The sequence below is a fragment of the Nycticebus coucang genome, chromosome 16, assembly GCF_027406575.1.
Source record: "Nycticebus coucang isolate mNycCou1 chromosome 16, mNycCou1.pri, whole genome shotgun sequence".
Classification (NCBI taxonomy): Eukaryota; Metazoa; Chordata; class Mammalia; order Primates; family Lorisidae; genus Nycticebus; species Nycticebus coucang.
This window is the reverse complement of record NC_069795.1, coordinates 56,897,832-57,042,010: the sequence shown is the minus strand read 5'-3', so window position 1 is coordinate 57,042,010 and position 144,179 is coordinate 56,897,832. Positions and strand designations below refer to the sequence as shown.

At 37.8% G+C, this 144,179-nt stretch overlaps 1 protein-coding gene across 1 annotated transcript; it reads left to right on the top strand.

Moving 5' to 3' along the window:
* The first annotated feature begins 45,606 nt into the window (after positions 1-45,606).
* Positions 45,607-106,194, top strand: IFT57 (intraflagellar transport 57). The gene is made up of 11 exons (XM_053564475.1): positions 45,607-45,973; positions 48,451-48,613; positions 49,365-49,483; positions 54,943-55,033; positions 61,194-61,262; positions 72,808-72,930; positions 98,350-98,421; positions 99,243-99,374; positions 100,595-100,657; positions 102,510-102,576; positions 105,803-106,194. Exons 1-11 carry the CDS (start codon positions 45,762-45,764, stop codon positions 105,979-105,981), a joined length of 1,290 nt encoding a protein of 429 aa, XP_053420450.1. The 5' UTR covers positions 45,607-45,761; the 3' UTR covers positions 105,982-106,194.
* Positions 106,195-144,179: the final 37,985 nt, after the last annotated feature.

Here is a 144,179-nt window from a genome sequence, read left to right as displayed (position 1 = left end):
GCTTTCTCAGTCCATGCCTTAGGCCTCAGGTATCATTTTTTTTTTTTTTTTTTTTTTTGTAGAGACAGAGTCTCACTGTACCGCCCTCCGGTAGAGAGCCGTGGCGTCACACGGCTCACAGCAACCTCTAACTCTTGGGCTTACACAATTCTCTTGCCTCAGCCTCCCGAGCAGCTGGGACTACAGGCGCTCGCCACAACGCCCGGCTATTTTTTTGTTGCAGTTTGGCCAGGGCTGGGTTTGAACCCGCCACCCTCGGCATATGGGGCCGGCGCCCTACTCACTGAGCCACAGGCGCCGCCCCTCAGGTATCATTTTAAGTTTCAAATAGTCATCAAATTTCTGCCTAGTTTTGTGGTTCTTTGAACTATAGCTACAAATGTAATTGGGTTCTCATTGCTTTGATTCTAAGCAACAACATGTGCCAGTAGACACATGTGTAATTATTTTCAAATTTGAGCTACTTTTAATGAAGTTCCTAACTTAAGCTGACAAGGTTTAGATGACAGAACCATCAACTTTGTCTCCATTTACTGAGCCATAGTGTCTCCTTGAAAGGATATAGTGAGTGTTATAACTTTACCTGGATCTGATTATGCCTTTGATTTGGTTCTTGATGTAAAATTAAACTCTTAATAGGGATTTGTTGCTCAAAATCTTTTTCATTTTCATCTTTTAATAGCTGAGGATGAGAAGTAGTGTCTCTCCCAATCTGCTAGTCTCCAGACTTTCTGGACCTTCTCTGTTCCCTTTCCTTCTTGCTTGCAAACCAGCCATCTCTTTCCTATGTTGTTGATTTCTTGTTTGTTACAAAATAGAACAAATGGTAACTAACATTCTCTATTCCAACCTTTTCCTTCACAGATGCAAGTGTAGCAAACATATACATTATCTATCTTCCAAGATATTACAAGTGACAATTTTACCAAATGTTTCACTGCTCTATAACATGCAGAGGTGTCCAAACTTTTTTTTTTCTCTGATGCACATTGGAGGAAGAAGAATTGTCTTGGGCCACACATTAAATACACAAATACATTAACACACTAATGAAAGCTGATTAGAGGGGGAAAAAAAAGGTCTGTGCATACTTTTTGTGACACTACAGATGAGCAAAAAAGTCCTTGCAAAATCAGCTCACCACCCATGGCCTGCAAGCAAGCTGGACAACCCTAATAGACTGTTATTCTTCCAGCCTCCACAATTTATTTTTTTTGGCCATATAACTACTGGGCCAATACAAAAAAAAAAAAAAATAGAAAGAAAAAAAAGAAAGAGAGAGAGAGATTTTAGTTATAGTAATACCCCAGTTCTAAGTACTTATTTGTAGCATGATCCAGGCATTCTTCTCTTAAGGATAGGTGATTAATGTAGCAGGTAACTGTGAGGTCCTGATGCTGTTTATTCAACTATTTCCCCCTGTGCCACTGGGTTAGAAGAAGACAACTAATTGGTTAGTTTCTCTGAAGGCCTAATATTTCTAAGTCAGTTGCTCAAATAAAACATATTGAAACACTGAATAAATATCAGAACCATTAGTAAACTAATACTGTGAATTTATTTTCCCCCTCGCTACAAATATAGAATCCTGAGGAGTTTCCCCAGTTAATTTGCCTTCTAGTAGATCCTTCCATGCTGGTATAAAGAACAAATGGGAAAGTTGGTAATATTTTTGTCAAAATATGTTTGTGTAGTCAGAAACTTCCAGGGAATTACATTGAGGCAATTTAGGGTCCAGCTTCATGGATTTGTCCTTTCATGAATCCTTGAGTAATTCTAGACATGAATGTATTTGAGTAGTTTGGGGAATAGGAGAAATGAATGATGCTCTTCTACCCTGGGGATTGGGGTGGGCAATGGACTCTCCTAAGGCTTGAGAGGGCTGGAGTCAGCTTCATGTTGAGAGTTTAAATGATAGGACGTAGACCAACATAATAGTGCCAGGGCCCAGGAGATGATAAAGAAGTCTGAATAGGCTAGAGAGGGCCAAAACAATTCCCAATTAACCATAGCAAAGAGCTTGGCATGAAGAAGATGCAAGCTCCCTCTGAACTAGGTGATTAACACTTGATCACTGGGTATGAGAATACCAACCCAACAAAACGGGTTAGTGGAGAGAAGTGACAGTATCAAAGTGGGGATTGATATGTAGACCAGAAGCTGGCAAACATTTCCTGTAAAGGACCAGTATGTAAAATGCTTTAAGGTTTGCAGGCTACATATAGTCTCTGCCTCTTCTTCTCCTTTCACTTTTTTGCAGCCCTTTGAAAATATAAAAACCTTCTTGGTTTCTGGGACATACAAAATCAGACTGTAGGCCATATTTGGCCTTAAGCCATAGTATGCCAATTCTTGTATAGTGGAATTTGGCCAAATCTTCAAAGGACCACAGATACCATGAAGCCACAGGGAAAATGGTGGGCATCTGTAGGAGAAACTTGTGCTGTATGAGGAATCCTTATTGGCCAATATCTATGCTACAGACCAAATCCCTAGGCACCAGCAGCTATCCTGAGATACCCAGAAAAGATGTGAATGTGCCATTTCTCCATCATTTATTAGCAACCCAGAGAAAAGATGGGGAAGAAGCCTGAAAAAGGATTTTTAAACAGGAATGCAATTAAATGATTTTGAACTCAGACAGAAATAATTATTGCTTTGGACTACTTTTACTGCTGCTGAGCAGGAGTGACAACCCAGAGCTAAGATGAAATTGGTTATAAAGAAAGAGTTTTCATTATGTTTTCCAATTTGACTTTCAAATCTATGCCTGGTTTATGAAGATGTTTTAACAACCACTAGTGAACATTAGGGGCAATAAATCTGCATCTCTCTGCCACTGTTACTCTGAGTTGCAAGTTTGCACACTGCCTATTAAATATCCAAACCTCTTATAAGAGACTAAGTTATATCAGAATCCCCACTTATTTTTAATCACTTTGTATAAGAAAGGTAAAATGTATCTAGGCTATAAGAAAAAAATTAGGAAAATTAATTGTGATTATAGGAAATATTCAGGTGCTTAAAACATATCAAAGGTTATAAAAATAAATTTCAAAGTAATTCCTACATTTGCTGTCTATAATTCTTGATATAAGGATCTGCAGAATAAAAATGCCCTCAAATCTTTAGCTAATATCTACAAAGGGGTATTTGACTCTTTAATTTTAAAAACTTTTTAAAAAGTATTAACATGAGGTACAAATGATTAGGTTGCACTGTTTGTGTTTCTAAGGTAAAGTTCAAGTTGCAGTTGAGCCCTTCACCCAAGGGTGTGCTGTACACTGTCATAATAGTTGGCTTTCTTAATGCCTTGTTTTTTAGCTTAAGAAGCAGCACCAATCATTCTCACCTTTGTGGAGGTCAAACTTTTTAAATTACGTGGTAACATTCGGAAGAGGCTTCTTATTGATATTCAGAAATCTGAATCCATGTGCCTTTTTGAGGATGTTGCCTGGTATCTTTTCATTCTGCTGGCTGACACACATCAGGGCAGAGATATATAGGGTTTGAGTTAGAATGATGTATAAGATGTAAATGGGTTTGGCCTCATGGAATCCTGAGGGCCAAAACAGATAGGAACCTCAAGAATGGAGCATGGCTGTCAAGAGTGTGTGTATACCAACTTTATGGTGGATTTTGCTGTCTTGAGAGTTTGTTTGGAGGTTTGTAGTAGGGGAGTACAACTACTTGCATACCCTTGATCAGGGAACAATCCTCTATTGGAGAAGATCATCTTCAACTGAGAGTGTAGCTTCAGGAGAGACACAATAAGAGAGGAAGGGGGCACCTTTCTAGCCAGAAAGATCAGCTGAATCAACTCTAGTTATCAATGGGGTGATTAATGTCACAGACAAATAAGCCCTCAAATCTGCTTTTTTGTTGTCTTTAATTTTGAGACAGACCAGATCCCCTTGTCCATTTCTATCTTGACTATTTAACAGTATAAAAATTAAATTTAAAAAACATTTATATCTTATCTCTTGGTCTAATGTTCAGTAAAATCATACTCGTGGATTGACTTAGGGGTCTTCAGAAAGACTTGAGCTAGCCATTTCTCAGAGTTGAGTTGCTGTCTTAAGATAATCTCTCTCCATGAGATACACAGAAATTCATTCAAGGGTTCTATCATATCTGCATGTGGGAACAATTCTCTGTGAGTGGGTCCCCAGGCTAACCAGTTATCCCTTGTTTGCCCAGTCCTTGGGCAATAGAGTGTGGGGAAATTAATGGTTCAGGACATCTTGTACAGACTTGGGGCAGAAGTGAACTTCATACAGTTAGTTGTTGGCTTCAGGTCAGCAGCTGATATGCAGGTCAACAGACCTCAGCAGGATCTTGAGTCAGCAGTTGACCTGCAGGTTTTCTGGAGAATGTCTCTTATGGTTGCAGAATTACAACCATTAAAATCTATAATGGTTGTAATTTTCTAATTCTGTTAAGACTCTTTTCACTTTTCCAGAGGATTTGGGGTTAATGAGGACAATGAAATTCTGAGTAAAGGACAAAGACTTTCATAAAACATGAATAATTACCCCCAGTAAAATAGCTTTCCTCCCTCTCTCTCCTTCCCCTTCTCTCATTTCTCCCTTTCTCTCTCTCTTTCTCTATCTCTCATTCTCTCTTCCTCTCCCCCTTTCTCTCCACTGTGATTGCTATGGCTTCAACCCATCCAGAAAATAAACATGCTATTCCTACTACATATTCACCTATTGGTGAAAGACAATTTTATAAAATTTATTTGGAGATGGTCAATCAATCCTGTCATTCATAGTTTCTGTTTCCATTACCTTTAGAGGGTTTTTTCCACAGAATTATGAAGTGAAGTATAAAAGAGCATATCCTCTTTTATTCCAGAAAGTTTCTACATCAGTGTTAAATATCAGGTCACATTTTTTCCAATTGTAATACATTGTATCATGGAAGATTTTATCACAGTCTACTTGCAATAATCTGATGACATAAAGCATCCTTCATCTATTTGATAGATCTTCTCTTCATAAATTAAAAAACCTGATGATTTTCTCCCCCCCCCCCCGAAGTAGGGGTCTAAATTTTATTCTTCTACTATGGAATTTTTTAATTTCTCTTCTGTAAGAGGTCTCCGCATGAGAATTTTAGTCAAAGCAACCTGTTTAGGATGGTGCTCTTGATATCTATTTTACTGTGGACCACCATCTTAATGACAGCAACTTTCCTGGATTGAAAAACCTTGTGTCTGTATGTGTTTTGATGGCATTTCAAAGTCATGAACTACAGTATTCCAAAAGCATATCATGTGTATTCACACACACACGCACGTGAGTTTGTATATACAGTATATTTATTGTTATATTGATGAACAATTTAAGATGCTCTTGATAGGACCACAAGTACAGTCACTTGAGCTAATCTGGCTTCCCATAAGGGACTGGGTTTTCTAAGACAGTCCGGAAGCGTCATTGTACATCTATCTTGGTATTATTTCTTTTCATTTTTAAATATAAAACTCATAAAAAAAAAATCAGAACTCGGAATGGCGCTTATCCAAAAGATGAGTTACAGGGGGGACACTTCTCAAGGTATAGAAAAAGAACCAGGAGGTTCTCCTTCAATAGGTAGGAGTAATCAAGTTGGGGGATTAAGAATGTTAGATCAGTAGAGAGGAATATGACAAAGAGAAAATGATATTTCATAATTAGCCTCAACAGAAAATGCTGGATGCTTTCAGTTAGTAACAAGGGTTGATTTTACTGCATGCAGTAGCATTATCTTTGTTGATAAATGTCAGTTCACATTTCTGGAGAAAACATATGTCAAGAAAAAGTGCAAGAACTTTATCTGAGTCAATGCATATGAAATAAAAAGTGGGGGTGGGGGGTGGGGAGAGGAGGGGTTAGGCAAAGTCTTTGGACCATGACACAACCTGGTACTTGTTCCTATTCTTAATACTTGAGATTTAAGGGAAATGTCCCTCAAACTGAGCTACATCTCAAAGACATGTGGTCAACTCAAGAGGGAGCCCCAGAGTAAAAATTGGCCTGGAAGGATGTACCATACTGGGACAAATGGCCAGGGTCTAACTAATCCCTGAGTGAATGAACACCATCTGCTTAAGGAGATTAAGCAGGCCTGGAAAACACAGACTTTGAAAGCTGTCTGCTGACTGCACACCTGTGGCAGGTGTTCTCTTTTTAGAGGCCCTAATGCAACAGCTATGTTGCTATCTCAGCACATATTTACATGATAAAACCCATCTCTCTATACAAATTCAGGGAATAATTTCTCCAGGGTTTCCATGGGCCTCTTTTCCTGAGTGGAGACTTGGAAGTGGGAAGTTGGTGGCACTAACTATATCCCTGATATCACACTCGATTGTGGAGCTGTAACTGGTGTGGTAAGTACTACTTGGCAGTTCACATCTCTTTCGATGGTATTATGACAGGGGATCAGACAGATAGTGTGTCTCTGAGGCAAACTAAAGGAATTTTGTCTGTTCTGTGTGAATGCAAGTGTTTCTGATTCTCATTCTTGATAAAGATAAAAAAGCAAACACTTGTTAACACCATGGTTGCAGACCATATACCTGAAGCCTTGTTAATCTGTTCTAGCGATGCTACCACATCCAGCACAGTGGCTCTGACGGGGCTGCCAGCTGGCTGAGTATGCAGTGGTCTGTAGCTATTTTCCAGGATTCACTAAAGTTCCCCAGAGTAGCAAATTAAATGGAAATATGACAGGGACTACCACACTTGTATGCTTTAGCTCTTTAGGAAGGGTGCTCTGCTTTACCATTCCTTCTGAAATGTGATACTGTTTATTGTTTATTTTTACTACATATCAGGTCTTGGGGTATTTTAGACTTTCACTTGACCTTCCTCACTGTGCTAGCTCCTACCAATAGGATCAAAACCCTATATGAGAGTTTGGGTCTAATTATATGGTATTAGAGGTCTAGGGAAAGGATCACTGATAGTCTCATTAACAAGCATTAATGAAGGTGGTGACTGCACTGTCATTAATAGAGATACTGCAACTACCTATACTCTTGGCTGCCCCTTTAACCTTGCTGGCTGTTAGGTAATTTTGGTAGTTTCTGGCATTTAAGCACCACAACCTTGTCTCAATTATAATAAATAACCCCTTTGGTATTAAAGAGCCAATTTAGACCAAGTAGATATACTGTAAACTAGTGGAATCTGCTTATTACTTAGTCTTTCCACGTTGAACTCTAGCAGCAGAGACGATTTTGTTCTATGAGTTTCAGCATCAACTAAGAACCCATATCCAAACGTCCTTGTAATGTCTTGGTATTCCCCTTTTCCCTATATTGAAGTAAATAGCCACAGATCTTGTAGGTAAAGTAGTAGTATATCTTGTTGGTAAAGTAGTGGTATAATCATTACAGTGGATACTTACCATGTTTTTCCGAAGTCTTTCCTCCTGAGGAGCCAACTACCTTTTTGAACAATGAGTTCCAGTTCTTAAAACTGTTCAAGTCCATAAACTAAGCAAAATAATGTGACTTTTAGTTTTTAATGTCTTAAGTAAATAATTCTTTTTTAATTTCAAATAAATCTAATTAAACAATTAGATTACATTGTTTGCATCTGTTGTGTAAAGTCCAAATTGTAGTTGAGCTCTTCACACTGGGGTGTGCTATATACCCTTTCACTGTGCCCATTAGGTTAGAGTATACCTCCCTCTTTCCTTCCCCCTTTCTTTCCTCACCCTCCCCACGCTTGAATTTAATTGTGTTTTCCTCTTATATGGGCATGTAGTTGTTCATCTTCTATTTTCATATTAGTATTGAGAACTTCGGATACTTGTGATACTGTACTAAAAAGAATGTGTTCCAACTCCATCCAGGTTAATACAAAAGATGTAAAGTCTCTCATCTTTTTTGTGGCTGAATAGTACTCTGTAGCACATATATATAGATATAGATATAGATATAGATATAGATATATACACACACACACACACATATATATTAATCCATTCATGGGATCATGGGCACTTGGATTGGTTCTACACTCTGGCAATTGCACTAGTGCAATTCTAGTGCAAATGTCCTTATGGCAAAATGATATTTTTACTTCTGGGTAGATACCCAGTAACTTTTAAATGAGAAGCCTACCTTCAGGCTCCCACTTTTCCATTCTTGCCTTCTTTTGTTTTTATTTATTAAGCAGCACCATAGTGGGGCAGAGCAAGATGGCAGACCAGAAGGATCATTTAGCTGAGCTCTCCTAGAATGACTGGGGAAAAAGAGAGAACTCAGCCATACCTGGTGTGGGGATCTTATCCAGAATCATAGCTCAAGGACCACAGCAAGGAGGTGGTTAGATGGATACAGCATATGATCCCCAGTGGTGGAAGTCTGATAAATTAGGCAACTGATTGTGACTGTTTGGAATTGGCTGGCCCCCTATGGAGGTCCAGGATGGGAGGAAGCCTTTCTGGAGTATTCAGTTGTTGGGGGAAGTTGTGCGTTGAATAGCAAGCTTGGAAGAGTAGGCGGACTAGAACATATACAGCAACCGGGTTTGAATGCAGATTCAAATAGACTTGCCATAGGTCTGGTGGCTGGCAAGGCAGGTATACTGAGAAGGTTTTGGTGGCCAGGGTGCTGCCATTGTAGGAAGGTCATGAGAAGGTCTTAGGAGGGTGCTAAAGCATGGCTGTCTTAATTCTGTCTTCCAGGATCAGAACTACACTCTTAGGACAGGCTGAGGAACTGCTGCAATCCATGGGAATTAGAGTCAGGAGGCACTGTGAGATGTGCCCCTGAAGGGTTCATGAGAGCTTTAATATTCCAACCCAACAGGGTCTAAATGCTGTGGAAACAATCAGGCAATTGTGGAAGGGAAATTAGTTTGGAATAAGGACCATAGAGGTTGCTGGCTGTGCTCTCTGTCTCCTAAAAAAACAAACAACAACAACAAAAACGGTGCCACCTGGTGTTCCTGTGACATAGTGCAACATATTGTCATCAACTTTAAGGACTTCAGGTTTTTGGCCATGAGGAAGACTTTGGCTTTGCTCAGGCTGAGGCCACTTCAAGACCTAAGCTCTGAGACAAGCTAATTTGAAGCAAAGGAGGCACTGAGGAAAAAATGGAGGACAAGGTAGTGGACATGAAGAAAGAACACATGAGGAGGAACCAACAGAAAAATTCAGGCAACATGAAAAAACCAAAACAGAGAAACTCCCCCAAGGGACCCTGAGGGAGCTACTGAAGAGGACTCCACCTATAAAGAATTAATGGGCTTTAAAGAGAATTTAAAATACAGATGATAAAGACAATAAAAGGAATGGATGAGACAATGGAAAGACAGAACCAAAAGTCAAGTGAGAGATATATAGAATATAGAAAAGACATGACAGAGTTTAAGGAAATGATGGAGACAATTAGGGAATGTAAAGATGCAGTAGAAAGTATCAAAAATAGGTTAGACCATGGAGAAGAAAACAGCTCAGAGCTAGAAGATAAAGTTTTCAGGTAGTTAAAGACACAGATAAGAAGAGAGAGACAGTACAATAGGTGCTTAGAGAACCACGAGATGCATGAAGCAATCAAACATACAGATAATAGAGATTCCTTAAGGGGAAGAAGATTGTCCCAAGGGAATGAGAAGCCCTACTGGAGACTATCATAAATGATAACTTCCCAAGTTTTATTGAAGACCCGGACACACTCCTTTCAGATGGATATTGAACTCCAGGTCATCTCCACACAAACAGAGCCTCTCCAAGACACATTGTAATGAAGCTGTCCAAAGTCAAGATGAAAGAAAAAATTCTTCAAGCAGGCAGGATTAAGTACCAACTGACCCACAGAGGCAGAGCCATGAGGCTGACAGCAGAATTTTCAACTGAAACCTTCCAAGCCAAAAGAGCATGGCCATCCACCTTTAGCATCATTCTTAAATAAAACAATTTTCAGCCCAGAATTCTGTATCCTGCTAAACTATACTTCAAAATTGATGGAAAAATCATCTTTTGTGGACATACAAGCACTGAGGAAATTCACCACAACAAGACCAGTGCTACAGGAAATAATACTTTCAAAACTTAACTTCCACAATGGTGCAAATGATAAAACTACACTACAGACTGCCACAAAATGAGATGAACAGAACTCCACCACACTTAACAATTCTCTCAATAAATGTCAATGGACTGAATTCACCACTGAAGAGGCACAGGCTGGCTGATTGGATAAAAAAAGCAAAAGCCATTCATATGCTGTCTCCAGGAGACACACCTAGCCTTGAAGGACAAATCAAGACTCAGGTTAAGGGATGGAAAACAGTATTTCAAACAAATGGAAATCAGAAGAAAGGAAGGCTTGCAATCTTATTTTCAGATACAAGCGGATTTAAAGCAACTACACTTAAGAAAGACAAAGATGGATACATAATTCTGGTCAAAAGAACAATGAAACAAGATGACATTTTAATTTTAAATCTTTATCCACCCAAGTTAAATGCTCCTAGATTTATGAAACAGACTTTAATGGGCCTGAGCAACATGATATCCTATAACACCATAATAGTTGGGACCATTAACTCCCCTCTGACAGAAATAGATGGAGCCTCTAAAGAGAAACTAAACAAACATACAAATGGAATTAATAGACATATACAGAACACACCATCCTAAAGTTAAGAACATACATTTTTCTCATCAGCCTATGGTACATACTCCAAAATCAAACACATTCTAGGATACAAATCAAACCTCAGCAAAATTAAAAGAATAGAAATTATACCTTGTATCTTCTCACACCACCAGGCAATAAAGGTGAAATTCAACTCTAACAAAAATGTTCATCACCACACAAAGACTTGGATATTAAACAACCTTAAGCTGAATGATAGTTGGGTTCAGGAAGAGATAAAAGAGGAAATCATGAAATTCCTCAAACATAAGGAATGCACAAGTTACCAAAACCCATGAGATACAGCAAAAAGCAGTCTTAAGAGGGAAATTGATTGCATTAGGGATGTACATTTGAAAAAAAAAAAAAGAGAGCATAGCAACAAACTCATGACCCATCTTATGGAATAGGAAAAAGAAGAACAATCTAATCTCAAACATGGCAGAAGAAAAGAAATAACCAACATTAAATAAGAAATTAATGAAGCTGAAAAGAAAAGAATCATTCATAAAATTAATGAAACATAAAGTTGGTTCTTTAAACCACCTTTAAATAAATAAATAAAATCAATAAACCTTTGGCCAAATTAACTAGAAACAGAAAAGAAAAATCTCTAATAACCTCCAATCAGAAATGGTAAAGGGGAAATAACAACACATGCCACAGAGATATAAGAGATCATCTCTGAGTACTACAAGAAACTCTATGCCCAGAAATTTGACAATGTTGAGGAACTGGATCCATACGTGGACTCACCCCCTCTTCCTAGACTTAATCAAAAAGTAACAGCTCTCTAAACAGACCAATTTCAAGATCTGAGATTGAAGAAACAATAAAAAAAATCTCCCAACAAATATATGCCCTGGTCTGGATGGCTTCACACCAGAATGCTATCAAACCTTCAAAGAAGAGCTTATACCCATACTACAGAAATTAAATTGAGAAGGAAACATGTTCTATGAAGCAAACATCACCCTGATACCAAAACTAGGAAAAGACCCAATGAAAAAGGAGAATTTCACAACAATTTCACTAATGAATATAGATGCAAAAATTCTCAATAAAATCCTAGCCAATAGATTACAGCTACACATTCAAAAACTCATTCACCAAGATCAAGTAAATTTCAACCCAGGGATGCAAGACTGGTTTAACATACACAAATCCATAAACATAATTTATCATATCAACAGAAGCAAAAACAAAGACCATATTATCACCCAATAGAAGCAGAAAAAGCATTTCATAAAATTCAGCATCCTTTTCTAATTATAACATTTAAGAATTTAGGCATAGGTGATACATTTCTGAATCTGATCAAAGCCATCTACAACAAGCCCACAGCTAATATTATACTGAATGGAGTATAACCTAAAATTTTCCACTTAGATCTGGAACCAGACAAGGTTGTCCTCTGTCACCACTATTATTCAACATAGTGCTGGAAGTTCTAGCCAATACAATCAGGCAAGAGAAGGAAATAATGGGCATATCCAAATAGGGGCAGAGGAGGTCAAACTCTCACTCTTAGCCAGCAATATGATCTTATATTTAGAGAACCCCAAAGACTCAACCACAAGACTCTGCAAAGTGATCAAAAAATACAGCAATGTCTCAGGATATCAAATCAATGTCCACAAATCAGTAACCTTTGTATATGCCAATTAACAGCCAAGAAGAGAAGTTAATCAAGGACATAATTCCCTTCAGAGTAGATTTGAAAAAAGAAAGAAAAAAAGAAAGAAATACCTAGGAATATACATAACAAAAGAGGAGAAATACCTCTTTACAAAAAAAAAAAAATTACAAAACCCTAACAAAATAAATAGCAGAAGATATTAATAAATGGAAGAATATAGCACGCTTCTGACTGGGAAAAATCAACATTCTCAAAATGTCTATACTACCCAAAGCAATCTATAGATTCAATGCAACCCCCATAAAACACCATCATCATACTTTCAAGAATTGGAAAAAATTATTCCTCATTTCTACGGAACCAGAAGAAACCCTGAATAGCCAAGGCAATTCTTTTTTTTTTTTTTTCTTTTTATGTTTTGAAATGTTTTATTTATTTATTTATTGTTGGGGATTCATTGAGGGTTCCATAAGCCAGGTTACACTGATTGCATTTGTTAGGTAAAGTCCCTCTTGCAATCGTGTCTTGCCCCCAAAAGGTGTGGCACACATCAAGGTCCCACCCCCCTCCCTCCTTCCCTCTCTCTGCTCTTCCTTTCCCCATGCCACCCTCCTTCCTTCTTTCTCTCTCTGCTCTCCCCTTCCCTCACCCTCACCGTGACCTTAATTGTCATTAATTGTCCTCATATCAAAATTGAGTACATAGGATTCATGCTTCTCCATTCTTGTGATGCTTTACTAAGAATAATGTCTTCCACTTCCATCCAGGTTAATACGAAGGTGAATAGAACCTTCTCTAAAAGAAGACAGACGAATGGCTTACAAACATATGAAAAAATGTTCATCATCCTAATCTATTAGAGAAATGCAAATAAAAACCACCCTGAGATACCATCTAACCCCAGTGAGAATGGCCCACATCACAAAATCTCAAAACTGCAGATGCTGGTGTGGATGTGGAGAGAAGGGAGCACTTTTACACTGCTGGTGGGACTGCAAACTAGTACAACCTTTCTGGAAGGAAGTATGGAGAAACCTCAAAGCACTCAAGCTAGACCTCCCATTTGATCCTGCAATCCCATTACTGGGCATCTACCTAGAAGGAAAAAAATCCTTTATCACAAGGACACTTGTACTAGACTGTTTATTGCAGCTCAATTTACAATCACCAAACTGTGGAAACAGCCTAAATGCCCAGCAACCCAGGAATGGATTAACAAGCTGTGGTATATGTATACCATGGAATACTATTCAGCCATTAAAAAAAATGGAGACTTTACATCCTTCGTATTAGCCAGGGTAATTCTTAGTAATAAAAAAAAGCCAAGGGTATCACCCTACCAGACTTTAGGCTATAGTACAAGGCCATAGTGATCAAAACAGCATGGCATTGGCACAAAAATAGAGACATTGGCATTTGGAACTGAATAGAAAACCATGAAATGAAACTAACCTCTTACAGCCACTTGATCTTTGATAAACTAAACAAGTACGTACACTGCGGAAAAGAATCCCTATTCAATAAATTTTGCTGGGAGAACAGGATAACCACATGTGAAAGACTGAAACTGGACACACACCTCTCAGCACTTATAAAAATTGATTCAAGATGGAGAAAATATTTAAATTTAAGGCATGAAACAACAAAAATCCTGGAAGAAAGTGTGGGGAAAACACTTGACGATATCGGCCCGGGTAAAGATTTTATGAAGAGGACTTCCGTGGCAATCGCAACAACAGCAACAATAAACAAATGGGACTTAATTAAATTGAAGAGCTCCTGTACAAATAAGGAAACAACCAAAGCAAACAGTCAACCTTCAGAATAGGAAAAGATATTTGTATATTATGAATCAGACAATAGCTTGATCAGTAGGATCTACAGAGAACTCAAATTAAAGAACCAAAAAAGACCCACCAATCTCATAGATAACTGGGCAATAGAGATGAATAGAACTTCTCTAAAGAAGACAAATGGCTAACAAAAATGAAAAAGTGCTCATCGTCCCTAATCATCAGAGAAATGCAAATCAAAACTACCTTGAGATATCACCTAACCCCAGTGAGACTGGCCCACATCACAAAGTCTCAAAGCTGCAGATGCTGGCGTGGATGTGGAGAAAAGGAAATACTTTTAAACTGCTGGTGGGACTGCAAACTAATACAACCTTTTTGGAAAGAATATGGAGAATCCTCAAAGAACTGAAATTAGACCTCCTATTCGATCCTGCAATCCCTTTACTAGGGATTCTGCAATCCCTTTTCTTCAATCCCAGAAGAAAAAAGTGCCTATATTGTAAGGACATTTGCACTAGATTCTTTACTGCAATTCAATTTACAATTGCCAAAACATGGAAATAGCCTAAATGCTCACCAACCCAAGAATGGATTAACATGTATACTGTGTCAGAGGTCCTCAAACTTTTAAAACAGGGGGCCAGTTCACTGTTCTTCAGACCATTGGAGGGCAGGACTATAGTTTTTAAAAAAAACAAACTATAAACAAAGTCCTATGCACACTGCACATATCTTATTTTGAAGTAAAAAAACAAAAGGGGAACAAATACAATCACACCACCTCATGTGGCCCATGGGCCGTAGTTTGAGGACCCCTGATATTGTATATCATGGAATAGTATTTAGCCACTAAAAAAGATGGAGACTGCACATCTTTTGTATTAACCTGGATGGAGAAAGAACACATTCTTCTTAGTAAAGCATCACAAGAATGGGAAAGCAAGAATCCAATGTACTCTATTCTAATATGAAGGCAGTAAATGAGCTCATACAAGAGGGGGGGATTAGGGTAATGAGGGGAGAGGGAAGGAGGGAGGAAGATGGGGGTCACAGTGTATGGCACACCTCTTTGGGGAGGGACACAATTATAAGAGGGACTTTATCTAACAAGTGCAATCAGTGTAACCTAACTCTTTGCATCCTCAATGAATCCCAAAGAATAAAAGGAAAAATTAAAAAATATTTAAAAAATTTTTTTCTCACCTTATCTTTATTTTCTTTTTCTTTCTTTCTTTTTTTTTTTAATGATTAAATCATAGCTGTGTACATTAGTGCAATCGCCTGTACCCATTCTAAGATGCAACATAGATGTGGCCCCACACATTACCCTCCCCCCACCAAAACCTCCCCCCTCCCTTCCCCTTCCTTGGCCCTTTCCCCATAGTCTTATGCTATAGTTGGGTTATAGTCTTCATGTGAAAGCTATAATTTAGCTTCATAGTAGGGCTGAGTACATTGGATACTTTTTCTTCCATTCCTGAGATACTTTGCTAAGAAGAATATGTTCCAGCTCCATCCATGTAAACATGAAAGAGGTAAAGTCTCAATCTTTCTTTAAGGCTGCATAGTATTCCATGGTATACATGTACCACAATTTGCTAGTCCATTCGTGGGTCGATGGGCACTTGGGCTTCTTCCATGACTTAGCAATTATGAATTGGGCTGCAATAAACATTCTGGTACAGATGTCTTTGTTATATTGTGACTTTTGGTCTTCTGGGTATAAATCTAGTAAAGGAATTACAGGATTGAATGGAAGGTCTATTTTTAGATCTCTAAGTATTCTCCAAATATCCTTCCAGAAGGAACATATTAGTGGGCATTCCCACCAGCAGTGTAGAAGTGTGTCCTTTCCTCCACATCCACGCCAACATTTCTAGTTTTGGGATTTTGTTATGTGGGCTACTCTTACTGGGGTTAGGTGATATCTCTGAGTAGTTTTGATTTGCATTTCTCTGATGATTAAGGATGATGAGCTTTTTTTCATGTGTTTGTAGATTGTGCGTCATCTTCTTTAGAGAAGTTTCTCTTCAAGTCCCTTGCCCACCCTGAGATAGGATCACGTGTTCTTTTCTCGTTAATACATTTGAGTTCTCTGTGGATTCTGGTTATTAGACCTTTATCGGAGGTATAACCTGCAAATATTTTCTCCTATTGTGAGGGCTGTCTGCTTGCTTTACTCACTATGTTCTTGACTGTGCAGAAGCTTTTTAGTTTGATCAGGTCCCAGTAGTGTATTTGTGATACTGCTTCAATTGCCTGGGGAGTCCTCCTCATAAAATATTCATCCAGGCTGATTCCTTCCAGAGTTTTCCCTGCACTTTCTTCAAGTATTTTTATAGTTTCATGTCTTCAGTTTAAATCTTTTATCCAGTGAGAGTCTATCTTAGTTAATGGTGAAAGGTGTGGGTCCAGTTTCAATCTTCTACAGGTTGCCAGCCAGTTTACCCACCACCATTTGTTAAATAGGGAATCTTTTCCCCACTGAATGTTTTTACTTGGCTTGTCAAAGATCAAATAACGGTAAGTAGGTGGATCCATCTCTTGGTCCTCTATTCTGTTCCAGACATCTACTTCTCTGCTTTTGTGCCAGTACCATGCTGTTTTGATCACTATGGATTTATAGGACGGTCTCAGGTCTGGTAGCGTGATTCCTCCTGCTTTGTTTTTATTGCTCAGTAATGTTTTGGCTATTCGAGTTTTTTTCTGATTCCATATAAAACAAAGTATTATTTTTTCAAGATCTTTAAAGTATGACAATGGAGCTTTAATAGGAATTGCATTAAAATTATATATTGCTTTGGGCAGTATGGACATTTTAACAATGTTGATTCTTCCCAGCCATGAGCATGGGATGTTTTTCCATCTGTTAACATCTTTGGCTATTTCTTTTCTTAGAGTTTCATAGTTCTCTTTGTAGAGATCTTTCACATCCTTTGTTAGGTATACTCCCAAATATTTCATCTTCTTTGGCACTACTGTGAAAGGAATAGAGTCCTTGACTGTTTGTTCAGCTTGGTTATTGTTGGTATATATAAAGGCTACAGATTTATGGGTGTTGATTTTGTAGCCTGAGACATTGCTATATTCCTTGATCACTTCTAAAAGTTTTGTAGTAGAATCCCTAGTGTTTTCCAGATATACGATCATATCATCTGCGAAGAGTGAAAGTTTGATCTCTTCTGACCCTATATGGATACCCTTGATCGCCTTTTCTTCCCTAATTGCAATGGCTAAAACTTCCATTACAATGTTAAAGAGCAATGGAGACAATGGGCAACCTTGCCTGGTTCCTAATCTAAGTGGAAATGATTTCAATTTAACTCCATTCAGTACGATATTGGCTGTGGGTTTGCTGTAGATGGCCTCTATTAGTTTAAGAAATGCCCCTTCTATACCAATTTTCTTAAGTGCTCTAATCATGAAGGGATGCTGGATATTATCAAAAGCTTTTTCTGCATCAATTGAAAGAATCATATGGTCTTTATTTTTAAGTTTGTTTATGTGTTGAATTACATTTATAAACTTACGTATATTGAACCAGCCTTGAGACCCTGGGATAAATCCGACTTGGTAATGGTGTATAATTTTTTTGATGTGTTGTTTGATTCTGTTTGTTAGAATCTTATTGAGTATTTTAGCATCTATATTCATTAGTGATATTGGTCTATAATTTTCTTTTCTTGTTGGGTCTTTCCCTGGTTAGGGGATCAAGGTGATGTTTGCTTCGTAGAATGTGCTGGGTAATATTCCTTCTTTTTCTATATTTTGGAAGAGGTTTAGTAGTATAGGTACTAGTTCTTCTTTAAATGTTTGGTAGAATTCTGACGTAAAGCCATCTGTTCTTGGGCTTTTCTTTTTAGGGAGATTTTGTATAGTTGATGCTATTTCAGAACTTTATATAGGCCTGTTCAACATTTCCACTTCATTCTGGCTAAGTCTTGGTAGGTGGCGTGCTTTCAGGTATTGGTCGATTTCTTTCAGATTTTCATATTTCTGAGAGTAGAGTTTCTTGTAGTATTCGTTAAGGATTTTTTGAATTTCTGAGGGGTGTGTTGTTATTTCATCATTACCATTTCTGATTGATGAAATTAGAGATTTTACTCTTTTTTTCCTGGTTAGGTTGGCCAAAGGTTTATCTATTTTATTGATCTTTTCAAAAAACCAGCTTTTGTATTTATTGATCTGTTGTATAATTCTTTTGTTTTCAATTTCATATAATTCTGCTCTGATTTTGGTTATTTCTTTTCTTTTGCTGCATTTGGGGTTGAAGTGTTGTTCTTTCTCCAGTTGCTTGAGATGTTCCATTAGGTTATTGACTTCCTCTCTTTCCGTTTTCTTGAGGAAGGCTTGCAGTGCTATAAATTTCCCTCTTAGGACTGCCTTTGCAGTATCCCAGAGGTTCTGGTAATTGTGTCTTGATTGTTGTTTTGTTCCAAAAATTTGGTGATTTCCTTCTTAATTTCATCTATAACCAATGTATCCTTCAGCATAAGGTTGTTTAGCTTCCATGTTTTTGTATGCGTATGCAGGTTCCTGTTGTTATTTAGTTCAACTTTTATTCCATGATGGTCTGAGAAGATGCAAGGAATCATTTCTATTTTTTAAAATTTGCTGAGATTAGATTTATGGCCTAGGATGTGGTCAATTTTGGAGTATGTTCCGTGGGCTGTTGAGAAGAATGTGTATTCAGTTTTGTTGGGATGAAATGTTCTGTAGATGTCTGTTAAGTCCAGATGTGGAATGGTTGAGTTTAAATCTAAAATTTTTTTGCTTAGCTTCTTTTTGGAGGATCTATCCAGGACTGCTAAAGGGGTGTTAAAATCTCCAACTACTATGGAAGTGGAGGAAATCAAGTTGCTCATGTCTGTTAGAGTTTCTCTTATAAATTGAGGTGCATTGTGGTTGGGTGCATAAATATTAATAATTGAGATCTCATCATATTGAGTATTACCTTTAACAAATATGAAGTGTCCATCCTTATCCTTAATTATTTCGGTTGATTTAAAGCCTATTGCGTCTGTGAACAGGATTGCAACACCTGCTTTTTTCTGTTTTCCATTTGCCTGGAATATAAATGACCATCCCTTCACCTTGAGTCTATATCTGTCTTTTAATGTAAGATGCGATTCTTGGATGCAGCAGATATCTGGCTTGAGTTTTTGTATCCAGTCTGCCAACCTGGGCCTCTTTAGAGGACAATTAAAACCATTCACATTAATTGAGAGTATTGATAAGCCTTTCGAGAGACCAGTAGACATTTTTAATCCTTTTGTGACTGTGGAAGTTGGAATTTGATCAGAAATTTTTGGGGTGGGTTTACTTTTGTGGTGGAGAATTACACTTGTCTTTATGAAGGATAGGTCTAAGAATGTCCTGGAGAGCTGGTTTAGTTGTGGCAAATTTCTTCAACATGTGAATGTCATTAAAGTATTTAATTTCTCCGTCATAAATGAAGCTCAGTTTAGCTGGGTACAGGATCCTGGGTTGAAAGTTATTTTGTTTTAGGAGATTAAAAGTCAATGACCATCCTCTTCTAGCTTGAAAGGTTTCAGCAGAGAGATCTGCAGTTATTGTAATATTCTTCCCCTTGTAGGTAATGGTTTTCTTTCATCTGGCTGCTTTCAGAATTTTCTCCTTCATACTAACTTTAGTGAAATTGATTATGATGTGTCTGGGGGATGTCTTATTTGGGTTGAGTTGTGCTGGAGTTGTGAAACTGTCTGCTATCTGAATTTCAGAATCTCTTGGCATGTCTGGAAAGTTCTCCTTCATAATCTCATGGAGAAGAGACTCTGTGCCTTGTGAAGCCACTTCGTCACTTTCGGGGATCCCTATAAGATGAATACTGGTTTTCTTCAAATTATCCGAGAGCTCTCTGAGAGAGTGGTCTGTTTTTGCTCTCCATTTCTCTTCTTCTTTGAGGGTTTGGGAGCATTCAAAAGCTTTGTCTTCAATGTCAGAAATCCTTTCTTCTGCTTGCTCCATTCTGTTACTGAGGGATTCTACTGTGTTTCTCAGACCTTTGAGGGATGCAACTTCTTGTCTCAATGTGTTGAAATCTTTGGTCATTTGGTCTTTGAATGTTGAATTCTTGAGATAACTTTTGGAATTCTAATTCGATCTTATTTGCTACCCAGATCCTGAATTCAATTTCTGACATCTCAGCTATTTGTTTGTGCATGGGATCTTGTGCTGTTTCTGCCCCATTGATCCTTGGGGGAGTTGATCTACTCTGATTATTCATATTGCCAGAGTTTATCTGTTGATTTCGCCTCATGATTGTTTTTCACCATTGCCTCTGGCTGTCCTCAGAGTTGGGGAGGTGTCTCTCCAAGATTAGACCCCAGCAGGATCACTTTATTGTTGCTGGATCTTTGTAGGGAGTGACCCTGTGTAGTTCCTCTGGGTCTGCCCCAATCAGGGAGTTCTGGTTGTGGAAGCAGCTCCGGTTAGTGACACACCTGGATCCAGCAACAGTGCTGGGGGTTGTGTGCACGGTTCTGGGAGTGCCAGGTGCCCAGTGACTTTGGCACAGAGAGCCCAAGGCTCCAGCAGTCTCTGGTCAGGAGAAGAGCTCTGCTCAGAGGCAGGGAGGGCTCCAAAGGGCACACAGCTACCAGAGTCCCTGTCCAGATGAACGGGCTAGTGTGGAAGTTGGGAGGACACAGGGTTGTGTGGCTCCTGCAGTTCCTGGTCAGGGAATGTGGAGGCCCGGTGGGTGCGGGTCACGGGTCGGGGGTCACTGTACAGCTCTTATGGAGGTCTGGGCGGCGCCAAGCCCAGGAGTTTGAGGTTGCTATGAGCTGTGACGTCACGGCACTCTACCCAGGGCAACAGCCCAAGGCTCCAGTGTGCCCAAACCATCTCACTCTGCCCCTAAGGATTAAGGCTGTAAGGCAGCTCAGTCCCTGCCTTTAGGCTGCTCAGTCAGTAGGTTACTTTGACCCGCCCAATCCTTGCTCTGAGACCCTGAGGGCGGAGCTTGCCGGGGCAGTTCTTTCACAATGGCTTCCTGCGCCCAGCTCAGTGGCTCAATCTGGGGCCCCAGACAATGCCCAAAGTTCTCCACACTCCTGCTCAAGCTCTCCCCAAGGCAGTTCAACTGAGTGCCAAGTCCAAGAATACTGAAACAATTCACAGGTAAGGCCTTTCCGGTTTGCAGTCTCACTGCTGCTTGTACTTACAGTTGCCGGCGTGATTAGGTCGATCGAACACACACAACCACTTGCCAGTTTTCCACTGTTTTTGTCCTCCTCTTGGGTTCCAGAAGTCCCTTGCTGGCTCCCTGTATCCTCAAAGGGATGATTATAGGCAGATTCCACTGGCCAGAGATGTCTGGAGTCTTGTCTCCCCAGACTATCTATTCCCAGTTGCAGGGAAGCTGTTACTTGGCCACCATCTTTAATCTCCTAAAAAATTTTTTTAAATGACACTTACTCAAACTCAGCTCTGAAACTCCACTTCATGAAACATAGATATTATGGCCTCTCCTGGCATTGGGAAATCATTAGAAAACCTCTTTATCCAAATGTCAGCCCATAATTCGAACAACTGAAACTTAAAATACTCCTCATGAAAAAGCAAACATCATAGGTTTCAGTTCAGTGGTTCTTAGCAAGTCAGGCACTGTAAGCTGGGAGTCATCTTGAAAATATTGGATCATCTTTTGTTGTTTGATGGGGACAAAGATGTGGAAGCCCAGGCATTCAGTAAGTAGGAGCCAGGGTTGCTAGATATTATAAAAACACACAGGAAAATCCCACATAGAAGTATCCTCTTGCACTATTTTTTAATGTCTCATGGTGCCAAACCCACTACAAGCATAAATCAATGAAACTTTAGTAAATGACATACTTTTAAAAATTTACATATATTTATAAAAGAAGTCAATGTAATTTAGAGAAGGCTGTTATAGAGAAAAACACTTAAATGGGATGAAGACATTTTGAAACCATTGAATAATTTACTTACTCTCGCTTTCCATCTACTCAATGTACTATAGCTTTCCGATTGCATATTACTTAAGATGAGATTCAGCGTAGAAGTGAAATTACTGCAAGAATGACAAGGCAGATTGCAAGTATATAATAGATGTGGGACTTCTAAGTGACTTGATGCCAAATATTATCAAATTAGCTGAACACGTGAGAATTTCACATTTCACTGTGAAAATGTTTTTAAAATTTCACATTCTCACCATCTTCCATTATTTTTTGTAGTGCAAGGATTAAAACTTATGCTGTGAAAATAGCATCGAAATTATGCTGGGATGGGCTGTTTATTAATATTGTCCTTAATGGTTCACCACATAATTTCTCTATAGCCACTTATTTTACTGTTTATTTTATTTACTGTTTCACTCTAATCCTTATTGCCTGTTGAAAAAATAGAACCTTTCATGCTTTTGTAGCTGAAACTGAACATATGCCCCAACATGTAATGGCATTTCAATATAGGAGCAGAAGTGATGCTTTGTCACTATTATATCCCATATTATGATATAGGGACATTTTAACAGCATACCATACTTGTAATACTGAGCTCATTTGCAAGAGTCGTATATTCTTGCTGTTTCCACTACAACAGTCTATAACTTATCTTGGCATGTTATTCCTACTTCAACTGGGGTTGTTTCTTCTCATTGTATAGAAATAAGCCCTTTTTCTTAAACACAAGAGCAACACTAGATTTTATTTCTAGTGTCTACCACACCACTTGCAATGGGCTCAGTGTTTTTGTCCACTCTACCCCATCCGCAATTCACATGCTGAAATCCTAACTACCTAATGTGATGATGGCATCAGGAGGTGGAAGCTTTGAGAAGCTTTGAGCGTGAATTAAGTCATGAGAATGGAGCCTTCATGAATGCAATTGGTCATAAAAGAGAACCAAAGAAAACTCTAGCATTCTTTCAGTCATGTGAGGACATGATAAAAAATCAGTAATCTTTGACCTGGAAGACAGCTCTTACCAGAAGCTGATCATGTTTGCACCTGGATCTAGGACTTCCAGCCTCCAGAGTTATGAGAAATAAATGTTTCTTAAACAATAAATTGTGGTATATGTACACCATGGAATATTATGCAGCCTTAAAGAAAGATGGAGACTTCACCTCTTTCATCTTTACATGGATGGAGCTGGAACATATTTTTCTTAGCAAAGTATCTCAAGAATGGAAGAAAAAGTATCCAATGTACTCATCCCTACTAGACAACTAATTTCTAGCTTTCAGCTAGAACCCAATTATAGCCTAAGAATATGGGGAATGGGGAAAGGGGAAAGGGAGGGAAGAGGAGGGGAGAGGATGGGTAGAGGGACGGTAATTGGTGGGACCACATGTAAGGTGCATCTTACAAGGGTACATGTGAAACTTACTAAATGTAGAATATAAATGTCTTAACACAGTAACTAAGAAAATGCCAGGAAGGCTATGTTTGATGAACCAGTTTGATAAAAATATTTCAAATTGTATATAAAAGGAGTGCATAGTGCCCCATGATTGCATTAATGTACATAGCTATGATTTAATAAAACAAACAAACAAACAAAAAAAGCCACCAAGTCTATGATACATGTATTTTTGGTACAGCAGCTAGAATGAACTAAGATACACTGCTTTAGTTTCTCTGTCTTCTATAAAATGACTTTTGATCTTCTCACGTACTTATTCAAGAAAAAGGTATTGATACCTGATTACTACATTATCTTTTAATGTGAATATAACTGAACATTTATGTATTAGAATTTAAAAAAAATTTTTTTTTTTTTTTTTTTTTTTGGTTTTTTGGCCAGGGCTGGGTTTGAACCCGCCACCTCCGGCATATGGGACCGGTGCCCTACTCCTTGAGCCACAGGCATCGCCCTAAAAAAATTTTTAAAAAATTTCTCCTGTATGTAACAGGAGACATTGTAAGACATTGTATTGATTTTTTAAAAGCTGTATAGTTAGGTTGTGTTAGGTTGTGATAAATTTTATTTTTGCATAGGAAAGAGGGTATTGCAAACATTTGTTGTAAGAGGACATTGAGTCTGATAGAATTATGAACTATGGATTGAAAGGAATGTTTACTAATGTGGGCTCTCTTTGGTTTTAAAGTGAATTCCTTAGCAGTGAGGTTAATCAATCCCCATTCTGTAAGGAGCAGACAAGTCAAAGGTTATCAGTGTTTGAATAGTATATTTGTCTTTAATTCTCTTGCATTACCAAAAAGAGAGAAAACCACCAAACCTGGTTTCAGTAGCTATTTAAGAATATAAATACAACTGACTATACTACACATCAACTATTATGGCTAAAAACATTTTTTTTTCTTTTGATATAGGGTCTGCGCTGTTATCAGGTTGAAGTGCAGTGGCACAATTATAGCTCACTGCAGCCTTGAACTACTGGGCTTGAGCCATCCTCCTGTCTCAGCCTCCTGCGTAGCTGGAACGACAGGCATGCACTGTCACTCCTAGCTAAATTTTTAACTTTTCTTTTTGTAGAAATGAGGGTCTCACTGTGTTGCCTAGAGTGGTCTTAAACTCCTGGCCTCAAGCAATCCTCCTGCCTTGGCCTCCCAAAGTTGTACTAGGAGTACAGGCATGAACCACACTGCACTTAGCCAGTTAAAATTTAAAAAACAAAACCAAACAGTATCAATTGCTGGCAAGGATATGAAACAATAGAAATTCTCCTTCATAACTGGTGAGAATAGAAAAAGGTACAGTTACTTTGTGATACAGTTTGGCAATTACTTACAAAAGAACCAACTATCACTACATACAACAACCTGAATGAATCTCCTGAGAATCTGGTTGAGTTTAAAAAGCCAATATCAAAAGGTTACATACTGTATTATTCTATTTATATAACATTTTTTAAATGAGAAATTATGCACAGAGAACATCTTAGTAGTTGCCAAGCATCAAGCAGGATGAGGAGAAAGGTGGATGTGGCTATAAAAGGTCAATAAGGGAGGCCCTTGTGGTGATATAAATGCTGTATATTTTGACTATGTCAATATCATCAATATCCTAGTGATGATAATGTACCATAGTTTTGCAAGATGTTACCAGTAGGGTATACTGGGTGAAGTGTACAGCTCTCACTCTGTTGATTTCACATGTAGTTGTAAGAAATAATAATCATCTCAAAATAGGAAGTTTAATTCAATCAAATAATCTCATTGAAGAGCTGTAGAATGGAAGAGTTTTATCATATACACAAATAATTTTGTTAGGGGCTCTTACATTATCCAAATACTAGGGCATGGAAAAAGTATGGTGACCACTTTGTAGCAGGAAGATCCTGGCTTTTTCAGCAGAGACCTTAAGTCAGTTACGTTCCACTACATACTAGCTGTGTGACCTTGGGCAATCTGAGCTTCAGTGTTCTCATCGACACAAACACAGTATTTTAAGGCTTAAGTGAGGTAGTTTCTACATTAGATATATGAAGCACTTGTGCTTTGAACTTGGCACTGTGCCAGCACATAAGTACTCAAATGCTATCATAAAGGAGAATCAGAACAATTACTTACCAAGAAACCGCTTCCTCAGTCATCTGTATTACACTTGACAAGTAATTATTAAACAGATTCAAGAACAAAATATAAAAATGAGAAGCCCAGCTGGGCCAATATCCATTAAGAGGCATGTAAATGATAAAAATTATCTAATATTTTCCTTATTTTTATAGTATTATATAGTATTTTATATATACTATCTTACAGTACGTACACGATTATAAACACTTTGGAAAATTAGAAAAAGGAACAGATAATGCAATAATCACAATAGAATAACTGTTTTTAACATGATTAATCTGATTTTTTGGAGGCACATATTTTTAGTGCACTGACATCGTACTATTTAAACAATTTGCAGTCCTACTTTTTGATGGCATGAGTATTTTTCCATGTCATTAAATATCTTAAAACATTTTTTCAATGTTGCCTAAATGAGCACTCATATGCACAATGACATATTAATTATGTACCAGTGGATATGCTAGTTGATTCCAATTTTTTCCTATTACAGAAACTAATAAAAATACTATTTACATAAAACCTTGTCTGAGTTGACTATTACTATAAAAATGCTTCCTCCTCTAGAGGGAAAATTAAATAAAAGAAGCAAATACTCTAAAATTCTTGATTTGCCTGATAAATCCTTCTGAAAAGGATGAAGCAGGATTTTTTAAAAGCTGCTTGTTTGGAAGAAAGTATTTATTCCCCTTGAATTAATTTAATTCTGACGAACATAAATTAACACTTGTTGAAATATAAGTAGTAGAAACTTTGGGAGAAAATGAAAACACCTCAGAATCTACAATCAAAGAAAAGAATGTCAAGCACATTGTGAAAAAAATGTGCCGGATATAAGAAAGGTGTATTTCAAAACATTCCGAGCATTCACATGCCAGATAGTCTGTTACTGCGAAAGAAGGTTCAGGCCTGATGGAAGCTAGAACTAAACGCTGGCATCCGAGTCACTTCAAATGGGGGGCGCCTGTGGCTCAGCGGGTAGGGCGCTGGCCCCATATGCCGAGGGTTGCGGGTTCAAACCCAGCCCCGGCCAAACTGCAACAAAAAAATAGCCTGTGGTCCCAGCTACTTGGGAGGCTGAGTCAGGAGAATCACTTAGACCCAAGGATTTGGAGGTCTGTGAGCTGTGTGACGCCACGGCACTCGATGAGGTGAGACTGTCTCTACAAAAAAAAAAAAAAAGAAAAGAGAAACATGTGGCTGAATTCAGCAACTCAGCTTCAGAGAACAGGATAACAAGAAACAATAAAGAGTTGCATCAGGACATTGTAGCTAGGTTTGCAGAAGGCAGCAATAAAGACAGAACAGACCTCACTGCTGGAAGAATGTGATTTCTTAAAAAATCAAGTGATACAGGCAGAATCGCTTAATTTTGATTTTATTTCCTCTTAATAAAAGAGAAAACTCTTTGGTAGAACGGTATTAATAGGAAGAGGAAGCCTCAGATGGATGCAGTGAAGTGATAATTCACTGCAAAATGAAGGGAGGAAAATTCACATTGCAAAATGTCACAGGACAGTGTAGTTAATCCGACAAGCAGTAGTCAGTGAAAAAGAAAAAAAGTAGTTCTGAATTCTTATCCATAGCAACAAGATGCAAGATAGAAGCAGTCACTTTCCTCAGAGGAAGATAAGACTCCAAGTTGCATTTCAGATTTTAAACGCATAGATGTACAGGCTCCATCCAAACACCCGAGTCCTGCCTTCTTCTTAAGAGATGGCAGCCTGCACAGCAGCCGCACAATTGCTGTTTGTTGAACCAGCTTTCAATAGACCAGGATCACTTATAGCACATGCTTAAGAAGATTGCCATCAAATGTTAATTTTGGTACCAAAAGGATTAATTCTCAGTTAATTACAATGACGATATAGCTAGAAACTACTGATAACAAACAGGTATCTTGAAATACATGTATTTCTGAATAGATGCCAAATGATTGTGGTCTCTTAATACTCAGGTAAATTCAATGACTTTCTCAAACTGAAAGCATCTTAGCTTTATTTTTGTAGCCTTAATTGATCTCAGAGATAACTGTCCTGCTTTCCCTTCCCCATAACTCATGGAATTAGGAGATAGATACCCAGCCAGATCTTTCTAGCTTCATAGGACCTTTCACCATTATTTTGAGATTTCTAGCCATAGAGTGCTAAGGCAAAGTGAAAGACCTATCTCCTGTCTCCACATATATGTTCTCTCTTTGATCAGTTCTGCCAGAAGTGAAGTGGGAGAGCAGGGAAAAAGCAGGCCACTTTGCCTTGTTGTCGTCTGAATACAAAATAAGGGTAATGCAAGAAAGATCCTGGTGTAATCCTACCAGTCTTCAAGAATCACAGGCCTAAGTCCAATAATTGGATTCTGTGAATTCAAGGCAAAACTTTTGCTTTATTAAGTCAATGATAAAAAGCATGGATTAGTAGAAAAGCTTTTTTTTTTTTCTTTAATAGGTCTGTTTTCTGTCTGGGCACAGTGGCTCATGCCTGTAATCCTAGCCCTCTGGGAGGCCAAGGCAGGAGGACTGCTTAAGCTCAAGAGTTCAAGACCAGTCTGAGCAAGACTGAGACCCTGTCTCTAGTAAATATAGAAAAATTAGCCGGATATTGTGGTGGGCACCTGTAGTTCCAGTCTTAGCTACTCAGGAGGCTAAGGCAGATGGATCACTTGAACTTAGGAGTTTAAGGTTGCTGCTAGCTATGCTGAGGCCCTGGCACTCTAGCATGGGCAACAAAGTCAGACTCTGTCTCAAAAGAAAAATAAAAAAAATCTGTTTTCTCCTTAAAATTCTGCAAATTTCTTAAATTACCAAGTCATGAAAATTGTCACAGAAAAATCAAAATAAATAAATGATATCCATTGCTGCACAAAACTAAATGAGAATTTTATATTTATTGATAGGTCTAAGCTAAGTTTCCCATAAGGATTTCATTTGTGATACAGCTTTGTCCTGAGTTTTATTTAGTCCCCGAGCCAATTTATTTTAAATGGTAGGTATTCTTATCTTCCCAACTCATTTTACTTTGGAAAAAAGTGGCTTCACTCTGATACCTCTGAGTTCTCTAAACAATATCACAAATTAACTAGCTCTTCATGTATAAATCACATGGAGATTAAACAAACTCAAGGGCAATTTGACATACAGCCATAAGATGTATTTTGGTTTAGCCTCATCCATTTCCCTTTGCTTCTTCTGTTACTTTGCATTTTAACCACTGTGCGGATAGAAATTAAATACTTTAATCCATCCTATATCAACACTCATTTACATATTGGTAAGATTTTTAGAGAGAAAAATGATTATTAAGAGCCTAAAGAATTGTACTGAATGTCCTTCAGGACAATGTACTGTCATTCTAACCAACTTTCTTATAGTTCTCTTACGGTGACCATATTATTCTTGATTACATCGAGAATACCCTTCAGAAACCATTAGTTACCTATTAAAGGCCATTTAATTGCTTTGGGCAGGAGCTCAGTTCCCTAACTCTCAGTTTGGAAAGGCCATTTTGGGAGGCAAATCTGGATTTTATTACTTGGAATTATTAATACATGCCAGACTATAGTTGAAATGTTTATCAACCACCTCAGAAAAAGAAGGAATCCCAAGACAGCTCCCTATAATGTGTTATTTGAATTTTTCCTGGTTTTCATCAACCTGGATTTAATTTAGATGAGAGCTCAAAGACTTAGCTCTTATGGGAAAATGTGAACCACATGAACTTTGAATTCTATTATTCTACATTGTACACTATTGTATACATATGCACATAAATGTATATATATGTTAGTTTTTTACCCAAAGTTGATTTAATGGAAGAACAGTTAATTGAAGGCCTATTAAGCTCCCATGGACCAGGTGCAAGGGTAACAAGGAAGACTGAAATAGAAGTAAATAGGTAACACAATGCAAAACTTTTACATTCAATACAAGTTGAAGGGGGTTAATGATAAGCAATGGCAGCAGAGCTTAGAAGCAATGAATTCAGATTTTCTAACAATGTTCCTTACAGGAAGCCTGCTGGCTGGTTGTTGTCACTTTAAAAGAATTGCCACAAAATTATCTGCTACTTCTCCCTCCTCCAAGAAACTGGGTGGTCTGTGACTATTGTGCCCAATACAGTACAGCAGAGGCTATCATAAAAGATGTTCCTTGCTCCCTGAAATGTTTACTTACCCTAAGCTCCCCCTTTAGAAGTCTGACAATTCTGAAGTAGTTTGGAGACATTTCAATGCTCAGCCAAGTGGGGTCAGTTGTGTAAAGGTCAGAGTCTTGGTGGAGCAAACACCAAACCCTGAAAAAGTTAGAGGTATCTGACTGGATATCCTGAGGATATTGATTCTGCAATCTTCAAGACCCTGTGGTTTCAGCAGAGGTAGCCAACTCCTCCCTGATGCAAACTACAACTTTGGCAGCATTTCCCAGCACAGCAGAAGTCTCACCCCACAAAGCAACAGCTCAAAGGCAATGCTTACTAGGTCTCCTAGCTGCCAGGCCAGTAACCAATAATTAGGGTTAAGTCCCAGGTTAACCCAGCAGGGGATGTAAGAAGGAAAGAGACTCATTCTTTCCTTGTAAGAAGGAAGGAGACTCTACACCTAAGAATTTCATGAACAAGCTGGCACATATGAGCAGGAGTGAGGGAATTACCCCTGGGAGTGGATTTTTGGGAATCACCGCTGGGAGTGTATTTTTAAAGTGTTTGATCAAAAGTGCCAAAAAGTACAACTGAATAAGAAAGAAATTCATTGGCTTGGGGACACTTTCTTGAGACCCAGGGTTTAAGATCCTGAGGTGGCTTTTAGAAGCCTGACTAACCCTCAAAGTGGAAATGTCCAAGGTGCCCTTGTAGAAGGTAGACAAAGGAGTTAAGAGACTGAGAAAAGCAGGCATGTGGAATAAACATATAATATAAGGCCAGAAAACCCAGCAGAAGACTGCGTTCCTCAGAAGAGCCTGGAAAGTACACTGTTCACCAAGGCCATTGGGAATGATCTGGTGATGGGAGTATTGGCCCCACTAAGGAATTCAGCGATGGCTTCCTCTACAAGCTAGGGATGAAGATACCAGAAGGTTTCACATAACTGGGCTGATAATCACCCATGAAGATGATGGGCTTTGAAATAACAGGGGCCAGATGGTAGTGCTTACTGTCAGGAGCCAGGAGGCTGTAATTAACATCATGACTGGCAAGACTAAAGGACAGCTGAGGTTGCTTGACCCACAGGGAATTGCAGAGATAGTTAATAGAGTTTTGTGTCCCTAGGGGCAAAACAGATGCACAGTTAACAAGGGACTGCTTAACACTACAACCAAATAAAGACAAGAATGGAGGCGCAGGATGCTGAGAGTGGTAGCCCCATAAAGTCAAAATTACTTAGTCCAGTGGTTCTCAACCTTCCTAATGCCACGAACCTTTAATGCAGTCCAAAGGGGTCATGACCCACAGGTTGAGAACTGCTGACTTAGTTGGTTCCCAAACCAGACACATTTTCACATTTATAACCTGTTTACTAAAGAAAAGCTGAGCCCCTAGAAAGAAAGGCTCTGCCACACCATATCAACATGTTCCTTGATAATAGTCCTTGTGTACATGATTCAAATCTTCAAATGGATATATTTGATATGTAGAATATACCCTGGTCCCCTACCATCTGGCCCCTGTTATTTCAAAGTGGCCTGTGGAGTAATAGATGTCATAGCAAGAACAGCCAAATGGAAAACTGCCACCCCAAGAAGTAAATCAAAAACAATATAGTATCCTCTGGAATGGCATGGCCAAAATGTGTGACAGCATTAAAAATCTGAAGAATTCATGAATGGTGGTTCCTATCTTAATTCCAATTTGCTACTCTGGCCCCTTCAAAAAACCAGATGGCTCCTGGAGAATGACTATAGATGATTACAGAGTCAACCAAGAAGTATCCTAGATTATAGCTACTGGGCCTGGCATACTATAGTTAACAGATAAAATTAATATGGTCTCAAATATAAAATATGCATCCACTGATATGGAGAATGCATTCTATTTACTACTGGCCATAAAACAGAATCAGAAAGAGTTTGCATCACATGGACAGATAATATCCATTTAAATTTTCCCTCAAAGCTATGTTAACTGGCCTGTCCTTTGGTCATTAGAGTCCAAAGAGGCCTCCAGGATATCCCATGCAATATCACACTGAACCATTACATCCATGACATGATGCTGATTGAGTGGAAGCAAGAGGTGATTAACATGCTGGAGGCACTGGTAAGACACATACACTGGAGAGGATAAAAAATCAACAGAGTCAGGTGCCAGTGACTTCAGTGATCAGAGACATGCTAAGACAATCCCTCCAAAATAAAAGACAACTGCTATATCTTGCATCCCCACACAAAGAAAAAAGTACAGCATTTGCCATATTTGGAAGGTCTCTTTGGCTGCTGGGGGTAATATAAGCCAAACCTAAGAATATTGACCCTGCCCATATGCAGGGTGGTGCAGAACGCTTCAATTTTAAGTAAGGTCCTTAGGCTGTACAGCAGCACAGAGCAAGCATTTCCACCAAACTTCTTTCTCTTTACTCTTCACTTGAGGTCATTCTTGCATCAGGGTCTGACCATGATCCCAGCTTTGGCCAGTTCTCTTTTCATTTTCTATCCCTGGAATTTAGCCTAATAAAATTTTTGCATATCTAATCCCATTTCAGCCCCTGCTTCTTGAAGGACCCAGCCTAACATAGATACTTAGAGAAAAGTTACAGGAATGAAAACTCATTGCACATTTTTAGAAAGATGCTCTAGATGCAGGAGTGTCCAACATTTTTTCTTTTCTGCCATTAGAAGAATAAGAGTTGCTTTGGGCCACACATTGAATGCAAAAACACTAATAAAAGGTGATAAGAACAAAAAAAAAGGTCAGTGCATACTGTTCATGATATCCAACACCACAGATGAACAAAACAGTCCTCAAACAATCTGCACAGGGCCTGTGGGCCATAGGTGAGGACAATTGTGCTAGAAGAAATAAAGGAGAGGGCCAAAATTTACAGTAAAAAGAGAGGATGGTTATAAAGGGAAGAAAAAAATGATGATAGAATATGTGTAGCAAGTCTATCATTGAATCCTCTATAATCTCAATAGGGAGAAACCACACTCCTCCTCTGGTGTGAGGAGGTTAATCATAGGTGCCATTAGCATTACTTTAGCAGTGTTGACCAAGAGCCAAACAAAGGTATAAGAGATATAGAATCCAATCAGCCACCATTAAAATATCACTAGGAATTGTGACTGGGCTAGATAGGAAGATAATAAATTAAATAAATTATGTAAATTTATAATATTTATAAATAATATCAATTTTTTTATATCCTTTTAAATCCTTTATAAATAGTAAAGGATTAATGAAGGGAATTAGTTGCTGCCTGGATAGAGAGTTGTAATCTCAAGTCATAGGGAAGTAATTTAACTAATTTTATTTAATTAAGTAATTTAAGGGTCAAAATTTAACCTATTTGAAAACAATCTAGTCTGAAAAGTATGGGCTTAATATTCTCTGTCATGGTGACTACAAGAAAAGGCTCAGCCCAAAGGAAAAAAAAAAAAGACATTTTATCAAAATGACACTTGCACTAGAATGTTGATAGCAGCACAATTCACAATTGCAAAGATGTGGGAACAACCCAAGTGGCCATTAACATATGATTGGATTGATAAAATGTGGTATGTGTAATCATGGAGTAGTACTCAGCCATAAAAAGTGGTAATTTAGTATCTTTTATAACAACCTGGATGAATTAGAGACTATTTTTCTAAGTATCATAAAAATGGAAAAAAACACCACATGTATTCAATACTGAATTGGAACTAGTCCATCCACCCATATGTGCCCATATGGAAGTAAAACTCAACAGTAATCAAGCAGGTTAGAGGGGGAGGAGGAATTGGTTTAATTCACACCTAGCTAGCACAATGCACACATGCTGGGTAAAAGGGACAATTATAATTTTGACTTAAAATAAACAAATGCAAATTGTGTATATACAAATAATATTCTGAAATTTTAAAAATATGTTTAAAAAGCCTAAGATAAGTGAGGAAAAAAAAGAAAGGATCAGCATCTCTGTCTTGTGTTAGGAAGAATCACCCTGGCATCCTGGCCATATGCAGCTATCTATGTCTTGACTTCTAGTCAGAGATCTCTGAGCAGTAAGCAATTTCATCTTACTTTATCTTAGTCACTATTCACTAATTTAGTAACCTCAAGTCATTGGAGATGATAATATAATTCCCTTAGTAGAGGCAGACATTCTAGGAGATTAGTGCAATTTAAGCTTCAAAGAAGTTCGATGGTATAGTCCCTTCTGATGTATGATAGCTGATTTTTGAATTCAAAATTTTGTATTTCTTCTTATTCAAAAATGATGGCTTCCCCCAACTGAATAAGCTTCAAGCCTCTCAAGGCCTGACTGTCCCTGGAGGCTTCTACAGCAAGCTAAGAAATCTGGATATTGTTCAAAATAGGGGAACCCTGTAAGGATGTCAAGTAGGACACTGGCACATCCACATTTGCATTTTAGAACGATGACTTTGGGAACAATGCAGACAAAAAAAATGAAAGAGGACCAGATCTGGAGGGAAAACTATAAGGAAGCCATCATTGTATTCCAAGCAAGAATAAAGATCTTTTGCTTTTAATTTTATAAAAGGAGTTGGTGTTTCCTTTGAAAGAACAAGATCCTCTGAGGCATTTCTAATTTTACTTACAAAAGCTCTCCCCTCCCTATTTCAGAAGTATTATTCTTCTTCCAAGAAGCTGAGGAGATTAAAATCTTTCACAGTGTAATAGTCTATTCTTACCTTCAGACAGTAAAATATGAAGTTTTCATACTCAACAGTGCAAGCTTACTAGCATAAGGAAAATAGCAAGTATTTCTGATTTATAATAAATTTTCAGTTTAAAAATAGAAAATAGTTTTTCAGTGATGTTTTTTTAACCCAACAAGAGATTCGAATAGTGTGTGTTGTATCGTTGGAGGGTAAACTAAATATTATTTTAAAAGCTTAGACTATATATTTTGACATTAGATAAATTTGAAATTCACCTGGAAGAATAAATGCACGGTATTCAAGAAGACTGCGAGAAAGAAAGAGATTGTTCTACCAAAGACTAAATCTTACTTTAAAGTCACAACAACAAAAACATTTTTATGAGGCATCATAATAAGCAGAGATCTACTGAAGTCTGATGTCTTGAAATGAACCAAAGAAGTTGTCCTAGTTGATTTTGTGCTGGTATAAACAGAATACCTGAGGCTGGGTACTCTCTAATAAACAAAGTTTATTGGCTGACAGTTCTGGAGGCTGGGAAGTCCAAAATCAAGGTGCTGACAGGGATCTTCTTGGTGTGTCCTCACAACACACAAAATGGGACTGACTTTGCACCAATTCCACCATGATAATGGAGCATTTATGGCCTAATCACCACTGTTAATACCCCTACAATGGCAATTAAATTTCAAAAATGACTTTTAGAAGTGGCAGTCATTTGAAACATAGCACAAGCGTACACATTAATAGAGAAAGAATGGGCCATTAAATGGTCAGCTATTTATTGTACAACATTCTATAGGGTAAAAGGGTAGTTGTCATCAGTTCTACTTTATAGGTATACACGTACTAGGGGGACAATATCACTTTCTTAGGAGCTTAGATAACCACACAGTCTACATATAACTGAGTTTCTACTCTTCCTCAGAAAGTTACTATTATAAATCCATGCTCTTTGCCTTGGGGTACTGGGGAGAAGGAAAAAAAGTCTTTCATGAAGTGTATGAGTATTCTGGTGAAGTTTATAGTTATAATTTAAAAAAATGTATACTGGGCATGTAGATCAAGCAAAGGAACTAGGGAAAATTACAAGTTGTTAGAAAGTCATAAAATAATTTTAGTTTATGCTTCTGATGTAAGGCTATTTTGCAGTAAGTTTGTTGGAATGAACTTAAATACATTCTGATTAGAATTTTTTTTTTTTTTTTTTTTGCAGTTTTTGGCCAGGGCTGGACCTGACCCCGCCACCTCTGGCGTATGGGGCCAGCGCCCTACCCTTTTGAACCACAGGCACCGCCCCACATTCTGATTAGAATTTGTATTATATAGATATTTTGTTTCCAGATTCTGGAAATATCTGACTATGAAGTCAGATAATTAAGTTTGAGAATTCATCCTAGAAAGTGTGCTACCTACCTCATTGCTGAATATCACTACAGGCACCTTCCAGGTTTTCCTCTTGGGAAGCTATGCACCAACACTACATCCTAGTCCACCCTTCAAAGCAATTTTGAAATTCTTTCTCTGGAATGGTTATCAGAGCTGTGGTCATATAAGGTCTGACAATTAAGTTCAAGAACTCATCCTAGAAAAAAGTACTACATGTCTTATTGCTGAATACCACTATGGTCATCAGATGGCCAAAGAGAGTACTTCAAACATGACCATAGTGATATTCAGCAGTGAAGTATGTAGCACTTTTTCTAGGATGAGATTGCAAACATAATTGTCAGATCTCATATGTATGGCAGACTCCATATTGAAGTTCCTAGGCAGAGTCAACTCATGCCTTTGCACACCTACCAAAAGGCAAAAGGGCATCAGTGCCACGTTAGACACAAAAGACAAGAGCCATCACCTGTACGCTAAAGTCTGCCTGTCCAGCCAAGAGATCCACCTCAAAGATAATGCTTCTCCTACTGATTTCTCCTGCCTAATTCTTCCTGATCCTTCAGAACATAGAAGAAAAATGAGACTCCTAAGAAAAGAAGGATAGGTTATATGGGTACAGAGGAGGAACAACCATTTGGTAGAGGGGTGAGATAAGAGAAGTCTTGAAAGCCTTTTTTCAAAACATTGTACTTACCTCTCAAACTCTGTTTCCATTGGCCGGTACTTATGTCTCCACATTAAAAAGTATGAGCCATTTGGACATGGGCACCAGTCTTTGTACCATCATGCCCAAGCCCAGTGCTTAACACATAATATGTCCTCAAGGGTTTGTTGTGCCAAAAAAATCTTCAAAAATAGTCTCTCTGGCAAAAAGCAAGTTTTTGCAAAAAAGGAAAATTCTAATCTCTATCTAGATCAGTGATATTTGAATGGTATCCTGCAAAATTTTTAAAGATCATTAATTAAATTATTTAAGGCATGAAACAGTAAAAATCCTCAAAGAAAGCATAGGAAAAACACTGGAAGATATTGGCCTGGGGAAAGACTTCACGAAGAAGACTGCCATCGCAATTGCAACAACAACAAAAATAAACAAATGGGACTTCATTAAACTGAAAAGCTTCTGTACAGCTAAGGAAACAATAACCAAAGCAAAGAGACAACCTACACAATGGGAAAGGATATTTGCATATTTTCAATCAGACAAAAGCTTGATAACTAGGATCTATAGAGAACTCAAATTAATCCACATGAAAAAAGCCAACAATCCTATATATCAATGGGCAAGAGACATGAATAGAACTTTCTCTAAAGATGACAGACGAATGGCTAACAAACACATGAAAAAATGTTCATCATCTCTATATATTAGAGAAATGCAAATCAAAATAACCCTGAGATATCATCTAACCCCAGTGAGAATGGCCCACATCACAAAATCTCAAAACTGCAGATGCTGGCGTGGATGTGGACAGAAGGGAACACTTTTACACTGCTGGTGGGACTGCAAACTAGTACAACCTTTCTGGAAGGAAGTATGGAGAAACCTCAAAGCACTCAAGCTAGACCTCCCATTTGATCCTGCAATCCCATTACTGGGCATCTACCCAGAAGGAAAGAAATCCTTTTATCATAAGGACACTTGTACTAGACTGTTTATTGCAGCTCAATTTACAATCGCCAAAATGTGGAAAGAGCCTAAATGCCCACCAACCCAGGAATGGATTAACAAGCTGTGGTATATGTATACCATGGAATACTATTCAGCCATTAAAAAAAATGGAGACTTTACATCCATCGTATTAACCTGGATGGAAGTGGAATACATTATTCTTAGTAAAGCATCACAAGAATGGAGAAACATGAATCCTATGTACTCAATTTTGATATGTGGACAATTAATGACAATTAAGGTTATGGGGGGGGGAAGCAGAAAGAGGGAGGGAGGGGGGTGGGGCCTTGGTGTGTGTCACACTTTATGGGGGCAAGACACGATTGCAAGAGGGACTTTACCTAACAATTGCAATCAGTGTAACTGGCTTATTGTACCCTCAATGAATCCCCAACAATAAAAAAAAAAAGAAAAAATGAAAGATGTTCAAAGCACAGTAAATATATTCTTTTTTAACTCTTTTTTAAAAATCAGCATAATTTAAGTGTGCCATAGGTGATTCAAGTGTGCCATGAGATAAAAAAGGTTGAAAAGCAATGATCTATATCTATCAGTTTGTTCTCTGGTTCTTTTGGTTTGGGCTTTCCTACTTTCACCTTCAGAAAGAGGGGGAAAAAGATGTTCTCTCATCAAAATTTCCCTAGATGCAAAGGCAGAATGGATCCCTTTTCCTATTTCTGAAGGAAAATGTAAAGGTGTGGAATAGAAATTCATCTTCACTAAGGAGCCAGAAATCAAAATAAGGCATTCAGATTTAACATTTTATTACCATGGAATGGGTTAGGCAACAGTTTTCAAAACCTCAAGATAAGATGCCAATAATCATTTGTGAAACAGACCATCACAGTGTCTGGCGTACTGTGTGCTGAGATGCAGAGTTGTAACCACAAAGGTATAATAATTCTCCAGGCAATAGCATCTAGCAGATTTTGCTTTTATTAAGTTCTAGGGTGTCCCATTAAGAGAGCTTTCTCCTATGACATTTATTGTTAGCTCTACTCTCTGTCCAAATTTAATTTTTCCTCAAGGGAAAAATGCTGTCCCAGGCTATAAAATGAATCTTTTAAATCTAACCCTTGAAAAATAAACCAATTTCTATTTAACCTTCAAAATTGTCACAGATCATATCAATCTTTCTTGTTAGGACTCATATATATCAAATCAAAGGTTACTGACATATATGATGGAACAGAACTCTTATTTATATATATATGTGTATATATATATATATATATATTTTTTTTTTTTTTTTTTTTGAGGCAGAGCCTTGAGCTGTCACCCTGGGTAGAGTGCCGTGGCAGCACAGCTCATAGCAACCTCCAACTCCTCGGCTCAAGCGATTCTCCTGCCTCCGCCTCCCCATCAGGTGGGACTACAGGCACCTACCACAATGCCTGGCTATTTTTTGGTTGCAGCCATCATTGTTGTTTGGTGGGCCGGGCTGGATTCGAACCCACCAGCTCAGGTATATGTGGCTGGCACCTTAGCTGCTTAAGCCACAGGCGCCAACCCAGAACAGAACTCTTTATTAGGAAAGTAGGCTGAATGTTTCAATATTTGCAGAGTTACTATATGCTGTTTATATGGGTTATACCTTTTTTAAACTTTTTTAATCATGCTTGCTATTTCAGTACCTATCCCATGTATTTGGAAGAGTTGCATTTTAATGTCAACTATTGTAGCAAAAGCCGTTGGTGCTTGCCCTGATTCCTCTTTTATCAAGCTGATGTACCCCCTCCCAGATGCTATGAGTATTAACTGTTCAGCATTTATAGCTGGTCTTTTTTCTGGAAAATTACCCTTGGCCAACAGGAGCCACTAAGCCACAGATGTCTGGGGAAGCTCACAACTTCCAGTGAGGCAGCGGTACAAAAGCCACAACTTCGTATGCAGTGCCATGCATGCCTCAGAGAACATCTCATGGTGCCAGTTACACATCCTGCTAAATTAGCTTCCTAAAAATATGTTAACTCTCATATTTTCACCATTGTAATGGCCACGCAATCCCATTTAGGACTATTTTTCATCTAACTCTTCAAATTGCCTTCTGAATCAATTTGAACTTTCCCATAGTCAGTCCCTTCTCTACACGATTGCCAGAACACCAAGATGCAAAATTGAACATCATTCACTTGCCCCACCCATCCCCAACACCTACTCAAAACTCTTAAATAATCATCCTCCTCATCTACACAGGGGCAGTAAACTACATTTCATACATATGTTTTCTCTCCCAGGAAAATGGGACTATGGAGCCAAGAAAAACTCAATATATGTACAATATAATTGGATGGCATTTATCCATCTTGTGAGTCAAAGTTAGCTAAAGCAGTTAACTATATAATCTTAACAGGGTTAAAAGATTTCCATTAGCAGAGAGGAGCTGGTGAAGGAAGTAAACCGAGGCAATAGGCTTACAAAACCACTTCCCTAAGTTAGGGAGTTATAGCAAGTTAGGACTTCGTGTTTCCCATTGGAGTTTTGGATAAAAACCTCTTCTACATTTGGCCCAAGACTTTCTTGGTACATTGGATGAGAAACTTCAGTCTCAGTTTGGGATGATGATTGTTTTCCAGGCTGACTATATGTTAATCCTGAAAAGTTGTGACATTAAGTACAGTAATGTCAAGCGCAGGAATAATTACATTAGAGGACAATTTGTGTGTATTTATATTTTAAGTATCTAACAGTTGAAAATTCGGCCTATTACAGAAACAGATTGACATGTGATTCTCCTTAATAGTGTATAATTGACTAACTTAGACTTTGGATTTTACATTGAAATCTGCATTTACAGACAGTATTGGAATGCTTAACAGAACTTAATCCCTTCTCCTCCTCTAATTTTTTTTTCTTTTGGATTTAGGAGATTTATCAGTATATGGAATAGTTTTTCAGACAATATTAAAGCAAATGTAACAAGTTTATGAATAATTTAATATTTCTACAGGAATTTAAGTTGTAAACTTCCCCTTAAGCTGAACTGTAATAAATTTACTATATTGATAAACTAAATGAAATGGGAATATCAAACTAAAAAATCCAGAAAAAGTCTTCTCAATTTTAAACTTTAATGCATTAATAAATCAAATATCTTTAACAACTAACATATCCCTGAAATATTTTCTGTGCAGAAGAATCACCCTCAAGAGTGCTGATATTTCACAATAACATACAAATCCAGTTTCAAATTCTTGCAAAATCAGAACACATGGCAAATTCAGGCTGAATTACTACCTGAAAAAAAAATGCTCCCTCCTTGAGTTTGTGTGAGTTTTCTAGTTACCCATAGTTCCCTCACATACATCACTTATTTAAGTCCATATGCCTGATCCTTATAAAGGCATTTGCAATTTCAGCTCATGCATTTAGAGCAGTGGTTCTCAACTAGGCCTGTTTTGACACCCACAGACCCTTTGATAATGTTTGAAGACACTTTGGGTTGTTGCCACTAAGGGTTGGTCTGCTGGTATCTAGCCGATAGGAGCCAGGGATGCTGTTAAACATCTTATAATGCACAGAACAGCCCCCTGCCCCACACCAAATAATATCCAGCCTAAAATGTCAACAGTACCTAGACCAAGAAACTCTGACCTAGAAAAACACACCCAAAATCCTCTGTGCCTGACACAGCAGCTTTGCAGTGATCTATTTGTGTATCCTGGAGACTAACCCATTTTTTTTTTTTTTTTTATTTTAGAGACAGAGTCTCACTTTGTTGCCCTCAGTAGAGTGCTATGGCATCACAGCTCACAGCAACCTCCAGCTCTTGGGCTTAGGCCATTCTCTTGTCTCAGCCTCGCAAGTAGCTGGGAGTACAGGCACCCACCACAACACCCCACTATTTTTTTGTTGCAGTTTGTCTGGCGCTCAGTTTGAACACGCCACCCTGGGTACATGGGGCCGGCGCCCTACTCACTGAGCCACAGGCACTGCCCTCCTATTATATTTTTTATCTGGGTTTTTAATTTTTGATGAGTTTCTCTTTTAAAATTTGTTCTTTATTTCCTTTAAGAAATCTTTTCCTACATTGGAGGTTAAAGATACTATGTTTTCTTCTACACATTTTAAAAATATTTCATATTTACATGATGGAAATCAGAAACATAATATTATTTCCACAATGATAACCCATAGTTTTAATAATATTTTGAGTACAGTTTATTCTTTTTCACTAGTTAGTAATACCAACTCTGTTGTATACTGCATTTCCATAGAAAAGCTTGCCTGGTTCAGGCTATCTTCTATTTATTCTTGTGATATCATTATTGGGAATCATGTTATCTGATCTTATGGTTCTTTCCTCATACTCCTTTAAAATTTACTCTTACATATGAATTTCAGGATCAACTCTCCTGGAATTGTAGTTGAAACTACTGAGTTTAGAGATTGGGCAAAGACACTGATTTTTCTCATTCATAAACATTGTATTCACATTTCAAGTTTTCTAAAACTTTCAGTGAAATTTAATGATTTCTCCATATGGATAAGGACAAGATTATACCAGGGAGCTACATATTATTGATTACTGAGATGTTTGTTTGTTTAACTATCCCCAAAAACTCTTCCTTAGTTTGGATCTCATATATGCCAAACTTGTTGAGCCTAAATAGCTTGCCTATAGATTCTCTCTCTCTCTCTCTTTTTTTTTTTTTTTTTTTGAGATAGAGTCTCACTCTGTCACTCTGGGTAAAGTGCAGTGGCATCATACAGGCTCAGATTTTTGGGTTCAAGCGATCCTCTTGCCTCAGCCTCCCAAGTAGCTGGGACTACGGGCACCCACCATGACACCTGGATATATATATATATTTTTTTTTAGAAACAGGTCTCACTCTTGCTTATGCTGGTCTCAAACTCCTGAGCTCAAGAAATCCACTCACCTCAGCCTCCTAGAGTTACGGGTGCTAAGATTACAGGAGTGAGCCACTGTGGCTGGCCCCTATAGATTCTCTTGAATCATCTGCACTAGTTTCTCCTTCTGAAATCCTCCTATTTTGTGTCTCAGTGCACTGGCTATGATCGTTAGTATAGTTCTGAAGAACGGATGTCGTTATGCTTTATAAGGCATCACTTCTAATGCTTCCCATACAAATATGAATTTTTATTTCTAGATTTTCAACAGACACAACTTTTTATTAGGTTGAATAGGGTTTAGAACAGGCCATCTCAAAATATGCCATTCTTACATACTGATAATTTTGAGATGAAGGCACATGCAATACAGTGGATGCAAGAATGGCTCTCCAAGCTTCCAATACCATACTTGGGAAGGAAATGCAACATTGCTACCTAAAAGCAAGTCATAAAGTTTCCCAGGAGAAAAATGACATTCCTGTACCAAGAAGAGAATAACATTTTTATGACTGGAGACTAGAAATAGATGCTAAATTAGGTCTGCACAAACCAACCGACTAAAATTATCCTCATTGATTAGGTTTACCCATTATTTCCTAGCCAATTTTCCACAATTTACCCAAGTTGACTTCCTTTAATCCCTTTTTATCTTGTCACTTCTCTACTGTTGTTGTTTTGTTTTGTTTTGTTTTTAAGCAGCATCTAAGCTCTCAATCCTAACTGCTTCTTTGGGTTTTCATTTTTCCTATGAAGGCTCCAGTAAAAATATTGCATGTAAAAATATTGAAGAAAATTTGTGCGATTTTCCCCCATTAACCTATCTTATATCAGTTTAATTCTCAGGTCCAGCCACAGAACCAAGCACAGTAGCAGTAAAGTTTTTCCTCCCTACAGTTTCAATAAAGTTTTACCCCGTCAGTGGCTTTCTAAGTTTGTAACATCTTCAATAGGTAGTACTAAGACACTTGTAACACAATACAGCTTTGTTCTTTAAGCTTGCCCAGTCTTCTTGGAGGACTTGCTTCTATATTTGGAATAGAACTGGAAAGCCTTGTTTCATCTTTTGAACCCACCTCCTTCTTACCCCTAGACTTGCTGAACATTATGGAAACCCATTTAGCTTAAATCCTCTGTGACTGGGATGCTATTTAGTTTTCAGAGATTCACAGGACGATCTTAAGGGTCTTAAAAATTCCCTCCAATCACTTCACAGATAGTTTGCAAGAGACAAAAGTTGAAGTCAGAAGCCCTGCTAAGGATAGTGGTCAGCATAGTACAACCAGGGATAAACTTCTCTTAAGATTCCTCACAAGAAGTATGAACATACCTCAATGTTCCCTTCTCTTCAAACTTTAACTCTTTGGTCAATGAATGAGCTAGTTCTTCAAAAAACAAATACTAATATACTCCCTAAAGCTTCCAGTTGGCAGACAGCCAGAAGACACTTTGAGTGTGCTTTCTCATATACATGAAGAAAACTCCTATCAAGGAAATGACCTTTTGATGTATTGCCAATTCTTATGGGTAAACAAGGAATCAGCAAAAATAATCCATGGGCCCTATAAAACTAAATGACATTTCAGTGTTTTTTTCTCATTATTTTTTACTTTTTTACTGTGGGAAAACATTCAGTACTGAACAGTTTGGCTTTTCTTTCATTCTCTTTGTGCCACAGTTACTGGGGACACTTTATATTTTACTCTTTTTTTTTTTTTTTTGTTCTTCTCCACAGTTAAGGGAAAGAATAATTTTTCATATTGATTTCAAGCCTGGCTGCAACAATGTCATAAATGGGAAGGAAACGTAATGTGTGACTATTTCACACTATGTGTCATACAACTTCCCCAAAATGTCAGAACATCCTGTGCAGGCAGCATGCTCCCTAAGAACATCTACCTCCCTGGGTGTAACTAATTTACTTCTAAAGCCTGAGAACTTTTTGTAAGTCATTTTAAAAGCCACAAGATATTTGTTGGTTAACCAAGTACCTCAAAACATATATCTGGGCTTTCTTTTTTTTTTTTTTAAACATAAAAAGCCATACATCTATTTAATACTACTCTGTCATACAGATGTGCCAAAAACACCCCTGCCCCACACATTTGGTGGATATACAGGGGGCAATCACTGTTCTAAGAAAGCAAAGAAAGAGAAAGACCCAGTGGGGTTGGGTCAAACCCAATTTTTAAATTCATTTTTATTTAAAGCAGCCGGTTAAGGACTTGTAACAGCAATCAATGTTTGTTCTTTATTTAAAAATAAATTCTCACTAGGCTTCCATTTTAGGTTATTTTCTACACAAATCAATGATTTTATGTACTACTTTAAATGGAAAATGGTATTTGCCTTTCTAAATTTTCACTTTGATATTTTTATTATCAGAAACAAGTTAACGTTGAAGACTGATTAAAATGAAAAGTGTGCTTTTTTTTTCATTTTTCTAACAAAGAGATATTACAGGTGAATTTCAAATTTCAGTTATGTCAAAAAACGTGGTTCTTTATTCTTTAGGGGCAGATACAAGATATCAGAGATCTCTTAAAAGCTGGGCTACATCTGTGGTCAGTTACATCCCACTTCTTGCATTTTCTAGGTCAATAGCTGCAGAATATAGTAGCAACACCCTGTCTTTAGCCACACTTACAGCTATAAGGCAGGAAAATTCCTTTCAAGATAATCTTTATTTTATTGGATTTGACAAAGTATTCCCAAAGTTTTTACTACATGTAATGGATTTGAAACAGATTAAGCAGCAGAATGTGAGCTTGGTATTCTTGTTTTTGCAGAACCATCCTTCCCAATCCCTGCTTTTACTTATCCTGTCTGTGACAAAACACTTTTGGTGGAACTCCTAAGGTAAAGTGAAACCTATGACACAGGTTATCTTTACAACTATGAAAGGTTTGAGAAAGATATCAGGGGGCTAATGTCGTCTTCAATCCTACGCTTCTTCATCTCCCTTTAATCTTTTAACTGCTACGAGCTGACCCAATGTCCCTCCAGCTGCCTTTGTAACCACCAAATCCAAGGGGCCTCCAGCCAGCTAGGAGTCAGCTGGCAAGGAGAACCGAGACACAAGCCCTGTACACTCCCCCCACCCCGGTCTTTAAGCCGCTGCGGAGGAGGTGAAAGAAGCCCGGAGCCGGACGCCACGCCCTATGGGGCGGGGACCATCTCCTGGCCACACCCCCGCAGCGGAGAACGTGGCCCGCGTGACGTCATCGAGGAAGCCCGTTGTGGTTGGAGGGAATTTGGAAGAAACATGGAGGGCGGGAAGGAGGCGGAGTCTAGTTGCCCTGGTGACGGGTTGTCCTCCTGTCGCCTGGTTACAGGTCGCGGAGGTCCTGGCTGCTGCGGCTTAGGCGGCCTAGGCCGCTGAGGTCTGTGGGCCCGAGCCCACTGTGGGCTCTTTCTGTCTGTTCTGCTATGTCTGCCGCCGCGGCAGTGGTCACGCCGTCCGGCCTGGAGGATGGGGTGCCTCGGTCCCGTGGCGAAGGGGCTGGAGAGGTGGTCGTGGAGCGAGGGCCTGGCGCGGCCTACCACATGTTCGTGGTGATGGAGGACTTGGTGGAGAAGCTGAAGCTGCTCCGCTACGAAGAGGAACTCCTCCGGAAGAACAACCTGAAGCCCCCGTCTAGGTGGGTGCTCTCGTCCCCGAACGCCTGGGGGGCCCTGTGGAGATGCCTTCTTCTGGGAACGCCGAGCGCGGGTTGGTAAGTCCTGGCCTCTGGCTTCCTAGCCAGGGAAGGACACTTCATCCCAAACTCGGCGACGGAGGGCCCTGGAACTCACGGAGCTCAGACTGGGTATGTTTGTTGAGAGAGTAAACAAGTTTTGGAATGGCAGAAAGGACTGGGAGACAGCTGGTTCATTTTTTAAAACACACATGTACTTCTACAAAACACAAACTGTGTATTTTCTGATTGTAAAGGTAATAAAAATACTCACTGTAAAAAAAGCCAGGAAAACACAAGAAAATGTGTAGACACGTGTGAAGTCGCCCATGAATTCATCTCTAGAGATGAATGCTATTATTTAAATCTGGTTTTAGTTTTTTGTTTTCGGGACCCAGATTGTACAACTGGCAACCGTGGGTACCTAGAACCTTGCTGAGGAGCACTTTATAAGCTGTTGGTAAACTCGTGGACTACTTCCAGTGGTTTAAAAGACTTAAATGCCTTTGCAGTAACAGTACTCCTGAAACTAGGAAGTAGAAAAGACAAATGAGAACTATTGGAAATGTCCTCTTATCATAAAACCTAAAATTCTGCACTTGTTCTAATGGGGACAAGTTCAAAATATCCTGAAGACAGTGCCATTAGTTGTTGAGGGTAATTAACAGCTGGCACCTTCTTTCCTAATTGCTATAGTTTAGTTACAGCCAGATAAATAAAAATTGTATATTTTTTTTTTTCACTTTAATACTTTTTCTTCCCTATCGTACGATTAGTATTAAGAATCTGCAGTACTTTCTCTTACTGTCTACAGCCAAGCTTAAGTAACTTCCCATGATGGTCTTGATCTCATTCATCTGCTCTCTTCCAATAACTTCAAAGATATGTAGGCTTTATATAAACTGTCCATATTATTAAGTCAGTCCATAATAGAAAAAAAGATAAAAAGTGCTCTTGCTTGATCCATGATAGAAGTGGTAAGAAGTGGGATTGTTACTTCAAACGATTAAGAATAACATAGACAACCAACATTTTCTATGTTAGTAAAAATGCAATTTTTTCCAAGTATATTTTTCAAGCCAAAAGAAAGTGGCCTTGAACTTCTGTTTATAACATCTCTGTACTATTTATTTCCTTAGGAGTTTGGCAGAATACTTTGGATTATGGGCTTGTGTGTGGATATCCTAGTTCAGTGGTTTTCAAAGTGTGATCCTGGACAAGCAGTATCAGCATTGCCTGGGAACTTAGAAGTGAAATTCCTAAGGCCCTTCCCCTTCTGAAAATACCTTTTCAGAATTTCTAGGGGTAAGACCTAGCAGGCTGGGGTTTTAACAAGTTTTCCAGGTAATTCTGATGCATGCGTATATTTGAGAACCACTGTTGTAGGTCTACAGTAGCTATCAGTATTCATTCCTCTGTCCTCAAGGAGTTACCAGCTAATAAGGAAAAAATGAGTTTGGGGTGGACAAGTGCTTTGAAAGGGTTGTGAGTATACACCTGGAAGGACTTCATGGCCTTTTTTCCTTCTTATTTTTCTATTATCTTCAAAACATTTACACATATCCTGTAGGAAAAAGTTTGGGAAACATGAAGGAGTAGACTATAGACTCTTACAACAGTGGTTATAACAGCTGTAAATACATTGTAAACATAATAATGACAACTACTTACACATTAAAAAGCAAAATAAGATCTTTAATTAAACTGACTTGAATGTTGTTGCTAGCAAATTCCTATCATGTTTAATCTTCACAGGATTGTTTCTATTAACCTAGGGAATTTAACAAAAGAGAACACTATTTGTTAGGCTGAGGATGTGACACTCAGAGGTTCTTAATCTTGGCTGCACCTCAGAACTATCTAGGAAGATTTTGAAATACTGGGGCTCTACTCCCAGTAAAGTAAGTTCTAATTTTACCCATTGATTAAGGAAGAAGTAATGTTTGCTCAAGTGGCAGTATATTTACTAGCTCCTAAGGCGATTCAAATATGCAGCCAAAATGAAAACAGCTGTTTTGCATAGCTGATAAGTTAGAAACAGTAAACGCATAGTGAATAATCTTTAAGGTCTTTATAACTATGAGATTCTCTTAATTTAAAATCACCATTTTTGTTAGTAAAGTAATGATTAATTATTCTTGATACTTATATGATTTTAACAAAAATTCCACACTGCTTTCTAATATGCACGACATTTCCTGGGTGTACGGTCTTTGATCTAATAGTCTGTGTACAGTAGTAATTAGTCTAATCTTGCTGATAAAAACGTTAATGTGAGTGGTATGGATTAACTGGAAACTTCAAAGGGTGAAATATCAAAGTTTTTTGATTTGAAGGCCATTGGGGGAGGAGTTTCTTTGCAATTTTAACCGTGGCTTCATTAGTTGTTATAAACTTTTACATTATTTCACATTCCTCTGTTTTTCCTCGTTTTAAAACAGACACTATTTTGCATTGCCTACTAACCCTGGAGAACAGTTCTACATGTTTTGTACTCTTGCTGCTTGGTTGCTTAACAAAGCAGGACATCCCTTTGAGCAGCCTCAAGAATATGATGACCCTAATGCAACAATATCTAATATATTGTCTGAGCTTCGGTCATTCGTAAGTGTAAACAACTCTCTTCTTCCTGCCTGTTCTCAAGTTATGAATTCTAATATTAAAAATTTAAGACAAATGCTAGCCTTTTAGATAACTCCTGTGAAGGTACATAAAAGTATATCTGAATCTATCTTCAGGTAAAACTCTCAGAATCGTTGATATTATGACGTTAATGTCACTTCAGAAAATGTTCAGTGCATAGTCTATAGCCCAAAGTAATATTTTTCTTAATCTTGATATGTCTCAAAGGTAAATTTATGGCTGGTTAGTTCTCATTCTAAAAAATGATAATACTGTGAAGTCAAAATACTTTGCATTTTGAAAGGGAACTTTGATTTAATGGACCATGATGGCAATTGTACTTTTCATTTCTGATTTTTCCTGGGGACAGGCAATAAGACATTTTTGGCATACATGTTATTAATTCTTGACAAGTGAATCACTGTGTCCTTTCCATAGTTTTTTTAACCAAGCTAGTGGTTTTATTGACTTCTTTCACCTTAATAAGATCAATAATTTGTTCTGCTACTATTAAGTTGTTGCTTTTTAATTTAGTAAGTTTAACAATGAAATATTTATTTTCTTTTAGTTTTTTGTGTATCGATTAAAAAGACAGATGTATTTCTAAGAAGCAGTGTAATTACAGTTATTTTAAGTCATTTGAAAAATGGAAAAGTGGTACATCTTTGCTTGTAATATTTTGACATTTGGAATATAACTAACAAATGATACCTGTTTACCTTTTGTTTTTTAGGGGAGAACTGCAGATTTTCCTCCTTCAAAATTAAAGTCAGGTTATGGAGAGCATGTATGTTATGTTCTTGATTGTTTAGCTGAAGAAGCATTGAAATACATTGGTTTCGCCTGGAAAAGGTAAAAATTACCCAACTGGTAATAGTAATTTTATGTGTATAGTCCTGTGGGTACATAGCTGTCTAATTGAACTGATAAGAATTATTTCCTCTCAACTGTTATAAACTGAAAATGCCACAAGTAATTAAAAAACGCTAGTATAGACAAAATTGGAATGTCTGTCTAGTAATGTGTTACATATTCTGCCCTTTCCCTGTTCAAATATTTAATTATATTAAAGGTTTAACTGTGACTGCGTATCTTTCTTTGTCAATTTAGGAAAATGTATGTCTCCTTGTGCAGGTATTTCTTCGCAGAGGCATAGGATACACATGAATGTAGCTGATAGCTACTGATTCAATGAAAAAATGGAAATGATAGGGTACTTTCAATGGAATTTTTTCCTTTGCTTATAATGACTGGGTAAGAATAATACTGAAGAAGCCACCTGACACTCTCTTAGACATTGTTCGTTGCTTCTGTCTCTGACCTGACAGTGCTTTGTTTACATTTCTATTATGTTTTATTTGTCCTTGGTTAAAATTCTTTACTTACGGTCTGGCTTTCTTGCTAAATCATGAAATCTTTGTATATCTTCTATGGTACTTAGCACAGCACTTGGTATATAATAGATGCTGAATAAATACGGGGCATATAGATGAAGAAATAAAATATGCAGAAACTCAAAGTAGGTTATAATTATAAAAATATAAATTTGGTCTTTGAGGATTGGTATTTAGTGTTTAGAATGTGGAAGGTGCTTCACAGGTATAAAACATGAAAACATGAGCAAGCAGTTGTTTTTTGTTTATTGTTTTTGAGACAGGGTCTCACTTTGTCACCCTCAGTAGAATACGATGTCGTCATAGCTCACAGTAAACTCAAACTTTTGGGCTTAAAGTGATTCTCTTGCCTCAGCCTCCCGAGTAGCTGGGACTACAGGTGCTTGCCACAATGCCTGGTTATTTTTAGAGATGGGATCTCACTCTTGCTCAGGGTGGTCTTTAACCTGTGAACTCAGGCAGTCCACCAGCCTTGGCCTCCTAGAGTGGTAGGATTACAGGTGTGAGCCACTGCACCCGCCCCAGTTTTTTTTTTGGGGGGGGGCAGGGGGGATTAGCACTAACTTCTTTAGAAAGATGTATAAATTATTCCGTTAATATTTTATATTAAATTATATTCTTTCAGGTGTAATCTATTCCCTATTAAGTTCCTTCACTTTGTTTATCATTGGGTTGAACCTTATGAAATTACCGATATTCATCTATTTTTAAACTAAAAGTGACAATCTCATGCTTCAATCCAAACATTACTGTTTAGTACAATATAAAAAAATGATTACATGATCCATATTAGTTCATTCTATTTCAAGAAAAGAAATATAAGTTCTGAAATGTGCTGCCCTATTTGGCATTTTTTTTTTTTTTTGAGTCAGTCTCACCATGTTGTCCTCGGTAGAGTGCTATGGCGTCACAGCTCACAGCAACCTCAAACTTAAGCGATTCTATTTCTGAGCCTCCCAAGTAGCTGAGACTACAGGCACCTGTCACAACACCTGGATGTGTTGTGGTTGTAGTTGTCATTGTTGTTTGGCAGGCCTGGGCTGAATTCCAAATCGCCAGCTCCAGTGTATGTGGCTGGCGCCCTAGCCACTGCTCTACAGGTGCCAAGCATTACTACATCTATAGCCCAAGAGATTCTAAATTCACCAGAAGCAATTATGCGGTATTTCAGCCACTATTTTATGTCACACTTCCTTTGTTTCTAGGCATATCTGATTCCTGGCCCACGTATTATGTATTATGTATCATGTATTATGACTTGGGTAACTTATATTTTTAAGTTTTATTTTTAATTGATACATAATGTACATATTTATGGGGTGCAACATGATGTTTTGATATGTAATGATCAGATTAGGATAATCAGTATATCCATCACCTCATCCATTTGTCATTTCTTTATGGTGAGACAGTCAGAATCCTTCAAGTTTTTTTGAAATATACTCTATATTATTGTTAACTGTAGTCACCTATTATGCAATGGAACACTAGAGTTTGTTCCTCTTATCTAACTGCAGTGTTGAACCCATTTACCAACCTGTCTCCAACCCCCTCCTTCTCAGCTTCTGGTAACCACTATAGTAGCCACTGTCCCACTTTCTACTTCTGTAAGATCAACTGTTTTAGATTCCATCTATGAGTGAGATTGTGCAGTATTCATCTTTCTGTGCCTGGGTTACTTCACTTGACATAATGTCCTCCAGGCTTATCCATGTTGACATAATGACAAGATTTTCTTTTTTTTGTTCTTGGGTGAAATAGTATTCCTTTTGTGTGTGTGTGTGTGTATATATATATACACGCATACATACACAGGGTGGCCATAAAGTTCACATACAATTTAAAATAGTGTGCAATTTTAAATTGCACGTGAACTTTATGGCCACCCTATATATAGACCACATTTTATCCATTCATCTGTTGAACACTTAAGTTGATTCAATGTCTTGGCTATTGTGAATAGTGCTGCAGTAAACATGAGAGTGCAGATTATGTCTTCCACATGATTTCATTCCCTTTGTATATCTACTTAGTAGTGGGATTGCTGGATCATATGGTAATTGTGGGGGGTTTTTTTGTTTGTTTGTTTGTTTGTTTGTTTTTGAGGAACCTCAGTACTGTTTTCCAAGTGGCTCTACTAATTTACATTCTTACCAGCATTGTGTAAGTCCCCCTTTTTCCACGTCTGTGCCAGCATTTATTATTTTTTATCTTTTTGGATTTCCCTGATGCTTTTCCCTGCATTTCCCTGATGCTGCATTTCCCTGATGATTAGTGATGCTGAACATGTTGTTATATATTTGGCCACTTGTCTTTTTTTGAGAAATGTCTATTCAGGTCATATGTCCAATTTTTAAGAGGGGTTTTTCTATTACTGTTTTTCTGATTTTTTTTCTATTACTGTTGAGTTTGAATTCTTTATATTTATATATTCTGGATATTAACTTCTTATCAGATGCATAGTTTGTAGAGATTTTTTCCATTCCTTAGGTTGTTTATTCACAGTTTCCTTTGCCGTGCAAAGGATTTTTTGTTTGACATAATCTCATTTGTCTATTTTTGCTTTTGTTGCTCGTGCTTTTGAGTTCTTATCCAAAAAATTCTTGCCCAGACCTATGTCATGAAGTATTTTCTCTGTTTTCGTCTAATAGTTTCAAGACACATATTTAAGTCTTTAGTTCATTATGAGTTGATTTTTGTAATTGGTAAGAAATAGGGACCGTGTTTCATTCTACTACATGTGGATATCCAGTTTTCCCAGCACCATTTATTAAAGAGATTGTAACTTAGATAATATATAAGGAGTATATATAAATAGGGAATAGAGGAGTTGAAAAGTAATAAACATTACAGAATATTATCAGATATGTAATATATAAATTCTGTAGAAGGTATGTATTTATTGATGATTATTTTATGTATATCTAAATATTCTAGAACAAGTCCTAGAAAAACATTGCTTTTGAGAGATAATCTAATTCTGAATAATGAAAGATTAGAAAATTCATTTTTTCATTGCTTTGGCTCACAGTACTTTCCATAATATTCAGTGTTGATTTTTTTGTTTGTTATTTTGTTAATATGTCTGAGGTTTGGGATTTTAAAATAAGCTTTCATAAATAAACAAAAATATACTTACTGTTTCATATGGGAAATACTTCTTATGATGGAGAAATGATTGCTCAATATTTAGTATTGGGAGCACTAATTAGATTTTGGAAATAAGAAAGCTAGACTCCACCTTACTACCTTTATCAAAATAAACTCAGATTGATCAAAGATGTAAATGTGAAAAATGAGACTATAGATATAGTAAAAGACCAGAAGAGTTTAAAGCCTGTGATATAAGGGAAAGCTTTATATATGTGACATTAAAGCAAGGCGCTGTGCAAGAAAACGTTGCCAAGTCTATCTAATACGAACTGTAACAATCTTTAATATCCAAGACTATAAATAGTAATTTTTTTAACACAAATTAAACAAAGCATTCCAGCATTAATTTTCCTTCCTTCCTTCCTTTCTTTTTTTTTTTTTTTTTTTTTAGAGACAGTCTCACTCTGTCACCCTAGGTGGAGTGCCATGGTGTCATAGCTCACAGCAACCTCAAACTCCAGGGTTCAAGCAATCCTCTAGCCTCAGCCTCCTGAGTAGATGGGGCTACACCTGCCCAGCTAATTTTTATTTTATTTTAATTATTTTTTAGTAGAAGCAGGGTTTCACTCTAGCTCAGACTGGTCTCAAACTCCAGAACTCAAGCAATCTGCCTTCTTTGGCCACTCAAAGTGTTAGGAGTCCAGGTGTGAGCCACCATGCCTGGCCTATAGCATTAATTTTCTTTTTTTTTCTTTCGCTTTTTTTTTTTTTTTTTTTTTGTAGAGACAGAGTCTCATTTTATCGCCCTCAGTAGAGTGGTGTGGTGTCACACAGCTCACAGCAACCTCCAGCTCTTGGGCTTAGGCAATTCTCTTGCCTCAACCTCCCAGTAGCTGGGACTACAGGTGTCTGCCACAACGCCCGGCTATTTTTTTGTTGTTGTTGCAGTTTGGCCGGGGCCGGGTTTGAACTCGCCACCCTCGGCATATGGGGCTGGCGCCCTACTCACTAAGCCATAGGCACATCCCATTAATTTTCTTAATATACAAAAAGCCAAAGGACAGAGTCATAAATAGGCATTTCACTGAAAAAGAAGCACAAATAACCAATTAAAACATGAAAAGTTGTTCAGTTACTCTCATGTGAAAGAAATGCAATTAAAACAGGAATGAAATTTTTTTCACATAGTTGGTAAAGATTAAAGGTGTGTATCATATTGATGAAAGTATGGACATGGAATCACACTGTCTTTCACTATTGTTGGGAGTCTAACTCCGGGTAACGTTTTAGAAGCCAATTTTGGCACTGAGTAGCAAAACAATAACACGTACAAAGTTGACTACTTAACCATTTCACTTGACAAATCTATTCTAAATAATTTATGTGATGCTAAATGTACAAGGATGATCTTTGCAGTATTAATGAGCAAAAAGTCAGAAATCTCAATTCAGTCATAGACTGTCACTTACATTAATTATGGTATTTCTTTTCAACAGGATATAATGCAAATATATATGGTATATAAAAAAGAAATATACTTAAATGTGGAAATTGGTGAGGAGAGTAATTAGATAATAACATGCATAGCATCATCTCAGTCTTGTAAATTTATTCTTTTAGTCTGGAGAGAAACACTTTGGCTTTTATACATAGAATGTTATAGGAAGAATACATGAAACATTTACATGTAACAGTGATTATGGGAGGGAGTGAAAAAGGACAAAATCTGGTATAGAGGAGAACCTTGACATTTGCATTATACCTTTTTGTCTTAGTACAGTACTTTTTACAACTCTCATCTCATATTAAGTGTTACTATTTTAGGCCATCATACCCCATGGAAGAATTAGAAGAAGAAATTGTTCCAGAAGATGATGCAGAATTAACATTAAATAAAGTAGATGAAGAATTTGTGGTATGTGCGTAGCTAAACTTCCTGTTCTTTTTGACCTCTGTGTTCCTTTCCCATCTGTTAATTCTCCCAGACTTCCGTTTTCTGCAATATTTTATTTCATTGTTTCTAGAGAATAAATGCTTTTAAATACAGTGCCATGTACCAATCATTTAGACCTTTGGTTATGTAAATTTTTATGTTCTCTAATGATTGAGGTCTGAATTTTAGCAGAGGTTCTTAATAGTAGAAGAAATAATATACCACTAATTATGTGAGTAAATTTTTTTTAACAACTATTCATGATCTTAAATAGGCCATGACTCATAAAGAATTTAGAACAAAACAATAGAATTTAGGATTAATTCATTCTGCTTCATAAGAATACCATTCATTTCTAAGGAATTCCTTTATGTGCATCAAATTAGGATGAGCACTACCATGCAGGAGTGTTTTTTTTGGCCGGGGCTGGGCTTGAACCCACCACCTCCGGCATATGGGACCGGCGCCCTACCCGTTGAGCCACAGGCAGGAGTGTTTTAAAAATGCTTTTAAATAACCACCATTTTAAAGTTGTTTGGCAGGACTTGTACCTTTTCCCATTAACATCTTATCCGTAGGTATGAAGTCTCTACAAATGTATTAGGCTATTAAGATGATAGAGGCAAAGAACTTTTTCTCAAGTTAATTCTTAGCACTAGAAATGGATTGACTCTGGTAGTTTAGAAAGTGTACAAGTTATCTGAAACAAACAGTAGAAAAAACCTCTCAGTGTCAACGTGGCCCTTGAACAACATGGTGGTTAGGCTGCTGGCCCCCACACAGTTGATGATCCACATATAACTTTGGGCTGCTCCAAAAGTTAACTACTAACAACCTGTTGACTGGAAGCCTTGCTGATAATATAAACAATTGATTAACACTTATTTTGTATATTATACATATTAGATACTGTATTCTTATGATATAGTAAGCTAGAGAGGAGAGAAAGCAATTAGGAAGAGAATTATATTCACTATTCATCAAGTGAAAGTAGATTATCATAAAGTTCTTCATCCTTCATAATGAATAGGCTGAGGAGGAAAAAGAACAGCAAGAGATAGCAAGACAGTCGTTGGTCTTGCTGTCTCAGAGGTAGCAGAAGCAAGAGAAAATCTGTGCATAAGCGGACCTGTACAGTGTAAACCCGTGCTCAAAGGTCAATTTGTCATCATACACCAATTAAATTATTTAGGTATTTTTAAAGTCAATAGATAATAGTTTTTAGTTGAAAGTAATAGAAATTATTTGAGTAATTTAGGTGTATTATTTAAGTTAATATATACCACAGAGGCGTTAATCACTGCATTATTTAACAACACATTTTGAAAAATATCTATTAACTAAATTAGATCATATCCAAATGGAACATTATGTAGCCATTAAAAATTTTTATAAAGAAATGTTAGTGACATGGGAATGATGACTTGTGCCATACTTTATGCTATAAAATTATTTGAGAAAAGGTTTCCAAATTTTCTCATGATGACCTCAACTATATAAAAATGTTAATAAAAGAAAAATGATATCAATATATTAACATTGTTATATATAGGTAGAACTATGCATGATACTTTCCTATGCTTTTTTCAAAATCTTTAACATGTATTTTATCAGTAGTATAGATATTTTTAACCATATGTATAAAAAGACTGTTATTTGCAGAAGGAAAAATATCATCATTGTAAAAATAGCCATTTTAAAAGATACCTTTTTTTAATGTCATAAATTTAAAAAGTCAAAGCAACAATATACTCTATTCATTCATCCTGTATTGTGTTGGATATTTTAAACAGTTTATCCTTATTCTTTATGGGATCTTTCCATTCAAGCTTAGATATTAATTTCTCACATATTTCCATGTTCACTTCATTTTTCTGCTCAGTTATGTACCTTGTCTTGTATTCTTAATAACTATTTAATAGTAATTAATAGTTTGTTAAATACTTGGTCCTAGTATATCAACATTTAACTTTGAAGACATATAACTCAAAACTCTAGTCAAGAGAAGAAAGGAAAACCTACTAGTCAGTAGAAAAAAAAAGTCTGAGAGGAAAAACCATGTCTAATTTTGCTTAGTGTTCTATCTCTAGCTTATTGTGCAGGGCCTGGTGCATAGCAGGTGTTCATTAAATATTTGACCACAAAGTCCATCTGTCAGCACATTGTTGTTTAACTTTTAAAAATTATAGCTAATTTTTTTCTAGAAACCCTTTAAAGTTCAAAGCAACATTACTAGGAGTGTAAATTTAGAGAAATATACTAGAAAGCAGCTCTCTTCACATATTTCTTTCCACCCATGAGATAATTATCTATTACAAGACCAACTGAAGGCTTTCTTCAAAGGGATTGCTTCTGAGGCTGTTTGTTCCCTTGTATCATGTGTCTTGAATTCTTTTTCTTTCTTTTTTTCCTTATGGTCATCATATTATTTTCTGGGTCCCTCTCTTCTCCTATTCTTGCTAAGGAGAACTGGTTCACTGTCAAGAAGCCTTTGAGAGATTATTTGATCCTGTTGCCAGAGTGTGCGGGGTTGCTCAAGGATGGTGAAGATCATTTCTGACAGAGTTCTGCTATAGTTATCTAGAAACTAGTTTTAGACTGGCCAGGTCAAGAGAGGATATATTGATAATTATAAAAAAGAATATTGGTTATGACACAGAATATTCTCACCTGCTATACATGTGTGTAATCATGTCCTTAGTAATTGGCAATAAGAGAATTAAGAAGGTACATGCCAGGCAAAGAAATAGTAGGAAATTGTTGAATGCCTTCTGAATTATTGAGATTAGATTTTTAATTTAGCTTATTAGTTTTTTTAAAAATTAAACTGTTTGTAACCCTATTTACATTTGAATTCCTTCTGAATGCTCTTAATAATATTTAGTAACTTAAATTCTTTTTCTGTGTATTGACCTGGGTTCTTCAGAGAAACAAAACCAATGGGAAATAAACACACACATACACACATATACACATTTCTACAGGAAAGGTCTTATTGTAAGAAATTAGCTTACATGGTTATGGAGGCTGAGAAGTCCCAAGATCCACAGTTGTTAAGCTGGAGACCCAGGAGAGCTTATGGTAGAGTTCCAGTTTGAGGCTGATGGCCTGACAAGCAGTAGAGCTGAGCTGATCATGTACATTTCGGTCCACATTTGAAGGGAAGAAAAGAACAATGTCCCAGTTTGAAAATAGGCAGGGAGTAAATTTTCTCTTATTCAGCCTTTTTGTTCTATTTAGGCCTTTAACAGATTAAACAAGGTCTATCCTCATTGGGAAGGGCGATCTCCTTTATTTAGTGTACCAATTCAATTGTTTATCTTATCCAGAAATACCCTTACATACTGTGAATAATGTAATCAAATATCTGCCATCCCATGACCCAGTCAAGTTGCCACATAAAATTAACCATCACAAGTTCACTCCTTGTCAAGTTGGTACACATAAACGTCATCTTAAACCATACTCTCCAAATAAAGACAATAACAAGATCATAATTCCACCTAAAACAATACAACTTTTCTGTGTACAACAAACAATACTAACTCCTTCCCCCAGAAGAGGAGGTAAAGTCTTTGAGAGAGATTTACTCTTCACCTTGATTGATATCCTGTGACTTAAATACTATGATGCAAAACATAACAGTACTCAAATATTGTAACATGAAATTAGTACATCTTAAGTTATATACTTAAGGGAATATGGAAGGGAAGAAAACAAAAACATTAGAATATAAATATATTCATACCAAAATAAGAAGGACATACTCATGACAGATATCCTTATTTCTGTAAGTGGTCACATGTTTATAGCTGGAATAAATTTATTTCTTTCAAAATTTAGGGGATACAAATGTTTTTCTTACATGGATAGCTTTCGTAATGCTTAACTCAGGTCTTTTAGTTTGCCCATCACCTGAATAGCATTCATTGTACCCATTGTTCACCTCCTCCCTGTAGCTGGTATTTATGACTTTCCTACTCATTCTGTTTTCTCTTTGCCTTCAGCAAGCACCACAACTAGTTGTGGTTCTTAACCTGGTGGAGTGGCCCCAACTTTTATTCCTGAAGGATCTGGGCCATTAGTGTTCTGCCTGGATTAAGTTATTATAGTTTTTATTGACCTTAACCACTGGGCATGATAATACTAAGAGACATCTTAAAAGATCTTTTGTATTGCAGACATACTTTTCCCTATATCTGTTGTGGAATAGAAATCCAATCAGGATCATGCCAGCCAGTTCATTAGCTGTCTTTTTTTGCCTATTGATTCAGAGGTATGAAGAATTTCAAATGGCCAGGCAGCAGCCTTACATTCCAGTCCAGTAGGATCATTATATCTCCTGTTGGAAGCATTTTTCCTTTTGGAACTAAGATCTTTAGGCCAGCAGAGCATAAGATCATGGAAAGAGGAACCAAAAATTCAGCTAGTGGGCAAGTAAGGATAATAGCAAGTGGTAATTCCCATTTCTGCCCCTTAACTCCTGAACTTGTGAATCCTGACTATGGGAGGATATTTGATACTGATTCATTTATTAATAGTAGCTACTACTAAAGCTTTTTATCTAGTGGTGTTTAATCCAGTATAATTCAATAAGTATTGATTGATTGCCTTTATAAATAGTACTGATCAGGTTATTGTAAATGCTGTATCTTGTCTCTTCTCCTGTGGGCATCGAGTAATTGGCATTTCAGCCATTTACTCTGGTTGTTAAGTAGACCATTTTAACAGATCAGTTTCATCATACCTCTGTACTCCATTACTCTACCCCTAAAAAAGTAAATGTCACTTGAGTATATAGACTCTACATTTATATTGCATCATATTCTACTAAAGTCTTTCCAGTTCCCAAAAGTTTAGCATAGTTCTCTTATCATACTTTAGTGGCCCTATCTCCAGAATTTCTGAATAGATCTGTGATAGAGCCTCAGAATTTATATTCTAATGAGTTCCCAGGTGATACAGGTTTCTAAATTCTTGAAGATAGGATTTCTTTGAAATCTACAACTGCAGCTTTATACAATTGTACATATGGAAGTGTTCACCAGTAAGCATTAACTTACTGATTTGTTTTTTTCTTTACAAGATCATGCAACTTGAGCACCACGTTCCATTGGCTTTATTACCATGTCCTTAGGATCAAGATATTCTGTCAAATTTATTTCATTTTACCAGGTCACCACAAAGACATTTGAAGAAAAGGGGAGTTCATGTTTTGTCCTATATGTTCATAGAACCTGCCCACACTCGGTATTTATTGTGTATTGGGCAGAGGGTTTCTCTCAAAGGGTCACTTCTTGCCCCTAACCCCTACAACTAATCGGTCTGCAGATCAGGACTAGCTTGGAATCCAACTGAACTATCCTTTTAAATAGATTAAGGGCCATGGGCCAAGCACTACTGATAACCATTACCTTATAAAGTTAGAGCATATGAGATGAGATGTCAAAAATACACATCAATGTGATTGGTCTTTGAAGTAAGTGAGAATATTCTGTGTCTCTAATCATTTTATCCATTTCAGTTATGTTGCTCAGACTCTCCTCATTTCATATACATACCATTTGGGGTATGTATATGTTTGCCAGTTTGCCAATCCTGTTTTTGTGTTTATCTACAGTGGTTCCTTTCCTTCCCATTCTTCTCCTTTTTATTTTTTTCCTTCAGTAACTGCAAAAAAGGTCCTATTTAAGTGTTACCTTCAAAACTTCAAAAACCAGATGAGCTGTTAATAGTACATCTTACGTATTTATGTATGATGTGTGTATTTATTTTTGGAGACAGAGTCTCATTCTGTTGCCCTAGGTAGAGTGCCATGGCATCATAGCTCACCGCAACTTCAATCTCATAGGCTTGACCAATCCTCTTGCCACAGTCACCTGAGTAGCTGGGACTACACACTGGTGCCCTTATGCCTGGCTCGTTTTTCTATTTTTAGTAGAGACGGGTCTTGCTCTTGCTCAGGCTGATCTGGAACTCCGGAACTGAAGCAATCCATCTGCCTTGGCTTTCCAGAGTGCAAGGATTATAGGTGTGAGCCACTACATCCAGCCCATTCAGTATATTATGTGTACAAAAGCTGAAAATGTATTTTGTAAATTATAATTTATAATTATTTTTAAATTTTGTTTATTTTCCTAAGGAAGAGGAGACGGATAATGAAGAAAACTTTCTTGATCTCAATGTTTTAAAGGCCCAGACATATCGCTTGGTAAGTTTCATCGGATGCACGCAGGACCAACAAGCAATCAGTGTACGTGTTCTGCTGAAAATTCAAATGAGTAGAAACCAGGCTCGGCCATTGTTTTGCATGCTATTTGAAAAGTAGCTCTCAAAATTGCTTTCCTATATATAAAATGTTATAATTACAGCAAATATAAAAATCTAGAGAAGCAAGTCAAACATCTTCCTGCCTATACCATAGAAAATCAACATAGTGCTTCTCATGCAAACTGAAAATAATTTGCCTGGTAGCATTTTTTTATTATGGAAAGACATTAATTATTCTATTTCATGCTGTTTTCCATTATAATAGGCCAGGATTGAATGATCTTGATTATAAGAAAATATTTAAATTGTAATTCTTTGAAATAAATGGATTATATTAAGACTGATATATGCATAGGTAATCAGATATAGCTCTAAGTCAGTTTTCTGCTGTGTTTTATGAAATAAATGCAATCTATAAAAAAATGCATACCCAATGAGATATTTCAAATGTACAATTTTGCATTTTTCTATATGTATTTAATATATTTCAATAAAGTATGTACCTATTGCACCCTCAAAAAGTACATATACAATATAATATTTTTATTTGTCCTTTTTTTTTTTTTGTCTGAATCTTCAAAACAATTTCGGGTCTAGTTTTGGTTTCATATCATCAAGGTTTACTTGACCGCCTCTCCTCAGGATGATCTCTTCCATTATCATTTACTGCCATTGTATTGTTAATTCTCATTAGTTATTTTTAATGATGTGTGTGTTTTTTGCCCAACTTAAGATGTAAAATAATGTGGCTGACTCGCCTGAGTTTGTGACTTGATTTTAATACTGACTAGGATTACAACCTTAGGCAAGATTCCAAACCTCTTGTGCCTAAGATATTTTTATTGATCAGTTATGTTTTATCAGAATAATATGTTAACACTTCAATCTAAACAAACTCCAACTGTAACAGCACCTTTGATCATTACGTAGTTTTCAAAGTGCTTTAAAACACATCTTTTTACTGACTTTGTGAGGAATTTGGATAAATGCTGTTATCTCTGTTTTACAAATATATGCCTTAAAATTTATAACCTTGGGAGGGTTTGATCTTTTTAAAAAGCTAAGAATTACAGTGCCTGAATTTGAACTGTTTCTTCAGATTCCAAGTCTATTATTTTTTCCCTTTTACCTCATAATGAGAATTCAACCAGAGGTAGAATTTGATTTCAGCCTTGAGCAAGTACATAATGTACTGTAATGTTGGTGTTCATGTAATGTATATGTTGAGGATGATTGTGAAAAAGTGCTCTAGTGTATGTGAAGAAAAATAAAAGTAGAGATGTACATCATTACTCTTAGGAATGAACCTGTCCTTTGTATTATTTATTCTTATGTTGATGGTGTAAATAGAGAACTGTGAAGACTACCCAGGATTCCTTCTGGAAAAAGAAGTTTCAGTGTTGGGCAAGTGCAAAGTAATTTAATTCGCCTCTGCCATTACTTTAAGTCCTTATTGGTCCTGATTTCAATTTTTCATCTCAAATTGTATGAGGAGGGGTTTTTCTCCTACCTGTGCCTTTAGAAATGATCTAAGTATTAGATCCTTTGGACAAAGATGAAAGAACATATATCCTTTAGCACTAAGACTATGTTTAGTTACATTTCCACAAGAGGAATAAGTGTGAACACCAGGTGTTGGTGGTCACCAACTCTATGGATGGTCAACCATGGAGTACTAATGAGGCAGAAAACCTTTTCATATTTTAAAAAATCTGGCAAGCTTAATGATATTGCCCACTAAAACCATCTGCCTGAGACAGCTGTGTCTGACTACAGCTTAGGATGGCTCAGGCTGCTCTTTCCCCAAGACACAATTGCTATATAGGTTAGTAACATAGATTTAAGATTTTGTGTTTCATATAGCAGGTGGACTCACAATGAAATATTATGTTAGTAAAGCTGAGCATGATGAATTCTTCACTAGGACAAGGATGATACACACTATCAGGGAAAATTGATTCACCAAATGTGTACGAGCCCAGCAAGGCATAAGTCAGAGCAATCCCTCTCTACCTGTGGTTTTAAAACAATAGGTGCTTCTCCGGTCATTCTCTACCTCTCGCTTTATTGTTCTTTATAGAGCCTGGTATGGTTTCGTATTAATTGCCGATTTGCTTATTGTATGTCTCAACCACTAGAATGTAAACTCTTCAAGAGCAGGAGCTTTTTCACTGCTTTCTTTACCTGTTCCTAGTGTGCAGAAGTTGCTCAATAATCACTAATATTAAATGAATGCATGCCTGAATGCATGCTATTTTATAATTTTATGGGCAAGTTAAGGTTTAATCTTCCTAGGGAAAATAACTTTAATGATTATGTCCTCTTGTAAGTATCATGTGAGATAATGCATGGAGAAATCTACATATATTTCTTCCTTTCATTAAATAAAGGGAAGGCTAGACCCTGAAAAGCATGAGCTTAAGTATCATGCTAGGAGTTGGGTATACACCAACATTTTCCTAAGACTTCTGGTAAAAGGAAGCAATAGAGAATGCAAGTGAAAAAGTGCATTACAATTTGTGTTCTCTTAAAGCAGACACTGAGACAGTTTAGAGTGCAAGGTGTTTATTAGAAGTAGACATATTTAAAAAGAAAAGGGAAGAAAGGATTGGGCACAGGGAGTAGCCTTGTTGCAACACAGGCCTGACAAAGACTTGGCCAACCTGGTGCTTTGGCATATATTGGAACTCTGCAGCAAGTGTTAACTGGTTGGTTCCGTCTCTGGATGCAGACCGTCCTGGGAAGGACACTCCAGGTGAGGTGGATTTCTGTAGATGAGACAGACCCTGGGAGAGCTAACAGCAGGAAGCTGTCTTCTGGCCACACTCCCTACAGCTGGGCAGCAAATCCTTCCTTGAAACAGGAGTGACCTCTTCCTGAATATCCCAACATACCTGTAGTTGAAGCCTGTAACTGCTAATCTGAAGAATTTGTAAAGAAATACTGTCTGCCCATAAGAAGTTTTAAATGTCTGCCTAAGCAGATCATGACAAAGCAGTAGTATTTCATGAACACTGAAGGAAAGAGGGGTTCCTCCTATTGATGATGAATGTTTGCAGTGATAAAATTGGTTAGTTTTGGAAGCAGGTGCTTTTCAGAATACATATTTACTTTGAGATTTAAAAAATATATTTAAAGCCATTCTTGCTGTATGATTTCCTTCTCCTCTTCCCCCACCCTCAATTATGATTTTGCCAAACATAATAACTTTTCAGGAAACCAACTACAATTAGGGATTGCTTTTTTCATTTGTAAGTTAATTATTTTAATTTTGAGATAGGTTTTCTTAGAAGGAAAGCATTGCTAATAGATATTAGGCTTCAAGGCTAATCCACAAAGTTCCACATTCTCTATATCCCTCTGATTCCTGAGCATTCTTAAATGTAGCCAGAGCCACTCTGAGAGTGGGGATGGAGGAGGACACTGATGATGAATTATCACTCTGGGCAGGGCCTTTGATGATTAGTATTACAGTATGTTCAGAGCTGGGAGAGGAAAGCAAGGAAGGCAGGCTCTGATGGCAAGGTGTGCAGGTCATTTTTATTTCTGAGTTGGGTATGTCAATGGGGAACATCCTCTGTGTTCGTGGTGGCCACATTATAGTTGTAAGTCATCTCTGTAGCTCCCTTCTCCATTGTGAAATTCAACAGAATCAGGGCAACAATGTTCTGGCAGCCTAATGCAGATGTGTCATTCTCCTCTCCTAGTGAAAAAAGCTGAGAGGGAGCTATGCACTCTCTGAATTCTATTTTTAAATGCCCATCACTTCATTTCACAACATTTTTTTCAAACATGCCATAGATACTATTCTTCTTTGAAATGCTAAATTTGAGGTTTTAGAAACCAAATCCTGAGTTATGCAGCATAAAACCAAGTATCTCAAAAGGTTTAAACACAATTGATTTTTAATTACTTAGCAAAAAAATTCATTGTATGAAGAATGAGAGACTTTTTTTAGCTTAAAAAGCAAAAGCTGAAAGGAAGTAAAAATATGGGCTTAGACTAAAAAACATCATTTCAGTTTTAGTTAGGGTGTCACGTAGGCAAGTCTGCAGTATTGTAATCAAAGAGGGGAAGAAGATGGATCTAGTTTGGTTAACATCTTAAATGCTTTAAATTTTCTTCATTTGACATATGATTTACACTTTTCTTCTAGACAAAAGATCCTTTCTGAGTAACATGGGGGGGAAACTATTCTGCAACATAGCTTGTCTCATAGATTACCATTGTGTTTGATTCCTGCTTAAGGAAAATGTTTTTTCTTCTCTTTCCCTAAAATAGTTTTGTGTTGCGCTGTTTCTCTGTTTCATGAGAGAATTCTAAGGTTGGTGTTTCACAGGAGACATGATTAAAATGCCACATGTTCAAGTGTGATGGGACACATTATGACTGAATAAATGCTTTGATTTCTCTGGTAGCTAACCCTCACCACCCCCATCACTTTTACATCTAGAGGTGAACAGGAAATGTGGGCTGGAGAAAAAAGCTGTGCTTCTCACTGCTCAGCAGAGGCTTAAGCAGCAGTTCGTGCTGGGTGTAAAAGACAGAATTTTGCTTGATCTTCAGTGTAGCTTTGAGTCCACACTTGAAATATGAGAGAGCCTGATTTTCATCCTACTTTCATTGTGCATCTAGCAAGAAGGAGGAAGCAAGGACTTTTCAAGGTCCCTTCCAGATCTAGGTTAATACCTTCAAGGTAGATTCTGGCAAAAATAGTAGACTTAGATAAAATCCTGACTGTGTGTCACTAAGCCACAGGGCTATGGCAAGTTAATTAACCTTTGTGACTCTCCTCATCTATAAACTGGGACACAAATAATTCTTCCCAGTCTTGTTTTGAAATTACTAAAACCTAATTTGTGGTGGGTTAGCACCTGATGTGGTAGTGGCAGAGAGTCTGCGCTGGATTTATTTCTTATTTTGTATACTTTTTCTCCTTTCCTGGTTACTGGGATTGCCAACATTCTTATGTGTCATAGAAGAATAGAAAAAGCCCCACTCCTTCAATACAAATAAGTCCCTAGATTGTCATGAGTATATTTGAGTAAGAAGCTTATATAGGATATAAGTTATCAAGAACCTTGGATTTCAATGTAAATAAGGAAGCCCTGGTGACATCATGGATTTGTTTTCATAATCTGTCACCTGAATTATTGTTGAAAGACCACCAGCCTAAGTTTGCTGTCACACAAGTTCTCTCCTACAGAAATGACTAAGGGAAATCTAATGAAAAGTAATACACTGTTTTTTTTTCAAGTATTATTGGAGACCTGTCATTCTATAAATGGATAGGTTATATTTCCTGCATCAATACTAATAGCAGATACTTACTACATAATTCAGTATATTAGGTAGATACTCGGAATATGTGCATTTTTCAAACTTCTATAACCCTATATTCCGTAAACCCACCCATCACCTGTCCCTGACAGTGTTAGTGCTTTGAATATCTGACTGTCCTTTTCATCCAGGATGTCTAGGTAGTCACTAAGATCTATGCATGCTGCCTTTGAAGTATCTGTCATATCCACCCCTTCAGCTGTCTTTCAAGGCCATGGCTTTTCATCACCTGTCTGGACTATATGATGGTAGTGTCCTAAGTGGCCCTTAGTCCTCATTCTTCAATGCTACCCCACCCTTGTTCAAAATATTTTTCATCCTGCTCTTCTGTGTGACTTACCTGACTTCAATAACTCTTGATAGCTTTTCATAGTCTACAGGTCCATTTATATTAATATAGGTTATTGAGCAGTAACATTTTGATTTGGCTTTCAAGGCCTTTAGCAATTTGACAGTTGTCTACCCAGCAATGTTTTTTTTTTTTTCTTGCACAAACTAAACTCCTTATTCCAGTTAAACAGGTCCTCCCATAGGTTTTCAAACACCTTATGAGCATATCTGCTTCTGTACCTTCCTCTTTGCTATTGTCACTTATCTAAAATACCTTTTCACTGTCTTTCTAAAAGTTTGAATTCTGCCTTCTCCATAATACCTTCCCTTATCACCCCAGCCCCATTTAATCCTACAATCAACCCACGAATCTACAACCCATACCTCTTTAATAAACATAACTAGCATATTTTTATGAGGATTTTTGTTGTTTTATTCACTCCCTGAATCAAAACAGTACATGGCACATAGTAGGCACTATGGATAAAGAAGGGATGTTGATGCACTTTCTTTGTAACTCTTCTCTGCCACTTCATTGTTTTGGAGGACAAAATAATTCACAATCTTTAGCCTAGATTTTAAGGTCTTTCACAATATATTTTGTTCCCCAATGTTCACCTTTTTTTAAGTCCCTAGTCTCTTTCCTTTTTCTGATCTTCGTAAACTGTGTTCATTCGTGTTTCAGTATTTTGGCTTAGGCTGTTTTCCTCACTGTAAACACTAGTCTTGTCTCTTTTCTACCTAGTTATATCTTTTATATCCTTCTAAGGCTAAACTTAAATCTCACCATTGTGAGTTTAAATATATACTTCTTTCTCATTCAGACTCCTAAGGCATTTACCACCTGTACCAGCTAGTTTTTGGAAGTTAATCAAACTGATATTTTTACCTGCTTATTTTAAAAGCTTTATTCTTTTTAGAAGTGAAGTATGTTCCCTGTGTTTAAAAAAATAAAAAATGAAAGTGCAAAAAAAGAAGGAAAAATGTGAAAATTTCCCCAAATCTCAGCATCCAGAAATAAACATTGTTTTCCTTTATTCATAATTACCCTGAGGTTATATACGATGCTAATATTTGGGGAATCTGGAAGAAGGGTATGTGAGAATTATTTGTGTGATATTGGTGCAATTTTTTGTAAGCCTGAAAAAAGATATGAAACTGACACAGAAATAGATTAACGAAGTAGTACAGGATCCATAAAATAATCCAAATATGTGGTGATATTAGTATATACAGCAACATGAATCAGTGGGGAAAACCAAACTATTCAATTAAATGGCGATGGACACAGACTAACATGAATCAGTGGGGAAAACCGAACTATTCAATTAAATGGTGATGAGATAATAGACTATCCATTGGAGAAAAACCTGGATTCCTCCCTTCTATGTTACACCCAAGTGAACTCCTCGGGTCAACAATTAAAAAAAAAGAATTAGGCACAAAAATAATAAAAAGCATGAATGATAAATGTTGTGCTCATGGGTTAAAGTAGGCGTGACCAAGTATGATGAGAAAAACCAGGAATGTAAAATAAAAATGCTGATAAATCTGAATGTATAAAAATTAAAACTATTTTAGGAAGGTGACTATTTTAGGAAGGAACATCATAAACTTGAAAGACAAAGGATAAACTAGAAGAAAATAGTTGTGAGCTACATGACAAAAAGTTTGTACACATTGGATAAAATGTTTTAGAGCTTATGCTCTAGAATAACAGTTTTTGGACCTGCCACTTACTGGATGTGGAATTGGAAAAGTTACCTCAGTTTCCTATTAACATTTCCCGTTTGCTTCTTGAACTGACAGAGATGTTGTACCACACACTTTGAACCCAAGGTTACTTTTTGGGATGGTTTTTAGACTGTTACCTTCAATTCTTCCTTTGGCAGTCTTAGAGTTAGGATCAGTTTTCATCTCACTTTCTCCTTTTACCAAGGACTAATTATTTCTCCCAACTGACCTCAAATTCTTTCAATTTAGGCTATAAACACTTTGCAGAGATTAAATTCTTTTATATTTCTACACTGAACACGGTGCCTAGATTCTTACCTTGAATATTGTAGGAGCTTAAGAAATGGTTTACTGGTTAAATTAATTAATTATAAATGAGACTTCTAAAAAGCTTGTGTCTTATTGAGCCTCTAATTGTTTCTTCAGCAGCAGTAAAGAAATTGGAAAATGCAATTTCCCAAGAGCTGTGCCTTTTATCTTAGTTAACATTTCAGAGAGGTACTTTGTCATGATGATGTAAAATTTTAAGCAAAAACAGCAGTTTATTTCTCTTTTACAAATAGCCCCACACAAAATAGCATTTGTTAAATGGAGAAACAGAAGATTTTCTCAAAGCACACTAAGGCACACTATAGAGTTTTAAAATGATTTTGTTAAATGGAGAAACAGAAGATTTTCTCAAAGCACACTAAGGCACACTATAGAGTTTTAAAATGATTTATATTCATATACGACTTCCTCAGTTAATGTATCCAGTTATTAAGGCATTAAGAAATTTTGAGTGAGGAATTAGGTTATGAAATAGACGTGCAAACATAGAAATAGAAAGAGACTGTAGTTGAATAAATTAATGCTATTCTGCCAAGCCTAATGTTCTCTTTTCACCCTTTCTTCATTTATTAACCAAGCTATTTCCCCCAGTATATTAATTATGGCCTAGGAATGAGTGAAAATTTTTGAGCTCCTACATTTAATCATTTTAGGACATTGTGAGTAGCAGTTAGCAAATCATTGCTTAAGAGAACCAAATAATAAGCTAGTAAGGTACACACAACTTACTAAAGCATCCAGTATAAAAACAAATAGCTTATTCAATGGGATATCTAACTGCAGAGTTTAATCTTCATGTACCCTGCTAACTCAGATTCTGGGTCTAATTCAGACAGAGCCACTATAAACCCATTTGCCTTTGTGAGAATTAGAGAAACATGCCTTTCCTTGAGTAAAAAAAATTAAGTATGTTATTCACAATCTGAACAATTGTAAATTCAATCCTGAAGAAGTGGGAATGTGGATGAGTATTCCCTCTGGCATTGTTTGGTAATCCTAGACTTCATCATCATCATCTTCTTCTTCTTTTTTTTTTTTTTTTGTAGAGACAGTGTCTCACTTTATCACCCTCAGTAGAGTGCCGTGCCATCACATAGCTCACAGCAACTTCCAATTTCTGGGCTTAGGCGATTCTCTTGCCTGAGCCTCCTGAGTAGCTAGGATTACAGGCACCTGCCACAATGCCTAGCTATTTCTTTGTTGCAGTTTAGCCGGGGTCAGGTTTGAACCCACCTCTCTCGGTATATGGGGCAGGTGCCCTACCCACTGAGCCACAGGTGCCGCCCTGGACTTCATCTTCTTAGAAGGAAGGGTAGGAATGAGTGGATGAGGTTGGAGAGCATTGGCTCTGGGATTTAATCGATGGCATCCAGCTTCAATTCACCCAAACAGTGGCTCCATAAATCAAATTTATTTTTAAGTCATATTTACATTTTATTAAGAATCATGCAAAACTGCTGCTGAGAAGATACGTCCTCTTGGTTCAGCCTTTCTTTGTGGGATTGAGCTGGAGCCCATAACCCTGGCAGGAGCAAGACAATGTCTGTAGCACTGTGCTCCAAATGTCAGTGTATGTAGCACACATGTGCTCCAAATGTCAGGACTTACGTGGCACTAGCAGGGCATATGTCCTCCCCTGGCCCCACTGGTCTACCTTGTTTGGTATACTAATTAACTCATCAGAGTCAGGCCTCCTAGAGCCTAGGATGGGTTGGTACATAGACATAATTGGGAATGCTCATGTGCTGGGCTTTTCAAAGCATTAGCATGTTGTTGATGCCAATGTGAATTTGCATGAGAGAGAACCTTCCTCCTGCGTTAGGTTTCAACATAGAGACTTGTTATCCCTTTATATTCTCATTTAACTTCATACATACCTACTTTGTGAATGCTGCACCCTCTTCCCCAGCTATGATGCTCTTGTGCTATACTGGATTCAATTTGTACAGAAATGTATATTAAGTTCTCAAAATAATAGAATGTATCTATATTTAGATGAGCACTTTAATGTCTAAAATAGAATCTTGAGCTTTTTTCACTTAGATTTTCCACATTTTACTTAATGCTTATACTTTTTTATACTTACTTTTTTTTTAATGGAATGTAACTGAATAAATTCAAACCACATGTTATAAATTATAAAAGCACATGTTAGTTATCCATCTTCAAAATTGAGGTTATAAATATATAGTCCCCTGAATTTCTGGACAAAAAGCAATGTATGCTTTTTTTAAGGCTCTGAGTCCATTCAGGACTTCCTACTATGAGCTAGGAGATAGGAGAGGCTTTATTATATTAGCGGTGCCCCAGAGTCGCAGTTGGCAGTGAGTTCAAAGCTCCTAAAGACCTCAACTTCCCACAAAAATACAAACCCCAATATAAGATTAATCTTCTACTTAGACTGAATTGGAAAGATGAATCCAATGAGTTTTCATTTAAGAAATGTCTTTTAGTGACATAAATTCACATTAAGAACATGAACCTCACCATAAGGTTATTTACCTAGTCTTTTATTTTTAAGTTTGTATGATGGAATATTGCAAACATATACAAAATTAGAAAAAGAACTCTTAAACAGTATTACCTAGTTTCAACAATTATTAATATTTTCTCATCATGTTTTGTCTAAAGCTGCTACCTTTTATTCTTTGCCTCATAGTGTTTTAAAGTTTAGAACATATCAATTCACCTGTAAATATTTCAGCATTTCTCTCTAACTTAGAAGGCCTTTTCAGACATAACCACCATGCTATGTCATACCTGCAAAATTAATAATAATTTCTTAATATCATCTAATAATTCCTATATTACAGTTTTTCTGATGGTCTCAAAAATACCTTTTTGCAGATTATTCAAATTGGTATTCACAGCAGGGTCATGCATTATATTTAGCTGTTTTATGTCTCTGGAGTCTCTTTTTTTCTATATAAATCTTTGAATTTTATTCTTTAGATTTGCTTATAATTTGAGAGGGTTTAAACAGAAAAATTGCTACCAAATGAATGCCTTAAATTATGTCCTCAAGTCATTAATTTGTACATTCTTTACATTTTCAGATCTAAACCCGCCACTCTCGGTATATGGGGCAGGTGAAATGCTGAAATGTGAAGGCTGAGAAAAAGAAAAGAAAGGAGGGGGCTTATGATTTATAAACAATTAGAAATTCAGTTTTTTATTCAAGGACAGGAATCGAATGCAGAAATTTGATCCCTGCCCTATTTGTATGTTTATAATAAATCACATTTTGAGAACATTGTGGTTTGACCTAACTAAATTATCATTTTAATTATGAATATAAAACTTGTGAATAATGAGCCATTTGCTTCTGGGATTTCATATTTTTTGTCTTTCAAATTTTGTGGTTATATATCAGTATAATAAATTCAAACTAAGACAATTTATTTTTAATCAAACTATGAGTAATTATCTCTTCTACTGTTACCAGTTAGCAAACGTAGGTGTTTTGCCTGATAGTATTCCCATAGAGTTCAGTATATCTCAAAACTTCTTCTTTGTAAAAACAGTTGAATCATATATTTGCTTCCTTTATTTTTAATACTTATTTTGTTATTCAACCAGGTTGGTGCATTATTTTCTTTCAACATTGGTAGGAGAACAGAAAATTTCTTCTTCCACTATAATTTTAACACTACCAATCTTTGATTTAAATTGCGCAATGCTGCTAAAATGCCTCAAAATTTTACCATTTCTTTTTATAAACTCTCAATCTTGTGATATCTTTCCTTTCTTAGGATACGAAGGAGTCTGCCAAACAAGAAGATATTTTGGAATCCACAACAGATGCTGCAGAATGGAATCTAGAAGTAGAACGTGTACTACCACAACTGAAAGTCACGATCAGGACTGACAATAAGGTATTGGAGAGAGAACACGTTTAGTTCAAGAAATTTTTTATAAGGAAATTTTACGTGTAGGGGTACTCCCAATTATACAAATGATTAAGAAGGACAGAAGGATTTAATTTTCAGCTTTTTAATTTTCAGGGATTTAACCAATAGTTGAATAAAAAATAATGTGATGTGGTCCAAGAAGCAAAGATCTTTACAGTAATTGCATGTAAGTTGTATTTAACTCATACTATGTGTGAGCGGTGGCCTCGTGAAGCATATGTAACTGATGTGTCTCTACCTTCATAACCACATAATAAAAGACCGAGACGCCAAGGAAAATTTGTTTGCTAGTATGGCAATATGTTAAAAGAGTAGTTTGGAACACATCATGTTTCCCTGGGATTGGGAAGTATTTTAAGAATACATTTCCATGTATTTTCTTGGAAATCATATTTTGTTTAGGTAAATAGGAATTCCACAACTTATATTAGCTGATGAGGGTTAAGAGATGATTCAGAACTCTGCTGGATGGCAAAACAAAAGGCAGCCTGGAAGTAGTCCTAGGATATTCTATACACATGATTCAGAGTTAAATATTAAGAAAATAATCAAGAAGTCATATATAATAAGATTTAGGATTAAAGCAGATGAACTGGCCATTGCATCAAGTTTCCACTTCCTTCCTCCAATTTTATAAGTACAGTTGACCATCGAACAACATAGGTTTGAATTGCACACGTCTATTTATGCATGGATTTTTTTAATAAAAGTTACACGGAGTATGCCTGTTGTCATCCCTTCCACATCATTTACTTCTGCATCTGACACCCCTGGCATAGCAAGACCCAAACTCTCCCTTCACTTTCTCCCCCTCTTCATCCTGTGAAGCAGATGAGGATGAAGGCCTTTATGATTCACTTCCACTTGAAGAATAAATATTATTTTCTCTTCCTTATGATTTTCTTTTCTCTTTCTTTCTTTCCTTCCTTTTTTTTTTTTTTTTTTTTTTTGAGACAGAGTCTTACTGTGGGATTGCTATGGGGTCATCATAGCTCACAGCAACCTCAGTCTCTTGGGCTCAAGTGATCCTCTTTTCTCAGCCTCCTGAGTAACTGGGACTACAGGTACCTGTCAGAACATTTGGCTAGGTTTTCTGTTTTTAGTAGAGACAGGGTCTCACTCTTGCTCAGGATAGTCTCAAACTTGTGAGCTCAAGCAATCCTCCTGTCACAACCTCCCAAAGTGCTAGGATTACAAGCATGAGCCACCATGCTTGGCCTTTCATATGATTTTCTTATTAACATTTTCTTTTCTCTAGCTTACTTTATTATACTATATAATACATGTAACATACAAAATACATGTCAATCAACTATGTTATCAATAAGGCTTCTGGTCAACAGGAGGCTATTAATAGTTAAGTAGGCTATTAACGGTTACATTTTTGAAAGAATCAAAAGTTACCCTGTGAATTTTCTATTTCACAGGGAGTCAGCACCCCTAATCACTGTGTTGTTCAGTGGTCAAGTGTAATGATCAGAACAAGCTAAAAGGTGACTAAATAATACTATTCTCCTTAGTATTACACAGTATCCCAAAGGTTGCCCATAAAGTCTCTATACAGAGGGAAATTGTAAATAGATATAACTTTATTTACAAAATATTCATTATAAAACTTTACAGAATACTTACAGTATTCTCTACATGTTGGCCACCTCTTTGTAAAATTTTATAATGACTGTTTTGTAAATAAAGGTACATCTAGCTACAGTTTCTCATTTTCCCTAGGTATGGCAACTTTATGGGTGACCTTTAGTACGCACTATAGTATGTCAGTCTGTATAAAAGGGGAGAAAGAGACATCCAGGTAAAGAAACTGAAGGAAGAGTTTTATCCTTGGAGGATAGACATAAGCCCCCAACATTATGAAACAAGATTCTAGGAAAGCTTACCACTCTGAAAGTGTGGTCCTGTATCTGGTCCCAAAGTGAAAGCCCTGCAAAGGTTACTGTTTTTAGAGTGCCCTGGAAGTTAATTCATTCTTAGAATGTCTGGATTTGGGCTTGTAGAACTGTATCTCAAAGCAGGTAAGAAGTAGCCTAGACTTCTAGAAAAGTCCCAGATTAGAATAAAGTTGATAGAGGTCTTACTACACTATGAATAGTTGTGGAACTATGAGGATATACCCCCCAAAATTAATTATACAGTGGGCAAATCCTGTAGCCCATTTACCATGTATTTACCCAGTCATAAGGGAGGATAGCTATTGTTTGCACTGGAGGTAACTTTTACATGTAAATATATATGTAAAATATTAATAAGAATTTCTTCACTGGTTAGATCTCTGCTGGAAATCTTCATTTGCAAAAATGTTATTTTTCTGTAATGTAATTTCTGACACTTTGGTTTTATCAGAATAAATTCTCTTCATAAAATTAAAAGTCACTGTTACTATGATTCCAGTTAAAATAACATGTTAAAATAATTGTGTAGTTGGCAACTCTCGAGTATAGCTTAATCCCACTAGAAAGCAAATTTAATTTGCTTACTTTAAAGCTAAGTAAACTCTTGAAATCAAACATCTCATTTAGAACCTAATAAGTTTTTTAAAGCCGTCATTGATCTTCACATAATAGAAGTAACTTAATAAAGAAAGAATCTAAATGTAACTGCTAACATGTACATTTTTTACAAAACTTGGTGCAAGTCAAATTCTGTAACAGACCTATGTTGTAGTCATCAAAATCCTGGTTTCTTAGAGAAGCAATATTCTCTTGATTTAGGGATGAATTAACTAGCTGAAAGTTGGACTCTTATTTTCATGGCATACTATCATCTTTCATCTTATGAGGATATACCTCCCAAAATTAATTATACAATTAATTTTTATAGGTAGCATACCAAAATACCTGATGATATTCTTTTTTTCAGTGCTGTTTAGAATGTGTAGATAGCATTTTGAATTTGGATTTTTGTGATAAAATCTACTGACCTAAAGTCATATTTTATTGTTCTTTTTTTTTCCAGAATTCTTATTTAGACTGTTTGGCCTTTGTGTTTAGTATTTCACAAACACTTCTTTCTTCTAAGTCTTTTAGATATAGCAATTGGGAAATGCAGCTTTTGGGTCAACTTTTTATTCATCTTAGGAAAAATAAAATTATACATCAGTTTGAGAAAATAAGGGGCTAATGAATAAAGGAATGTTTTTTATGTCTCAGAAATAAAAATAAAATAATCTAGTTACACATGAGGTTTCTTCTCACAGACTGTTCATCCTACTTTAGAAAAGGTTAACACCAGCATCATGGTAGATCCCATTCTTTCTCAACTCCTGACTCTACCAAATCAAATCCTCTCCTTTATTTTGGCCAAAACAATAACCTTTCACTCAACACAGGCTATTTAGGACATCTAGAGATTTCACCTTTATGTTTGAAAGAAAAAGAAAAAAGAAATTTATTATTTTGGGATCAGTGTGTTTTACTGGTCACTATTGAATTAATTTTTAAGAGGTTTGGATGTGTGGGAAATAAGTAATAAAGGGCATCCATCATTCAAATCCATTATAAATTTCTTTAAAATGGCTTTGTGTGTTTAAAATAAATAAATGCTATATTTGGTACTGAATCAAATAATCGTTTTGCTTTTTTCTCTCAGAAATTTAGTCTTCTTATGCTTTCTAGCAGTGAATTTTAAAAAGTCAATCTCCTTTTCTGTTCTTTTTGCATATTGTAGTGTATACGCTTTGATGATATCCTATCACATACCAGTATTTTATTTTGTATACTCGCCATACTATTGCAGTCACACTTCCATTGCTAAACTAGCTTGTCCCTATTATCTGGCAACACTTGCTACTGTTGCCAGTTCTCAAAGAATGCAAACTAATTTTAATATTAGCTTAAACAAAACACAATTAGGAATATAAATGTTGCCAAAAATACAAATAATATGCTCCACAACTGAAGATAAAGGATTTTCGTTATTTGCTGATTTGAATGAACTATACTAATAGTTCCCTTTTTAGTGTTGATTATACAGAATGCAATTCCAGTTGACCTCTGAACAACGTGGAGGCTAGGTGGGCCAATCCCTGTGCAGTTGAAAATCCATGTAACTTCCAACCCCCTCCAAACTTAACTACTAATAGCCTACTAGAAAATGTATTTACTATCATGTAAGTAGAAGTGTATCATCATAAAGATCTTCATCTTCCTTGTCTTCATCTCGAGTAGGCAGAGGAAGCAGAGAAAGGGGTTGGTCTTGTTGTTTCCAGAGTGAAAAAGGTGGAAGGAGAGGCAGGAGGGGCAGACACTCTTGGTGTAACTTTACAAAAATACATTGTAATTTTTGTCTGAATTTTTTGCTTTTTCATTTCTCTAAAATTGTTTCTATTATTTTTGTGATTCAAAAACAGTCATGAATTGATTTGTTATTCAAGAGCAGAAATCAAATGCAGAAGTTTGGCCCTCACCCTATTCAAATATGTCTATGTTAAATCACGTTTTTAGGGACACTATGGTTTGACCTAACTAAATTATCACTTTAATTATGAATACAAAATTTGTAATAAATGGTAACAATTCTTCCACCATTGGCTTTAGTGCCAATACTTGTATCATAGAAGGGTCCACATCATAAAAGAAGTCAAAAGCAATTTGACTTCTTGGATAATTTGTTTTCTGGCACTGTTTCTTCTGCTCCTTTTACTTTTTTCTCATTATCTGGCATTCATTTGAAAGCACTCATCTCCATCACGTCATCTGTTAATTTCTCTGGCGTGGTGTCCATTAGCTCTTGAGTTTCTCCCAGATCTGTACCTTGAAACCCTTCTTCTTACCCCACAACCTTTTTTACCATCTCCATGGTCTCTTTACAGGGGTCCTCAAACTGCGGCCGCGGGCCACATGAAGTGGTGTGATTGTATTTGTTCCCATTTTGTTTTTTTACTTCAAAATAAGATATGTGCAGTGTGCATGGGAATTTGGTCATAGTTTTTTTTGTTTTTTTTTTTTAAACTATAGTCCAGCCCGCCAGTGGTCTAGTGAATTGGCCCCCTGTTCAAAAAGTTTGAGGACGCCTGCTTTCTGATTTCCTTGATGGGCTGTGTCATAAATCCTGTGAGGTCATTCCCAACACAATATTGGGACACAGTTTTAAGTTTTCTCCTGCAGGAATTTATTGTTTGGGGGTTGGTGACTTTTCACAGCTTTTTCCATAACAATGGAAATTTCATTGCTCTGATCCTTCGAGACTTTCAGATTTTTCTCTATCAGGGCTCTCTCTCCCATAGTGTTGACAATATGTAACAGGAGCAGGTAGAACACTTTGGCTCTTTCAATCTTGAACTCATAAAGTTCTGAGTGGTCAGGGGCATTTTCCAATATCGAAAGAATTTTGAAAGTCAGCCCCTCACTGACAAGATACCTCCTGACTTTAGGGACAAGGCACCAATGGAGCCAATCCAGAAAAAAGGTTCTTATTGTACAAAAGATTGGCAGCTGGTGCTTATCTTTTCCCTTCAAGCATCCAGGATTAGTAGCTTTATAATAAAAGCATAAACTTGACTATTTACATAAAACAGAGTTAGACTATCCCTTTATGCCTTAAATCCTGGTACTCCCTTCTCCTTTGTACTAATAAGTATCTTTTGTGGTATTTTTTTTTTCCCAGAGTAGCGCACTTTTCATCTAAATTAAAAACCTGTTTAGGCAGATGATCAGATAATTATTTCCAAAATTATCAAACCATCCTTTACTGGCATTAAATTCTCCAGCTTTAGATCTTACACCTTCCTTTTGCTTTAAGTTTTCGTATAGTGGTGTATAAATGACTTTGTTTTTTCTCAAAACATAGCAGCTATATGTGTTCTTTTTTTATAGCAATTACGCACTCATAAAAAAACCTGCAGTTTCAATAAGAAATGAAAACGTATTTTGCAATAAGTGCAAGATTTGTGCCTGCTGACTTACATGCAGCAACAGCTTTGTGAATGTGCTTTTCTTTTTCTTTCTTTTTCTATTATTTTTTTTTTTTAACAATAGTCCTTACACTGGATTCATTTATCTTGAAATGGTGGGTACTGCAGTTGCATACCTCAATCCACATGCATGTCAGGCAATTCAACTTTTTCTTGTAATGTCATGACTTTTCTCTGTTTCTTGGAAGCACTTCCAGTATCTCTAGTGGCCCTTTGTATGGGTCCCATGGTGTTACTCAGGGCTGACAGTATTGTGCTAAACAATATGAAAAATATGTGAGAACTGCAAGAGATCACTTTTTACTGAGCTAGGCAATTTACTGGAGAGACAGACTCCTCACACAGAGTTAATTATCCTCATGGCGTTTTAATCAGATACTTGCAACACATGAGCTCACTGCCATAGCAACAGGTGGCTATGAAATTATTACAGTAGTACAGTACACTACATCTAATTTTATGAAGTTATGATTTAATACTGCATATCTACATTTATTTACATTTCTCTCAACTGTGAATGGCACCGTGCGGGGTCTGTGTGTACATTAGGTTTTGATCAATTTTAACTATATAATAGATTAGTGTGTATTTTGTGAGAGTAAATGATAAAATGACTAGTATCTAATATATTTTTGTGCATTAATGACATATCTTTTACTTAATTTTTTCAATATTTCTAAGTTACAAGGTTAATCTGTGAATTTTTTCAAATTGATATAAATCTCCAAAAACTTTTCTAATGTATTCATTGAAAAAATCTGCATATAACTAGACCTCAGTATAAACCTGTTTTGTTCAAGCATCAGTTGCACTTCTAGGGTAGTTATATAGCAGAGAATAACTCAGATATGAAATCTGTATGTCTAAAGACACAGACGTTCTGCCAAGAGAGTCAAATTCAGCCAAATCCTAGGTCATGTCACTTTACTAATGCCTCAGTTTTAACTAAATGAGTAAGTCTGAGGAGTCAATTTCTTAGCAGCTTACCACCTTAGGATATCTAAGCTAGGGTAGACGTTGGTGCCAGCTAAAATCATCTGAGAATATTGTTGGTATGCTGTGATTCTACATCTTATGCTTTGTCCTCCCACACTTTTTTCCCTCTTTATTTCTCTTACCCTGTTCTCTCTTGCTGTGTTTTTATCTGTCTCTTTTTTATTATTCTTTATTAGAACCAAACTGGTGCCCATAAGTAATACACAATTGCTATTTAAAGCTAAGTTAGAGCAAACAACATCTGTGATTATATTCAGATTAGATTTACATCTATAACTACTTAAGAATTATCCTAACCTCTGATTCTTTTTAAGATACAATTTTGTTTTTAATTATAAAAATAATATGGAAGAACAGTTTCATGGAGGAAGGGGGCAGGCAGTGTGCTATGAATTTGAAACTGGAGATCACACATTTAGTTCTACTGTCAGTTCCCGATTTATCGAGCCAAGTTTCAGAAACTTAGTGAAGCCGTGATAGCCATAAAGACCCAGAAGAGATGGAGCCTATTTCATGTGCTTTCCCTTGGCCCTCAGAGTTCCTATTTACACCACTTGTGAACTGTGTGACCTAGGGCTTATAAACTGCTTTATAGCCTTACAGGAGGATGTAATCAGGTCCCACAACTATCCCTTTGGTAAACTTTTCCAGTTTTTTTCTGTTGTAAATGTATATAATAGTAATATGATGATGATGATGATGATAATCACTGATATCCACTAAGTGTTTTCTATGTACCAAGCACTGTTCTTTACCCTTCACATGTTATTAACTCATTTAATCCTTTTCACCACCCTGTGAGATGCAGGTCTGTCTTACCACAGATGAGGAACCTAAAACACAGAGTTTACTAACTCAGCTTTGTAAGTGACAGATATGGTATTTGAACTGACTGCACAGCCTTTTTCCTTTTTGATTAATGACAATACAGCATACTGATTAAAAGATCAAATTCTGAACCCAAGTAGCTTGAGTACAAATCCTGGCTCTAACACATGCTGGTTTTGGGACCTCATGGGCAATTTATTCAACTACTCTGTGCCTCCGTTTCCTCATCTGTAAAGTGGAGTCTGGGTTTTTTTTTGGGAGTTTATTATAGTACCCCCTTCAAAGAGTTATTAGAGGATTAAATGAATTAATATACCTAAACCACTTAGAATAGTGCCGGAAGAATCACTTACTATATTTTGGCCATTATTTCTATATGTGTTTATTTATATAGCCATAATTATACGTCTTTTCAAAAATATAACATTACATATGAGCATTTCCTCATATCATTAAATATTACAAACTATAATATGATGTTAATGGCTATCTATAGTGCTTAAAGGTTACCAGCAATCCCCAGATGAGTGCCAGGTAGCAGAGATGACTTGGCCAGCCTTAGTTGGTTGTGGTCAAACCAGGAGCTTTAGGATATGGGTGGAAAAATGGCAGGGCAGAGTTATACAAAAGCTGGAGGTTAGAAGAATAAGGACCATAATGTCTGAGACCACAGGCCAATAGCAAGAAATAGATCATACCAATAAGTCATTTTAGAAAAACAAGTGGTTGTTGAAAGTGGAATTCCAGTAGAAAGGTAAAACATGGAAAGCAGGGATCAGAAAATATGATTAAATAGAAATCTACATTTAGAAATATTCTGTAATTACTCATTGCTATAAGAATGTACAGTTAGACCAATCAGTAGGTTGTAGCTGCTGCAGGTTGTAGCTATTATTTTCAGCTTGTGTGAGAGGATTTCTTTCAGGGTGCATTAGGAGAATTATTAAAATATGATATTTTTCTACATGATTGAAAATTGTTTAATTCCATAATAGTAAGATATATTTTTTTGATTTTTAAGTGAATCATTTGACAGTTGCTGAGTTGAATATAACTGTAGTTGAAGCCAAGCTGCCAAAGAATTCTACATGTCACATATTTCTGGAATATAGAAAATGTGGATGCATATTCATATAGATTTTTACTTTCTGTACTTGTGATTAATTTTGAATCTCCAAAGAAATATTTAATGCTGTTTCTTGAGGAAGAATATTCTATCTTCTTAAGTTTTCTTTTTACTCTAAAAAGCAAACCTTTATTTGACATTGTTGAAATAGAGACCACCCAAGTGAGAACAGGCAAAGGCTGTTTGTTTAGATCAGGTGTCCTCAAACTGCGGCCTGAGGGCCACATAAAGTGTTGTGTATTGTATTTGTTCCCATTTTGTTTTTTTACTTCAAAATAAGATATGTGCAGTGTGCATAGGAATTTGTTTTTTTAACTATAGTCCGACCCTCCAATGGTCTGAGGGACAGTGAATTGGCCCCCTGTTTAAAAAGTTTGAGGACGCCTGGTTTAGAGTCAGCCACCATAACTTGAGATTGGCAAAGGTAGGGGAATTTAAAAGATTTATAGTGAAAAAAAGGAAAGGCTTCATAGATGTTAAGATGTGTCTGGAAGTACGCTGGGTATCCCGTGTGATTAGTTGGCTTTGTCTGGTGGATCATGAGTTGGAAGCTGGTAGCAATCATTGATTAAGTCCTGCTTGGGGCTGATTGCTGCAGAAGTTGTAGTTTGGCCTTCAGGACTGATTGCTGCAGATTTTGGGTCAGAGTTATGTTTTGTATTTGAGCTGGACATTGTCTGTTGTCCATTTGCATATTTAGTATCTTTACTTCATTGACCCAAAAAAGAGTGGCTTTTCAAAATCATCAGTCTTATTCGTGTTTATCAAGGTTTTGTTTTATTTTTCACCACACTGGAAACCAAATGAACATTAATGAAATTTATTCCAGTTTTTCAGAAATACAGAAGAACAGAAAGTGTGAAATCACTTTTCAACTAAACTGCACGTAGGCCATTTTCTCTAATTATGCAGTACTTATTCCTAAAAGGCTGTACATTACAATGATTTAATATTAGGTATTTAATGTGATGAAAAATGTTCTAACATACTTTAATGCCCTGTGGATATTGTAATTAAAATTTTGATTAATGACTTAAATAGACTTTTTTTCCAAATTATAATTAAATGTTTCCTGCTTTGTTGTTTTAAAAAATAGTTGGGTAGGTATCCCCTTCATTCCACTTAAATGTCTCTAGTAATTATGTAAATCTTCAGGTTCATTACACTGAATTTAGATAAAGAGATTATTTTTTAAAAGGCTTTGGAAGTATTACAGCATATGTTTCTAATTATCTCAAACCTTTGATTCACTGAACTGCTTTTTTTTTTTTTTTTTTTTTTGCATCCTTACCTGTTCTTTTAGTGTCTGACTTTTCTCAGAGTGCAGTTGTAAAAAGAACCTTAAACTTTAGATTTCAACTGCAAGCAACTGGATTTTGTTTTAAAGTAAATAAACCATAGAGATACTGCCTTTACTGCCTTGGGTAGTTCACAGTAGAAAACCTTTTGGGAAGAGTCACTGTGATAAGGACAGAATTATTGCAATTGTCTTCAGCCCTTGGGGCTCTCTAGTGCTGTAAGAGCTAAAAGAGGGAGGAGAGAGGCCTTCGTTAATCAGCAGATGGAATTCCATTTAAATGAACCTGGAGGGACCACAGAATTGCTACATTAGATCTAAGTCTTTTCCAGTTGGAAGCCAGATTCTGCAGAAAGGTACAAAGATAGGATTTCTCTTTTATTATTATAGACAAATCTGTATCTGGAAGCAAAAGTGGGTATTTTTTCTCATTCTAAAGTAGTAAAGACAGTAACAGGGTTTGACGTTCTGCCACCATTGTGTTTGGATCCAGTATAAGAGTATGTTAATGAAATTTAGCTTTTCTAAATATTTCTGACCTGCAGGGACTTATATATTATTATAATTTAGGAATAGAGGCCTTCTTAACTCTTATACTCTGGTTGTTAGATAGGATATATTGATAGAATTGTTGAATCCATGAGCAAAAATGTATAATCTGTGGCCTAAGATTTAAGAATACATTTTATGTATATATGTATAATAGACATTAAAATGGGATTCTCCTTGTTATTTAAATAATGAAGTACCTACATTTATAATTCTTACAGATTTTCTGATACACAGACCTTCTGTTAAGAAATATTCACATAATTTAGAGGAAAATAAGGCACCAAATAAAAAAAAATTAGCTTTTACAATTACCAGTGACAAATGTAAATATAGGTGGCAATAACTTGGTCTCCATAAGGCTCCATGCAAGAGTAATAGCTCCAATTACTTGTCACAAATGTTTGTAATTGTATCTATTGCTGCCAGAGGATAAATGGTTTTTAATATAGTAAGGCCATAAATGTACATGCTGCTGTTGTTTAAACAAAATACAATTTTCAGTAAATTTATCCTTGAAACACCTGCTATAATCAAAAAGAGGTGAATGCTATCAAAATAAACTGCCTAAATTAACTAGACACACATACATTTTTAGAGCAGCCTACATGATTATTCAACTGCCATGACATCTCAGAGAATGAAGAGAAATATTCACTGATGGACTTTTACAGCAATCTTTCTTTAAAGGAGACTACACGAAACAGAACATTGTCTTGAGCTGTTGTGTTATTTTTAACAAGGTGTTATTTTGTGGACTTCAACTTGTATTTTCAAGGTCAACTTTTTTGTGTTTTGTTTTGTTTGTTACATGTGAGTCATAGACAGATATCAGGTTTATGGGAAGGAATAGAATAACATTTTAAATTATACATGTAAAAATACAACAAAGGGGTGGAGAAAAACCCAGCCATTCTTAAGCAATCGGAAAAGATTTTTAGTTGCTTCTGTCACAGTGTTGTTGAACATTCAATGTAGTGTGTTTATAGACAGTTGATCATACCTTCTTTCCTATTTAGCCTAAGCGTGATAAATGTTTTAACTGGATGGGGAAAGGTTCTATTTAACACAAGTTGAAATAGGAGAAGGAGAGTTTTTCTTTCAGTTACTATCACCTATAACTAAGGACCATCAACAGTGGCAGCAGATTTTAAAGAAATAACCAATAAGGACTACATGTTAAATAAATACTGCAGAGGGAAATTACTAATGCCTCACTGCTGATACACCTCAAATAGACATTTGTGATGGAGAGCAGTGAATTAATTCATATTGATTATAATTAAAATTTCTAGACTGCCTAAATATTTCATTATTGCAAAGTATGATTTAATGTTTCCTTTAAATTACTTAATATAAAATAATGAATTAAAGAAGAAACCATTTGTCATGTGGACCTTCCTACAAAATGTACTTTTTATTGGCTTGAGTCATTTTTCCAATCAACCATATTAGAGTAGTTCTCACTCTCTCTGACTTTTTAAAAATTTCTTAATGTTTGAACAAATTTTATTTTTTATCCCACTTTTTTTAGATTCTGTTTCCTTACACCAAGGTAGCAATTTATGTTTCTTGGTTCTTCAGATATGCTGGAGATGACTATTGTTTTGGAGATTTTAGAGGGGAAGTGGTGTCAGTACGAGAGTGATGTTTTGATAAGAAGATTCCTAAAGTTGAGTTGAGGGACTCAACTTTTCTTATAGTTGCTTACCAGTGATGGGTGAGGGAGGGGGGACTGTTTGTTCTCACATGTCCCTGAAATCCTCCATTGGTGTGCAACTGGTATATGTAGCATATTTAGTTCTTTGAACATGTAAAAGAAAATTATACTTTCATATCCATATCACAAGAGTATACCATAGAAAGAAGGCTTTAAACTGCTGGCAAGGGAGAAAGAAATCACATTTTAAAATTCAGGAAAGTCACATTCTGTAATTATCCTGCAACCTTGTGGGCATTTTTCATTAAGAAAATAATTCAATCTCATTTTTAAAAGATTATTCAAATGAATGTACAGTCTCACTCTTTTTCTCTTTCCCTCCTCACACACATTCACATGTGCTCACGGGCACAAATACACACACAAATGTGAGCAGTGAAGAAGCTGAACATTCTGATGATGAAAACAAGGAGAGATAGCAAATCTGCTTGTGCAAAGTGGTAAGAAGAGAATAGAGAAAGGATTGTTCAGTGTGAAGGAGGGAAATATGCTGCTCATATCCTTGAAGAAAGCAGTATAAATTATAGACTTGTCCCAGAAATATTTGCTACACTGAACTTAGATGCGTGAATATGCAGTTCCCGCTATCAAGCTATTTTCCTTGCCCCTTTCTCTTAAACTGATTTCCTTTCATCAGATTTGCAAAGAATCATTGACCACAGGTGGGCTTTTTAAACATGTCATAGAATTATCAATATTCCACATAGAAATCTTGAGACTTGTCACTTTTGAACTGTAGTTCCCACTTGGCCCTACCTCTTCACCACTGCAAATATCATTATAATGTTAATAACTAAGTCTTCCACCCTGTGATTGAAATAGAGATGTGCTGTCCAAATCCCCTTATAAGAAAGGACTTGCTGGCCAGCTGCAGAAAGTGGACTGCAGATAGCCTCCAGGTGTCCACTTCTTCAGTGGCAGAAAGCTGCCTAACTCTAGGTCTCATCCTTCTCAGAGCAGGCTGCATCTGGGCATATGTGAGTTGTTTTCAACTATTTTAATTAATGGTAATATGAAAACTCTTCTGCATGTCTTTTGGTAAATGTATATACACATTTCTACTGGAATTTCTTCTAGGAGTGAAATTGCGAGGTCATGGTAGTGTTCAGTGTTAGTAGACCTTGCCAAATAGTTTTTTTTGAGTGGTTATAAAAATGTACAGTCCTCCCAGCAGAATATGGAAGTTCCAATTGCTTCACATCTTTACCAACATTCTGTATTATTTTGGTCTTTTTATACTTTAAATCATCATGGTAGCTGTGTTGTGAAATCTCATTTTCATTTTAATTTGCATTTCCCTCTTGGCTATTGAGGTTGAGTCCCTTTTTATATGTTTATTTGACAGTTGAATATCCTCTTTTGTCTTTTGCTATTAGGTTGTCTTCTTTTTCTTTTGATTTGTAGAAGTTCTGCATATATCCAGAATGAGTCCCTTGTCAGATATATTCACTTCAAATATCTACTCTTTAACTTTCCTTTTCATTCCTTTATTTGTGTATTATGATAAACAGTGACTTAATATTCTCAAAATGATCTTTTCAGGCAGGATGGTAGTGAGTATAACTAATACATTTTAAGAAATCTTTGCTTGCTTACCTCAGTGTTATGAAGACATTTTCCTATGTTTTCTTTTTTAAGCTTTATTATTTTGCCTTTCACACTGAGATCTACAATCTACCTAATTTTGACTCTTGAATATAGTATAAAGTAGAAGTCAGGATTTATTTGGTATATATATATATATATATGCAACTGACCCAGACAGTTTATTGAGGAAGTTATTCTCTCACCAGTGGATTGTTTTTTCATAAATCAAGTAAGCATGTCATAACTCAAGTGTGAGTCTGAATCTGAATTTTCTATTTTATTACATTGGCTTATTTGTTGTTATTTGATACTATTGAAGATGGTAGCTTTTAAATTTTATTTACCATTAATTGCTGGAATGTAGAAATACATTGTTTTTCTCCTTATACATATATGTATAAAATAAACATTAGAACCTCCATAGTTGACCACCTCTCTACATTGACTACCTCCTTAAGGAGAACAAATTTTCATAGATCAGACATGTATATTGTTGATATAGTAGGCCTCGTTCCTTATGCTGACCATTTCCATATGTTGACCAATTTGTTACAGTACCTTGGGTGGTCAACTTACAGAGGTTTTAAAAGAATCAGACCAGCGCCATCTTAAGAGTTAAGTTTCGCTTTCCCTGCCATTTCACTCAAGTTCCACTTTCCAGACAAGCCCAGGCAATTCCCGGAAATCATGAGACAACTGCCTACCAATCAGGGACCTCCCACCTAACCAATCCAGAAGCGCCCCCTTTGTTTCAAGCTGTGTGCGCCCATCCGCTGCGCAGGACCATAAGAACCCCCTGCTCCAGAGCTCCGGGCTCCTGGCTTGGATCCATTGCAACGGAGTCCCTAGGAGCCCAAGTTCAAACTTGCAATAAAAAGCCCTTTTGCTTTTGCATCAGACTTGGTGGTCTTTGTGTGGGATTTTGAGATTTGGGCACAACAGTTCTACTATACATATATTTCCGGCAAACTTCACTTATTCAAGTAGTAGCCCTGTAGATTTTTTTGTGTTTTCTGCATTTATAATTATGCCATCTGCAAGTAACACCAATCTTTCTTCTTTCTTTATAGCCTTATGCCTTTTTATTTTATCTTGCCTGATAAACTGATTAAGAATTCTAGCATTATGTTTGATATAAGTGGTATTAGGACAAAGCTTTCAGTATTTTAGTTTTGTTGGGTTCAGCAATCTTGTTCTTGTTCTTGGTTCTTGGTTTATGGTTCTTCATGTGCCCTTGGTTAAAGAATGACCAAACCCACTAAAAGAAAGGCAAATGTGAAATGAAATTTATTGAGGAAGAATAAAATAGATTGACAGAGCAAGAGCAAGATAAGGGTTTACAAAGCAAGATACATTCACCACAGCTCTTCAGCTATTGGTTAGTGTTTGTGTATTTAATGGAAGGCCCAAGGCAACTCTTATTCTTCTAATTTGAGGAAAAAAACAGATTGGGCATCCCTGGTCTGAGGTACTGTTTTATAGTGTTTGGACCCGGCCCTCCTTGCAGTTCAGTGGTCACCTTGGATCACTTTGATGGATAATCGGGAATTATATTACCTAAGTCTTAACTGTGTATGCAAACCTTCCATGAGCTTCTCTGAAAGTCCAATTTGGGAGGTGAACTGTAATGTAGACTTAAGCTAATAACATGATAATTAGCCTTATGGGTTGTTCTAGGTCACTTTCCAGACCCTATTACACCTGTGCTGTTTGGACTACAACTAGGGAGTCCTGTGCATTCTTCTGCAGTTGGCATGCTACGTTCTGATTGGTGGATCAGTAGGGCATTCCCTCCTCCCGCACTTGTAGGCAATTGCTTAGGCAGGACCAAGATGGGGCAGCACCAAGGTAGGTAGCCAGAGCTTTGTCCCTGGTAGAGCCATAGGTCATAATTATCTACATAAACTGTTTCACCATTAAGTATGCCATTACATTTATGATTTTTATAAATATCCTTTAATAAAGGAAGTTCCTTTTTGTTCCAAGTTTGCTAAGAGTTTTATCATGAAAAGGCTGTTAACCTTTTTGAGATAACTCTTTTTTTCATCTGTTAAAATTATCGTACGATTTAGCTCCTCTTTTCTTCTTGTGTTAAATTATATTGTTTTCTGAGTTTTGAAACAACCTTGCTGTTTGGAATAAATGCAGCTTAGATTGTGATATATTATCCATTTTATTTATCACTGGGTTTGATTTGTAAATATTTTATTTAGGACTTTTATATCTATCCTTATAAAAGATATCAATCTGTAATTTTTGTTTTTTAGGTATACACATTTAAGGAAGTCTGCGTAACATTTTGTTATTATGTTACATAGGCCTTATAAAACAAGTTGGCAATTGCTCTCCTTTTTGAGGGGTAGGGGAGTTATTTGGTAGAGTTTGTGTAAGATTATTTTTAGCAATAAAGTAATTTTTAAATTTCAAAATATTAAAGGGATACAAATGTTTTTCCTACATGGTTACCTTTTATAATGCATATTATAAAAGTTTTTATAATGCTCATTATAAAAGTCAGGCTTTTTAGTGTGTCCATCACCCAAATAGTGTTCATTGTACACAAAAGGTAGATTTTAACCCTCCTCTCCTCCTTCCCCCTTCTTGATTTCCTGTGACCTTTATGTCTCTTTATGCCTATGTATGCCCATCAATTAGTTCCCAATTATTAGAGAGTTTATTTGGTGTTTCTTTATCCATTCCTGAGATACTTCACTTAGGGTAATGATCTCCAGCTCCATGAAAGTTGTTGCAAAAGGCATTATTTTATTCCTTTTTATGGCTGAGTAGTACTCCATGGTGTATATATGCCACATTTTCTTAAGCTACTCCTCTATTGATAGGCATTTAGGATGATTACACATCTTTGTGATTGTGAATTGTGCTGCAATGAATATTCAAGTGCAAGTGTCTTTTTGATAAAATGACTTCTTTTCCTTTGGGTAGATACTCAATAGTGAGATTGCTGGGTCAAATGGTAAGTTTACATATATTTCTTTGAGGAATCTCCATACCGTATTCCATAGAAGTTGTACTAATTTGCAGTCCCAGCAACAGCGTATTAGGCATCTACACTGGCATCCATTGTTTTTTGACTTTTTAGGGAAGGTCATTCTGACAGGAAAAAGGCGATATGTCATTGTAGCTTTAATTTTCATTTCCTTGATGATTACTAATGTTGAATATTTTTTCATATGTTTTTTGACCATTTGTCTATCTTCTTTTGTGATCTTCTGGTTATGTCTTTTGCTCACTTTTTAATGGCATTCCTTTTTTCTTACTGATTTGTTTGAAATCTTTGTAGATTCTGGATATTAGCCCTTTATAAGTTTGTGAATATTTTCTCTTATTCCATAGGTTGTCCATTCATTGTTGATTATTTCCTTTGCTGTGCAGAAGCTTTTTTTTATTTAATCAAGTCCCATTTATTTATTTTTGTTGTTATCAATATTTGAATTTTTATAAGGATGTATTCATACATTAATGGTACAATTAAAATGAATTTAAAACATTCTCAGAATAAACATATATATTAAAAACTGTCTCATTAAAAAAAAAAAAAAAATCTAGATCCAGATGGTATCATCTGGAAATCTTCACAAACACTTAAGAAAAAAATAACTTGGAATCAAAAAGGAGCCTGAATAGCCAAAGCAATCTTAAGCAAAAAGAACAAACCCCAGTTGCCTTTGGGGTTGTAATCATGACTTCTTTGCCTAGACTAATGTCTAGAAGAGTTTTTCCTACATTTTCTGCTAGAATTTCTGTGGTTTTATGACTTACATGTAAGTCTTTTAAACATCTTGAATGAATTTTTCTATATAGTGAAAGATAGGGGTACTTTTTCATTCTTCTGCATGTGCCTATCTCATCTTCTCAGCATCATTTATTAATAGGTGCTTCCTTTCCTCAGTTTATGCTGTATGCTTTGTTGAAGATCAATTGGTTGTACATAGATGGTTTTATGTTTTATTTCTGGGTTCTCTATTGTGTTCCATTGGTCTATGTCTCTGCTTTTATGCCAGTACCTTGCTGTTTTAGTTCCTATTGCCTTTGCATATAATTTGAAGGCTGGTAATGTGATACCTCCAGATTTGTTCTTTTTGCTTAAGATTGCTTTGGCTATTCAGGCTCCCTTTTGATTCCAAGTTATTTCTTCTTTAAGTATCTGTGAAGATGCTTGGATGATACCATCTGAATCTGGATTTTTTTTTTTAATGAGAAAGTTTTTAACATATATGTTTATTCTAGAAGTGTTTTAAATTCATTTTAATTGTATTATTAATGTATGAATACATCTTTACAAAAATTCAAATATTGAAAATAACATTAAAATCCCCCTTAACCATTATCCCCTAAAATTTTAGTTACACATGACTGCATTTTATGAGGGAAATGATGTTATGATACCATGGTCCTTGCAGGTTTGAACTTTTCCATGGATTTTCTTCTGTGAGCTAGGGCAGTCTACTTGAACATAGATAAATCTCAATCTTAGTGAAGTTTTTAATAGAATTATATGTGATGATATATTAATAATGCTTAACATAGTGCCTGACACATACTAAGCATTCCGTGAATGTTAACACTGTAGTTGTTATTAGATTTTAAAAGATCCCAGGATGGAAGTGACTGTTGGGACACTACTCTATACCCAGGGAAGGAGATAGGGAAGATTTTGGAGTAGGCAAAATAAACATCACAAAACAAACTGTACTGAAGCTCATGCATTTATTTGTAGGATAGTCCCATAAATCCTTCTCTGGAACTTATTTATCCTTGTAGAGATAGTGGTAGCAAGGTTATTTTATCTAGATTGTCTGTCTGCAGCAAATTCGAAGCAGCAAGTCTCCCTAGTGTCTATGCTTTAGCAAAACAGCCACAATAATAAATATTCATTTAATGTGCAAACTTCAAACTAAGAGTTGTCAGAATTCTTGTGCTTCTTATTGAAATTGACAGAATAAGGAAATGAAGGAGGCTGCTTGATGTAATGGGAAACCTCTAAGTGAAAGAATGGATATTTGGTTTTCTGTTCATTTTGTGATTGACAGTGTAAAAACCACACAGCCTCAATTCGTTACCCAATCTGTGAAATGGAGGTATAGAATTTCTCCCCTGAATATTAGCATGATCTTGAAAATGCCTAGAGAAAGTAAATTCTGAGTTGCAACAATGGCCTAATGAGAAAAATGGTGGGATGTCTTAAAGGGAGCTTATATTCAAACTCTAGTAAATATTTTTATATTCACTAAAATAAAACTGCAAAAACTGAGCATTGAATTATGACTTCATTGATTATTATTTATAATGGAATTGAGGGAGGAGTAATGAGAATAGAGGGGAAAGATATGGTCTTTGATAGCACTGAAGTAACATTTTGTGATGCTAAGTGATTTAAAACACATTAGAGCCTTGGGGCTTCCTCCTGATTTGGGGGGAGAGAAGCAAAGGTGCTAATAGACATTCTACCCCCACCCTCACCCCCGCTATAAACTGCTAGAGTCAGCTGTGCTCTGGCATGTATTTTTCCAGAGCCTCGGAAAAATATTCTAGCACACAGGAAGGTACCATCCTTGACTTTTTTCTATCAAGAATTCTTTAGCACTGTGCCTCTCCTTGGTTTAAAAAAAAAGTTTGACATTTTACAAGTTGCAAATTAATGAAACTTATAATACACAGATATAAATTCCATTTACCATCCCTAGCTCATAATTTAGTCTCTTTTTATTTGGGGTTTCAGAGAGAAGCTTTAAGCATTGAGTTGCAGATCCAAACAAAGAAACAAAATGTCTCTGCATATGCAAAGGAAATCTTTCAGGTGTTGTTCTGTTGAAACCCAGACGAGTGTAGTCTTATCAGTCATTTTAACAGCTGCAACTACATCTCATACATTTTTTTATTTTATAATATTCTGTGAATCACCACCTGCAGGCATCATAATTCTACAGTTTCAGATAAAGGGAGATATATAACATAATTTGTTGATAAAGAATTTGGAGTGTGTGGAGGGGTATGTTACAATAATATCTTTGCTATTTATTCAGTAAGCAATAGAATGATACCTGAGATTTTATGGGACAGGATTTTTTTAAAAATAGGAATTCTAAGGAAATGATATACTGTAACATTATTCAATTCCATTGAGAGAGAATGTTTGCAAGATTAGATGAAACACTCGTCTTCAATGGAGAGGAGAAATGATGCACAGTGAACACACTTTAGGTGACCAGTAGACCTCAGTGGCCCATGTCATCTCACTTGATACATAACAGAAAGAATTCTTAGTTTACTGTGTAAACTCTTGGATAGTTCATTTTATCCACAAAGAAAATTATCATATAACATGTGGAAAATGTACTGGCTTGGAACTGCTTTTCATTTTGCAGAAGTGAGACTTTGGAAAAGTCATTTAGCCTATCTGATTCTTGGATTTTTCTCACTATAAAATATGTATATGTAGTTAATTTTTCCACATAACGAACAACCCAAGAAACACAGTCCCTTACAATAACACATTTATTCTCACTCAAGATACACATCTGCTGATGTGTGGCTCAGCTGTAGCTCTGTTCCAGCTGGGTTCTACATTTCTTACTCTCAGACTCAGACTGAAAGGAGAGCCCTTATGTGGGGCATGCTCATTATCATGGCTGAAAGAAAGGGTGAGAGCACTGGTGGACAGCTGCCTCTGACAGCTTCTGCACAGCCCTGGCACAGACTGTGGCCACCATCATTCCACTGGCTAAAAAGAATGCATAGCTAAGGCCAGCATCAATGGAGGAGGGAAGTATGCGTCTCCCACAACCAGCCAGCAAATCTCGTAGCCCTCTCACATGGAAGGTAGAGATGAATAAGAAAGGATGACAATATCTACTTATCTCTCCAAACCTTTTTGAGTCTCAAATAAGAAAAGTTATATTTAATATAAAAGTGCATTGTAAGCTAATGAATTCTCTACTAGTGTAAGAAGTGCTATCATCATCAAGCAGTGCCTTTTAATGTTACTTATTTCAGAGATCCAGGGAGATTTCAAGTCCCTACACCTCATTAAAACCCATCGTTTCTTCATTCTTACCACAAACCTTTGCAAAGCTTTTAACTGTCTCAGTTGTAGTTTTTTAAAAGCTATGTATTTTGCCTTTTTATGTTCATGTTTTTAAAATGCTACAATTATGGTCATTTATATTTATTTTCTACTATATTAAACCTCTTTTAAGAACTTATTGGGCATCTGGAAAGTTATTATATTTTTTCCTCTGACAATTAAAGTGATAAAATTCCCTGTAGGAAATTAGAAAACTTTGGAAGGATAAAGAAGAAATTTTAAGGCATCCATATTCACATTCCTCTCTCAATACACACATACATACATACATACTTACATTCCAATATATACAAATACTAATCTTTACTAATGAGTACAGACTCCTTTGAGTGCTTTCCACTTCACTATGTGTTCATGGCATACATTTTATATACGTTGAGAACATGAATTTAACATTTTAATGTTTAATATTAATATATGTAATATGTAATATATATACATATGGTTCCCAACTTATGGTAGTTTGACTTAGGATTTTCAACTTATGATGCTGTGAAAGTGATATGTATTCAGTGGAAACTCTACCTTAGCACCTGTACAACCATTCTGTTTTTTACTTTCAGTACAATAGTCAATAAATTATGGAGATAACCCTTTGTTATGCCTAGCACTACAGGAGGCTGAGGTGGGAGGATCCCTTGAGCTCAGGAGTTTGAGACCAGCCTGAGCAAGAGCAAGACCCCATCTCTACCAAAAATAGAAAAAAATTAGCTGACCATGGTGGTGTATGCCTGAAGTCCCAGCTACTCAGGAAGCTGAGGCTGGAGGATTGCTTGAGTCCAGGAGTTTGAGATTGTATTGACCTATGATAATGCTGCTGCACTCATGCCGGGGGTGACAGAGGAGTGAATATTACAAAATTAGTTTAAACTGCCCTTTACTGATAGATATTTAGGATATTTAGAAAGAGTGAGACTATCTCAAAAAAAAAAAAAATAGGCTTTTTATCAGATGATTTTTGCGCATCTATTAGCTATGATGTTCTGAAGGTTAAATGTATTAAATGCATTTTCTACTTAAGATATTTACAGCTTATGATGGGTGTGCTTGGATGTAACTCCATCATAAGTTGAGGAACATCTGTAATTATGCAGTCCAATAATAAAACAGACTCATTCCTCAGTTTCAGAACTAGACCATGACAATACCCTTGTGTGTTCTCTGCTATCACATTTCCCACCCATCATAACCACAATCCTCAAGTTTGTGCGCTATTGTTATTTTATTTATTCTTTTAATTTATTTATTCTTTTGTAAACAGTTTTCAGAATAATTTTTTAATATTTTTTGTATATGTTTATATCTCTAAACAATGTATCACTTACTTTTACTTGGTTTTAAGCTTTATATAAATGATATCATACATTATTTTTAATAGTGGAATGCATATTACAAAATCAGTTTAAACTGTCCTTTACTGATAGATATTTAGGATATTTAGAATGTTTTCTCCTGTTTTACAAAAAAACTTATACATTAAACTTTGTGTATATTCCCAATTATTTCCTTGAGAATAGTTTCTAGAGGTAAAATTGTTGGGTTAAAGGGTAGAACACTTCTGGTCTTTTTTTTGTAACTGTACATCAGGAATTGTGTTCATCTAGAAGATTTTGATAAAAAAAAAAATTTGCCTGGCAGATAATTATAAATCATTACTAGCTTTCCACTTTAATGTTCTATATTAATATACAAATGTTCCAGTGTCTTACCACAGTTAGTAAGTCCAACCCCAAATTCCTCAGTATTTCTGACATCTCTGAGAGCTGTTCTGTTCTTGTTACACTGTGGTATTAACATCTCCTCAGTTCCTCAGGACAGAACCCTTAAAGACACCTTCTCTCCACTTCCCCACGTCCATTTCAGGCACCCTATACTCATACTTCTCCTTAGTCAGTCTTCTGCCTCTGCAGTGTCCCTCAAATTTATCCCTTCCCTTTCATTATTACAAGCACTGCTGTATTTGAAACCCTACTCATCTAGATATGTAATGTGAACCATTCTATCACCTCCTAACCGGACTCCTACCCGTCTTTAGTCGCTTTCCTTTTTAATCAGTCTTTGACTCTGTAACTTCCTCAAAGCACAGACTTCTTCAAAACGGAAACCAAAAATATCTGCTAACTCCCCATAATCCATGTGATAAAATCCACGCTTCTTAGTTATTATAGACCAAGCCCTTGATCTAATTTAACCTCCTTCTGCAGCGTTATTTCCTTATGATCCATCCTCCCTAGCCTGCCCTCAAGAACTCTTTGTGTTCTGTACTCTACACAGCCCAGCTACTTCTTCTCTGTATGCTTTCTTTGTTCATGTTACTCCCTCAGCCTAGGATACCCTTTTTCTCCCTACCTTTCCAGCCTGTGGAAAGTTACTCATACTTCCAGGTTCCACAGAAATACCAGCTTCTTCTTGGAATTGTACATCAGTGTAAGTTATCAAAATCACACATCAATGAGCCCAGCATGGTAGCTTCTCTGAAAATGTTATGCATGTCAATACATGCCAAAAATATTCTTCTAAATAATGCTGGGTAGAAATAGCACAATGATTTTAAGCACATCCATTACAATAGATTAGAAACTGTATATGTAAAAATGTATATGTGTGTATATGTATGTGTGTGTGTGTGTGTTTCTACATACATGTATATGGAGAGAAACAGAAGCTGATGGAAGACAGGGAAGACATGTAAAGACTTGAGCCTGATATTTATTAAGCCCTTTGAAATTCTTATTGGAACCACACAGGATGAGTACTTTTCAAAAAATTAATAATATTATGATTTTTGTTAGGTTCATTTCCTTCATTAAGATGCTGGCTTGGGCTAACATAGGTTTCCATTTTGAGGCTTAATCATGTTGGTCCAGTTGTAGGAGGTCAGCCTATTTCACTCTTGACTAGCTGAGTTAGAGTGGCTGTTTCCTTGCCTTGTCTGTCTAGTTATAGTCACAAGTGGACAATAGTCCCTTCTACGTAAAATGAAAACGGACTAGATGATTGTTAAATGGATGAGGCAATGATCTCTAAGTTTCTTTCCAGCTTTCCCAGTCTCAGATACTTTTTGCTCATGAGACAGAAAAATGCTTAAGGTTAAAGGAAAGTATTAATTTGTTTTCTGCTCTAGCACCCTCACTGGTGTCAAGTAGCTGGTTGCCCCTTTTCTTCACTCTCAACCGCCAATATGCGCTATGTGGGAATTAAAACATCTGGCTTCTGATGTGGGTACACCTCTTCCTCTGTGGCCTTGGGTGTGCCTCCTCTGTGTCTTTGGGTATGCCCCTTGGGTATGCACCCATGCCACTGTTTGCTTATCTGTGAAAATGACTAGGGTAAGACTAGATGCTTTGAAATTCTTTGTAATTTTAGTATATTATCATTTCATAATTGATATGTTTTAAGTACCCAAAGACTTTTTTACTCTGTAGTCATCGGCCTATTTCAAAGTTAAGAAATAGGTAGAATGGGACTATTCACAAAATATTTTCCTTTTCACTAAATAGTGCAGATAACAAAGTGGAACATGAGGGTACACAAACAGATGTGTGCAATTCAGAATTGTCCTAGTTCCATCACGTATTCTAACTTTCCATATTTTTCTCTTATGATGGCTATTTCTGAAGTCTTTCAAGGTTATTACTTTGTGGGAATGTAAACTGAAATATTTGAATATATTTGTAGAAAGTTAAAATGTTGGTGTAGATTTCCAATATGCATACTAATTCAGTTTGGTCCATAGTCACAAACAGTATTTCAAAATACTGGATATGAATTCCAGTGATCATTATAGATTTCTTTTTTAAGAAAGAGACTCATAAGATGAGGGCTCCATTTTAATTTCCAAGGGACAAACTAATCTTTGATATATGATATTTGAGTTTAGAGTTGCTTCTGGCAAACATAATTGTTACTGCTTAAATAAGTATTTCTTTTCTAGTAATTAGAATTTTTTCTCATTTTGATGGGTAGTCATAAATATTAACCACCAGCAGTGCAGGAATAGTTTATATTCAAATTGTCAGACATAACTCTGTGAACACATAAAATAATTTACATTTATTTAGAACCTTTTATCCTAAAGTGCTCTACATGTATTTCTGTATGATCTGATTGCAAGCTATACATAGAACTCTCCCACCTGAAATAGTGCAGCAACCAAAATAATTAAGACAAAAGACACAACTTCATATAAAGTAGATGACAGAAGGAAATGTAATATTTTGTACTTTGTTCCTATATTCTCTCATGCTTATAGGATTGGAGAATCCATGTTGACCAAATGCACCAGCACAAAAGTGGAATTGAATCTGCTCTAAAGGAGACCAAGGTATGTGAATTACTTCAGATGAATCAGTATATATTTACTTATCTATAGAATACCTATTAATATGGCAGAACATGAAATTTAAAATGACACAATTCTTGCTTTTCAGGAACTTACTAATTGAATGTACCGTATTACATTTCAACAGCTCTAACACTAAAAGCAACTAAAGAAAATGAACTTATTTTACTATAAAGGCTATGTATATATTAAATATATTACATATATACTGTATATTATGTATGCATATGAATGAGAGAAACATTTCATTATTTTTTTCCTCTCTGAATCCCAAGGGATGAGAGGACACCAGGCCAGCAATGCCTAGATCAGCATCTTCCCCAGGCCTGCTGCCTTACCAGAAATAGGGACTTTTGGAGGATGTCACAAAGAAGCAGAGGAACAGGGAGAAGTTTTGGGTCCCAGATTAGGGCTATCGGTTTAGGGATCTGCTTCCAAGTGGAATATTCCAGTCATCTTTGAAATATGCTGTAGGAAAGTCATGGTTTTTTTTTTCCCTTATATACTTTGTGAACTTTATATAAAGCTAATTACAATCACATAAATTTTAGATATGCATAATGGCAAATGAATTAACTAATGCTACCAGGTGCTTTTTTATTTTAATGTTCTATAAAATGTGACAAAAATATTTCTCATCACAGACCTTTTTTGCTTTTGAAAATTTCAAACTATCTTCTTTTTCACATGTGATTGATCATGTTGTGGAATGGATTAAGAGGGATTTAACCCATTTCTTAACTATTTTTGAGTCATTTATTTTGCAAATTCTTTTATCTACTAACATCTCATGGAATTTCTAGGGATTTTTGGACAGACTCCATAATGAAATTAGTAGGACTTTGGAAAAGATTGGCAGCCGAGAAAAGTACATCAACAATCAACTGGAGCACTTGGTTCAGGAATATCGTGCAGCTCAAGCCCAGCTGAGTGAGGTAATTTAAGAATGATTTTCATGGATTTATTCGAATTAATGATCCTAAACCCTAAACTTGATGCAACGCTTTTCATTTGGGAATCATGAAATGCTTTTCATAAACAACACATTGATTCTCTGCCCACTTTAGAAAGTCAAGCAAGCCAAGCAAACTTATTTCTATTTTACATGTAATAGAAATTGTTATCTCCTAGAAATCTTTAAATACTCTTCTCCATTTGATTTAAGTAAGTGAAGGTATATGTTACTGGGAAACATAGCTGAGAATAGAAACAGGGTGTCAGGACACCTGATTTTTTGCTTCTGGAACATGAAAGCAAGACTCTTCAGAGACAAGTGGTTTAATTAATGAAATGAGTCAAATTTTTCATTAAAAATAAAACCACTAGCTTTGAAAGTACCAGTTCTTTGTCCCAGCAGTAGGGATCTAAAGGCTTTCCTTAGGGATTTATGCTCCCTATTTCTTGATGTTAAGGGAGACTAGTAAGAACAAGTGCAAACCTCAGTTGAAGGCATATTTTTTTTTCTTCTAGCAGACAAAGTGAGAAGGAGAAAAGAGTGGAAATAAATTTGAGATACTTCTGTGCTTTTAGACGTTCTCAAAGACAAATAAAAGTAATCTTTCCTTTTTATTATATTATTTGTTAAATTTATCATTCTTATACAGATTTATTCATGAATATTTTTACTTTAAAAATACTATAAAATTCTCTGATTAAAGCCACCACATATCTATCTAACATTAATATTAAATAATTGTTAGTTTCCCAGAATGTATTCCAGTTGATTATACTGTCATCCTGCTTGTTAATCCTTATTAATTGCTGAGCCTGATGCCGTACTTTAATTGATTTTTTTTTTTTTGAGACTGCTTTTCTCTGCATAGCATGCAAATTAGATTGACCAAGAGCCAATCCCCTAAACTGTTGAGGAATGACCGAGGACAGTTTTTATTGTGAACCATGCCCATGTGAGTTACACAGTCAGTTTATGAAGGTTAAGGTAGTTCATCATTTTATAGTGCTTTAGTTAAATACATGGTGCCTATCAGGGACATAAAATAGCTGCAGTTAAATGTCACTTTCACAAATGTATTCGTAAACAAGGAGGGGGTTGTCTTAAAATGATATGCAGAAATTACAAGCACAAAGAGGTCAGATTTAAGTAATCTGCTTTTGTTTTAAATTTGTCACTGTACAAAATATTTTCCCCCCACAGGCAAAGGAACGCTATCAGCAGGGAAATGGAGGAGTAACTGAAAGGACCAGACTCCTGTCTGAGGTACACACCCCCGCCCCCCTCGTGCTGCTCCCATCAGCAGGGCCTAGCCCTTAGATAGCTGGCACATGGTCTAATACTGATTATTTCAATTGCTTCCTATGGCCTTAAATAATTTTTCCTAATTATCTTATCAGTGAATCAATTATTTATTCATACATTCCTTGTTTTCTTAAGATGCCTGAAGTTGCTCTATTAAATTCAACGTAATAAATTCTGTTTATAACAGTAGCACACTTATAACCTTATTTAATTTTTTTTACATAATAATTATAATTAACATAGAGAATAGTAAGTTAAGCCCTGGCTTAGGGAATCTATAAAAATTTTAATGTTCATCTGTAAGAAACAAGGTTTATTGTTAGTGATTCTTGTTGGTAACTTAAATGTAACCTTGGGTACTTCTCTGTCCACTATTGGGAATGGCTTATAGCCTCTCCCTTCTTGAGAATTTATAGAGTATTTTCACATATTGTTGCATTTATTTGCATGATCTTGCAAGAAAGGTAAGGCCTGATATATATTCTGATTTTTTACCAAAGAAAAATTACTACAACAAAGTCAGTAGTAATTTGGGACCTGAATCTAGGATGATCTTTGGTCATAATCCACTGTAATTGTCACAAACTACTGTTTGACAGGAAAGAACTAAGTTTCTTTTATAGAGATTATTTGAGGAATAAATGGTTATGTTAAAATACTAAACATATAACATTAGAAATATTTAGTCTCTAATCCTGTGGTGCTTCTAGGCAAATAAAACAGTATGTAGAAGTAAAGTGCTCACTTATGTTAGGTAAATTAACACTTAAAGGGAGTCCAGGGAACCATTTAGTTCTTCTGGAGTAGATAGTTATCCCCAGTTGTAACATTTAAGGTGCCTGAAAAAAATTAATTTGCTTTACTTGGATGAACATTTTATTCCCAAGGAAGGTTTTACTCACCAGTATGATAAAAATAAAGCCTACTAAGTTACAATAATTATAATTTACTTAGATCATACAAAAATTTTCATTTTTTAAAAGATGCTAATTTTTATCTATATTAATGCTGGTTGGGATTTTTTGCTAGTAATTGAGGCTACAGTAGTATAATATCAACATAGAGCGCAGATAAGAACCAATATGACAACACAGCATGCCGCTAAGACTTTGGAAAGGTTCATGGTTTGGATAAAGCAGCAGAACTTTTTTTTTGGTGGGGGGAGGAGATACTCTTTTTTGTTTGTTTCTTCCTTGTTTATTTCAACATATTAAAGGGGTACAAATGTTTTTATTACATGGATACCTTTTATAATGCTTAAGTCCAGGCTTTTAGTGTGTCTATCACCAGAATACTATATGTAGCCATGTGATATATACTTTTTTTTTTTTTTTTAGTGTTCTATAGAAAAAAAGGTGACATTGTCTCCTATAGAACTATAATATTAAGAAAGTACCTAGAAAACCTTTAGAAATCCAAAAATCTCTTTAGGATGTTTATGCCACTTTAATTAATAGCCAAGTGTTAGAGAGTGGCATGGTGGACACTGTGAGATAATTGCAAAATTTGGGTGCCTACTGTCTGAAACAATTTTGATTGTTTTCATTCTAGTATATCACAACCTGAAAAAGATGATATAAAGGTATTTGGTAAAGTTTAACATTAGGAGTATTATCAGAAGATGAAAACCTTTATATATCTGCATATTTTATCTTGCTATTTGAATTATATCCAGAATATTCCCAATATTTTTATTCCCCTTTGTGTATGTTTAATACTATGTATCTAAATTAAAATTTCTCAGTATATCACTGAAAATTTTTGAAAGTTTATTAAAGTTCAGTGCTCATAAAAACTTTATTCTTAATGAAAGGTTACGGAAGAATTAGAAAAGGTAAAACAAGAAATGGAAGAAAAGGGGAGCAGCATGACTGATGGCGGTGAGTATATGCTCATTTTGAGGATAAAAAGTCAGCAAGAGAAGAACAGCTCTTCAAGAAACCTACTTACATAAAACAGGACTAATAACTAGGAACTCTACTTTTTAAAATGAATTATTTGTTACTTGTTTGAAGAGAGATACATGGTACAAAAATGATGTGTGATAATCAGTATACTGTTTTCCTTGAAATCAGCAAGAAATAGATGTAAATTTTTTTTACTATAATTTAGGTTTTTTTTTTTTTTAATTCAAATTGCTCTGATTCAAAATCAGAGTAGGATTGAGTCACGCTGGAGTTCTGAAACTGTCTGCTATCTGAATTTCAGTATCTCTTGCCATGCTTGGGAAGTTCTCCTTGATTATATCTTGGAGTAGAACATCTGTGCCTTTAGGGACATCCTCTTCACCTTCAGGAATTCTCATAAGGCAAATGTTTGCTTTTTTGGAGTGGTCCCACAACTCTCTCAGGGAATGATCTGTTTTTGCACTCCACTTCTCTGCTTCTTTGAGTATCTGGGAGCGTTCAAAAGCTTTGTCTTCAGTGTCAGAGATCCTTTCTTCTGCCTGCTCCTTTCTGTTACTGAGGGATTCTACTGTATTTTTTAGATCTTTGAGGGCTGCAAATCCATGCCTCAATGTGTCAAAATCTTTGGTGATTTTGTCTTTGTTTTTTTTTTTTTATTTTGTTTTTATTTTTTTTATTAAATCATAGCTGTGTACATTGATATAATCATGGGGCATCATACACTAGCTTCATAAACCGTTTGACACACACTGGTTGACATAGCTTTCCTGGCGTTTCTTTAGTTATTGTGCTAAGACATTTACATTGTACATGTACTAAGTTTCACATATATCCTTGTAAGATGCACCTCAGGTGTGATCCCGCCTGTTCCCCTCCCTCTACCCACCTCCTCCCTCTCTCCCCTCCCTCCCCTCCCTTTCCCCCTTTCCCCTATTCTTAGGTTGTAATTGGGTTATAGTTTTCATGTGAAAGCCCTAAATTAGTTTCATAGTAGGAGTGAGTACATTGGGTACTTTTTTTTCCATTCTTGAGATACTTCACTAAGAAGAATATTTTCCAGTTCCATCCATGTAAACATAAAAGAGGTAAAGTCTCCATCTTTCTTTAAGGCTGCATAATATTCCATGGTGTACGTATACCACAATTTATTAATCCATTCATGGATCAATGGGCACTTGGGCTTTTTCCATGACTTAGCAATTATGAATTGGGCTACAATAAACATTCTGGTGCAAATATCTTTGTTATGATGTGATTTTTGGTCTTCTGGATATATGCCCAGTAGAAGAATTATAGGATTGAATGGCAGTTCTATTTTTAGATCTCTAAGTGTTCTCCATATATCTTTCCAAAATGAATGTAATAATTTGCATTCCTACCAGCAGTGCAAAAGTGTTCCCTTTTCTCCGCATCCACACCAACATCTCTGGTCTTGGGATTTTGTGATATAGGCTAGTCTCACTGGAGTTAGATGATAATCTCAAAGTAGTTTTGATTTGCATTTCTCTGATGATTAAAGATAAGGAGCATTTTTTCATATGTCTGAAGGCTGTGCACCTGTCTTCTTCAGAGAAGTTTCTCTTCAAATCCCTTGCCCAGCCTGCAATGGGATCCCTTGTTCTTTTCTTGCTAATGTGTTTGAGTTCTTTGTGGATTCTGGTTATTAAACCTTTGTCAGAGACATAACCTGCAAATAATCTTCTCCCATTCCAAGGGCTGTTTGCTTGCTTTACTTACTGGATTAAAGATTTAAACCTAAGACATGAAACTATAAAAATACTAGAGGAGAGTGCAGGGAAAACCCTTGAAGAAATTGGTCTGGGCGAGTATTTTATGAGGAGGACCCCCCGGGCAATTGAAGCAGCTTCAAAAATACACTACTGGGACTTGATCAAACTAAAAAGCTTTTGTCTTTGAATTCATTGAATTCTTGAGACAACTTTTGAATTACTCCTTGAATTTCTAATTCCAACTTTACTTCAATTCTATTACTCTTATTTGCCATCCAAATTCTGAACTTGATTTCTGACATCTCAGCCATTTGTTTATGAATGGGATCTTCAGTTGTGTTTCCTTTGTCATTTCTTGGGGGAAATGATTATTCATGTTGCCAGAGTTTTTCCTCTGATTCTCCCCCCTTATTAACCAGTTTGATGTAAGCATTCCAAAATGTATATAAAATCAGCACATTGTACCCACAAATACTTCAATGTAACAATATGATTTGATTTAAAAAAATCAAAGTAGGAAATATTTAAATATGTACTTTGCTATGCCAATTTAAAAAATAATATTTTATTCTGTTTTCATCAAATTAGCTTCATTTTTCCATTTTTGGTATGAAAGGGCACTAAATATGTGCCCAGATGACACTAAGGCAGTGATGTGGTGACCTCTGTTTATTTTCCCCTCCCACTAGACCTTACTGGGCAGGGGTCAAATAGGGAAGAATTAATAATCCTCCATAAAAAAATAATAATAATAATCCTCCATAATCATCCTCCATTGTGAGCTGGTTACTTTCACATGAGCCAGTGGTGATTGCCTAAGGCTTTTCTATGCCCTCGAAAGATTTTCTGGAGTTTGATACATAATGAGTGAGCTTGCAAAAGGGAGTATAAGGGACTATTTTTGCAATATGTTTCAAATGGGCCTATTATCTATATCTCAAAGGTAATTCTTTCTTCCCCCTTTCCCCTTTGTATCCACTTTTCCTACAGAAAAATATCCTAGCCCACAATCTTCTCGAACACATCTTTAAATACCTAGTTAGCAGCTCTTCCCCTAGAAAAGGAAGAAAGTTTAGCCCCAGTACCTCAAATACTATGTCATTTTCCATCCTGAAAATCTCAGGTGTTTAAAATGCCACAGCCCAATAGCCGGGCGTTGTGGCAGGTGCCTGTAGTCCCAGCTACTCGGGAGGCTGAGGCAAGAGAATCGCTTAAGCTCAGGAGTTGGAGGTTGCTGTGAGCTGTGTGAGGCCACGGCACTCTACCGAGGGCCATAAAGTGAGACTCTGGGCTGTGGCATTTTTTTTTTTTTTTTTTGTAGAGACAAACAGTGTGAATGTCAGTAAATAGTTGGCTATGTTTTTAGCCTATTTTTAGCTTAAGACAAAGTAAGGAAAATGTCATATAATACTCTAATAGACTGATAATCCAAATGAACATTTTGATTCCATGTTGTTTTCATTCTGCAGCTCCTTTGGTGAAGATTAAACAGAGCTTAACAAAATTGAAGCAAGAAACTGTTCAGATGGACATTAGAATTGGTGTTGTGGAACATACGTTACTCCAGTCAAAACTGAAGGAGAAGTCCAACATGACCAGGGACATGCATGCGACAGTTATTCCAGAATCAGCCATAGGCTCTTATTAAAGCATACTGTTCTCATGCTTCTGATTACTTGGTTTTCTTATATCAAATTATATTTCATGTTGCAGAGATTTCAAAACACACAACTATACCTTAAAGCATGTTCAATGGGTATTTTTTACATATATACACTCATACTGTATCATGGTGATTATGATGGTCAAAGCCTTCACATTAAATATAATGTTTAATAAAGTAATTAAAAATTCTTACTTTTAAAGAAGTTTCATTAATTATTACTTGTGCCAAATCTCCTTCCTAGTGTCTCATTTTTCTTATTGGTGCTTAGCCCATGTACATGACCCATACTTTCCATAAATGCTGCTGCTGTCACTACATGGACTGCTGACAAGCCTTCACTTGGCTCTGCCTCGACAGTGGTCACAAGGGCTTTTGTGCTCAGAGGCAGCTAAGGATAGGTGCCTCCTTAATATGTTCATCTGATCATATTAAGGAACAAAATCCTTTTCATTTCCATATTCCTAACCAGGTGCCCAGTACGTAGAAAGTGTCCAGCAAATTCTTTTAGAATGTGGATAAGTGACATTATAGAGTTTCAGAGTCTCTTCTAGTTCCTGTTCTATAGCATGAAGAATTTGACGACTATAAGCCTTTGTATGTTGTACAGTGTTGAGATAGTAATGAAAAATTATAGGTTTTTTCCTATGATATTAACTTGGAATTTCAAGCATCAGTATGAACTCATGAGGTTTTTAAAATATGTATGGGTTAATATAAACATAGAAATATTTATAAATGTAGAAATACACACATATACATATATTTCTTAGTTCTATCCTGTGAGAGAACCTAGAAGCAGTGACAGCCCAACAACTGTGTGCATTACCTAGCATTCAAATCTTGGTTTCTAAATTTTCTACTTTAAAAAAAGTCTTTTGAGAAAAATGGCTAATACCTGCACTGGGGCATGTAAATCGCAGGATGAGTCTAAATTATCTTGCTTTGTTAGGAAATAAGGAAGTACTCAAAGAAAGATGAGGAAATGGCTGAAGGACACAGCCTGATTTAGGGGTGTCTTGTCAGCCAATCCAGGACAATGTGAATATCAAAGAGAATCACAGTAATGAATTCTAACCCATAGAATAAGAAACCATGAGTCCATATAAATATAAATGAGAGAATGAATAAATAGGGAGACGATGATGGTCTTCCTTACAATGGGATAATAGCTCATGCAAAAGCAATGCTGGATTTAGAAAATCACCACCAGGCAACTATCATGGTGCTAATTGATTTGGATAAGAATCATCAATGGATGCTAAAAATAGCATTTTTGTTAGCAAGTTTAGAAAGTTTAATGAGAAATGAGTTATTTATATAATCTCAAAGTATATGAAATAATTCACAAATAAAAAACTGTAAGACTGTATAGTAGAAAAACCCAGCAGATACCACTTAAGTGATTAAAGGTAGGATCATCAATAATGGGAGAAACAGACATCATATGCCTCCTGAAAAGGGCACACGCTTACATGGTTCCTGCTGAAAATGAATGACCTGAATCTAATCATGAAACATCCAATGAATCCAAATTGAGGGATTTGTACAAAGTGGCCCATATTCTTCAAAAATGATAAGGTCATGAAAAACAAATACTAAGGAACTGTTCCAGAGTAATGGAGACTAAAGAGACATGACAGATAGCTGCAACAGGGATTCAAGATTGGACACTAGGTCAGGAAAACAGAAATTTATATAACTATATATGTACATGCTATGTGTGTGTGTGTGTGTGTGTGTGTTTGTATATATGTGCACATATACGTAGTTATAAAGGATATTATTTACACAGCCAGGAAAATTTGTATACAGTCTATAGACTGGAAAGTAGCATTAATGTTAATTTCTTGATTTTTATATTTGTGCTGTAGTTACATAGGAGAATGTTTTTGTTTTTTAACAATAAGAGTATTTGGTTCCAAAGGTACATCATGTCAGCAAGTTACCCTCAAATTCAGGAGAAAAAAATGTGTATGTGTTTGTATGTGTCTTTACATGTATAAAAAGAGAAAATGATAAAACATGGCAAATTATTAACATTTTGGTAATCTGGGAGAATATACTGAAATATGTTGTACTTAAACTTTTCTATAAATATGAAATTATTTCAAAATAGTAAAGTTTAAAAATATATTTCTTGAAGGTAATATACTTTGTATAAAAATTAGCCTCTCCCAGAAAAAAATAGCTAATCAACTCGTTGAAGTAGAGTGACCTCCCCCCAAAAATTCTGTGGCCCATTGAACAGAATTTAAACTTACAATTTTATAATTATTGACTCACTGACCAAGTAGTACAATTTTTGAGACTCAATTTTTCTATTAATAATTCCACTAATTTATCTAGGTCAATATTTCTCAAGAGTTTTACATAAAAACAAAAGTTTTTGTATTCAGAAAAAATTGAGAAATGTCAAATTTCATCTTCAGTATTTTCTGTACATTGTGAATCTGCACACAGCAAATATAGTTCGTTACTTTTTATAAATCTATACAGTCATTCCATAGTAGCAGCAGTGGGGGATTCATTCCAGGAAGGCCACATCCCAAGGATATCAAAATCTGAGTATGCTCAAGTCCCTGATAGAAAATTTCTCAGCCACTTTCCTCAATTCTTATTTTATAGCATTGGGTAGGACTGGCGGCAGGGTTAGAAATTTTTAAAAGCTTAGAGAGATAATCTAAGTACTCCTATAGGGAGCCAACAAATCGATAAATTTTCCCTGACTATGAGTAAACAAAGCATTTTAGATCTCAAGAGGTCTTTAAAGAAGATCTAAACTAGTGTTCTTAAAGTGTGGCCTGTGGGTTATCTTAATTTAGCCCCACCTTGGGGATTTTTAATAAGTACCCTTGATGACTACATACATACTGGAGTTTGAGACATGTTAATGTAAAAGGCTGTCAAAAAATCAGACAACCAAAGCCCCTGAAGGGTCAAAGGGCATGCCCATTTACAAAGCATGGTAACAAACTGCATGGATTCCTAAATGGTTTCCAGTGTAGTTTGGAGAACTTCTTATCTACAGCTCCTGTTCCATCCCTATCCAAAAGCAAGATTTATACAGCCATATTGTCATTCATGTCCAATGACTTCCCCTCACACACACATATTCTCCCTACATAAGGGCTTGTGCATGGACTCCACCAGAAGCTCAGACATCTTATTTGTAATCGTAAATTTGCTAGTAAAAGGAAAAACCATTTTTTATATCACAACAGTTCGGACACCAGGTGAGTTTTTTCACACCAACAACCACTTATCCAACTCTTGGAACTGGGTGTCCTTTGATTCAATTCTGACACTAAATACCCAGAGTTAGTGCACACCCCACAAGTTAGGAGCCCAGCCTGATGAGACTGTCCCAACTACAGATACCAACCGCAAGTCTGGGCCTCCTAGAGTTCTGGACAACTGTCTGTAAATTGGAGATTTCCCTGACACCCCCTTCAGGTTTGATAATTTGCTATAACTGCTCAGAACTCCAGGGAACCCTTATGTTTACTAGCATATTATAAAGGATGCAAGTGAACAGCCAGACACAAAATAACACAGGGTGAGTTACCAGAAGGGTGTGTATCTTCCCTGCCCTCTTCAGGCAAGTTACTGTCTGAGCAGCTCTCCCACATGCTCATCAACCTGGAAGCTCTCTGAAACTCTTCATTTATGGTTTCTATGGAGGTTCCATCACACGGGCTTGATTAAATCATTGACACTTGATGATTGTACTCAAGCTCCAACCCTGGTCCTCTCCCTGGAGGGTGGAGGTGGGGCTGAAATTCATTCTCTTCAATCACATGGTTATTTACTCTGGCAACCAGCCCCTCCCTCTGAAAGACACTTCACTGGCATAAGCTCAGGTATGGCTGAAAGGGATATTATGATAAGAACAGATGCTCCTCTCATACCTATCATTCAGGAAATTACAAGGGTTTTAGGAGCTCTGGGCCAGCAACCTGGGTCATAAACCGAATATAGACGTATTTCATCACAACACATATACCACAGTAACATTCTGCATGACTTTTGGATATCATTTATCCTCAGTTTAATCTTTTCTTCTGCAAAGTTAGGGATAGGACTTGAATATTCTGAATGCTTTTAATCCTAAAATTTCATGATTTACAATATTTAGCAGGCTCTCTTCACTGTTTACAATAATTTGCAATGGTCTGCTACACTCAGCTCTTGCCATCTCTAAAGAGCAGGTTGTTAGATATTCAGAAACATTGAGAGCCATTTGTTAAACTCTCTGGTATCTTAAAATCAGCCCATGGTGGCAGTACTGTCGTTACACTGTGGAAGTAGGAAAATACCACAAATCAGGACTTTAAAAACAAAAAAAGCAAAAGAGAGGTTACCAACATACCACTGATAACAAGTGTTAAATTGTTTCACAGACCAGAAGCAAATACAATAAATATATAACAAAATGTTCTACCATATTTTAAAGTAGATTATTACAGCACTAATTGAATTAGACCAGATTTGTAAATTGTTCTCAAAAATCATTAAGTCTACTACATAAAGCCACTCAGTGTGTCAAATGTGCATCCCCGGCACAATTTTATTGATATTCCTTTACTGCCTTCCTATTACCAATTCCTTTTACTGCTTCTCAGATCAATAGGCTAAAACAGCCAGAGCATCTTCCTACAACATAGATTCAAACCTCATGTTTGTACAACTGAAATAATGTAGAATGCACAACTAGTCCAATTATATGACCATAAAAAAACTAATTCAGCTCACTGCATCATTGATCCATTTAATTGTATAGCAGCTTCCTATTGATAACAGGAAATGTTCCTGACCTGACCATGCTGAAAATGAAACTGGCCACTTTTCTACAACCATAAATTTCAATAAGGAGTCTGCATAATACACAGGGTCTGAAAACCTCGCCAGAGTTTATTAGGTTTTTCTTGGTTTTATTGATCTATTTGCTTGCCTTATGTTCCCTGGACTTCGTTAATCATTAAATGTTAGCGTCCTCCTGTAATTATGACTAGATATTTTATTTTGGATAGTGATTGTGATAATTTTTTTTTTTTTTTGAGACAGAATCTCATTCTGTTGTCCCAGGCTAGAGTGCTGTAGCGTCACAGCTCACAGCAACCTCCAGGGCTCAAGCCATTCTCTTGCCTCAGCCTCCCAAGTAGCTGGGAGTATGGGTGCATAACACCCAGCTAGTTTTTCTATTTTTAGTAGAGATGGGATCTGGCTCTTGCTCAGGATGGTCTCAAATTCCTAAGCTCAGGCAATCCCCCCACCCTGGCCTCCCAGAGGGCTTACTATGCCCAACTGCTTGTGATAATCTTTAGCTATAGTCATTTGGCCCTTGGAAACCATTCAATAGCCCACAAGTATCATAGAGGATGCTGCTACCCCAGCAGTGCCACTTCTAGTCATATTTCTGGCCTCTTGGTTTAGGCAAGTGCTAATTAGTACATCTATGTCATGCAAATACAGCTATTTGAATAGATATCTGGATAGCTATTACATTTGGAAGGAAACAAAGATCAATAAGGCATAGTCCTTCCTTCTAAGAACTCATAGTCAAATGGGAAAGATCTGTGTGTACTCAATTAAAATGTTATAATGCTAAGTTTCATAATGGAGACGTAAACACAATATTATTGAGGTTAGAGTAAAGAAGTAATTCTAACTGGGAGGAAACGAGAAGACTTAATGGAGTTAGTACTTGAAGGATGAATGAGATTCCAATAGCAAAGGAAAATGGGAAAGGCAATTCTGAGTAGAGAGAGAAACACAGACAAAGTCCTGGGGGTGTGGAAGGGGCTCGAGGGATCGGCTGGTAGAAGGGAAGTATTAGAGAAAGACTGGGAGGAAAAGAAAAACAGGAAGGGCTGCAGATGCCAGGCTAGGAGGTTAAGCATGAAAAGTGGGCAAAGTTCATGGGCAGAAGACAATAACAGAGCTGTGTGTAGTGGAACATGGCTTTTTGAGGAAGTATGTTAAACCAGGTCTTTTAGAAATTTTAAGAATGGAACAGAGGAGCAGCAGCTGGAAGAGGAATCAACATGAGCAAAGACACAGAGGTGGTATGGATGACGTGTGTGCTCGGCCGTGGCTGAGCACTTTATATACTCACATTTTATTTTGCAATTGAGGGAGATATTATTTCCATTTCCCAGACAGAAAACTGAGATCCAGAGAAGCTAAGTAACATGCCCAAGGTCACACAAGAGTGAATTGAAATGTGAACCTGTCACGCCATAAAATCTTCAATTTGGGAAATGAAATGAGATAGTAAAGGGAGGTTTCGTTTTTAGTAAGCTTGCTATGAGGACGATAGTTAAGTTCAGTCAGATATTGTGTTATTTTGAAATTATAATTACCCTTTATGGAGCAGCTATTATTTTGTGAGGAACTTTGTTATGTGCACTAAATCATCACAACAGCTTAAAGAAAAAAATTGACCAGAGTCACCTAGTTAGTGGGGAAAGTAGAAATTCTTCCAACACAAAAAGAGCAGAGAGATGAGGGCAGGGGAGAAAGAGGATGCCACTGTTGACTTTCCAAAGATATATCATGGTAAAAACAGCAAAAATGTTCCGGAAGCTGTAGATGACTAATGCACTGTTCGGTGTCTGCTGCCACTGACCCTTCCTACACAGTGAAAACAGAAAAAGATCCAAATTCAAGGTCAGGAGGGAAAACGTCCTGGATTTGAACCTCATTGAGTTTGAAGAAGTTGGAAATATCCCTGTGGATATGCTCAAATAGCCACAAATACCATCAGTCAAGAGCTGGTGTGGGATATCTTGTAATGAGAGGCGGTGGGGTAACCAGATCAGAAATGAAAACAAAATGTGAGAAAATGGACCACACTGCTATTTCCTCGGAGAAGGTCACAGGACAAAAGCCCAGTCCACCCAGGGACAGCATGATTTAGTTCACTTCGTAACCAGGAAGTGGCTGTCCTAGAGGTTCCATCCAGGAGCAGCTGGCCAGGGATGCCAGACCATAAAGAAGGAGAGTCAGAGCTTCTCAGGGACTGGGCCTGGTAAAGAAATAGCAAGTAGGTAAGAAGGATACTGGGTAGGATCCCCCTCTGTAGGAGGGAGCCAAAAAAATTCTAACGCACCAGAAAACTCTGTGTGGCTCTCAGAAACCATTCAGGAAAGGGTACTGCTGATGCAGAAGTAACACCTTCAGTGCTCATCCTGACCTCTTGGTTAGAGCAGGTGCTACTGGTCCTCATCCCACTGGGATTCGGGAAAGCCTGGAGTGACAGGCCAAACACACACCAGTTCCCCATGAGCTGTCAAGCCCCACTCGCCTGTGGATTTGGGTGGCTACCTGGGAGGGGGCAGGTCCGACCTGGTTCTGGAAGTCAAGAGAGAATCAAGGTGGCAACGGGAGTGGGTAACCTGAGGCCTGCACCTCTAGCCCAGAGTGGGTAAGATCATTCAGAAACAGAGACTGAAAAAAGGGCCGAGGTTTGGAAATTCTTATCCTTATGGACTGGTCAAAGGAAGGAAACTAAGGCAGATTCATCTGATAAGTTAAAGGCAAGTGAGGAGAATGTAGCTTCTAATGTCCTCTTCTTCCCCATAGTCCCTCATTTCCTACCTATGCCACTTATTTTTAGTTTTTATTTGTAATTGGAACAAACTTTCAAGAAGAAAACTCCCTTTACTATAACGTGGAGGTAATGAAGCCTCCCTCATGGGGAAGTTGTGAAGATTGAATGGGATAACAGGCAGCTGCTCCTACACGGTGCTCAAGGTGTGTTCATTCCCACCAGCGTCACTGCCCGCTGCCCCCTTCCCTGAGGTTCCAGGCCTTAGTTTAGTAATCCTTTGATCTTATCATAACACAGAGTCAGGTTTGATAAAGCTTGGGTGGGGTTGATTTCTATATACAGGCTTAACAGTGAGAGAAAAGGAAAGAATCAGGTCTTTGGTTTCCAAGTCAGCTTTCACTGTGTATTGAAAAGTGTTCTTTGGTTGTATCTTTGTATGGGTGAGAAGATCAAAATAATCAACAAAACAGAAGTGCCTTCTCCAGATTCAGAGCTGTAGTCTGAGCTCTGGCTGACACTTCCTTGCCTGTTGCTTAGCAAGAAACAAGGAGATTCCAGGCAGTGGAAAGTAGGCAATGAATCATTTGTTACTGCTTCTTCTTCCAATTTTGGAGCAACCAGTCCCCCAGAATCACCTTAGAAGGCTTCTGTTGCTTAGCTATCAGACTGCAGCACTGCATTTTACAAGTGTGAAGACAGTAATCAGTGGCCTGTTACCTTTCCCCCTTATTAGAAATAGCTGGTGTTTATGATTATAGGGCCACCATTAGTTCCACGCCATAGACCCACCTTTCTTGTAACACAGCACACGTGGCTTCCAAAAGCATAGTTCCATTATACAGGCTAACTCTCTTGTCACCAGGAAGACCCAGGATATTTGACAAACCAAGTGGGGAATCTCAAACAATCCTCCATTTCCAGGCCCTATGATGGTAAAAGACTTTTAGATATTGCCTAGAAGCCTCTCTACCTCTACCCTAGAGGCCAGGCTGTGCATCGAGAAAGCACAGAGGTAGCAGGAGCTCGTGACAGTCAGTGTCACCACAGTGCTAGGCTAGGATCACATCTTTCCCTCCTGGCCTGGTATCACTGGAGGATCCAAAGGTCCCCAAGGAGACCACGCTAGTTTGTGTCAGATAATGACCTATTGTTGCAAAAATATGAGTATGAATATACACACACCAACATTCAAAAAAGGAGAATTTTATATTAAAAAAAAAAAGAAAAAACAGACGACAGACCTCGTGGAAACCAAAAGATGCCACAACGCAAAGCCTGAATTCCCCCTGTGACAATCAGATCAAGCAGCCTAATGCTCCTCATCACACCCCAGTCCTCACTGCTCCCTATTGCTTTCCTGAAATGAGACCATCCTACATGGAATGGCATTGGATTGTAAGAATTCTTACATCATTTGCTTTACTTTTCTGCAGTATCTGGTTAGTCCAGCGGTATTTAAGTGCAGTCTGGTAGATTTGCACTGCCTGCTAGACTCTGGTCATCACCATGACTGCCGGCATCACCAGCCCATGTTTAGCTATTGACTTTCAGAAAAAAAAAAAAAAAATGATCACCAGATTGTTCTCCACTCATTGAGTCCCTAGAGTAGGCATCCTCAAACTTTTTAAACAGGGGACCAATTCACTGTCTCTCAGACCGTTGGAGGGCCAGACTATAGTTTAAAACAAAAAACTATGAACAAATTCCTGTGCACACTGCACATATCTTATTTTGAAGTAAAAAACAAAACAGGAACAAATACACTTAGCACTGCTTCATGTGTCCCGCGGGCTGCAGTTTGAGGATGCCTGCCCTAGAGGTCCTGAAATAAACTCTGTGCCAGGCTCTGAAGGCTGTCCAAAGGCCACACATGGGACTATTCCCAGGGATAGGAATATGTCATTAGAGCTCTGAGGGCAATGTTGGGCCCCTTTGGCAATTCTTGACTCTTCCGGGGGACAGAAAATCACTCCCCTCCTAGGCCATTTCAATGTGAGTGACTAAAAAGATTTCTATTGTTGTTGCTGTTACTGAAGTGTTGATATCCTGGAATGTTCTGTCATCTATGCACATTTTACTTATTCTTTATACGTGTTTTATACATTGGTAGGCCTCCATGATTCTGCATATCACAGTAGGAAATTCAGACATGTTACTGATCTGTAGTTCAGGTGAAGATGAGAAGCCCTGGCCTAGAGTATGCTGGCCTTGTTTCTCAACATTTCAGTTTCCTTGCAACTTGAGAAAGTACCCCACATGGACAATAATAATGATATTAACTTTCACAGGCCTTATTCTATGGATCAAACTTATGCATCCTTTCTCATTGAAATGTCCCATTCACCTGCAGAGCAATGTCGTCAGAAGTCATTACCCTGATTTAATGAAAAGAAAACTGAGGCTCAGGTGGGGTGACTCACTCCAGGCATCTCAGCTGGTTGAGGTGGAGATGGAGAAAAACAGACCTCCCAGCTGGCCACCCAGGGTTCTTTCTGAGACAGATGCTGGCACTAGAACTGGGTGAACATTTAAAGTATATCTGCTGAATGAATAAACTACCCACAGTCTTTGGGGTCTTCTTCATAAGAAGATAAAGCAGAGTATTAAAGATACATTTGCACGCTAGGGAAAGTTCCCGGGCATTGTATTGGACTTAGAGGCTTAAAACAGTTGTCAGGGTAGTCTATAATGAAAAACGGTCATGGTTTGAATGTGCTCCTTTATCTCATTAATTCTATAACCCAATTTTTATCAAGGACCTCCGGCCTGAAGAGTTCAAAATCCGTTTTGAAGCATATCTCATTAATATTCACCATTGAGGGGCAGGTATCGTTATCTTCCCATTTCAGATGGAAATAGGCAGTGAAAAGAAGGCTAGCCTGTGTGTCTGGGTTCATGATTAGGAGACTGTTTGCCTGTAGCACCATCTGTCATGTCAGATTTGGTGTTACCCTTCTCTATAAGAAACATTGGGATAAACCAATTGGGATGCTGCCATTTCAGCCTGATGTCTCCAGTGTCAGAGTCTGACCCAAAATAAGATCAAAGCCCTAAGCTATGATGAAAATGAAAGGCTGTGATGAAGAAAGATTGGCAAAGAAGTCATTATGCATTGGCCTAGGTGCTTGACTGTCCTTAGAAAAATATTAAATCACAGATATGTAATATTACAATGGCAATTAAAACCTAAACCTCATGATGAAAATAGCCAGCTTAGAGTTAGAAGTGGTGGCCACTCAAGAGCTATGTCCTCTTGTAGAGATTGGGATTTTAGATCTGATTCTGCTCTGGTCCTTCAGGATTATCTTGAGCATCTCTGTGACAATTTCATGGCTTCCAACACTTCTCACTATTTCTCATTCTGCAAAATCTCTCTGCGTTTTTTTGCAAAGCAAGATACCCAGCATCAGCAACCTCCGTGACCACTGAAAAGACCGTAAGAAGTGTCACAGTGGGTAGGTCAGTGCTCCAGCTGAGCAAGAATTTGATCACTGTTGTCTGAGACATTTGTGGGAGGACACAACTTCTTAAAAACTGGAGCCACACTTCTGGAGACTTTGCCCTACAAATACAAAGATCCCACAAGATTATTCATTGCAGTGGTGTTTATCATGACAAAACCCTTGGGGGCAAGCTAAGCAGCCATGAATTAGAGATTGGCTAAAAGCATTTGTTACATCCACTCAATGGAATATAACTCGGCTCTTAAAAAAAGGATGAAGAAGATCCTTATGTATTAATAAGAAAAGATCTCAAGGATATTTTGGTAAGTAAATAAAGCAATGTACACATACTCAGGTGTGTATAGGATGCTACTAATTGTTTAAAAACTGTGCGGGTGGATATTTTCAATCATTTAACATTTATTGAACACTTTCTATGTCCCAAGAACTGTTCTAGCTATTGGGGATGTGCTAGTAAAGGAGCAGATGAAACTCCCTGCTTTTAAGAAGCTTATCCAAATTTGCTTGTATATGCATTTCTAAAAATCTTTGAAAAGACACACAGACATCCATAACAGCAATTGCCACTGGGGGAGGCAGGGACTGGGAAAATGTGGGACATGTGCAAAGAGGGTGAGTTTTCACTGCATAGACTTTTATATTTCTTAAATATTTAAATAAGATAAAACACAAATGAAAGAATAAACTGGTAAATATCACATACCTTTCCTTATTAATCTGATATAGATTTATGCTTACTACTTTATGCAAACATATCTTGAACCTCTTTATTTATTCAGCTCAAGAATTATTCCCTGTTAACCTAGCCTTTTTTGTATATTTACATGAGGAATTTAAATAAAATAGTACTCCTCTTGTAATCCTATAGAAATTTCTTTCTTGATTTCTAAATGTCCCTTTCATCTAATATTCTGAGATTAAATGAACGTATTCATATCTGTTGTCCTCAAAACATCCATTAATCTATAAATCTTAATGAAACCTCTCTATTCCTTTTTCCTTCTCTCACTGAAGAGTTGGGATTTCTGCTAACAAATTCCTAATCTCTATCCTATTAGTTACATAAACCTTAATTTAAATAAAGCTTCTCTGTTGGGAATTGAGGTGACTGGGACTCCATTTCTTCCTCCTGCTAAAACCTCCAGCCACCAGCCTTACCACTTCATTTTTATCCATGAACTCCTTTTTCGTAGAAAATATCCAAAAGGGATGATTTTGAAACACAGAAACTCCTCCCTAGATCCCAGTTTGTAGCCCATCTGGCTCCTTTATATCCTTGTCTGTGGATGACACTCCTTTATATCCTTGTCTGCCCACGTACCCAGTGTTACGTCTCATATTCTAGCCCAGCCCACGATTGATCCAACGTGCTTTCTGCCCCTTCTCTCAGCCACGCCTCTACTTGCCAGACTAAAACACATTTCTCCTCCACCCTCTGCAGTGTTTGCAACAGTATAAAACCACAGGTCCTAATCACAAATCACAGCCTCTTACCAATAAAAGAGTCCTTGGCTGTTTGTCGACCTCCAAGACCCCGGCTTCTTACAGTGCCTGCCCCCAGAGGGTCTTGTTGACCCCTCACTCCAGCCTACAGATGTTCTTGCATCTACTACCAGGCTCTGCCCTGTCCTGGGATCTTTTTCCAAAGCAACAGACTATTTAGTTTGCCTGGCACTGAGTGGGTTTCCAGGATGTGTGACTTTGGGTTTTAAATATGGACAGTTCTGGGCACACCAGGACGATCGATCACTGAGCCTTATCAATTCCACTCTAACTTTCTCTGGTGTGTGCTCACTGTTAATATTGGCACCTGTGCCTCCTTGTCAGACAATTTCTCTAAAGCCCAAGGCCTGGTGCCTACTCTGTCAGGGAGCCAGAGGTGATGAGAGTTTACTAACCCTGAGGCACCTCTTCCCCAGTGACTGAAGGTACTCCAGTGACTTTGACCCTTTGACCCTGAGTGAGATGATGCTAAGCTATGACTCACACTGTCTCCAAATTCCTGCAGGATTAAGTCAAACTTACCCTCCATGAGACTTTGCTTAATATATCCCCGGTTTCATTCTCCCTCTGGTTTTCCCTGAGAACATGCCCTAAGAAACCACTTCTTTATCGAGCCTGCTTTTGAAGGGCCCAAATGGTTTGGTGATCTATTGTTGTGAGGTAAGTGACCCCAAACTGTAGCAGTTAAAATAACTATTATGATATTCTTTCTCACAATTCTGAGCGCTGACTGGCAACTCAGCTGGGTGGCTCTTTACCACATGATGGTAGCCGGGACTGCAGTCATCCAGGTGCCCTCCTGGGCTGGAGCATCTATGCTGTTTTGTGTCAAGACACTCACTAGTCTGAGGCCTCTGAACAGTTCTGCTTGCCTCACTTGGGGTCTGTCAAACGGCTGAGGTCTGACAGCAGCTAGAGCTAAAGTCATCTGAAGGATGAACAAGATGACTGAAGTGGCCAGGTCTTGTCCTCTCTCCTCCTGTGTTAGTGTACTAGGGCTACCATCGCAAAATGCTGCATGCAGGGTGGCTTCAAATGAGCATGGTTGCGGAGGCTGGAAGTTCAAAATCAAAGTGCTATGAGGGCCATGCTCCTTCTAAAGGTTCTATGGAAGAGTCCTTCCTCGCCTCTCAGTAGATGGCTGTTGATGATGTTCCTTGGCCTGCCCCTGTTTTGCTCCCATCGCTGCCTCCGTGGTCACACGGCCCCCTCTCCATCTGTCTGTGTCTCCATGTAGCCCACACGTAAGAGTACCAGCCACTGGGTTTTCAGTCTATAGAACTCGTCATGATTTCATCTGAATTGATTACATCAACAAAAATGCTATTTCCAAAGAAGGTTGCATTCACAGGTTCTCAGGTGAGCTTGAATTTGAGGGGACCCTATTCAGCCCAGCGCACTCTCCATGTGGTCTCTCTGCACGGGTGCTCTGTCAGAGAGAGAGCTAACAGGAAGTTCCAGAAGCACCACAGTGGAAGCTACCGGGCCTGCTTCAGACTTACCAAGTACTTACGATGTGCCTAGCACTATATTGTAAATGCGGAGGTCACAGTGGAGAATCAGGCCAAGTGCCTGCTCTCATAAAATCTCTCCTGTAGCAGAGAGAACTTCGCTGACCGTTTCCCTTGCCTTTTGAGTTAGTGTGTGGTAGTGGTGTGGAAAGAATAATGAAGTACATCTGACGCCTGGACTCTAGTTCTGCATTGGGGTCCAGACAGAATAGAAGATAATGTGGCCTATCTCCTGGCTCAGTCCCACAATGTCCCCTGCCTCCACTTACGCATCACGTAAGAGGATTTGAACCAGATGGTCCTTCCAGTTCTGATGTGTCTCTGCCATTGACACACTCTTTCCTTTGTTCAAACAACTCTGGAATATTCACTCCTTCATTACATCTCTGGGAGGAGATAAAGCTTTGGGGGTGAGTAAGGAGGGGTGAGAACTTCTAGAGGGGAAGAAAGAGAGTGGGGAGCCTGGGCAGTTGAAAATTGCCTTTCCCAGTCTCTCTCCTTTTCTCCTTCTTCAGAGGCACCAACTTCCAGCTCTCTTTGCAAGTGCTCTCTACTTTCCCTTTGTTCTTTCTAAATAAAATCTCTCTGTTACCCTGAAACTTGTGTGGGTGACTTTTTTTTTTTTTTGTAGAGACAGAGTCTCACTGTACCGCCCTCAGGTAGAGTGCCGTGGCCTCACACAGCTCACAGCAACCTCTAACTCTTGGGCTTACGCGATTCTCCTGCCTCAGCCTCCCGAGCAGCTGGGACTACAGGCGCCCGCCACAACGCCCGGCTATTTTAATTTTTTTTTTTTTTTTGTAGAGACAGAGTCTCACTTTATGGCCCTCGGTAGAGTGCCGTGGCCTCACACAGCTCACAGCAACCTCCAACTCCTGGGCTTAAGCGATTCTCTTGCCTCAGCCTCCCAAGTAGCTGGGACTACAGGCGCCCGCCACAACGCCCGGCTATTTTTTGGTTGCAGTTTGGCCGGGGCCGGGTTTGAACCCGCCACCCTCGGTATATGGGGCTGGCGCCTTACCGACTGAGCCACAGGCGCCGCCGTGTGGGTGACTTTTGCTCTCTATACACATTGCCTGTGCCACTTCAAAAAATAAAAAGAAATTGCCCTTCCCCTTCCTTTCATATTCTTGTATTTTAAATTGCGACACTTCCCTCAATTATTAATATATGTCTGTTCAAATTGTGGTTTTCATCTCTACTGACCCATTTGGCAGGAGTGACAGGCTGCGAATTGTCACCTGGGCCAACACCATATGATTTTTTTTACTATTGCTCTATCTAGCATGCACCTGTGCAGAGGACACCAGGTGTGAGTCAGCAGATGTTCCTGGGATTCACAAAGAAAAATAAGTAACTGCTTCTCTGTGCTTCTTAGCACACAAATACAATAACACTCACAAATAGACTTTAATGAAAGGGACCCTGGGATCTACCCATGGGACGGCTGTGTGTATGTTGTTCCAAGCAAGTCAGCAGAAATGAGAATACAGTAGGAATTTTTTGCTTTTTGTCTTAAGAATAAGTGTTAATGATACTTTGAATAAAAGGTATGTCTAAGCCAGTATTTCTAGAAATTGACAATACAGGGACCATGTGCATCAGAATTTCTTGGGCTGTGTGTGACAATTTAGATTTCTGGGCCAGTCTCAGCAAATGAAAAGCAAATGAGAGTTTGTGTGCCTGGCACTTAAGCATTTCCCCAAAGCACACTGAAAATAGTGATTCCTATTAGCATCTCCTCCTTCCAGGAAAATCACATCACTCCCTGATTCTTCTTCTAGGCAGTTTGGATTTCAGGTCAGACCTTCCCAATCCCCTCTTGCCAGAACCTAGGAATTATCACAGCCATCAAGATCACGTCCACCACCACTCCTCACCTCCATTGACACCCCATTTCTCTCTTCTGTGGGGACATGAAATCTAAGGGTGAAGCAAAAAAGAGAGTCTGACAAACCGCCCCAGCCAGTAGGCTCTGACCCCAAGGCTAGGAACCCCAGAAGGTAGAGATACTGGGAAATGTGGTAAGTGGGATTGAAAAGGAGGTCCAGCCAGTGCCCCAGAGCAGCCTGCACTCCCCACCACACAACAGCAGGGCCTAGACCTGGGGGTGGGAAAGACCAGATCACACCTTTCATCACGCATTGCTGAGAAAATTAAAAGGATTATGCAATGAGACATGAAATGTATAATTATACAATGAGGTATTCAGAGTGTGTTAAGAAGATCATGATAGCAGAGTGGAGAAACATTTTACCTACCTTGAAAGTTAGTATATGACCCATCACTCAACAGAGATTTGTTTTTTTACTCTTTAATCTGTTACGTCCAAAATTAACTCTGTTGTGTTTCTAAAGTCATTCATTCAATTCATTCAATGAATATGTATCAAATGCCTGCAGGGAATACAATGTACAGCAGAAAATGACCAGCTCTTTGCCCTTTCAGAGTTTCTATTTCACTGGGAAACAGAGTCATGGAGTAAAAGGCAACAACACAAGTGCAAACTGTACTAAGTCTTATGACAGTGAAGTTCATGGTATTGTAAGGGTATATAACAAGAGAATGTGACCTGGTCTGGGACAGGGTCAGAAAAGGCGTCCATGAAGAATTGATGTGTGATCTAGGAACAGGAGTATGAGTGAAAGTTAACCAGATTCAGGGGGGAAAGAGGGGTTCAGACAGTGGGGTAATGGCACATACAAAGGTCCTGTGGTAGGATGAAGAGGCTCAAATGAAGGGAGGCAAGTGTGCCCAAGGGCAGAGAGCAAGGGGAAGGAGAAGCCGATGGGTCTGCAGCTCTAGGCAGAGGCTTCAAGAACAAAAGAACCATTAAAGGATTGAAGGAGGGGTTGAAATGGTCAGATTTGCATTCTGAAAGGATCGCGCGTAGACTGCACTATAAAGAGCAGATGAAGAAGACCAGGCTGGATGTGTGGAAGCCGGTCATGTTGAGCTTAATTGTATGAGTTACTTTGACAGGGCTAAGGAATATCCAGATAACTGGGGAAACATTATTTCTGGTGTCTTTATAAGGGTGTTTCTGGAAGAGATTAGCATTTGAATAAGTAGACTGAGTAAAAAGAAGGCCTTCACCTGTGTGGATGAGCATCGGACAATTCACTTAAGGCCCCAGTAAGATGGAAAGGTGAAGGAAAAACAAGTTTATTCTCTGATTAAGCAGATGTTGTAGGTTTGTTTCCAGACCATTGCAATAAAGCAAATATCACAATAAAATGAATTAGGCAAATAAAAGTTATGGTTACCCTATGCTGTAGTCTGTTAAGTGTGTAAGAGTGTTATGTCTAAAATGATAAATTTGCTCAATGCAAGGTTACCACGTACTTTCAATTTGTAAAAGACATAGTATCTGGGAGGCTCAATAAAACAGGTGTCTTTGTGTGTGTGTGTGTGTGTGTGTGTTTAGGGAGACAGAGAGAAAGGGGACTATGCAATGGCAAGAAAACTTAAAGAAAATTTGGATTGCGACCAAATATATAGGAATATAATTTGTATTGTTAAATAAAGTATTGATATTGGCTCGTGCTCCTAGAAGTCTATTCTCATTATTATGATAGCTACTATTTCTCCATTAGATTGATGAATTGCTGAAGGAAGCAAAAAGTGAATTCATCTCAGTAACTGAAAATCATTTCACTGAGTATGAATTTCATGTGGTCCAGCCCCAATACTTACACAGTCGCAGGTCGAATATCAAATGATCTCTAGCCTAGGCCACTGTCAGCCAAAGGCAAAAGTGCAATGCTGTTCAAAGGAAGAGGCACTATTACCTGAGACTTAACAAAGATCTACCTCTAATTTCCACCCCCCACCCCCAGTGGAAATGTGGTTCTGAAGGTCTTCAGGCTACCATTGTCTGTTCACTTGTTGATTACACGTTTCTCACTGTGCCAACAGCATCACGGCCTTAGGAATTGTTCTCGAAGGTAGCTTTTTAATTTTTTTTTAAATTGGAGTATTCCGATGCAGTAACGGCAGACTGAAACTGGAAAAGAAGCTTTCTTCCCACACACACTATAGGCACACATGTGCGCCCTCCAGTTTCAGTCTCCCTTTGCGGTCCTGCCCTTCTTCGGAGACCCTGGTTTCTGCTGGAGTTTGGGAGCTGGGTCAAAAATCACTCATCCATCCTCATCTTCCACTTCTGCACAATTAAGAACTTGGCAAAAGGAGCAAGCAGAGGATCAGAGCACAGTAAAGCTGGATAGGATAACACTTGACAAGCCAAGCGCAGTATCAGCTTTATGTGATGGGCCAGAGAGAACAGGGTTCTTTGTTAGACTGTGCAGGAAACACAGCTGGGCCTCCTCCTCCTCTGCCTTATGTCTACACCTGGGGACGCACTGAACCAGCACTTATCATCCACCTGCAAGTGGAGGAGCAAGCACAGAGAGAATCAGCTGGATACCCCAGGGGGAAGGGGACCCCAAGGAGGCTGGGGACAGGCACGCACAGCTCTTAGACGTGCTTGGCTCTGAGCGGCTGCCAGGGAAGAACAATGACCTAGTGACACTTAACTGTGAAGAAATGTGGCAGAGCAGATGTCCAGCTTTCCTCCGTCTCACCAGTCAGAAAAACCATCTTCCTCTCAAGAAATGAAATGAGTAAGCAGGGAATTAAGTGGCTACAGCACCTTTCCCAAGAGGGCCACTGACGATTCTAGATGCATATGGCGAAACTGTCATAGTTCATTGTTTCTCAAATGGACTTTATACACAGGCTTTGTGTTTTCCCTTTCATATTAAGCCCTGGTTATATTTAGCCCAGAAATCTAAGGATGGAAACAACTTTACTGAGGTCAAATTTATCTATGTTTTCCATTTTGGCCATTATTAACCCCTTTTTCAACTAGAAGCAAAGAATTTTGAGAGAAGATAGGCTAATTCAGTCTCTCTCAGAAGTGGATAGTTTGTTATAAAAGTGTTTTGCTTCCCAGACAATAGTGCCGTGATGGAATGGTTATCCTATGAGTCTGTGAATAAATGAATAAATCACACACCTGTTAAATTGTGTGCTGTACATAATGAGGGGTTGGGTGTTTTGGGGTTTTTTTTAAGCAAAATGTTGCTTTTCTCCATTTGCTGCTCCTAAACAATTTCTAAATGTGAAGTCTTGTATATCTCCCCTTTTGTAAAACTCAAAGTACTTCAAGGTGATCATAAGTATGAATTCTAAATCTATTTATTGTCCCCGTCAATTCTCAGAGTCACAAACATAAACATTGGAATAAACATTGTGAATGCTGATACACTACAGTTTATCAACATACTCATCCTGCCCTAGGTCATATTGTAGGTGAAAGTTGGAGAAGTAAGAATGATGGAGTCTGAAACGGCAAGCTGAAGCATGACTCACCTGGGCAGGTGAGCTGGGGAAGGGCATAAGGTGCGAAGGATTCTAGAGAAACTCAACCAAAGTTTTGGGGCCTTCGGAACACCTGCCACGGATGACTCTATGCCACGGACTTGGCCTCTTGGCCCAGGCCAATGGAAGGAGGAAACCATGAAGCTGCTGGGTTTTGAAACTTATGCATCAATAGCTTCTGGGTTCTTGGTAACATCTTGCAGTTTCAGAAACGATGTCCTTTTCTTGAGTGGAGAAATGTATTCCATTATGAATGAAAACATTACATCAATATCTAAGCTAAACAATAATTACAGTATTGATTTTTACTGACTCTGTACCTATTGTCACCCAAGATATGGAGAAAAGAGAGGACAGGTTTTGAAGCGAATATAATTTCTCTTAAAATTCATGCTGCATATTCTAGTTGTTTGCTATTGGCCAAAATACTTCGCTTACCTGAATTTGTTTATTTATCCACCCAAAATGGCCATGAAGTTGTAATAGCATGTGCTGTTGGGGGAGTTGGAGTATGTGTGTGCATGTGCATGCTTGCAAAACAGGTAACACAATCAGGTTGAAATAGACCTGTACGAGTTAGATGTTTTTACTGCGTTTTGGCTACTTTACATACTAGCTTATTATTAGTCTACTTGGTTCATATATATTTACCTAAAGAGGTTTTTGAACTTGAAGTATCACAGAAAGAGAAAGAGAGAGATGAGACGGAGGGACAATGAAAAAGAAAGAAGTGAAAGAGAAAGAAAGAAAAAGACTGAAAATGACTGAGTGCCACCTATCGGGAACTATGCCCAGCTGATTACATAGTTGAGTTAACCACGGTGCATTATTAAACTAGCAGTTATTTTACAAGGCAGGTCTAATATACCAGCCTACGATTCCTCCTCACTAACAACTACAGAAGACTGCCATGAGAAAGGTTAGTGGAATAAGCTATGGTCTAGGACAGTAGTTCTCAACCTTCCTCATGCCTCCTCATGCCGCAACCCTTTAATACAGTTCCTCATGTTGTGGTGACCCCCAACCATACAATTATTTTCGCTGCTACTTCATAACTGTAATTTTGCTACCGTTACAAATCGTAATGTAAATATCTGATATACAGGATGTATTTTCATTGTTAAAAAGGGGTCGCCACCCACAGGTTGAGAATCACTGGTCTAGGACAAACTTTCCTTTCCTCTTTACCTTAATTCAGCTGAGGCTTCCCTGCATGCTGGAAGCTGCCTCCTTCTCAGCCTGCCCAGTTCTCAGTGTTTTCCATTGACTTGCTCCAGGTTCACTTTGCTTGGAGAAGAGCCCTTATCACTGTGCTGCTAAGGAAGGTCTCATACTCTCTAGTACATTATGCCAAAATGCTTGCCACCGTTTACTTGGAACACCATCGAAATACTTCTCTTACTTGTTTTTGTTTCCTGCAACTCTTGTTTCTCTTTCTTATCTGAACATTCTATGTTGTTGCTATGGAAATGAGAAGATTTTTGTTTTTGTTTTCATTCTCTGCTCCTTTTGATGGGAGGAATAATTTCCGTCTTGTGCATGGGCACCATACTTTCTGTGAACTATCTGTATGTTAAAGGTACCTACGGCCACAGCAGAGCAGGGCTGTACTCCTTAGCCATTTACATCCAGTGTTCAGTGGATCCTAAAGCACATGAAGTGACATTGAAAACTGTTATCTTTAAGTTGTATGTTCAGAGGTTTGTTAGCAGGGCCGTCTGGGCTTTATAAATAACTAAGTAGGAGGAACCGGTGAAAACCATCTGGCCTTCAAACACTGCTTTCCTCTCTCTCACTCCGTCACTTTTCTACAGCTCCTGAAATCCTCAGCCTTGTTCATTCATTCTTTAATCAACAGTATTTATGGAGGTCCTCCAAGTGTTCCACCAGGGAGCTGGTTGGTGGGAATTAAATAATGGTATATGTAGATGAATATACCTGACGAAGGGGACAATCACACACATGACCACAGTGATAGGGAGCCAAGTGCCACGACAGCAGAAGCAAACCTTGCTTAGAAGGCTTCCCAGGAACTTCAACCCATGGGGGTGGGGGAGCAAGAAGAAGTGATATTTTTAACAATCTTAGGTGTCATTCTTTTGAACCAAGGTATTTATTTATCCTTGATAAAATGCAAGAAGAATAACATTTGGGGATCATAAGAATTCTTGAGTATTTAAACATCCACCAGGTGAGGCCCTGAGAAAGTGAATATTAAAATCATTGAATCCTAAATGGCAGCAAAAGGGATAGTAAGCCCAGGGTCCTGTTTAAAGAGCAGGGAGCCATTTCTGTGGGGGATCTTTTTGTCTGCAGAAATTTGGGGTGCCTGGGGCTCAGGAGAGGGCTTGAGCTCAAAACACTAAGACAGGATGTAGGCACTAAGACAGGGCGTAGGCTGCGACTGCATTTCACTTGCATGACAGCTTTGCCTAAAGCCTGCTCTGCTCTTGAACTAGTCCTTACAACTCCCACTCCCGAAAGAAAATGCCTCCATTTGGCTTCTAGATAGTGAAAGTGAAGGGTTTGAGGAAAACCAGCTTCATAAAATCTGATGATATGTCTAAGGGGGTTATGCACCAAGACAAGTTTAGCTGGAAATTTTATTTTCCATTTTCCTACAGGTTATCTCTATGACCTCTCCTTATATGCAAATTCTCTACAAGTGTGTGATTCTAAGACTCAAGGTAAAAACTGATTTTTTGCTGCTTGATTGCATTACACGATCACGTGTCAAGCACCTACGCTTCCTCATTCCCATAGCATTACAAACGTGCCAATAAGGGGATCTCCTGTTTATTATCTAGGAAAACTGTCAACTAAAAATTACCACCATGTCATTCATACAGGAATTTCAAGATGTAATAAAAATCCCTAACCCTAATCTCAGCCTGTGTTGTTTTGTAATCCAATGCAGAACACTGGCCAAATGATTGAGTAGAAGGGTATCTTGCAAATGCCAGGAAGTGTTTTCTTATGAATACAAAGAGAGCTAACAAGTTATCAGCAACTGGGAGTTTTGTGTCTTCTCCTTTCCTGCTGTGAGAGGTGCTCTGACCTCCTGTGTGTGTGCGCGCGCATGCTCACACACCTGGACCAGTGGTCATGATTGGAGTAGAGAGCAGATACAATTCAGCATTCCCACTTTTCCTGTAGAACAAAGATCTGTTCTTTATGTCCCCGCATGGAATGGTGGAAATGGGGCATGCTTCATGGAAATGGCAATATTTTATAGTTTGCAGAGAACTTCCACTTCATCCCAACAACAAATCTGTGAAGAAGGTAGGTTAGTTATAGACGTTCTTCTGCTTGCTGACTTGCAACACGTGGGTGTTCACAGATAAAAAGAAAGCTCTGCTGTGTGCACAAACTACCTGGTACCAGCAGATGATGCTGGAACGTGTGCTGCTGTCTTTTAAACTCTAAAACTGCACTCTATCCTCCATCAATGCATTTTGCTGTGTTTGTGGGATTTCTGAAGAAATATTCCCAAGTATTGTTATTAACTCCCTCAAGTCCCAAAACTCAAGAATGGGGAGAGTGTTGAAAGTCTTTCTTGAGTTATATAATTACCATGGAAATGGAAGAGATATTTTAAAATTAAAAGTGGTGAAGGAAAACAATATAGTGTTTGATGTGAGTACAGGATGAATTATTCAAGAGTGGAAATGATTATGAAGGGCAAAGAACAAATCATGCAATATAGAAAAGTGCTGCATCAATGGACAATATCAGGGAGAGACTAGAAGAGGGACACAAAAGGTAACTTTTTGAGGGTGTCCAGGTAGACTCTGAATGGGCAGGAGCCTCATGTTAATTCCCTGGGGGGCTAAGATACCAGGAAAGTTTAAGTGCTAGCAAATGGGGCTCTATTTCTGAAATGGTTGCCTCTAGACAAAGAGAAAGTTTCTTCTAGTCTGGTTTACATCCACACAAGGGAAGGGATAAGGCGGTGAAAATGGAGTCCGTGGTTGCTAAGGATTCCTCCAGAATACTTGGGAAATCCCCAGGAGTACAGTCATCTGCTCCCACAAACTTTCAGTAGAAACAAACAAAAAAAAATTTCATGGAAAAATGTCATTGGCACACTTAAAAATTATAGTTTTAGTATCTTCTAAACTTAATCTTTTACCTAAGCATAGATGACCTAGAACAAGTATGAACAGGAAGACCATGGCCTTGGTTAAAAGCTTTGAGAAACTGATTCATGCTTCTATTCCTGGAAGTGCATTTGGGACTGCAAGCTTAGTCACTTTGGAATTTCTAACAACTGGATTCACTTACAAACTGACTGTAGGTAGAGCAATTTCTGCACTGGTACTCCTGGTCTACTAATGAGGAAACAGAGCTACAAAGAGCATAAGAGACTTTTCCAAGTAGGCAGAGGCAGAATGAAACTTCAAATTCAGCTGTTGACTTCAAACCAGTACTTTCCTACTGTATCAGAATTATTTATAATATGGCCCAAGACACTGTCCTATAGATGGACCAAAATCTGGTCTCAAAATTTCCTTTCTCCAGTTCTTGAAAGCAAATGACATGCAGTGTCTTTGATTTCTTTCTTTTTTCCCTTTTTTGCAGATGATGGCTAGCTACTTTCTAGTAACTTAGTAAGCATTTACTGAAGAGAGTAAATTATGCTATAATGATCTAAAATTAATACATTATTAGAGTTTGCCAAGGACTTACTTCCATGTTCTACTAAGAAGACTGCATAGCACCAAAAGACTGTCAATTCTGGCGCATGACCTACTTAGAGACATGGAGATAGTGGGAACTTCTGGAATTTTTAGTAAATATACTATATAAGAGTTGTTATCATGAGTGGGCTGGAGATTTCAATGTCTGCCATTCTTATGTTTAATTATAGCTCACTGTTAATTTAATTCAAAAATTCTCATTTAATTTGTGCTGAGTTGTTGGGTCAATCCTACAGTGACTAGGAGTGTATCAACAGTACTTTGCCTTAAAATTATCCAGTGACTAGATTTTAAGACACAGGTACATTGAAATTCAAAACAGGAAGTAATTTTGCTAAAAAGCACAGGTACAATCCACTCTCACCCAACAAATGTTCTTGTACAGAGACACTCATTATTTTTATCAAGTTCTTTATTATTAGAAAATGGAAAAGAGTGGAAGAGTGAATACAGGATATTTTCCACTCATGCTCAAAAACATCCCAGAGGTATTTTAACCTCTGGAAAACTATCACTACTATCTTTTAGGTCTGAGTGTCACTCACTACTGGTTAGATATCCAAAAGCTATACTTAACCTTTTCTCCTTACAAGCCGCTCACCACAGAGGCTGGAAAATTAAATATGTGCTTTCTCTGTTTTTCTTGAAGCCAGGGATAGTCCCGTGATCCGTGATCCTGTTCTAGCCCATGAATTATAAATGCAAGTCTTCAGAAAGAGGCTACTTAGAAAGGTTTTTTTAATTTTTATTTTGCAATTTTTGACCGGGGCCAGGTTTGAACCCGCTACCTCCGGTATATGGGGCCAGCGCCCTACTCACTGAGCCACAGGCACCACCCCAGAAAGTTTTGTTTTTATTATTTCCTGATAAATATGGTCATAACCACTTCCATTTTTTCCTAGCATTTAGGGCAATGCTCTAAACAACAGTCATTCTGCAACTATGAGGAAAGTACCCTGTTTCCCAAAAAATAAGACAGTGTCTTATTTTAAGGTGTGCTCCCAAAGATGCACTAGGTCTTATTTTCAGGGGATGTCTTATCTTTCCTGTAAGTAGGTCTTATTTTCGGAGGATGTCTTATTTTGGGGAAAACAGTGTAGCAACAAAATCACAAGGATGTGTTGTTAAAATGCTGAACATATTAGGATGAGAGTTGCCCATCTACAGATTTCTTATTATGGGAGGAAAAAATAAACCCCTATCTGTTAAGGTCAAGGAATATTGAGTTTTTTGGGAGGATCAAAAGCATCTGCATTAACACTTATGTGTGGGCAGGTAGGGATTTAGATGCTGACTTTTGTACATGATCCTTATTTATAGCATTGCTTCTGGGGAAAAAGTATTCTGGGTTTAAACAGATTTATGAATTAAAAAAATTAAAACATAACTCCCTAATTGGTAAATAAGTTCAAACGTTCATTTTCATTCTATCTCCCTCAACCTCACTCTTTCTAGCACTCACACACAAACATTTGTGTGCTCACACCTGCTCCAAAACCTATATCTACCCCTATTACCTAGTGATGGGATGATAAATTGGTTTCATCTTAGCCAGCAACAGTGATAGATGGGTAGTGGCTGTCTGGATCTCTATGTTGAGAATAATTTTGAAGCAGACGACACAACTCATAAGAGTGTTGTGATCAATTGGCCAAGTCCACCACGGACGTGACAAATGGACTGGCAGCACCTGTGCTTTTATAACAGTTGGCCTGATCCAGTGTATCAAAATTCAGTTGCTCATCCTAGTGGAATCCCTTCTCCTTTCTTAACCTTGTAGGTAGAAATTTAGCCTTTTCAAACTGGGACATTCAGCCTTTATGTTGACTATAGTTTATTAATTAGAAAATCAGGGTTTGCTAAATAAAACAATATCCAGCTGGAGTATTAAGTTGGAGTTGTATAGAAAATGCCATGTCTTAAAAAATATTTAATGTAGGCTATGCTAGCCATGGGTTTAGACCACTTGCCTCTCCTTTCAGTAAGAGCATGCCAGCGTTTAGCTGCAAGAAGTATGGTTTGCCTACAGCCCCTACTTACAGAGCCTGCAGAACTCACTTTAACTTGCTCTTCTTAGGTGGACCCAGACATTAACGGAACATGGTGGGGCTCCTGGCCTGGCCACTCTGCCCAATGCAGGTCTCCTCTACAGCCAGTCTTTGCTCTGGGACTCACATTGTGTTGGCTAAGACTTCATCAGATCTGCAGCATGGTCTGAGCTACCCCCAAAGCCATTCTGCTTCCTTCTACCTCATCTCTTCTTTCCTAAGTGCCAGGGCAGCATCCCTGCCCCACCCTGGCCCCTCCTCCTTCACAGGTGGGATCCCCTCCCCCTCACGCGCTCCCCACCCCATCAGTGTCTGCTTCCTGGAGACTCCAAACTGACGCCCACCTCTACTATGGCTATGCCTGCTTAAATTTGCAAAGCATTTACATTAAATGTTCAACTGTCAAAAGAGGCAAAGTACTATATGGGATTTGTCATTAGAGAATGTTGATGAAAATCCCAGCCACTAATCACAGGGCGGCATGGAACTCGTGTCCTCCCCATACAAGGAGGATGATGATGGCACTACTTGACGGTGCTGTGTGAAAATTAAGTGAGAGAACATCCATGAAACCGGTTTCTAAACTATTAAGCACGGTATAACTCTTAGTTATCACTACTATTTTTATTATTTCAAGGATGTGTAAACATCAATTACCAGCTGATTAATTAACATTCCTTTATAAATATTTATTGAGCCCTCACCATGTATTTGGTGTTGATCCAGGAAATGAGAAAGACAAAGTTCGTGCTCTAGTGAATCTCACATTTTCTAAATTAACTTAGTAAATTTGAGTTTCATTTGAAATATACTCATACGTTAGCAACAGTTCACTAACAGGGGCAGCCGTGTCCCCGGCTGGGTTGGACTATAGACTCTAATAGCAGTTCGGCCTCACCCCAGGGTTGGTCTTTGTTGATCTCTCCTGCTGAACTGCCTTTTCTGGCTTTTGGTTTCTCCATCCTTGATTCTGTGAATCCTGCAGGGGGCTAACAGACTAGTGCGAGAGCTTCCGACTACACCCACGGCTCAGCGGGCTGCAGGACTTGCCTTATGCACTTGCTATTTTTCTCTTTGCTTTTCTCTCCTTTCTGACCCTACCTCCCTTTTCCTGAGCACTTGCTACATCTCCGCTCTCTGCCCCCATTTCCCTTTTCTTCTCTTTTGCTTTTCTCTCTGTTTCTCCAGGTGGCCTTGCTATCTGGGTACAGAACGAACTCCCTGGCAGCATTACACCAGCAGTACACAGGAAGACACACCTTCCAGGAAACAAGACCTCTGTTTCTGACGCTTCCTGGAGTCAATATGTGTCTCTGAGACACTTCAAACTAACTCAGGCCTCAACAAGGGAGAGAGGGACATAGCCATCCATTATATATAGGCCACAGTCAGGGCCAGCTGGTCACCATCCACTGGGAGGCTGGTTGGACTCTGGCTATGCTGTGGACCAACTCAATTGTTCGTGTAAATGCAAAACACTCCAGGCCAAAACAGGAATGGCTCACCACATTCCTCACTCATAATTTTTAAAATGCATTTTTTAGTTTTTACCTTAATGCCCAGTAGCCTATAGATCAGCAGTTATCAAAACTTTTGACCATGCTCCACCATTAGAAATAAATATGTGTGAGCACATATGTATATTTATATATACACTAACGTTTGTATACCTGAAACAAAAGTTTCACAAAACAATACCCTCATTACATGCAGAGCTCATTTTCAAATCTCATTTTAATCTCTTCTATCGTAGGGATTTTTAACCTTTGTGTGTGTGTACGCCATTCCTGCCCAATGTGGGGAAGCCTATGGCTCTTTCTTGGAGTGATGTTTTTAAATGCATAAAACAAAACGCAGAGGATTACAAAGGAAATCAATTATACGAAAGTATAGTCCTATCCTTGGGCCTCTTGGGGGCAGGGCACACACATCCTTGGATCCCAGGTGAAGAACCCCTGCCTGACTAAATTGATTTCACACACAACTGACTGCTGAGACACAACCCACAGTTTGGAAAATATGGCTATGTAGAAAAAGCCTTGGAACATTTTGTAGTAATTAAATATTTTAGATGCTTATTATCTTGTCATGGTTTTAATGCTCTCTTTTCCTTCCCTTTCCCTATGCTCCCTCATCCATCCAGTCACCTCCCACACCTGGCACACACATACACACATGCACACACGTGCACACGCATGCACCACATGCATGCACTTACCCACATATATATGCACACACGTACACACGTGTGTACTTACGCACATATATGCACACACATATACACGTGTGCACTTACGCACATATGTGCAGATGTACAGTACAAAGGCACACACGTGTGCATACACATGCATGCACACACGCACATCTTAAGTGACATGTCTGAAACTAGACCCCTGAGGTCAGCCCCTCCTGTGTCCCCCGTCTGGCTCCCTGACTGCCCCTCCGTCCCAGCTCTCTGGTTTCCACCTCAGATCTGCTCCAGAGGCTCATTGTCTCTGTAGGACAGCACTCACCATCAAGCCCTTCTTATTTTCTTTCACAGCACTGTGAGCCAATGGGAACATTGTGCCCCAGAATGGTTGTGGAAACTGATGGTGGCACAGCCCTGAGCCCCTGACCTTTATTCTCTCAGGCTTCGGCGGACCTTCTGCTGCAGGTGTTTCCCTGTGATAGGCAGCTTCTGCAGCCCCCATCCCCCAGAGGCCGTTCCTGCTTATACTCCAGGCTGCCACTGAAGCTCTAACTCTGCTGGCGGTGGCCATGCCAAGCACACTGCACCTCCAAAGTGGAGGCCCAGAGAGGGGGACGGCAGTTACTGACACTGGGGAATTATGCAGGTGCTTCCTCAAACTGCCCCTGCGGTTTCCTGACACCATAACAAAATTGCCCAGGGTGAACAGTTTTCTCCTTTGCATGTAGGAAGATGATGGTTGTCTATTGCAGGCAACAGAGAGAGAAGGTCCCTTCTTTTGAGGTGTGTTATGTGTTGAACTGTGTCTCCCCCAAAATGTATGTTGGAGTCCTAACCCCCAAGTCTCGTGATATGACCTTGTTGGAGACAGGGTGCTTAGAGACGTAAGCAAATTAAAATGAGGTAATTTGGATGTCTAATCCAATGAGACTACTGCTTATAAGAAGGTGAAATTTGAGCACGGAGACAGATACTAACAAAAGGAAGACAGTCATCTACAAGCAGAGGGGAGAGAGGCCCAGAACATACCCTTCCTCAGAAGGAACCACTGTGCCAAGACCCTGATTCTGAACTTCGAGCTTCCAGATTGTGAGACAGTTAAGAATGGCAGCTCTGCCTGGTCATCTGACTTAGAGGTTGAAACGGGGAGCAGAGGGGTTTCCCCCCACTCTGTGGCCACCAGGCTTCTTGGAGTTTCAAAGTATTGCTGGACCAAGCAGCCCATCTACCTGTCACCCAAACTGTCAACAGAGAAGCAGATGAGAGAGCAACAGTTTCACTGGTATTTATAGAAAAGCCAGGAATTCTGCAGAGCAGTGGGGGTGTCTCCCCAAAGAAATGCTGTGCCACCTCTATCTCTGTTACCTTTTATTCTCACAGTAAAAGTCAACATGCAGCAATATTATTACTCCTCAAACAGATTCCCTCTCATAGGCTACACAGTTACACACTATCTTTTTATCTTAAAGCAGTTGTATCTCCCCAGCATTTTTATTTTAGACTAAATGTATAGTTAGTCAGCACTACACAGGGTGCACAGAGTGCCCTGGCTCCTTGACTGGTATCATGGAGTCCAGTCCTCCAACTTATCTATGACCAGAGCCTTGGAAGTAAACGATCTCCAGATGTTAGCATGAGTCTCCTCTGGCTTCCTTAGGGCCTGACCAGCAATGCCCTGCATGAAATGGCCATCAGCTTGACTGTGGCTAGTAACGAAAGGACAGAGGAAGGGCTGCTTTTAGCCCTGCAATGCTAAGCCCTGGGACTCCAGGGGGTTTAGGCTTCCGGTGGCCAAAACGTTTTGCATACTCCCATGAACAAAAGAGGAAACAGGAGGAAGAAAAACTTAAACTCACTTCCACTTTGGGGTAAGAGCAAGCCCCAATGCCCCAGAATTGATTCTATCAGTAGAATTTTCTGACCCAAAATACAAATTTTTTTTCACCACATCGTTACTCATAATCTTTAAAATAGATTTCTGTGTCTTATCCTCATGACTAGTAGCTATAGACCACTGCCTATTTATTTTTTATCATGCTCTACAGTTAGGAATGCAAACATACAGAATAGGGCCTCAGTTGTGTTTAATCCATCAGTCTAGGTAGGTGGGAGGATTGTAAAGCCCAGAGAGGAGATAGGATTTGTCCAAGATCACATGGCAGGAAGAGGTGAGTTAGGGCCTCAAATCCACATCTTCTGCCCACTCCTGAGGTCTCCATCACATATCAAGCTGCCACAGAGTGTCCTGCAAAGGAGGTTTCTATTATAAAGTCCCTCACCTTGAAAATTAAATTGTTTTCATTCACACCTTCCCACCTCTCCCTCATGCAAGCATTTGGAAGTCCAAAGACCACAGAGGCTGTATGAAATTCCCCAGAAGAACTGACAAGCCAGCTAACGACAACAATCTTTATTTCAAAATCTCTGTTTATTCATGAAGATAGCTTTCCCCCTCAGATGAAACTATATTTTTCTTTTTTCTTTTTTTTTCCTGGTATACTTCTTGTGCCTAGGCCTTCTTTTTTGAATCCATTTGAAATAGTTCTGTCTTTCTGTACATTAATCACCTTTCAATGGTCCCTTCTTTAAACAAATGAAATTCTAAAACTTTTTTTATTTTCATATTTTAACCCTTTGTCCTTCTCCCTTATCATCATTCACTTTTCCTATCGCATTCAATGAATTAGACGATTAATTACTTTTTCAGCTTCCAAGTGGTTTGCTATTGTATATGCTGTAGTTTTCTTCTGGATGAGAAAACATTTATTTCACACAATAGTGCCATTGCTTTTATTATTCTTCCTGTCACTGGGGGGGGGGGGGAGGAAGAGCAAGAACCAAACAAAAAGACTTTTATTTATAGCTGCAAGGGAGCTGCCCTAAAGGTCCCTACAAGCCAGTGTGAGTTTCCATCTTGGACGTGCCATCCGAGATGTATAAGAGGTCAGGAGTCTTCCAGACCAGGGAGTCTAATCCTCTCATTTCACAGCCAAAGAGAGTCAGGCACATGTATCACCCCAGGGCCATGCAGCCGGGGAGTGCCAAATCCAGAACTGAGCTTCAGGTCTCTGACTCCCGACCCACTGTCTGTTCTACTGCCCAGTAAATCCCCAGATTTCTTTCCGAATTCTCTGAGTTCATCCCAAGCTAGTGTTGTAATCCTCTTGCTCTTATCTCAGCAACATGGAGGAAAGGGAATGGCATGACACTATAAATACACACAATAATTTGCATAATCCGGTGGATTAGTTTTATGCTGCTCCAACTCCAACCTTCAAGCTGTCTTCACCAGTTCTTTCATGGATTAAAATCCAGAAGGTGTCAGTAGGATCCTGCATGTGGCCCTGCAGGGGTAAGAGGATGGGCTCTGGCATCAGGCCAGGGCACGTTAGTAACCTCCCTCTGCCTCACTTTCCTGTATATAAAATAAGGACACTGATAGCACCTGAGTCAGCCTGATAATGAATGATAAGGGCTTAATACTCATAACAACTCAATCAATAGTAATGATTATTCTAGTTATTAGTAAGAAACTACAATGTGATGATAGTAGTTTGATACAAATTTCTAAGGACAGGTAAAAGAGTAATTAGTATAATTGCAACAATTGCAGAGTTGTGCATAAGTCATCTTGGGCTATGAATTCAGAAATCTGATCTTAGATCCAGTTTTGACATTAACGAGCCATGTGGCCATGGAGGAGCTGTCTCACCTTTCTGGCTCTCATTTTCTTAATCAGCAAATCAAATTCTAATCTCTAAATGAGAGAGAGCAACTCTCTTAGCGGTACAACTTAACTGACTCACAACCAGTTAAAGTATCCCCCACCACCATCTCACACCAGAAGAAGGCAAACTTCTGCCAAGAATTATTGTCCTCTCTTCAGTGAGGAAAATGGTTCCTTGATCTACCTCCAGGAGGAAAATAATTACTGGGCCATAACTCTGAAGCACCCTCGCCCCAAAGCAGGAATAATTCCATCCTTTCCTTCCTGGGAGCCACCTGCCTGAGCTCAAACCAGAGAAGGGAGCAGATGAACAATGAATGTCACAGCAATTAGTTTTGGCAATTAAGCAGGCAATTAGTTCTGCAGCGTGTAGGATGGGAGGAGAAAGTAAATCAGCGCTGAGAGGTGACAGGGAAATATGATTAGGACATCAGGTTCCAGTGACACCCAGGTGGAAAGGCATGCCTCAGGGTCCCAGCCTCCCCGTTCCCCTGCCACCATGGCAAAGGAGGGTGTTTTTCAGAGGCTCTGGAAGATAGGCCCTCTAACAGAAGGAACGTTCAGCCTGCTGATCCAGTCCTTCCCAGGGACACCTCGGACCTCCAGTGTGCACTCCAGGCTAACGCTCTTTCTGGCTTTCCCACCAAGAACTCTGTCCACGCTAATAAATAAATAGGAGTTTCTGGGGACTGTCTTCTCTTAACTGAGAATATACTGTATTCATTTTTTTATAGCTTTGGTAGCTCATCTCAAAGACAAATTAATTTCACATTTTTCTTGGGGTGGGTAGGAGGCAGATGTTATATAATTATATGAAACAGTGATGATACATATATGTGTGTGCATGATATGTATTTACTAGGCTCTGATGTTTAGTTTCCTCAACTTCAAAATGGGCATAATAATAGGATTTCCAGGTGAAAAACATGACACTTCAGTATCTCTTATCCAAGGATAAATGAATTTCAGATTGAGAGGGCATACTTACATTATAAACTATTTGTTTTGATCTGAAATTCAAATTTACCTGGTCATCTGGTATTTTTATTAAATATTTGCTACATCTGGCAACCGTAGATGATAACAGTAATACCTGCCTCAGAAAGGTATTGAGAAGATTGACTCAAATATTGTATGTAAAACCCCCATTAGAGTGCCTAACAGGGGCGTGGGGGAACTAGAGTTACTTTCTTCCCACTTCCATCTGGCATTACCATCTGAAAGGTTAGATTTGTTCTAAGCATCAGAGCAATGCCAATAGCAATGACTTGGTTTTGATTCCAGATGAGGAAAATCCTCTCTCATGGGTAGCCTCCAGCCCAGTCCAGACGCTGGTTGAGGAAGGGTGGAGCACCAGAAATGTGGCTGGATGTGACCTTTTGGGGTTCCTTCCTACCCTGAGATTCTGAACTGGTATTTTGAGCTGTGCTTCTTGTGATTATGAATTAAAGACCAGCTTATGAGGACACAGAAGCACAATCAAGGAGTGTGGTGATGTAGTGGGCAGCCAGCTCAGCAGCAGTTGGTCGAACATGTTCACCATGATTCTTCGGAAACGCTCGGCTAAAATCCAGCGCTAGAGTCCATGTTTGAAGGTATTCAGTCGGTGTTCTCATGACCCACCTAACCAAAGGCACCTTCAAGGTTGGGGAGGCATGATACTTCTATAATTATGGGAGCCCTCTTTAAGAAAAGAATGCAAAAACAAATACGAAATTAGGCATGAACGTGAATATTTACTTAGAATGAGAAATTATATCAGGATAAATTACAGGAGTGCTGGAGAATTAGGTCCCTTTCTTCTGAGATCTCATTAAGCAATTTACCAGAAATGCTGACATAGGAATGTTTCTTGATTATAACCCAGCTTCCTCTTCCCACCTGGAACCCTCTATACCTCTTAGCAACCCGAATTCTCCCAGGGCACCTGCCTGCAAAGGGACCTGTAACTTAGGCTTTATTAGTTTCATGATTTATTTTCTCTTGTGCTATACCAAATACTTTTCTTAATTTCATTTTATTTTAAAATTTTTAACTGATATACAGTTGTACATACTTATGCAGTATATGCGCTATTTTTGAAACATGTACACAATGTATAGTGACTAAATCAGGGTATTTAGAATATCCATCACTTCAAACATTTATCACTTGGGGAGTATGTTAAGAATAATCAAGTTCCTCTCTTCCAGTTATTTTGGAATACACAATAAATCTTTTTTTTTTATTTTTTTGTAGAGACAGAGTCTCACTTTATGGCCCTTCGGGTAGAGTGCCATGGCATCACAGAGCTCACAGCAACCTCCAACTCCTGGGCTTAAGCGATTCTCCTGCCTCAGCCTCCCGAGCAGCTGGGACTACAGGCGCCCGCCACAACGCCCGGCTATTTTTTGGTTGCAGTTTGGCCGGGGCTGGGTTTGAACCCATCACCCTCGGTATATGGGGCCGGCACCTTACCAACAGAGCCACAGGCGCCACCCAAATCTTTGTTAACTGTAATCATCCTATGATGCAATAGAACACTGGGACATATTCCTCTTGTCTATAACTTTGTAACCACAACCTTCCCCCTTTTTCTCCCCATCCTCCTTCCAGTGTCTGATAATCGTTATTCGATACTCTACTTCTATGAGAGCAACATTTTGATCAACATATGAGTAAGAATATGTGATATTTGTTTTTCTGTGCCTGGTTTATTTCACTTGACATAGCGTCCTCCAGGCTCATCCATGTTGCTACAAATGATAGGATTTCTTCCTTTTTTAAGGCCAATTTTATACACACATATACACATACACACCACATTTTCCTTATCCATTCCTCCCTTCATCCATCGAGGGACACTTAAGTTGATTCCATATCTTGGATATTGTGATCACCTAACTAAATACAATCATGTTTGTCACACGAACGATATTATAAGAGTGCTAATGGAAAACAAAAGAAAAAAAGGTGGGATGGAAACTTTCATAATCCCACTATCTTAATCAACCATCTGTTTCTTTTTTCCATCTTCCTCTTCAGTCCGTGCTCACATATGCAAAATTTGTATGCTTGAAATCATGGTAGAGATGTAATTTCATATTCTTTTTCACTTAACATGCCATCAGCTCCCTGTGTTTCTCCCTTGCCTTAATGTGATATTTCTTTTTTTTTTTTTTTTGCAGTTTTTGGCCGGGGCTGGGTTTGAACCGATCACCTCCAGTACATGGGGCCAGTGCCCTACTCCTTCGAGCCACAGGCACTGCCCTTTAATGTAATATTTCAAGGTTGCATGGTAATTTACTACCCTGCTATTGTTGGAATTCGTATTATACATAGTACAAACAGGAATTATAAAGCTGAGACCTGAATTATAGCCTAACTATGGACAGTTCCAACTACAAAGAAACCCATCCAAAAAAAAAACAAAGACCATAGCGACATTGTAATTCACAGTGGCACAAATAATCTGTCAATTTAAAGAGAAAAATCAGTCAAACCAATTATTAGGTGTGGGAAGATAAAACTATCAGCAGGTTAGATTTCTACTTTTCAACTGATTTCTTCACATAAGCCATTGAAAATCCAGTGAGAATGACTTTTCTTGTGGGGTTACAAAATAGAATCAATAGAGATATGAACTTTTTTTCCCCCCTCAGGAGTATTTCCTAATGGAAAGCATCCCTACTGGAGTCATATCATGCCCATTCTGTGTCCATAATTATGCCAATCAGAATGCAAATTATTCCACAAAAGTCTGTGAGGACCCTCTCTCTGAAAAACTTCTGAACAAAACCCTTCAATAGCTCTCAGTAGCTCTCCCTTACCAGGTGGAAGTTAGGAGTGGAGTCCACAACTCACGACGTCACAGACGGTTCCTGTGGTGGACGCACATCACTCGCGTCCCCCTGGCAAGCCCATGGCGACACCCTTCTTCCTTTTCCTTTCTCAGCTTCGCAGTCGGATGCAGCAACCAAAGCACCCTGTGGGGTTTGGACTTTTTAAAATTCCAGGATGAAAAACTTGGGTGGTAAAGATGTGGCCAAAGAATCCAATGCTCCTGTTCTAAATTCTCTGAGTGTCATCACGGACCGTAAGCTCAGACTCTGAAAATGTCTTTTCTGTGGTTTGGAGCTGTTTCCACAGCCCATCCAATTGATAAGTAAAGGTGATTACAGCCCATCACAACCCACTTAGAGCATTATACCAAGATGGATGTAAGCTACTAAAATTATGGCTAAGTCATTTTTAGAATGAACCTTCACATTCGTGGGCATGACTCGTCTTATGTGGGGGCTCCTAATATATAAAAGGTTATTGCAAAGGTCCCCTATTAGGGCTTTAAATCTGCATCTCTCACATTATCATGTTTGGTATAGCAGGATGAGGGATCTGAGAGCATCAGAACGGAAGCTGGGTGCGGGGCCTGGTCTGTAAGGACAGTTGCTGTTTCAGCTCGAAGTGTCTCAGATCCTGGGTTGTGACAATGTCAAGGCTTAGAGACTCCCTAATCCTCGCGCTGCAAGATCCCTTCAGACTTTATGGCTTCAATGCTTTGCAATGAAAAGCAAGATGCTGGGGGTTAACTACAAAAAACTGATTCCACACAGCCTCCTCAGGTATCAATCTTCCCTCGGTATCAGTGACTCACCTGGTGTCGCAGGGATGGTAATGATCAAACAGCTTCTGCCTGGCAAACATTTGTACATTTATTTTTACCTTCTAATTTTATAAAAGCCAACATGTCTGTGAACCGAAAACAGGGAATGACGTACTGACCAGCCGATTTTCTCACTGAAGCTTTTGTAAAATGAAATTTTCTCTGCTTCCTATTTTTGTGCTGTCTTCTCATGTTGCTGGCACAGGTAACACTCACATTTGGCACTTCTGTCATGCTTTTCATCCAAAGATTTCAAAGTGCTCCACAACAGAACCGCATTCTCACAGCAGGGCAGGGAGGAAGGTCAGTTCTGTTATGCCCAGTGAGCAGACAGGCTGCGGAGAGGTGACTTGACTTATATGCGAGCCCTGCAAAGCTTCAGTAAGGGGAGCAGGTTAGAAGCCCAGTTAATTCCTAACTCAGTCTGCTGGTCACTTGTCCCAGCTGACGCACTCTCTTCTTCTAAGGGCTGAATGTTGGGCCCAGCACGACGTATTACGAACAGCTTGTTAAGTGACTGACCCCAAGGAGAAACTAGAAGGCCAAATAAAAAGAGGTTGCATTTGTTTTTGAGGACAGTCTTTAAAAACTTGGACAAATAAGGCTAAAAAGCTAGTGCAACTCTACTGGGTGAAAAATGGCTACCAGATTTCAATAGTTGAAAATATCAAAGTATTGGCAAGACAATCGAGCAACAAGAATCTTAGACTCTGTAGCTGGGAATGTGATTAGTACAACCATTCGGGAAAATAATTCAGCAACGGCTTGCTAAATTGACATGCAGATATACTTCAAACGAGCAGTTCCACTCCCATGTTTATACTCTAGTCTTGTCCATAGACATCAAGAATGTGTGTGCGTATATGAGTGTGTAAATATGTTCATGAAATGAAACATTACCCAGTGGTAAAAATGAATGAAGTATACCTTCCCATAAAATATGGATGAACGTGTATAGTACATAATGAGAAAAAGCAAGACTGAAATAGATAAAAGAAGAATCTATTTTTATAATGCTTAAAAATATGAAATCTAAACATATGCTTAGAGGTAGAAACTAAACATGATATAACTAGTTTTTTAAAAGCAAAGAAATAACGCAGGCAAAATTAAGATGATAGCTCCGTTTGGGGGAAGTTTGGGGTCTGAGATTGGGGAAGAACATAAATTAGGGGAAATGTTCCAGTTCTTAGATTAGGTAGTAGATTCATGTGATTTTGTATTACTTTCTCTTCTTAGTTACATATATAATACAATATTCTTTTCAAATATTACAAAATATTAATAATGCAGATGTGCTAAGAGTAAAAAACCAAAAGAGACTTTTAAAGGAAATCATTGACCTCTGCCAAGGATGTGTTTGCATGTGTGTGCAGGATTTTATATACCACTTAAAGATTATTAATACCTAAAATTTTTGAACATCAGTATTTTTAAAACATCTGGGAAACAATAAA

Excerpts from the sequence above, each read along its gene's own strand:
- IFT57 (XM_053564475.1), top strand. The coding sequence starts at position 45,762 with ATGTCTGCCGCCGCGGCAGTGGTCACGCCGTCCGGCCTGGAGGATGGG. Across the intron at positions 48,614-49,364 it reads TGTCTGAGCTTCGGTCATTC|GGGAGAACTGCAGATTTTCC; the intron begins GTAAGTGTAAAC and ends TTTGTTTTTTAG. Across the intron at positions 102,577-105,802 it reads GAGCAGCATGACTGATGGCG|CTCCTTTGGTGAAGATTAAA; the intron begins GTGAGTATATGC and ends TTCATTCTGCAG.